Here is a 121749-nt window from a genome sequence, read left to right on the forward strand (position 1 = left end):
TGTGACATGGTTGCCCCTGGGAGGTGAGATATTTGGGCCTCGGTCCTGGAGCCACAAAGGCAGGAGGACCTGATGGAGGAGAGGGTGAAAGAGCTCTTTAACTCCAAAGTACTTAATTCGTTCCGGAGGTCCATTCTTAACCTGAAACTGTTCTTAACCTGAAGCACCACTTTAGCTAATGGGGCCTCCTGCTGCTGCCACGCCGCCAGAGCACGATTTCTGTTCTCATCCTGAAGCAAAGTTCTTAACCTGAAGCACTATTTCTGGGTTAGTGGAGTCTGTAACCTGAAGCGTATGTAACCCGAGGTACCACTGTACTAATGGATTGCCTGACATCTAAAAGGTAATAATAGCAAAGGTGCCAGGTGAGTTTGGTGTGGGATACTTTGAGAGCTGAGATGCTAACGCTTAAAGGAGGTCCTTTAGAAACCTTTTGCTCCAGTCTGTTTAGGACTTTATATGTTAAAGCTGGAAGCATCAGAAAGCAGCAACTTTCCAGAAACACCCCCCCCCCCAAATTCCAACATCCTAAAAACACTAACCTCCCAAGGTAAGAGAGCAGCTCTCTCCCCTTAACAATCCTAAACACATCATAATATCCTTATCCCAAGGGACCAATTCCCCCCCCCCTCCCAAGTCAGGGACACGCAGCTCAGCACTGCCATTTGTTTTCCATGCCAAGCCCAGAAGACCTGACACGATAAAGACTCATAGAGGCATGTGCAAAGTGCATTTTCCCCAACCTACCGACAAATCTCAGCTAGTTGTTACATAATCAGGGATCCTGAGGTGACAGGGTCGAACAGGGGTGGAAATCCCTGCCTGCGCAGCTCAGAGCGGTATATAAATTCTGCAAGATGAAATAATTCTGTGCAACTGGAAGGCTCGCTGCGTCCCACGAAAAGGACGCCTAACATCCCATTTCTAAGCAGAAAGGCTGGCGATAAAAACTTCATTAAGCACGGAAAGAGGGTGTGGCTCCAAGGGAAGGGGTAATATACACATTAAACCACAAGGGTCTCTAAGAAGGATCCTAGTGTGACAAAAGAATTCTCCACGCCCTACTCCGCCCCCCCCATCTCAGTTCCACTCCATCTAACGATTATCAATATTGCCCACTTTTTGGAGACGATCGAGTCCCCCGGGATCAAAGAGCTGGAGCGGGAAGGTGGGGAAGAACTGGCGGGGGTGGGGGAGTCGGCGCTTGCTTTTAACCCCTCGGGAGGGGCGGGGCGTCCCGGAGCCCCGCCCCCTCCCCGCCCCAGCCTCGAGACAATGAGATCCCAGCCCCGCGCTGCGCTAGCAATGGCGAAGTCGGCGCCGCGCCCCCCGCCCAGCCGCGGCCGCTTTCGGGGGTGACGGAGCCCAGCCGGGACCCCTCTCCTCCGCCTCCCCTGCTCCCCGCTCCCGCCGGGGAAAGCGCGCGGGCTGTGATCGCCTGCCTGCCCGCCCCCCATCCCGAGGCGAGAGAGCGGCGGCGCCCTCCCGCTTCCCCCCACCCCATACATTCTCCGGCGAGGAGGCGCCTGGTGGATGGAAGCGCCCCGCGAGAGGTGAGAGGGGCACGGGAGGGCCGGGGTGGTTTCTTTTTGGGTGGGTGGGGGGCGCTGGCTGAGCTAGGACGCCTGGGTTCCTTAGGCGAAGGGGATCTAGCAGGCTGGATGTCAAAAGAAGGGTCTCTGGGATGGACTTCTAGGTCCCACCCCTTCCACGGGGTCTGATAGCATAGGTCATAGCAGGGGTGGTGGTGTCTATTCCCAATTTTGTTTGGCTTTTTAGGGGGGGTCTAGGACCAAGGTGGGAGGGAATCGGGACGCCTGGGTCCTTTGGACAGTTTGGGGGCTCTGGGGTGCGCAGCTAGCAGGAGGTTAGAGCAAGGGGGCTTGGGAGGAGGAGTGGGGTCAATCGGACCCACGGTCGGCGGTGGGGAGGGGAGGGGGGGCTGACTTGCTGTTCTTGGATTTCCACCTCCTGGGAGATGGGTGTACAAGTCAGGCCAGCAGAACAAGGGGAAGCCGAGGCTCCTCTGGGTGGGAGAGGCTCGTGGGGGTGTGCCTTTTTTGGGTGGGTGGGTGGAGATCGAAAGCCAAGAGTCCTGGTTTCTGCTGGTCCGGGACTGGGACTGCAGGTGGCGGCACACGGAGGATTGGAGCCGGTTCCTGGAGGAGCAGGCGTCTGAGCGTGCTGGGAAGGGGGAAGCAGGAACAGGGGTCTTTTGGGAAAACACAGGTATGGTTCGTACCTGGTTGGAGAAGAGTGCCAGACAGGGCACAGCACAACCAAATCCACCTGTTTAATGAGAGAGGCATGGGGCGAATTCCAGAGGGGCTTCAGCTGCGTTAGTGAAACCCAGGAGTCCTGGCTTTTGCCCGCCAGGTCCTCCCAGCCTCCTCCAGATGTTTTCCTTTGGCCTTCTGCCAGCTTCTTCCCCAGACTTTGTGACACTTAAAAAAACAACAACAACTGAGAGTTTCTTGTTGACCAGGATTCCTGGGTTCCTTTTTCGGCAGGAGTGCAACATTTGCCAAGAAAACTTTTTAAAAGTTGCGGGGCGTTGCAGAGTTGCTGATATCGCTGTGTTCTGGGGTCGTGGGGAGAAGGAAAGAAGTGTGGAGTTGCGCATGGTGCTTGATTTCCCAAAAAAACACATGCATGCAGTAGGTTGGGTTAGGCTGTGGCGATGCAGTGATGCACTGCCAACGCACCCTGGATTTTCTGCTGAGAGTGGGCTTTGCCAGCCAGCCTGGTGCCCTCTGACCCCCCCCCCCCACGAGGTCATCAGCTGGGTGGAGACTGGGATAGAAGGTTCTGAGCTAGCTTGGTGGGGAGAGGCTGTGGCTCAGTGGAAGGAAAATGTGCTCCCCATCCAGGTTCAATTCCTGGGAAGACTCCCGTCTAACATCCTGCTAGCCAGAACGGGTGGCACATAAGAATATAGGAAGCTGCCCTGTATTTCATCCGACTATTGGTCCATCTAGCTCCATACAGTCTACACTGACTGGCAGCGGCCCTCCCAGGTTCCAGCAGGGCTCTCTCCCATCTCCTACCTGGAGATGTCTGGGATTGAACCTGGGACCTTCTGCTTGAAAGGCAGATTCTCTGCCTCTGAGCCACAGCCCTGCCCTGGCCCTTCCTAGCACTGAACTTGGCTGTCAATGGTATACGACGCTTCCGATGCTCCTTCCTGAATCTTTCTCTCTGGGGTCCTGTTGGTACCAGGGTGAGCTTCCTCACCTTAATGGTGTTCTTCATCATAGCAGCTGCTGAAGCTAGGAGTAAAGAGGCTGAACGCTTGTGTTTCATGGGCTCTTGTTTTCTCCTTGTTATTTACTGAAATATTTGGCACAGTAGGAATGTATTGATCTCAGCGGGTAAAAAGTTTGTAGCTTGTCAAATTGATTTTCCAAATAATATATGGATACTGGGCTTTTTTGTATTCTGCTTATTTGTGAAGGCTGCTACTCTGTACCTACTTACCTGGGGGCATGGTTGTACACAGGGGGCGGGCATGCAAGGGAGCAGTGCCCGTCCTGTCGGTGAAGTGTGACCCCGGCTCTCAGCTTCCTTAAATAAAAGTTTCCAGCATTTTTAGAACCTGTGATAGGAGACAAAATGGATAGACACTCTTCTGGTTTTTTTGTGTGAAAAAATTGCCTGCTCCTCCTTCATTTTGCCCCCTGGAAAAATTTAGCATCTCCCACCCTGGGAAAAAGTCGTGTGGTGCCCTTGACTGTGGGTTAGTTCCACTTGCATCAGTGGGGCTTACTGTTTAGAAGGCATGTATGGGACATGGGTGGCGCTGTGGGTTAAACCACAGAGCCTAAGACTTGCCAATCAGAAGGTCGGCGGTTCAGATCCCTGCGACGGGGTGAGCTCCTGTTGCTCAGTCCCTGCTCCTGCCAACCTAGCAGTTCGAAAGCACATCAAAGTGCAAGTAGATAAATAGGTACTGCTCTGGCAGGAAGGTAAATGGCGTTTCCGTGTGCTGCTCTGGTTCGCCAGAAGCGGCTTAGTCATGCTGGCCACATGACCCGGAAGCTGTATGCCGGCTCCCTCAGCCAGTAAAGCGAGATGAGCACCGCAACCCCAGAGTCGGCCACGACTGGACCTAATGGTCAGGGGTCCCTTTACCTTTTTTATAGGGTTGCCCTGTTAATTATGACAATATTGTTAGAAACTCAAATATACAAGCTAGGCGCCAAAACTTGAATGTCTCGTTGCCATTTTTAGGCAAGATGGCTCTGAAGTCTTTTTTTTCAAATGATGGGCTGACTGTGATTGATTAAGCATCCGGCTAGTTCAGATGACAACCTTGAAGCTAGGTTAAGAACTTTGAGAATTTAAAGAAGAAAAGTCGCTTGATCCAGGGACAATCCACATATTTATTGACCTGTTCTGACCTCTTTTTCTCCTGCTCAGGCCGCACAGAAAAAGCAATTTGGTTCCGGAAATTCATTTCGATTGTGCAGATAAAATGTAACTGATAGAATTCTACAGGGTGTAGGATTAGTGTGTTGAAAACAGTGCAGGTTCAAGGATCCCCAGATGCTGGGGACGTCAGGTGGTTGAAAGCCAAGTGAAATATATTTGGGAAGAGAAATTTCTTCACATGTCAGTGTTAGAGCAAGCATGGGGAATCCTGTGGCTGATGTTGCCTCATGTGGCCAGGAACATGTCTCAGTGGCTTTGGGCCAGCCACTCACTTGCTCTCTCAGCCCTAGCCTGCCCTACAGGGCTGTTGTGATGTTGAAGTGAGAGGTGAGGGGGAAACCTATTATACCGTATCTTTCGCTCCATAAGACTCACTTTTCTCCTCCTAAAAAGTAAGGGGAAATGTCTGTGCGTCTTATGGAGCAAATGCGTGGTCCCTGCAGCTGAATTGCCCAGGGGCAAAAAGCAGGGGGTGTTGAAACAAAGCCGCTGATCAGCTGATCAGCAAGCGATCGGGAGGGGAGATAAGGGACTCTAGTGATAAAGGAGGCTGCCTGGGAGGGGGGAGGTAAAAGCACATGGATCCTCAGGATTTTTGCATTGGGTCACCCCAAATTCACCATCAGATCACATAGCATGTCTGTGGCCACAGCATGAACCACAAAAATCATACATCCACTGTTTCGTTCAGAATATTTTTTTTCTTGTTTTCCTCCTCTAAAAATTAGGCGCGTCTTAGGGTCAGGTGAGTCTTATGGAGTGAAAAATACGGCACGTTGCCTTGAGCTCCTTGGAGGAAAAGCAAGAGACAATTGCTGTAAGCAAATACATAACTTGGTTTGGGCTCAGTTGTGTCTTTGAATCCAATTTACAGAGTTGGGTCTAGACTCGGGTGAAGCCCTGACAGGTGTGTTGGGCAGAAAACATTCCTAGCTAGAGGTGCCTCTGTGCGTTCATTTGTGGATATACAATTAAAGCCTGCCAACTTTGCTCTTGAAGTTTCCTCCCTAGGCTTCCCAAGATTTTTAAACAGTTTTTGGGCAATGGGTGGGGCAGTTCTCGAGGCCAGCTGTGGAGTTGACTGTACTCAAGAGTTCAAGAGGCAGAGGAGGAGTGCAGCAAGTCCCGAGTTTATTACTTGTGTTCCCACATCATCAATTCCTTTCCCTTCCTCCTGGCCAGAACCAAATCAAACCAATAAAAGGAATCCGCTGGATCGGGATCAGCCTTTTCTTTGGAGAGAGGAAGGAATTGGGGCGCAGGTATGTCACGGCCAGCTCCGGTTCTGGTCTTAGACAGCAGAGAAAATAATGAATTAGCAGGTCAGGAGGCAAAATGGGGAGGGAAGGAACCGCTGCTGAAACGTGTTCTTTAAGGAAGTGGCGAATACATATTTCTTTTCTTGACAAGGCTTATATTCCGCCCAGAGGCCCTTTCCTGGTTTTTCTCGCTCTGTGTTGCATTTTTGCTGTTCGTTCTCTGATTGCTTCTGTGCTTTATGATTCCTATTGGGGAAAGGGCGTGTTGATATGTGCGTCCAGGGAGACTGGCTTTGAGCTGCTTGGCTGTTGGTTAGCAAAACTGCTTCTTGATAAACTTGGGTGTATGTGTGTGTGTGTGTCACACACTGAGACGGAGAATGTAGAGTCCACCTCAGGGACAAGTCATTCCAGCTGGCTCGTGCCGGGAATCTCTGTGGGCTTGAAGGTTTTGACAGGGGATGTGCGCAGGAAGCGCAAGTGAGCTTTTTCACGGCTCCCACTCAAGACGATCTCTCTTTTTCTTGCCGGATTTTTTTGCCCACCCGAATTTGCCCTCTGTCCAAGCCTTCTGCAGTTCTGCTCACCCTGGCGAGTCTGCCGCTGACTTCTGGCGAGTGTGACGGGAAGAGGGCCTTTCTCCCGACTTGGAAGGTGGGCCAGGATCCTTCTGGCCATTGTGTAGCGCTCTCTGTCACCCCTCAGCTTCACATTTGGGAGGAAAGAGCGGGTGTTGTCTGGTAGCTGTGTGGAAAGGGTAGAGCAGGGATGTGGAGCCTGTGGCCTTGCAGATGGCATTGGCCTACAACTTCCATCCAGAAAAGCTATTCACCACGTGGCTCCTGGACCCTGGGATACGGGTGCAAAAACAGAATGGCTAGTCACCTTTTTTCTCATTACAGCAGCACTTTCTATTCATTTTTTCGAAATGCATGAACTATGACACTATTGGCATCAGTGACACGTTGTTAATATCACATTTTTAATAGCAATTCTTAATTGGGCGCCGCAAATGTAAATGGGGCTCAGCCCCTGCCGTTGTGGCCAAAAACAATAACAATAATTTGTGTATGTAATATGTGTTATGTAACGTACCGACGTACCTTGGAAGCCAAATGGAATCCATTCCAGAAGTCCGTTCGACTTGAAAAACATTTGACTTCCAAGGCACAGCTTCTGATTGGCTGCAGGAGCTTCCTGCAGCCAATCGGAAGCCGCAGAAGCCCCACCAGACATTCGGCTTTCAAAAGAACGTTTGAAAACTGGAGCACTCACTCACGGGTTTTGATCGTTCAGGAGCCAGAACGTTCGACTCTCAAGGTGTTTGGGAGCCGAAGTATGACTGTATTGTGCTAGATTTGAACTTGAATCTTGAATCTCGGTTACCATACGCGGCGCCTAGACTTCTCAAATTGCTTGCAGTCAGACGATTCCCAGTCGCAAAATGCACCTGGCTCCCTGCTGATTTTGAATGCTGCTCCCATCACTCTCAACCGTTGACCAACATGGGGGGGGGGGGGACGCACCATGTCCTCATCCCTGCTGTAGGACCTTGGCCACGCAGGGCCCAACTAGGGGGAATGGCTTTGTAGCTCAGCGGTGGAGCATTTACATGAGGAAGCTCCCAGGTTCAGTTCCCAGCGTCTACAGGAGAGAGTGCTACCTAGGGGCGTAGCATGGGTTGTCAGCACACGGGGCAAGGCAAGTAATTTGCACCCCCTAACCCGTGGATTTGCGCCCCCTAACCCGTGGATTTGCGCCCCCTAACCCTAACCCCCAGATGTTGCGCCCGGTGCGGCCGGCCCCCCCTGCACCCCCCACGCTACGCCACTGGTGCTACCCATAACTCTGGGGCTCTGCTGCCAGTCAGTCTAGACAATACTGAGTTTGGTAAGCCAATTGCGTAATTGTAAGATCTTAAAAAGCAGAGACATCACCTTGCCAGCAAAGGTCCGTAAAGTTAAAGCTATGGTTTTCCCAGTAGTGATGTATGGAAGTGAGAGCTGGACCATAAAGAAGGCTGATCGCCGAAGAATTGATGCTTTTGAATTCTGGTGCTGGAGGAGACTCTTGAGAGTCCCATGGACTGCAAGAAGGTCAAACCTATCAATTCTGAAGGAAATCAGCCCTGAGTGCTCACTGGAAGGACAGGTCGTGAAGCTGAGGCTCCAAAACTTTGGCCACCTCATGAGAAGACTCCCTGGAAAAGACCCTGATGTTGGGAAAGCTGGAGGGCACAAGGAGAAGGGGACGACAGAGGACGAGATGGTTGGACAGTGTTCTCGAAGCTACCAGCATGAGTTTGACCAAACTGCAGGAGGCAGTGGAAGACAGGAGTGCCTGGTGTGCTCTGGTCCATGGGGTCACGAAGAGTCGGACATGACTAAATGACTAAACAACAACAAGACCATTTCCTACGCCTTTTCCCCTAGCCCATGTCAACCTTTTTTGAACAAAATCTCCATGTGGAATGTGCTGCATTTGGTGCAGGTTCTTGAAGGGGCAAGAGAGCCCAGCTGACTAGCTGCCCCACGTTTCCTTTTCTTGAGAAAAGCAGGGGGTGGGATGGGTTGCCCAGGGAGGAGGGGGCTGGGGGGAAAAAAAGTGACTTCAGTACAGTGGTATCTCTGAAGTTGAACAGAATGCGTTCCGGAACTCCGTTCAACTTCCAAAACCAAGATGCGGCTTCCGATTGGCTGCAGGAAGCTTCTGCAGCCAATCGGAAGCCACATCAGACGTTCGTGTTCCAAAGAACGTTCGTAAACCGGAGCACTCACTTCCGGGTTTGCGGCGTTCGGGAGCCAAAATGTCTGAGTACCAAGGCGTTCGCAAACCAAGGTATGACTGTATTTTGTTTGGCCAGCAAGGCGAGACTGAGATTGAAGACCCTTTCCATCTCGTCTTACCACATCAGGAAAAAGAGAGGGAGGGGGGCTGAACATCTGTTTTGCTGCCGACCCTTTGGAGTGGCATGTCACCTTGGGCATTTGGCTGTTAGGACTCCCAGTCGCGCCAGCAACCAAATTTGGACTCCAGTCCAGCCCCTGCCCTCAGGTAATGTGGGAAATAAGTTCTATTCAACATATGTCTGAGTAAACATAGTTTTGGTGGTTCTTTCAGTTTGGCTTTTCTTGCATCCAAACAGAATGCCAGTTTATATTACTCCAGATTTATTGCTCTTGCTAGAACAGTGCCTACATTTTTATCCTGCCTTTCTTCCAGGGAGCTCAATGCAAGGAGCATAGCTTTTGCCACCTCTGGTTTTAGCACCAAACCTCTTGGGTGTGTTAATGGCTCAATGACATCCGGGGAGCTTCCAAAATGAGCAGCGATTTGACCCTGGAATATCCCTGGGCCTAGTCTGGCACTCGCATCACTGTGACACACAGCCTCTCAGGCATATTGTATTATTTTTCAGGAACTGTAACATGAGACCTGCTTAATTTTTGATCCACATGCCGCCGCCCTGCTGCTTTTTGTGTGTAGAGTTAACAAACACCAAGAGGGCACGGCTGCTGCGTGGCAGGAGGGAATCTTGACAGATTCAGCTTGCCCACATCTATACATTTACAGCTCTGCCTTAAGAATCATGGCTACTCCCAAAGAATCCTGGGAGCTGTAGTTTATGAAGGATGCTCCGGGTTGTTCAGAAAACCCTATTCCTCACCCAGAGCTGCAATTCCCAGAGTTCCCTGGGAAGAGGGATTGGACTGTTAAACCACTCTGGGAATTGTGGCTCTGTGAGGGGAACAGAGGTCTCCTCACAAGTCTCAGCTCCCTTGACAAAGTACAGCTCCCAGAATTCTTTGGAGGAAGCCATGGCAGTTTAAGGTGGTATTATAGTGTTTTAAATATGCGGTGTGAATGTGGCCCTGCTCAATTTATTTCTATGCCATCCAAACTCTGTTTAAATATCTCCAGTGAAGGAGAGTCTGGTCTTGCCATCAGAATGTTCTTCCCAGCGTTTAGTTGGAGCTGTCATTTGACTCTTGTCAGTTTATGCAACAGAAAAGTACTGGAAAGGCGTAGATGAGTGCAGAGCAACTGCTTTGCATCCAGAAGGCGTCAGTGCTTGGCTTCCAGCATCTCCTGATAGGGCAGGGAAAAGACTCCCTGTCTGAAACTCTGGTGAGCCGCTCCCTTCATAACAGAAGACCCTGGTGGACTGAGCCAGGCTTGGCAGCTTCCTGCAAACATCACAGATGTCATCAAAAGCAGTACGGAGGAATCATCAAAAGGACTGGACTTGCTTCTCAACAATGGTCCGAATAACTGCGCAGGCACAGCATGGAAACCTCCTTGAGGGATACCCAGAAACTAAATGCCTGAATCTCTGCTGGAAGAGTGTCCCAGCAACCCCAAAGGCCTGCTTTCTGGTTGCTTGCTCACAGGAAAGAGATTCTCCCTTTGGCAAGGGAGAAAACGACTGTATTTTTCGCTCTATAACACGCACCCGACCATAACACGCACATAGTTTTTAGAGGAGGAAAACAAGAAAAAAAATATTCTAAACGAAACAGTGGATGTATGATTTTTGTGGTTCATGCTGTGGCCACAGACATGTGATCTGACGGTGAGTTTGGGGTAGCCCAATGCAAAAATCCTGAGAATCCATGTGGATCCATGCTTTGTAACCCCGTTTTAAGTGGGGAGGGAAGGAAAAGCACTCAAGGGACAAGGAACAGGCATGGGGTGGGTGGAGAAGGATGCTGTTAATAATGCAGAAGAGGGGTATAAGAGGAGAAGGCTCCTCTCCTCTCCCGCTTTGCTCCTTTAAAGTAAGCAGGCTCTGCTTCTCTCCCTCCTCCCCGGCTCGCTGAAAAACTTTGCTGCTATTTAGCCAGCTGAGTGAGGAGAAGAGAGGGACAGAGAGCCTGCTTGCTTTAAAGGAGCCAACCGGACAGGAGCCGCTTACACTCGTGTAAGCGGCTCCTCTCCTGCTTTGCTCCTTTAAAGCAAGCAGGCTCTCTGTCCCTCTCTCCTCCCCCCCACTCAGTGGCTCTTCTCCCGCTTTGCTGTTTCAAAGCGAGCCACGGAGGAGGGAAGGAAGGGGAACCATGGATCCTCTGCTCACGACTGCAGCAGATTCCCCCGCCATCCGTAGGCATTCGCTCCATAACACGCACAGACATTTCCCCTTACTTTCTAGGAGGAAAAAAGTGAGTGTTATGGTGCAAAAAATACGGTATTTCCTGTGTCTGCTGCACAAATATTCCCCTAGAGCAGTTGCCCCAAGGAGCCTGGAGAGTTCGTTTTGCTTTTACTTGCGGGGTTTGGGCGTGTGGTGGCTGAGGAGAAGGCAGAGGCCCTCGAGACCACCTTCTGGGTATCTCTGCTGCTTGCAAATCCCATTGTTTTCCTTTCCCTCTGCCTCTCTCTTGTCTTTTCTCTCCCCCCCCCCTTTATCCCTCCGACATGAATTTAAACAGAAACATGTGTTGCATTTTTTCCGCCTTAGCGCATCCTGGCTGCTCCCCTTGGCTTGCAAGGCCTTCCCCTGTGGGGTCCTGGTTTCCTTTGGCTAAACACCCCCGGCTGCAAGACTGGCCTCCATTAGTGACCCTCGCTGACCTCGGCTGGCGACTTCGCTGTCCTAGCCTGTGAGGAGCAAAGTGTCTCTCTCTGTGTGTGTGTATATGTGGGGATTTCTGGGTGAGGCAGGGGGTTCCTCACCCCCCTCTTTTCCTGCTGAGAACCGCTACTTGGCCAAAACAACCCTAGCAACAAAGGAAGCGCTGTTTCTTGCTGCATTTTGACCGGAATGAGCCGCCCGAGATAAGGGTTGTGTTAACATCGGGAGGCCGGCTCGCTCAGAGTCTGCTTCCTCCCATCTCCAATCTCTTAAGATTAACAGCAAACGGGCCTCTGGTCCATAACCGCCATCTGTGCATCGGGGTTCACGGGAAGGTGGGGCCGAAATTAAGAAGGATGGAAAACTTGGGAGGACCAAACAGGGCTGTGGAATGCCAAAGCAATAACATGGAGCGCATTACTTCCGGGTTTCGCTGCTTGTGCATGCGTAGACGGTCAAAATGATGTCACGCGCATGCGCGGAAGCGGCGAATCGCGACCCACCCACGCACGGACGCAGGTTGCGTTCGCTTCAGGATGTGAACGGGGCTCCAGAACGGATCCCGTTCGCATCCAGAGCTACTACTGTACTGGTAATAATAGTTGTATTTTTAGTAAAAAAAAATGCTACTATTATTACTTCTACAAGCAGGACCTGTAACAAAACGTTGCAGGTTAGAGTGGCCCCTCTCAGAATACTCTGTTCAGTTCCTCGTTTCCTCCTGATTTTCTGTCCCCCACCCGCCAAACCATCAATTGATATTCTGTAGCTTATGTTCCCCCCCAACTCCTTTCTCCCCCCGCTTTTTGCGGGGGGGGGGTTTACATTTGCAAACCCTGGGTTTTATTTATTGGTTCTTTCAAAGCATTTGTATCCTACTCTTCATATTGCACGTGGTTTGCATATGAATAAAAGCAGAACAGAATAGTACCTCTTGCTGATACCTCTTGTGCATGGATGGCTATGACACTCACCGCTGAACATCAGAAAGGGAGGTTATTATTTATGACATCTCCATTCGAAAGCCTCCTTGAATTTCCTTCTGCCTTAGAAAGGTAGGACAGAAGTGCTCCAATAAATACTGTAATTACAGGAAAACCTATGCATTCTTACTCAGAGGCAAGTTCCGCTGAGTGTATGTAGGATTGTAGCATCTCCTCCACTTATGTAAATACAGTGGTACCTCGGGTTACAGACGCTTCAGGTTACAGACTCCGCTAAACCAGAAATAGTACCTCAGGTTAATAACTTTACCTCAGGATGAGAACAGAAATTGTGCGGCGGCAGCGGGAGGCCCCATTAGCTAAAGTGGTACCTCCGGTTAAGAACATTTTCAGGTTAAGAACGGACCTCCAGAATGAATTAAGTTCTTAACCCGAGGTACCATTGTATATAGTTGGGTTGCCATGTTGGGTCACCATAGAATCATAGAATCATAGAGTTGGAAGAGACCACAAGGGCCATCGAGTCCAACCCCCTGCCAAGCAGGAAACACCATCAGAGCACTCCTGACATATGGTTGTCAAGCCTCTGCTTAAAGACCTCCAAAGAAGGAGACTCCACCACACTCCTTGGCAGCAAATTCCACTGTCAAACAGCTCTTACTGTCAGGAAGTTCTTCCTAATGTTTAGGTGGAATCTTCTTTCTTGTAGTTTGGATCCATTGCTCCGTGTCCGCTTCTCTGGAGCAGCAGAAAACAACTTTTCTCCCTCCTCTATATGACATCCTTTTATATATTTGAACATGGCTATCATATCACCCCTTAACCTCCTCTTCTCCAGGCTAAACATGCCCAGCTCCCTTAGCCGTTCCTCATAAGGCATCGTTTCCAGGCCTTTGACCATTTGGGTTGCCCTCCTCTGGACACGTTCCAGTTTGTCAGTGTCCTTCTTGAACTGTGGTGCCCAGAACTGGACACAGTACTCCAGGTGAGGTCTGACCAGAGCAGAATACAGTGGCACTATTACTTCCCTTGATCTAGATGCTATACTCCTTTTGATGCACCATGAAGTGGGGCAGGAATTGGGACATGATGAGGAGTGGAGTTCAGGCAGATGAGGCAGGGTGTCGCTGCCTTGAAGAAATATGTGTGACATCAGCTTAATCCCTGCCGAGCCAGCTATTAATTTTTTATTTTCTAGTGCAGAAATGGAAATTCCTTTTCGGAGAGCACCATGTTGTGCTTCTGTTTTGGAAAACAGCTGGAACTTCTTCTTTTTTCCATTTTTGGGCAAGTAACATTCTTGCTGCTGTAGTAGCATACATGAATAAATTTCTATATAAATTAGGTAGTTCTGTCCCTATAATTCCCAAAAAGAAGGCTTTTGATTTTTTAAATGAAAGTTATTGTGTTTTTCCATGTATAAGACTACATTTTTTCCTAAATTTTTGAAGTTTAAAATAAGGGGTGGTCTTATACGTGGGAAAACAGCCTTTACCAAAGGTGTCATGGGCTTGGAAGACACTCGAACTCAGGACGCAAGGGAGAAAAGTGCTAAGAGGAAGGCACGCTTGGCAAATCCACACTGTGATCAACTCCCACCCGGAAACCAATGTCCCCACTGTGGAAGGAAGTGTGGATCCAGAATTGGCCTCCACAGTCACCTATGAACTCATTGTTAAAACCGTGTTTATGGAAGACAATCTTACTCGGCTATGAGTGATCGCCAAAGAAGTACATAGTGCATTTTCTTAATTTTGAGTTCCCCAAAATAGGGGGCTGTTATACACAGGGGCATCTTACACACGGAAAAATATGGTATTTTAAACACCCTTTTCAATTCATTATATATCATTCCCCAGTAAGCTTTAACCTTACTACAAGATCACCACATACAGTAAAAAAGAACCTTCTCTCTCTTCTTTTCGGAGAACGCCATGTTGTGCTTCTGTTTTGGAAAACAGCTGGAAATTCACCATGGAACCCGAGCAGATCTGTAAGCAAGGATTACTAGACTCTCTAGATGATGGGACTTCTGCAAAGGGAGGAAACCGACCAGCTATGTTTTTGGGAGTGGGGGGGAGGCCATCTGTGAATAAAAGTGTTAAGACACCTCGAGGGAGAATGTAAGACGAGCTCTGTCTTGAGAAGCAATGGAGTGTGCCTCTGGGGCAGGGGTCAGCAACCTTTTTCAGCCATGGTCCACTGTCCCTCAGGCCTTTTGGGGGGCCGGACTATATTTTGAAAAAAATAATAATGAACGAATTCCTATGCCCCACAAATATCCCAGAGATGCATTTTAAATAAAAGCATACATTCTACTCATGTAAAAGCACGCTGATTCCCGGACCGTCCGCGGACCGGATTGAGAAGGCGATTGGGCTGCATCCGGCCCACGGGCCTTAGGTTGCCTATCCCTGCTCTGGGGGCTGAAGTTAAACCACCCTGTTTAGCAGCACCGAGAGTGATCTTCCCCGGGGTGCGAGAAATGGAGGTGAAACATAGTCATTGTGGCTAGTAGTAGCCATTAGTGGCCTTGTCCTCCTGCTGACGGTGCTTCTGTTTCTAGAGAATTCATTTGTTTCCGTGTTCTTCATCGGTTCTGGGTTATTTAAAAATACGGTTGTTTTTTGTTGATTTTTTAAAAAATACTGGTAATTTTATTAATTTTCAATTACAATAATCCAATACAGTGGTACCTTGGGTTAAGAACTTAATTCGTTCCGGAGGTCCTTTTTTAACCTGAAACTGTTCTTAACCTGAAGCACCACTTTAGCTAATGGAGCCTCCTGCTGCCACCGCACGATTTCTGTTCTCATCCTGAAGCAAAGTTCTTAATCCGAGGTACTATTTCTGGGTTAGTGGAGTCTGTAACCTGAAGCGTCTGTAACCTGAAGCGTCTGTAACCTGAAGCGTCTGTAACCTGAGGTACCACTGTATGTGCCATGTTATATTCACACCAAATAGCAATACCAATTCAAATACAAATCAGTTACATATGTTTCAACAATTTTCTTGCACGCTTCTACCATCTATATAAAAGAGAGAGATGCAAACACATAGACCCTCGTTTTTTATAAGTTGGTTTTATAAATAGGTGGGGAGCTGGCTTATCGCAGCTCACGTCAGCCACTACACCTGACCAGGCGGTTGCCTAGGATGCTTCCATCCAGAATGGGCCAATTAAGAGTCCTGCCATATGAGTCCTGCTTTTCCCTCTGGAGGCTGGTTGTTTGTGTTTGTCACCTGCACCTATATCCCTGTCCCCCTTATTAATAATGGCAGAAGGCTGGGCTGGAATAGCACCTGCCAGGGAGGCAGGCTTTTTATAGAAATATTTTTATTTTTATTTATAGGCGGTGTGCAGAAGGGGAGTAGATAAATTCCAAATAGAGTGGTGCCTCGGGTTACAGACGCTTCAGGTTACAGACTCCGCTGACCCAGAAATAGTACCTCAGGTTAAGAACTTTACCTCAGGATGAGAACAGAAATCCCCTATACCCCCCACTCTGCTTCATCCATGTGTGATCCCAATATTTTTTATTTTACTTCTTCCATCTTGTTGTGTTGCTGTAATTTAATAATTATTCAGTTGACTCTTTTATTATTTCCTTGCTTACCCCTGCATGTTTTACACATTATCTATTAATATTCCAGTTCTGGAACCATATTTTTTCATGTATTCCTTCACTCCATCCCACTCTTTAACTATTCCCTGATTTGAATGGCCTCTAATGATTGCCATCAATTTTGCCATTTCCACAAACTCGGAGCTTGCTTTGCTCCATCTTCCATGGGACAGCCCTTGAGATAGGATAGCCATTGTCAACTGTCTCCTCTCAGTCTCCTTTCCCAGGCAAAACATTCCCAGCTCCTTCAACTGCTCCTCATAAGCCCTGGTTTTCAGACTCTTGTATCATCTTGGTTGCCCTCCTCTGCACACTCTTGTTGATGGGTCACAGGTTTCCACTAGATCCCAAAAGCCCATAGTCCGCTCACCCCTAATATAGAAGACTAGAGAAGATGTGGAACTGAAAGCTGTGTGTGTGGGGGGGTGTTCTTGCCCCCCCCCCAGTGCTTTGTATACCATTTGGGAATTGAACAATTGAGGATTTCTGATGCGTTGGACCACTTTGGAAAGAAAACGAGGAAACTCTGAAATCCAGGGTGGGTGGTAAAGGTAAAGGGACCCCTGACCATTAGGTCCAGTCGTGACCGACTCTGGGGTTGCACCACTCTTCTCACTTTATTGGCTGAGGGAGCCAGCGTACAGCTTCTGGGTCATGTGGCCAGCATGACTAAGCCGCTTCTGGTGAACCAGAGCAGCGCATGAAAACGCCGTTTACCTTCCCGCCAGAGTGGTACCTATTTATCTACTTGCACTTTGACGTGCTTTCAAACTGCTAGGTTGGCAGGAGCTGGGATCAAGCAACAGGAGCTCACCCCGTTGTGGGGATTTGAACCTCCGACCTTCTGATCAGCAAGTCCTAGGCTCTGTGGTTTAACCCACAGCACCACCCGCATCCCTAGGGTAGGTGGATAAAAACTCAATTGATGGGATTTGGAGGCACGCATAACACACAGGAATGGATGGGTCAGTCTGTTTCGGGTCCACCCTATTTCTGCAACAGTTTGCAAATGTCAGTATGGAAAATCTGCAGGGGTAGAAGTGTCTTTAAATATTTTCGCTCAAAACACCTTTCTAAACAGATTTGATCCTAAAACACACATTTGGGTAACATGCCGGTATGTGCTGCAAAAGTCGGAGACGTGCAAAATCCAAAGGTTAGCAGCATTCCAATCTGGACTGTGGATCAGGTCAGTTTGTACTGGAATTTGCAAAGATCAGGCCCCTCATGCTCTGAACTTTGCAAACCAAACTGGAGCGACTCACGTTAACATTCCGTGCCTGGCCTCAGACTCTGTGCTAACGCCGCCCGGGTCTTTGCAATCTGAGAAATGAGTGGAACTGGTGCCGATTTGGGTCGTTTGCATAAATTGCAGCAAAGAGCTCTGCAGGCCACTGAAGTGGTGCCCCCTTGACCTATGGATATTTCTGCTCCGCCCCAGAGATGTCGTCTGGCAGCATCTGTGTACTTGGAACCATATTCCCGCAAGCCTTGTGCATGTCAAAATGTACGCTTTGGTTTTGTGTGTGTGTGCTCTAAAGAATGCTGAAGAGTTCCAGATGTTGGGCTTTTCAGTGCTCAGCTCGTGACTGATTTGTGCAATGAGCAACAACAACAGCCCAGCAGCCAGTCCCAAACGCAGGACATTGATTTGCTGATTGGCTTCCTTTTGGAAGCAATTATCTAATCAGCTTGGTGATGAGTGGAATCTATTATTGTCCTCTGGCGCTATTGATTGGCCTTTGGAAGACTGTTTGAAACCTCCCAGAAAGTCGGGAGCTGGTGGAACCTTAGAACCTTTGATCTGGGACCTACTTACACACACACACACACACGCACGCACACACACACACACACACACTCCAATAGAAGGGCGGAGGGGGATGCAACCCTTAACTAGATTCCTAGCTTCATTTTCTGCACAGTCAGGAATGGGGCAATGGACACATTCCCCCCCTGTCTTTGGGGAAGCCTGGGGTAATAGGTACCCCCTTCATCCCCTTTCTGTGGGGTGACAGCTGCTTCTTTAGTGGTAGTCAAAGTGTGTGTGCACACACACATGCAAGTGTCTCTGTTATATTCATAGCCCACCATTATCCCTTGGGTTCAGAGTGTCCCACAGCAATGTCATTAAACTCACATTTATCAATGCTGCCTAAAGGATCACAAGATAAGGGGGGAGGGTTTGAAGGACAATGCTTTGGCCTGCAGAAGGTTATAGGTTGATCCCAAGCACCTCAAACAGTGGGCCATTGATATAGAATTGACTATTGTTGTTGTTTAGTCGTGTCCGACTCTTCGTGACCCCATGGACCAGAGCACGCCAGGTACTCCTGTCTTCCACTGCCTCCCACAGTTTGGTCAAACTCACGCTGGTAGCTTTGAGAACACTGTCCAACCATCTTGTCCTCTGTCGTCTCCTTCTTCTTGTGCCCTCCATCTTTCCCAGCATCAGGGTCTTTTCCAGGGAGTCTTCTCTTCTCATGAGGTGGCCAAAGTATTGGAGCCTCAGCTTCAGGATCTGTCCTTCCAGTGAGCACTCAGGGCTGATTTCCTTCAGAATGGAGAAGTTTGATCTCCATGGGACTCTCAAGAGTCTCCTCCAGCACCATAATTCAAAACCAGCAATTCTTCAGCAATCAGCCTTCTTTATGGTCCAGCTCTCACTTCCATACATCGCTACTGGGAAAACCATAGCTTTAACTATATGGACCTTTGTTGGCAAGGTGATGTCTCTGCTTTTTAAGAATTAACCATAGGTAAAAGACCCCTGGATGGTTAAGTTCAGTCAAATCCAACTATGAGGTGCAGCGCTTATCTTGCTTTTCAGGCCAAGGGAGTCAGTGTTTGTCCGCAGGCAGTTTTCTGGGTCATGTGGCCGGCATGACTAAACCGCTTCTGGTGCAATGGGACTCTGTGAAGGAAGCCAGAGCGCATAGAAATGCTGTTTACCTTCCCGCTACAGTGGTACCTATTTATCTACTTGCACTTTGACATGCTTTCGAACTGCTAGGTTGGCAGGAGCTGGGACAGAGCAATGGGAGCCCACCCCGTCATGAGGATTCGAACTGCCGACCTTCTGATTGGCAAGCCCAAGAGGTTCAGTGGTTTAAACCACAGCACCACCGCGTGCCCTAAGAATAGACTAGTAATAGCAGGCTAGAAGGGCCAGGGGTCTGTCTCTGCATACGAGAGGCTCCCTCCGTATTGGCATTCTGCTGGCTTTTGAAGAGACACCTGTTTACGCTCGCACTCCCTGGATCTCTTGATCTGAACCTCCTGTTTTAATTGCTGTGTTGTTTTTAACGGGACTGTCTTATTAAACAGGCAGCCCTGTTTAGGGAAGCTTTTAATGTTTAATAGGCTATTGTATTTTAATATTCTGTAGGAAGCCGCCCAGAGTGGCTGGGGAAACCCAGCCAAATGGGCGGGCTACAAATAATGAAGAATTATTATTATTATTATTATTATTATTATTATTATTATTATATCACAATGTTTGGCTGGCGATACATAGTGATGTTGAAAAGCTGATATCGCCCAACCCTACTCCCAACCTTTGCCCCCCCCACCATATCACATGCTGACGCCTGTTTGGCGGCCATCTTACACCTTCAGAAACAGTATCCTACCATTTCCTGGGAAATACTGTTAACTGGACCCAACTGCTCATTCTAGAGTGACAGGGGCACTTGAGTCATGGAGAGCTGGGTATATACCCTGCTCCTCCCCTAAGAAAGCTCAGGGCATGGAGAGATCCCCCTTTATCATTGCAACACCCCTATGAGGTGGGTAGGCCCGAGACGACATGACAGGTTTGGTGAGCTTTGTGACCGAGCAGGTATTTGAACCCAGAACTTCCTGGCTTCCTGACATGCTGACTCTCAGTGCAGTGGTTCGTGTGTTGGACTAGGACTTGGGAGACCAAGGTTCGATTCCCCACTGGGCCAGAAAGCTCACTGAGTGACCCCGGGCCAGTCACTGCCTCTCAGTTTAACCTACTTCACAGGGTTGTTGTGGAGATTCAGTGAGGAACGATATGAATGCAACAACAAAAATCCAAGCTCTGTTTCTTCTGGGCCTGAAGTGGTTCTCCCTCGTTCTCAACAGCTGACCGGGGCAATTCATTGTATTGCCCCTCAGACTTGAGCGAGAGGGGCAGCTTGCCGGCCAGCCAGCTCAATGGTTCATCCCTCTGTTCCTCCCTTCCAGACCATGGCCAGCGTCTCCTCCTTTGGCAAGTATACGCACGCCATTGTCCGCTGCATCCCTTCCTCCTTCGGCACGGCAGAGACGGCGGCAGACGCGTCCGATGGCGGGGCTGAGCCTGTGGACCTGGCCAAGGCCCACCGGCAGTACGGCGTCTACACCGGCATCTTGCGCCAGAAGCTAGGGCTGCAGGTCATTGAGCTGGCTGCGGACGAGGGCCTCCCCTGCTCCACGCTGGTGGGGGACCTGGCCGTGATACAGGGAGACACCGCGCTGCTCACGCGGCCATGGGTGCCGTCACGGCGGGACGAGGTAAGCTGTTCGATTCGTTTGTGTTGAATCACCTTGCAAATAAACCTGCTGAGGCTGCCAGTAATCTTGCGAGCTACGCTTTTTATTTGCCGGGAGCTATTTTTCTCCTGGGACGCGGGTGGCACTGTGGGTTAAACCACAGAGCCTAGGACTTGCCGATCAGAAGGTTGGCGGTTCAAATCCCCGCTACGGGGTGAGCTCCCGTTGTTCGGTCCCTTCTCCTGCCAACCTAGCAGTTTGAAAGCACGTCAAAGTGCAAGTAGATAAATAGGTACCACTCCGGCGGGAAGGTAAACAGCGTTTCCGTGCACTGCTCTGGTTCGCCAGATGCGGCTTAGTCATGCTGGCCACATGACCCGGAAGCTGTACGCCCGCTCCCTCGGCCTGTAAAGTGAAATGAGCGCCGCAACCCCAGAGTCGGTCACAACTGGACCTAATGATCAGGGGTCCCTTTACCTTTACCTATTTTTCTCCCACTCCCCTCAAAATGTCCTCACCTGGTTGTCCGGATGCAGTTTTGAAGCACCCTAGGAAATGGCTATTTACTAACTTGGCAGTGAGCGTTTACAGTGGACGCTCGGGTTGTGAACATGATCCGTGTGGGATGCACGTTCGCAACCCGCAGCAGTGGCAACCCACATCTGCGCATGTGCAGGTTGCGATTCGGCACTTCTGTGCATGCACAAAGGGTGATTTAGCGCTTCTGCGCATGCGCGACCACCGAAACCCAGAAGTAACCCGTTCCAGTACTTCCGGGTTTTGGTGGTCCGTAACCCGAAAAAGCGCAACCTAAAGCGTCTGTAACCCAGAGTATGACTGTACTAACCTTTAGGCCTCTGATGCCCGAGTTTAAACACAGTCCTTGTGCCAGATTGCTACGGTTTTTGTTTTTTTTTTAATTTTAATGGGCCATTATTGAGGGTGTGACAAAGTCACAGGACTAAGTCGGGAGCATTCTCCAAGTTTGTCATAGCATGCTTCTGTGAGGCTGCAAACGGCTGACTTAAATACATTTGCCAGCCTCATCTGTGGGTGAGTCTTGCTCTTGAGTAAACATGCACAGCATTGCGCTGTTAAGGTTCCAATCCTATCCTAGTAGATTTGATGCCTTTGAAAGGGTGGGGGCGGGGGAGAGCAGCCGGTCGCCAGCTAGCTGTTAGTTAAATCCTGTCAATCGCAGGTCCCATCTGTTCCTCTGTAGGAACCTCTGGGACTAATCCCACCCGTGTCCCCGGAGTGCTGAGGCAAGCCGCCTGGCCGGTTGCCTCAGCAGTTGGCATCGTGCCTCCTTCCCACCCGCCCGGCCACCCGCCATTCTCATGACCCACCTCCCTGCTCCAGTGCAGTGTGCCGAATATAGAATTGTGTGTCCGTACACACTCCACCCAAGCCCTGAAGAATATTTGGCACCTCTTAAAGGGTCCACATTTTCTTGCCTCTCTCTGCTAATTACTGCCAGACAGAAGTTGATTCATTCTGTCTCTCTTGTGTTTTTCTTCTTATGCTTTTAGTTAAAATAAATATAAGTGTTTTGGGGCACCTTCACCAACGAACTCCCTGTCTAACTGTTGCTTCCGTGCCATATGCTGCCATCTTTATTTTGTTTCTGTTTTTTTAAAACAACAACAACAACCTCCTAGCAACTCATTTGCTGTGTCTCTGAGCATGCATGGAATGCCTTCCCCACCCCCCACCTCTCAGTGGAATGGAGTTGGCCTTTTGAAACCCTTTGAAAAGGGCTTCAGAGCATTTACAGAATGCCTTTCTGCAGCTTAAATAAAAGGAACGTGAAAAGTACTGAGTTTCCCTTGGAGCAAGCTTAAAAAAGGCTCTTGTGCAAGTTGGAAATTATCGAAGCAAAGGCACCACAATAGAGCCAGTTGGCTGACCACTCTGTACACACATTATCATGTTGACACAGTGCTGGCTTGGCCCAAGACATTTTGCTGCCCGAGGCAATTTAGCAAATGGCTTCTCTTCTTTCTCCCCCTCTCCCCTCATGCCCTGTCCATCAAATCGAGGTGCAAAGTAGTCAGGGAGTTATTTTGTCAGGGAGTCCTATAAGCACCTCTGGGAGTCAAAATGCAATAATTAAAAATGATATCTACCCTTTCATGACACCCCAAACCAGCTGCCAGAGTTAATAATAATAATTTATTAGTTATACCCCACCCATCTGGCTGGGTTTCCACAGCCACTCTGGGCGGCTTCCAAAAGAATCTTAAAATACAATAGTCTATTAAACATTAAAAGCTTCCCTAAACAGGGCTGCCTTCAGATGTCTTCTAAAAGTATGGTAGTTCTTTTTCTCTTTGACATCTGGTGGGAGGGCGTTCCACAGGGCGGGTGCCACTACTGAGAAGGCCCTCTGCCTGGTTCCCTGCAACCTCACTTCTCTTAGCAAGGGAACCGCCAGAAGGCCCTCGGCGCTGGACCTCAGTGTCTGGGCAGAACGATGGGGGTGGAGACCTCCTTCAGGTATACTGGACCAAGGCTGTTTAGGGCTTCAAAGGTCAGCACCAACACTTAGCCACCTCCCTCTGCCTAATGGTAGGGACGGCACCTAACATGTGCCTTTTACTTTTTGTACGTAAAGAAGGAGGTTCATGTTGGTAGATGTAATGCTGGGGAGCCCAGTCAATGTTTTATGTGTGCTCCAGTTCACTGGGTCTTCCCGTTCAGGGGTTGCGCAAAGCTTTAGAGGCCAGCTCCTGGGGTACTTGAGGAGATAGATTTTGGTGGGCTTTTCCTATGCTTAGTATTTGTTTGAGTTTGTTCTAAGTGTAGTGTTTTGGTCACCTCCTTTGTACAAAGGGTACATCTTACAGCGGTGGGATCCTGTGTAAACCTGGCAAAATAGGCACGCATGCAGTAATAGTGTGCTGGGCCCAGGGGTAACCCGTGAAACGCAGTCCAGACTCTGAAGGTTCCACTAGGAGTCAGTCCGACAGGGCCAAGGCAGGACATGAGGCAGGAAACCAGGCAAGGACGGGTACAGGATCTCAGGCATACAGCAATGTTGCTCCCGCAACCTGGGGCGGGGTCTGACAGCCTTTTATCTTTGTCGGGGTAATGGCCGGTCCTGATCCCCCGGCGACTCACCTCCCTGTTTTGCCCGAAGGCGAGCACTCCTCCTGCGAGTACTCAGGTCTCTCCTTCCCTCAGACCTGAGTCTCTGCAGCTGGGGAGACGTCGGTGGGTTACTAGACCCAGAGGCCACCTCAGCCTCCCCTGACCCAAGTGGAGCAGCTGTAAGCGATGGCCCAGCTGAAGGCAACGAGGTAATCCCCGCATCTGGAGCCAGGGCAGGCTCAGGCCCCTGACTCGGCCCAGCTGGTGCTTGTTGCAGACTGGGACTCTTCAGGATCAGGCCCCAGACTTGGTTCAGATGATGCCTGAGGCAAAGGACTGAGACTCCCCTGGTTCCGAGTCCTAGGCCATCACACATAGAATCATAGAATTGTAGAGGGACCCCAAGGGTCATCTAGTCCAACCCTCTGCAATGCAGGAATCTCAGCTAAAGCATCTAGGACAGTCATTGCATATCGGTGTAAGATGCTGCTTTTTGCATTAAGCAGCCCTCAGTCTGGGGTGCTGATGGTTAACCCTTTGTTTCTGAAGTTGTTATTATTATTATTATTATTTCACATTTATTTGTCACACTCAATAAAATGTCTCAAAGTGACTTAAAATGATAAAAAACAGGCATAGCTTAAAACATCAAAGAGAATAAAGCAACGTTATTTAAAGGCTCGCTCTGCAGTTTTTTATAAAAAGTACACATCCTTCTATTAATTCCCTTTGTTCTCTCTTTTTTAAAAGCTACCAGTAATGTGTGAACTATGGCATGGAGAGTGAAAAATGTAAATAGACTGTCGAGCTAAGAACGAGAATGCGGAAGTATCCTGAGGTTATAAGAGTGTGTAAAATAGGAGGAAGTCCAAAGCAAAGACTCATAATTTGATGAAAGGGAAATCTTTGCTGTGGTCAAAACCCAATAGTACATCCCATTGCTGACTTCAATTAATTAAATTGAAATCTTGGTCTGTGTGTGAGAGAGAGGCCTGTGAATCATCTGTGAAATAAGCCTGGCCCAGAAGTGTCTGTGGAATGAAAATGAAACAAAAGGTCATGCAGATTTTCTGGGGCCGCTCTGGCCCTCGGAGTCCCCACACTCCCCTTATATAACCAGGGCTTGAATTAAACTCTGCTATAAACCCGCGTGCCAGATCACAGTTTGGGCTTTCTGGCAATTCTTGTCCTGAGAATATCTGCCTGTCTGGAATTCTATGCAGAATTGTGTTCTTATATAGCGAAGAGGACCCCTATCAGTCAGAAAATATTTCCACGCCATCTTGGAAAAGGAAAAGGAGAAGCAGAGGAAATCAGTACGCTTCTCTGTCCTTTTTACCTTTTTCAAGAAGCTGTTTGGCACCTGCTCTAGCTTGGGGAAAACTTTTCCAGCCCAAGGGTGGGTCAGTCTCCGCGGGTCGCCTGCCAGCGGTGGGGAGGATGAAAGGCAAAAGCAGGCCAAGCCATGGATGCGAATTTTATGTCGTGCAGTCGGCTACATTCCAGATGTTCAGAAGCCTGTGGTTCTACACACATCTGCGCTCTCCCCTTTACATCCTTCATCCGGTACTGAGTTGAATAGGATCCAGAATGCAGCTGTCTGATTGGTCCTAGAACAATAGGATTCAGAATGCAGCAGTCTGATTGGTCCACAGGAGCCACCCAATCCAGCTCCAGGTGGAAGTGAATCCACAATCTGATTGGCCTACAGGTGATTGGCCAATCACGTGGGGCCCATTGTGTAAATAATGTATATAAAGCAGACATTCTGGGGGAACTTCCTTTCCTCCTTACCACTATGAGTTGAATAAAGAGCATGAAATCCACTCTCGACTCCAAGTATATTTCAAAGATGTATTCTAACCAGCCCCCCACCCAATTTTACTGGAAGAGGATATGGAGTGGGGCTTGTAGGGAGATGGTGGTCCTAAGGGACAGAGAGAAGAGACCGTAAGGCCACATTTGGGTTCTGTGGTTCCCCCACCCCATCTCTACTTGCTGACTTTGCCTGCTTGGGCAGCATCAATTGCCTGACGTTGGACTGCCTGCGGGGTTGAGCTAGATGACCCTCTGGGTCCCTTCCAATGCTAGGATGCAAACTGATTGCATGTGGCTTCCTCAAAGAGAGCTGCAACAGCCAGGTGTGTTTGTGTGTGTGATTTTTATTAAATTTTCTGTTTTACAATTTAGAATATTCATTTAAACAACCTTAAAATGTCAGTGACTTCCTTTCTTCTCTTTCCATGGTTCATTCATAGATCCCTGCATATTTTACATAAACGAAACCATTCAGTGTTCCATTATTACATCCATCAAAACTTATTTACGCTGTTGAATTTATCTTAATGCTGCCAACGTTTTCAAGTGTACACAGTTTCCCCCCATATATTCAATAAACATTTTCCAGTCTTCTTTGAACGTATGTTCTTCTTGTTCTCTTATTCTATACATTAGGTCCGCAAGCTGTGTATATTCCATCAGTTTAAGTTGCTATTCTTCTTTAGTTGGGACCTCGCTCGTTTTCCATTTTGGGGCTAACGAAACACGGGCTGCAGTAGTGGCATACATAAATAACCCTTTTTTGACACCTAGGAATTTCCATCTGAATTATCCCCAACAAAAAGGACTCTGGTTTTGTTGTTGTTGTTGTTTTTTGAAAAGTGCTTTTAAACACCCCCCCCCCCCCAATTCATTATCGATTATTTCCCAACAGTCGTTTACCCTTTTACAGGTCCGCCACATGCAACAACCAGAGTTGATGGGGTTTCGTGGCAACAGGATTTTGTTTCGCTTTGTTTCCCTCACCTTTTCTTGTTCGTTTTCAGCGTGACTCTATATGAAGCGCCTTCCGAGCTGAGGCCGTTTTAGTTTTGCTTTAATTCACTTGTGCGCAAGTGGCCGACTCCCGTTGTTGGGCAGGCGTGGAATAAAGCCATTTGGGGAGCCACCGAACAGGGAGATCTTGAGGCAGGCCACTGTGGGGAGTGGTTTATGGAGGGTTGCATATAGCGTCCATTTTGTGGCCCCTGGGGCCTGTCTGTCAGTGATACGGCAACGTTTGATGGGAGCCGATAATAATAATAATAATAATAATAATAATAATAATAATAATAATTTATTACTTATACCCCACCCATCTGGCCGCGTTTCCCCAGCCATGCTGGGCTGCTCCCAACAGAATTAAAAGCACAATAAAACATCAAATATTAAAAACTTCCCTAAATAGGGTTGCCTTCAGATGTCTCCTAAAAGTCAGATACAGTGGTACCTCGAGTTACAGATGCTTCAGGTTACAGACGCTTCAGGTTACAGACGCCGCTAACCCAGAAGTAGTAGCTCGGGTTAAGAACTTTGCTTCAGGATGAGAACAGAAATGGTGTGGCGGCGGTGTGGCAGCAGCATGAGACCCCATTAGCTAAAGTGGTACCTCAAGTTAAGAACAGTTTCAGGTTAAGAACGGACCTCCAGAACGAATTAAGTTCTTAACCCGAGGTACCACTGTAGTTGTTTCTTTCTTTGACATCTGGTGGGAGGGTGTTCCACAGGGCAGGTGCCACTACCGAGAAGGCCCTCTGCCTAGTTCCCTGTAACTTGGCTTCTCGCAGTGAAGGAACCGCCAGAAGGCCCTCGGAGGAGGACCTCAGTGTCTGGGCTGAACGATGGGGGTGGAGATGCGCCTTCAGGTATACTGTGTTGAGAGTTGCATGAAGAGGTGTTAAGGAAAGGGGATGCGCTAGAAAATGTCTGATCTCTTCCTCTATCCCTGCTGCTTTCCCAGATCAGCAGCGTCAAGAAGGTCTTGGAGGAGCTCAAACTGCGAGTGGTGGAGGTTACAGATGAAGGCGCCACCTTGGATGGGAGCGATGTCCTGTTCACAGGTAAAGGACTCCTCTGCCACTGAGGACAGTGGCCCTTATCTCAGGAGCGGGGAGGTCCAGAAGATGGAGGGAACTTTGCATTTGGGTTAACCTGGTAAAATGGGAATTTGTAAGTACACCACGGGGTTTTCGTTTCTTTGTTCTGCGGTAAGGGTGACTAAGCCTTCAAAACCACTTTTCATAGTGGAAGTGCCATGTAAATGATGATGGTAGCAGTGGAGAACTTGATGAGATTCTGTTGAGGGTTTCCCCCCACCCCTGATGACTGGTTAGTTTCTCTTCTAATAAAACACACACACACACACACACACACACACACACACACACACACTACTCAAAGCTGCCTGGAAGTCATAGACACCGGCCTGAAAACCCTTTGCCCTCCAATCCCAGATGTCTGCAGGTGGGCATTCACGGAGGGAGGGAGCTGCACTTAATGCATGCTCAGAGGCACTCTCGCCAGTACGGATCTGTATGTTCCAGGGCTGCCTTTTGCTATTTGTAAATGCATTTTAGGGCAGAAGCCTAGTGCAAATGAAACCGTCTCTCCTCTCCACATACATTCCTTTTTTTTTTTAGATGATCTTTATTGAATTTTTAGTTACATGCTATACATACACATACATTATGTTTCACATTTGTTCTTGCTCTCCCGAGCTGACTTCCCTCCTTCCGGCTTTTTTATGCCGTCTTTAACTTTTCGCATTGTCTTTGTCCATTTTATATATAATTGTTCTTCAATTTTTTCCCATAAAATGTCTGTAAACAAATAAATCTTTCTATATATACAATTCTTGTTGTCTGTCTATATTCATTTACAAATATTGTTCAACAATAGTCCTAATATACATTTTTAATTCATTTTGATATTATTATCCAATAAATTTCTTGTGTTTTTCCGTTATGAGGTTTATTTTAGTTCTACTGGTTTCCCTATTTCACATTGTCTTCTCTATATATAACATAAATTTTCCCCATTCTTTTTTATACGTTTCGTCACCCTGATGTCGAATTTTTGCTGTTAGTTTGGCTTTTTCTGCATATTCCATAACCTTGTACTGCCACTCTTCTATTGTAGGCAATTTTTGCTGTTTCCACACCTGAGCCAGCAATAACCTTGCCCTGTTGTTGCCCTCTCCACATACCTTCCACGATTGCAGCTTTAAGGCTGCAGTCGTAGTCAGATCTGAGTTGGAAAGAGATAAACCAGCATTGTTATTCAGGTCTGGGGAGAGCTAATGCTCAGGAATATGGCTTGCTCCTTGACTTATTGCCAGTTCTAGTATTCTCCATCTTCTTAATGCCTTTTTTACAGGTAGAGAGTTCTTCGTGGGCATTTCCAAGTGGACTAATCACAGAGGAGCAGAGATGGTTGCGGATGCTTTCAGGGTGAGCTGGAATCTTGGAACGAAACCTTTCTCTACCTCCTTGCCCAAAACCTGCACAGTTGTGGTTCCTAGCTATTCAGTTGTTGCTATCCTGCTTCTGCTTCCCACCCCTGTTCTAAGGTGTACAGCAGCCTTGCATTTAAGCAGTAACCTGGTACCCGTAGGTGAGAAGGATATTGCCTGCGGGCGAGTGCATGCAGTTCTGTGAAACTGCTTGAGCAGACTGCTGCAGGAGGGCTGGAACTCTCTGTCCCTCCTCTGCCAGCCCCTAGCAGACTAGTAAACATTTTTGCGGCCTTATTCACAAGGCTGGCACATGTTTAGTTCATCTGTTGGACACCCCCAGCGCTCCGCATGAATAGATGGAGTGCCCTGGAAATATAACCGGTACAGTGGTACCTGGGATTACAGACACTTCAGGTCATGCATTTCCGGGTTGTGCACCACGCCAAACCCAGAAGTACCAGAACGGGTCACTTCCGGGTTTCGGTGCTCGCGCATGCGCATAATAATAATAATAGTAAAGGTAAAGGGACCCCTGACCATTAGGTCCAGTCGTGACTGACTCTGGGGTTGCGGCGCTCATCTCGCTTTATTGGCCGAGGGAGCCGGCGTACAGCTTCCGGGTCATGTGGCCTGCATGACTAAGCCGCTTCTGGCGAACCAGAGCAGCGCATGGAAACGCCATTTACCTTCCCGCCAGAGCAGTACCTATTTAGCTACTTGCACTTTGACGTGCTTTCGAACTGCTAGGTTGGCAGGAGCAGGGACCGAGCAACAGGAGCTCACCCCGTCACGGGGATTCAAACCACTGACCTTCTGATCGGCAAGTCCTAGGCTCTGTGGTTTAACCCACAGCGCCACCTGCGTCCCTTAATAACAATAACAATAATAATAATAATAATAATTTATTTATATCCCACCCTCCCCAGCTGAAGCCGGGCTCAGAGCGGCTAACAACAGTAAAAATAACACAGTTTACATAAAATCACAATCAAGCACCAAATCGCGACCTGCGCATGCGCAGACACGGCACTGCGGGTTACGAATGTGCCACCCACCCGGATCACATTCACAACCCGAGGTTCCACTGTAGTCTCCTGTGGTGGCACATTAAAGGGAAGATTGATAATCTGTCTTTCAAGGCCGCTGCTGAGCCAACTTCTACTGAGAACCCCCACGTTGAAAACAATTCAAGAAATGAACAGAGACTTCTTTCCTCCCAACTGCTTAAACTTTCCACTGCTTCCTCAGCTGTTTTTCCTTGCTCAATGTCCCAATGTGACCCGCATATCATAGCCACACCCAGAGAATGTGTGACACCCTTGGATCTCTGATGAACAGTTCCTAACCGTATCCTTGTCCTCATCTTGGGACTCTTCCTTAACCCACTGAAAAAGCAACTATTGGCTGGTGGTGGATGGGGGAGGCCTGAATTTCTTTCTCATTTGTATTTGTGCATTTGTATGAAACATGCTCCCCCATGTTGTGAAAGGGAGACTATCAAAATATAAATATTTTTCAGCAGCTCACAGCCATATAATTAGTCTCACCATGTGTGATCCTCAGGTATAAAAGGAAAGCCCCAAATGAGGAGTTGTTGTTGTTGTATTTGTTGTTTGTTGTTATATTTGTTGTTTGTTGATATATTTTATGGTTATATTTGTACAGAGTGGGTTGCCCCAGCCACTCGGGGTGGCTTCCATCAGATATATGGTGGAACGCCCTCCCACCAGATGTCAAAGAGAAAAACAACAACCAGACTATTAGAAGACACCTGAAGGCAGCCCTGTTTAGGGAAGCTTTTAATGTTTAATAGGTTATTGTATTTTAATATTCTGTTGGAAGGCACCCAGAGTGGGCGGGGTATAAATAATGAATTATTATTATTATTATTATTATTATTATTATTATTATTATTATTTATTAATTACTATAACATAATAAAGCATCAAACATTACCAACTTCCCCATACAGGGCTGCCTTCAGATGTCTCCTTAAAGTTGTATAGTAGTTCTATATAGTTGTATCTCCTTGACATCTGATGGGAGGGCGTTCCACAGGGCGGGCGCCACTACCGAGAAGGCCCTGTGCCTGGTTCCCTGTAACTTTGCTTCTCGCAGGGAGGGAACCGCCAGAAGGTCCTCTGTGCTGGACCTCCATGTCTGGGCAGAACAACAGGGGTAGAGACACTCCTTCAGGTGTACAAGACTGAGGTCATTTAAGGCTTTACTTGCAGGGGAAAGATCACCTCATCAGCAGTTCCCTTGTTAGAAACTTGTGTGGAGCCTCCCGTTGGTTTCTCACCCCTGCCCTTTTCAGTCCCGTATGGGGAAAGAATGGGTGGAGCTCTTGGTTGCAACTGTATGGCATGGACGTCCGGAAGTCTTACGGAATGTCTCTTTGCAGGATTTTGCGGTGTCGACTGTTCCTGTCTCGGGTACGTTGCACCTCCGTAGCTTCTGCAGCATGGCTGGCTCTGAAACGGTTGTCATTGGCAGCAGCGACGTGGCCAAGAAAGCCATGAAGGTAACGTCCACAACCTCCCAGGGGGCCTCTCCTGAGAAAGAGCCGCAAGGCAGGAGTGGAGAGCTCTGTTACGCTCAGTTCCTGCTTCCCTTTGGGACATCTGATTGGCCACTGTGAGAATAGGATGCTGGATTAGGTGGGCTACTTGGGTCCACCTCCTCTCCACTCCCAAGAGCCAGTGTGGTGCAGTGGTTAAGAGCGGTGGACTCGTAATCTGGTGAACTGGGTTCGATTCCCCGCTCCTCCACATGCAGCTGCTGGGTGACCTTGGGCTAGTCACACTTCTCTGAAGTCTCTCAGCCCCATTCACCTCACAGAGTGTTTGTTGTGGGGGGGGAGGGAAAGGAGAATGTTAGCCGCTTGGAGACTCCTCAGGGTAGTGATAAAGCGGGATATCAAATCCAAACTCTTCTTCTTCAAGAAAGCCTTTATCCCTTATGAATGCCTTATGAGACTTGCTCCTTCACACACCCCAAATACCAGAAGCCGCACCCCACAGAAAGTTGAAGCAGGGCCTTCTGCGTAGCTGCCCCTGTTCTGTGGAGATGTGACTGGTGCCTGCTATCTGTCCTCTTCTTGAAACCACATTATTGGGGTGACCAGCTCTTCTGGTTAGCAGAAGAGATCTCTGCTTCCCCCTCCACCCGATGACCTTTATTAGTTTTTACTATACATAAACATATTACATTACATTTTACATTTGTACTTGCTCCTGAGAGCTGACTTCCCTCTTTCCTTCTTCTGGCTTTTTTATATCTAAAAGTTTTCACATTGTCTTTGTCTATTTTACATATTGTTGTTGTTCTCCCATCTTTATCCACAAAGTTTGTATACAAATAAATCTTTCTATGTATACAAATCTTGTTGTTCATATTCATTTACAAATACTGTTGATTATCTTAATTATATTTTACATTTTAGTTCACATGTCATTAATGTCTAAGACAGTTTCTTTTTATTTTCCCATTATGAGTTTTAATTCCATTCTACTGGTTTCACTATTCCATCCTGTCTCTATACGACATAAATTTATCCCATTCTTTTTGAAATGTTTCATTGCCCTGTTGTCAAAATTTCCCTGTTAGTTTGGCCATTTCTGCATATTCCATAACCTTATAGTGCCACCCTTCTACTGTCGGCAATTGTTGCTGTTTCCACACCTGAGCCAGCAGAAACCTCGCCACTGTTGTTGCGTATAAAAACAATTTCTGGTCCTTCTTATCAATATCCTCTTCCACCATTCCCAACAAGAATGCCTCTGGTTTTTTCAGAAACGTCTCTGCTTTCAGAAGAGGTCTCTGCTCTGGGTGTTTGTGGTGTTTTTAGAACTTATCTTTCTTGATTTTGATGTTGGTCAGTTGCCGTGGGTCTCATGTGAAGGCCTATTCCCCAATCCCTCTGTTAATGAACTTCTCCCTTCTCTTCCCATCGCCCTCTTTTGTTGAAGACCATGGAACAATTGACCGATCACCACTATGAAACACTGACGGTGCCGGATGACCCGGCTGCAAATTGCATCTATGCACGGCTTGGACAGAAGAGCAGTGTGCTTCTCCATCGCAGTGCTGAGGAATATCCTAACAGTGTACAGGTAAGGGGGAAGAGTGCTTTACCTGGTGGGTGGGGTGCGGGGGAAGGGGTTGAGTTTATATCCCTGGACCAGGTGTGGAGGCTGCAAGGAGGAGGAGGAGGAAGAGGAGGAGGAGGAGGATTGCATCTAGGAATAATAATAATAATAATAATAATAATAATAATAATAATAATAATATAATGTGCCACTTACTTGCCAAAATGGCATCTTAGTAGCTTGCAAGGTTAAAATCCACACCTAATTAAAAATACTCAACAAAGCAATTCCATCTCAAAGTATTAAAAGCGTAAACCCTAGCCAGTTAAAAAATGCATAACAATTAAAGCAATACACTTGTACCTCGGAAGTCGAACGGAATCCATTCCAGGAGTCCGTTCAACTTCCGAAACATTTGGAAACCAAGGTGCAGCCTCTGATTGGTTTCCAGTTGTACAGGTGCACCGGAAACAATAGCAGAAGCCGCGCCAGACGTTTGGCTTCCAAAAAACAACAACCCAAAAAACCATGATTCAAAAACCAGAACACTCACTTCTGGTTTTCGATCATTTGGGAGCTGGAACGTTCAACTCCCAAGGCATTCGGGAGCCGAGGTACGACTGTACGTACTGTATTTTTTGCTTCATAAGACGCACCTGACCCTAAGACGCACCTAGTTTTTATAGGAGGAAAACAAGAAAAAAAATATTCTGAATGAAATAGTGGATGTATGATTTTTGTGGTTCATGCTGTGGCCACAGACATGATATGTGATTTGACGGTGAGTTTGGGGTAGCCCAATGCAAAAATCCTAAGGATCCATGTGGATCCATGCTTTGTAACCACGTTTTTGCGCCATTGCGGCCCCACAAAACAGTGGATGCATTTTTTTTTGGTGCAGGCTGTAGCCATGGACATGCTGTGATCTGATGGTGACTTTGGGGTGACCCAATGCAAAAATCCCGAGGATCCATGTGCTTTTACCTCTTTTAACGCCTCCTTTATCGCCTCCTTTATCGCTAGTGTCCCTTATCTTCCTCCCGACCGCTTGCCGATCAGCTGCTCAGCGGCTTCATTTCAACACCTCCTTTCCTCTTTTTTAAAAAAGAAAAAAGCACAATCTGCTTTTCGCCCCTGGGCAATTTGGCTCCAGGGACCACACATTCGCTCCATAAGACGCACAGACTTTTCCCCTTACTTTTTAGGAGGAAAAAAGTGCGTCTTATGGAGCAAAAAATACAGTATTTATGTCAATTCATTTTGGGGCAGAATTTGAGACGCCGTAATGACCAGCTCAGAGGCTGCCACAAAAGAATGGTGGCTCATGCGTTGACCTTTGAGCATGGCCTTTTGCAAGCCTTGCAGCCATTCTGTGTGCTCTGTCTCCCCGCGCAAAACCGCCTGCCTTTTCATGAGCTTCAGGTGTGTCTTGGTCACTGCAGGGACGGAGATAGCTTTGGGAAGAGGTCTAACCGGTTTCTCTCTGCCTCCTCTCACAGCCCTTCCAGAAGCTTCCGGACTACACCCTCATCCCTGCGGCTTGCACTGAGGTGGCCAAACTTGGTGGGACTCTCAGTTCCTGCTCTCTTCTCATCAACAAGAAGCTGGAGATCTAGTGCCTATCGAACCCCACAATAAAATGCAGGTTCTTGCATTCCCTTGAGAGGAACCCCCATCTCTTGGTTCCTTTGTGCAGGCACCCCGCTTTCTCTCCCCTTAGCTTCCTTGTGAGGCGAGGACACCTCCAAACACGCTAATTTGACCGGCCTTAAATCTCACAGTTTCTCTCTTTTATTTACATTGGATCTTCGCTTCCACGGAGCCACACGAGTCTCTTTTTATCTCCTGTCTTCTACAGTGTACACTTTACGAATACATTTTTTTTTTTACCCCAGAGTAGATAGGTGCTCAACTTTGCTCCTAGTGCTGAAGAAAAAGCCATCAGCGGGAAACTTGACGTTCTAGCTCTTCAATCAATGATCGCTCTTTTTTTTTAGTGAGGTTCCCTCAAGTTTCTTAGCCCGTTATGGACCGTTAAAAAGAGCAGCACTGCTCTCCCTTCATCGCTGAGGGGGACGTGTTATGAAACCGGGTGCTGAGAGACATTGGTGGGCAGCCATCTTGGAAGGTGCTTAAGGGATGTGTCCATTGTGAGGACTAGACCCAAGATGGTGGCCATTTCTCTTTCATAGCCGCCATGTTGGAAGAACTGTTGAGCAGGAGACATGGGCAGGTGGGACATAAGTGGCTTTCAACGTGTTTGAGGTGATCCAAGTGCTACAGAACCAGGCAACTCCATTACGATGGATGGTTGGTGGACTAGGGGGTCTCCTGTTCAGTTTTGAATCTCAACACCTGATGATTCGTGTCAGATGTAGGAAGGTGTCCCTAAAGCCACTCCACTTGCCCTGCCATGAGATTCAATAACTAGAATGAGAATGTTGTTGGACTACATCTCCCATCATGCTTGACCATTGGCCATGCTGGCAGGGGCTGATGGGAGTTGGAGTCCAACAAGTTCCACAGGTTCAACCATCCCTGATCTGGAATGACCTCTGGAATGACTTTCCTTCTGTGACTGCTTGGCCTGCCACATCCATCTCTTATGGTGCTGCAGTTTGGGGACTGGGAGTTCAGAATCAGACCCCCCACGCTCCCCAAACTCAAAAACAATGGCTTCCCCCACTGCCACCCTCAACAGATAACCTCTCTGCATATCCGCAAGGCTGGCGCAGCCACAGAGGAGCAGCTAGATTAAGACAACGGGTTGGCGAGGAGCTCTGCTTCCTTCCGAGCGGCGCTGTTGTGTGTGTTTTGTGTAACGTAGTTAGGGGGCAGAAGTGGGGTGGGGGTCATAGGAATCTGTAGAGGGAGCGCCCTCTGTTGGGGGGAGTTAGGCGTATTGACGGATGTAGGGCTTTAGATTCACTCCCTGTCTCTTTAACCCCTTGTGGAATCAATTTAAACAATTAATAATAAAAAAAGATTGAACCAAGTCACCGTCTTGATGAGTCTTTTTTGCTTTTGCTGCGGGGCAGGTGGGGAAGCTAGGTTCCTGAGCGTAAGGCATGTGGACTAAGCCCTCCTCAACACGGGGAGGCCCTGCCTTAATGCAATTAATGCAGTGTCTTTAATGGCTCAGGAACGCAATACCTCAAGGTCCGCCTCTTTCCATATGAACCTACTGGGTCCCTGAAATCATCTTCTGAGGCCGTCCTTTGTATGCTGCCTCCTCGAGAGGTCCGGAGGGTGGCAACACGAGAACGGGGCCTTCTCTGCAGTTGTGGAATGCTCTTCCCAGGGAAGTTCGCCTGGCGCCTTCATTAGACACCTTTAGCCGCCAGGCAAAAACATTCTTTTTAAACCAGGCCTTTGGCTGACCTGACCAACATCCCATACCCTTTTAAAATGTGTCTCTCTTTGGGAAGGTATTATTGGGTTATTGTTTTTATTTTGATTTTAGATATTGTGATCTTTTGTGAACCGCCCTGAGGCCTCCGGGTATAGGGCGGTATATAAATTCAATAGTAATAATAATAATAATATCCTTTGGGGGGGGGAGGGATGATAATCACATCCTATTCCAGGTGTCACCTTGTAACAATGTTGAATTTTGGACCCTATAACAGTAACCCTTTGCATTGTGTAGTTATTATAGGTCCATCCACGTGGGTGGGTGGGTGGGTGGGTGGGTGTGTACGCACCAATGTGGTTGGCAACCTATTTCCACTAACAGCCATTTGGTTGCCCTTGCTCCGCGGAATAGCATTCCTGTTGAGATAAGACAGGTGCCCAACTTCTGGAAATACCCAAAGACAGTTCTGTTGTGACAGACTTTCCCAGACAGATAACCGGGTCTTTACCACAAGTGTCTATGTTGCATGGTTTTAGCTGTGTGTGTATATTGCTATTTTTAAAGGAAAAAGAGATGCCGGGATTCACCATGAACGACTCCCTTGTTCTCTTATAATGCCAATGGCGCCCACCTGAGAGGTGCGCCTGAGTTCTGGCTGGGGAAAAAGCCCTGCTGTTTCTGCGTTGTACATCTTCAATGTACAGTGGTACCTCAGGTTACAGACATTTCAGGTCACAGACTCTGCTAACCCAGAAATAGTACCTCGGGTTAAGAACTTTGCTTCAGGATGAGAACAGAAATCGTGCAGTGGCGGCATGGCGGCAGCAGGAGGCCCCATTAGCTATAGTGCTTCAGGTTAAGAACAGTTTCAGGTTAAGAACGGACCTCCGGAACGAATTAAGTTCTTAACCCGAGGTACCACTGTACATTGGCTTGATATGGCTGTTGGAAGGAAAAAGATCAATAACAGTAATGAAAAACAGTAATTTCAGTTCCTTTCTTTAAAGATTCCTGCCGGAAATGGTGTATTTCTGCGGTAGCTATCAAACAAGGCCTCGGCAAGTGAAAGGAGTTGGGGCCTGTTCTTTTTTTAAAAATTCATTTTTATTAAATTTCCCACTTTAACAATCCAATCCAATCACATTAAATATTCCAAATTATACATGTACATATCAAATAATCCAAATATTCTGCCAAATTATAATTTTTTAAATAGGACCTCCCATGCTTCATTAGGAGGAACTTCTCCTAATGAATTCTTCCATTAGGAAGAACTTCCTGACAGTAAGAGCTGTTCGACAGTGGAATTTGCTGCCAAGGAGTGTGGTGGAGTCTCCTTCTTTGGAGGTCTTTAAGCAGAGGCTTGACAACCATATGTCAGGAGTGCTCTGATGGTGTTTCCTGCTTGGCAGGGGGTTGGACTCGATGGCCCTTGTGGTCTCTTCCAACTCTAGGATTCTATGATTCTAAGTTTGGAGGGTTCTCATCATCTCATACTTCTACTGCTTTACATAGTCACTTCCGATGGTTCCTCTAATTCTTTCGGTTGTTAACCTTCCTTCTTTCACAGTCTCTGAGTTGTTCCCACAAGCAAGTTAAAACAAGCAATGATGCGTTTCTGTGTGGGTTTTATGTCTGTGATTCCCCTCTATTGTAGTGATCAGATGGGATCACTACGAGGAATTATAAAATATGCATCAAGCCATTGTGTTCACGATGAAAGCACTGCGTTGACCGGGTTTGATTCATTGACAATAATTTCTGATCAAATCCCACAAGCCTCTCCATCTCTGCCATTTGATTTCTCTACGCCTGACAGGCATGTATAAGCATTCTAAACACAGACTGGTTGTTCATCAGGCATCCTGGGTCATAAAGATAGTAGGTAGCTTCTTTGATGTAGCTATTGTTAGTTTTGTTAATCTTAGGGCCAGGAAGAAAGTTCACAAAGAGATGGTAAATACTGCCATCCCGCCTCTCCTGTTTACTCCTGTTTATGACCTCCGGGGTTTCCTAAAAGCATTCCTCCTTGCTTCCTATTTTATTTACTCTGGACTACTATGCATGCTCAAATTAGCTCTTTGTAGTTTTAACTTTTAACTTTGTCCCCACGTGGCGTTTTTTTGAAATGCTCAGAGGAAATCTGATTGGTTCTTACAAACACTGTGTAAAAAATTCTTTTGTGAATAAAACAACCTGGGCTGAAGGGTGGAGAGAATTATTATTATTATACGCACTCCTCCCAGAGTCTTGCTGTTCAAGCCTCGTCTGTATTTTATTAATCAGAGTCCAATCCTTCCTTGCTTTGGGAACGCTACACTCTAAGTTCGCAGCATCTCCTCACACGCTGGTGTTTCTGCCGAATCAATCCAAAGGTCTTTTTGTTGCTGGCAGCCGCCATCTTAACTCAGTTCCGATGAAATCAAGTCTAAGCGTTGGGGCCTGTTCTTAGCGCAACCGTGACTGTAGCACATCATTTACAGTCGTTGCGATCATTATTATGATCATTATCCCATTGCCTGTCACGCAAATGTGTTCCAGAGCAATTACGAATTTAGTAAGATACAAATAACGGCGAAACACATCCAAGTCATTTGGGAAAACGAAAACACAAAACCTACAAATGCTCACCCATCCATACTTATAAAAAGCACAAATCCTACCCACCGTAGTACAAGGGAAATAGACCTCATATCTCAATACTTTAATGGCCAAAAGTTCTGGGTGCCTACAAACAAGACTGTCGGTGCTACGCTGCGCTTCTGAGGAGACCATCTTGTATTGAGGTCTTTTCAGGTAACTTGACAACCTCCCTGACTTTGCAGTCCTAAGAAGGCAAGGGAGAAGAAAATAACAACATTGAAGGCCTATCAGACCACCAGCAGGGCACAACACCAGCTTGGTGGGTCGCTGGTTTCAGGTACAGCAGGCGGAAAACCAACAGATGCAGTCTTGGCATGGTGCCATAGGGAGGGGGGAAGCTTTACCTGTTGAGATACTAGAATTAAGGCAGAAACACTCTTTTTTTTTAAGTTCACACCTTTCATCCATGCCGCAACAGCCTGGATTTTACACGAAAGCGCTACACAGCTCTTGGAATAAATTACTAAGTTTATAGAGCCTGCCATGTTTTGGGTGCTGAATTTACTTTCTTCCTCTTCGGATAGCACAGAGCGCTCGCTGCCCTGTCTTGCTAGCGTGGGGGGGGGGGGGGCAAGGGAAGCTTCCAAAGGTTTCCTTTTTCTTTTTCCAGTTGCACCCCGTTTGAGAAGAGACTGTGAAGAATGCAGCAAAGGGTCCCTTTGGGCAGAGGCCTTTGGAAACTTGCCACCTCGGTCTCTCGGAGCAGCAGCCATATATGGTAGGAAGGGCGAAAGTCACCCGAAGTCTAAGCCTTTGTGTCTATCACAGCTTGAATGGCTAATGTGTCGTTATGGATATAGGTAGCCCCCCGGGCGTGGAGCAAGTTCAAGGGGCAAAACTCGGGCAGGCCGCTGGCCACGTTGGCTTCGCTTGTGGGGCGCTGGAAAGAGGACGAGGTCTCCAAGGGGCGGAAGGAGGTGGAGATGTGGCGCTTGTTGACTTGATCTAGGAGAGTGAAGGTGACCTGGGGGGGGGGGGAAGAGGGCAAAAGAAGGCATGTCTCTCAATTGCAAATCTCAAATCAATTGTAACCATCACAGCTTCCAAGTGGCCTTTCATACGTCGTTGGCAGTGTTAGATATATATGAGCTCATTGTCAAATGGAACCTTAAACCACAACGGCATGTCTAGGCACCGTCTTCCATGGAGTTTTTATTGTTATTATTATTATCATTTTTATACCGCTTTATATTTTTTTGGGGGGGGGATCTCAAAGCGGTTTGCAAAAACATTGAAACATCAAGTGGAACAATCCAGAATAAAACCAAATCCAGCTTCAAGGAAAATATTTCAGATCCTGCTCTAAAAAGGCAGCAACATTAGAAAAGAAACAATGATTTGATGTGCTATAAATATGCAACACCGGATGGCAGCAGAGAGCAGGAAATTTTTAATACGCTTTTTTCCATAGGGTTTTTGTTTTGTTTTGTTTTGTTTTGTTATAGCAACTCCCCTCAGCTCCAGCTAGTCAGGGATGATGGGAACTGGAGTCTAGCAATGCTTGGAAGGTTACAGGCTACACACCGCTGCCTTATGGTTCTTATTCAACTCTCCTATACCCCTAGTGGGACCATGTCCCAGAGGGACACGGGTGGCGCTGTGGGTTAAACCACAGAGCCTAGGACTTGCCGATCAGAAGGTCGGCGGTTCGAATCCCCGCAACGGGGTGAGCTCCCGTTGCTCGGTCCCTGCTCCTGCCAACCTAGCAGTTCGAAAGCACGTCAAAGTGCAAGTAGATAAATAGGTACCGCTCCAGTGGGAAGGTAAACGGTGTTTCCGTGCACTGCTCTGGTTCTCCAGAAGTGACTTAGTCGTGCTGGCCACATGACCCAGAAGCTGTACACCGGCTCCCTCGGCCAGTAAAGCGAGATCAGCGCCGCAACCCCAAAGTCGGTCACGACTGGACCTAATGGTCAGGGGTCCCTTTACCTTTACCTTTATACCCCAAGCAGAAAAGCCCCCGTACCTTGTGCCGGAAAGGCCACTTGAGATGGAAGTCATGTTCTCCTCTCATCAGAACGAGGAAAAGCGAGAGGTGGGTGCCTGCTCCTGCCCCGTCTCCGTTCAGGAACAGCTTGAGGCAGAGTTTGTAACCGTAGCGACTGGTGTAAAACGCTTTGGGGGCAAAAGGGAAGGAAACAGGTGGCGTCAAAAAGATGGGTCTGTCATTGAAAGTCTACTCAATATTGATCCAGAGCAAATTCCAATGCGTATCGTTGGCAGAGTAAAAACTGAAACACGTTGCAGGATTCCCCCAAAATACAGTGGTACCTCTGGATGCGAATGGGATCCGTTCCGGAGTCCCATTTGCATCCTGAAGCGAACGCAAACCGCAACTGCGCGGGTCATGATTAACCGCTTCTGCGCATGCGCGTGACATCATTTTGAGCGTCTGCGCATGCGTGAGCGGCGAAACCCGGAAGTAACGCGTTCCGTTACTTCCGCGTCGCCGCAGAGTGCAACCCGAAAATGCTTAACCTGAAGCACATTCAACCCAAGGTATGACTGTAGACCAGAGGCAATTATATTTCATCCAGCAGAGCTTTACTGAAGGCAAATGAGCAGAATGGTCACAAATCCAAAACGTTCAGGATTGGCACTGCCCATAAGAAATCCAGTTGCAGCAGACTTAACTTCAACTTACAATAGGTCTAAACCTTAACACTAAGCATGCTATGTACAGAACACCATACCAGAAGGAAGAGAGAGAGAAAGAAAGAAAGAAAGAAAGAAAGAAAGAAAGAAAGAAAGAGAAAGAAAGAAAGAGTGAAGCCCAAGCTCCTTCTGGCCTATTTTTATAGTCAGCATGACCTTGACAGAAGAGGTAGCAGAACCTGTTTAGGCCAGCTGTACTCAGCTTCTCTGAAAGCATAACTCAAACATCACGAGCCTTCTGCTTGTTTCTTTCACACAGAGAAGCTTCTAGAACCCTCTTGAATTAAGTAGAATAGGAAAGATCTCTACACATCAGATCAATACTTTCTGCACTAAGAATTGCAAACTGACAGGGTTATGGCACCCGAGTGGATAAACTTGGTTTGTCGCAAGCTGGGCTGGAGATGGAGAGGCACCATTGGTGCTGACTCACATCCCTTCCTTGCATCTCCCAAGTTGTATTTGAGAATGTTGTATTATTTTACTGTTGTTAGCCGCTCTGAGCCCGGCTTCGGCTGGGGAGGGCGAGATATAAATAAAATTTTATTATTATTATTATTAACATCAAGGCCATGTTCACACCACAGTCATGGCTTCCCCCATAGGATTCTGGGAGTTGTAGTTTTGTTAAGGGTCCTGGGTGTTGTTGGGGAACCCCTATTCTCCTCCCAGAGATACAGTTCCCAGAGTGGTTGAAGAAGAAGAAGAGTTTGGATTTGATACCCCGCTTTATCACTACCCTAGGGAGTCTCAAAGCGGCTCACATTCTCCTTTCCCTTCCTCCCCCACAACAAACCCTCTGTGAGGTGAGTGGGGCTGAGAGACTTCAAAGAAGTGTGACCGGCCCAAGGTCACCCAGCAGCTGCATGTGGAGGAGCGGGGAAGCGAACCCAGTTCCCCAGATTACGAGTCTACCGCTCTTAACCACTACACCACAGTTTAAGAACTGGCCCCTCTTCACAGGGGACGTTCTTACCAAACCAGAACCCCCCTTTGCATTTCTTTCCTCCTCGCGCTTTCAGGTCAACTCACTAGGGGAATACAGGGCAGGCCTGTTTCCTGTTTGCACCTCCTGCAGTCTGAGTCCCATCTCGGGGACTTTCCAAAAGAAACACCCGTCATACGTGGTTTGCTCCAAGACTTGGAGGCGGGATGCTAAGTTGCTGATCATCACATCCTTCAGGGTTAAGAGGGAGTCTTGTTGTTGCACCTGGAAGGAAATGAACGGAGTATTGTGAGGAAGCTGCCGTCTGTTTGAGTGCAAGGTGAACAGAACATAAAGCAAAAATGCTCATAGGGACATGAGAGGAGCTGCCTCAGACCATCTCAGTATTGTCTACACCAGGGTTCCCCAAACTTGGGTCTCCAGCTGTTTATGGACTACAACTCCCATCATCCCTAGCTAGTGGTCAGGGATGATGGGAACTGCAGTCCAAAAACGGCTGACTGGCAGCAGTTCTCTAGCCCTAACTAGAGGTGGTGGGCAAAATTTGTGCTCTGTCACTGAGCTCAAGGCTCTTCCTCCAAGTCTTTTGCATCAAATTATTCATACCTTCAGTAACGGAGGAATGGAGGAAGCTGCCTAATGCAGTCATATCATTGTTTCATCTGGACCAGTGTTTTGCAAAATAGTAATAATAATAATAATAGCCCTGTGCTACTCTATAAATTTCTGGAAACCGGACGTTTAAATAGCAGCATAAGAGTGTTTGCAAAAGGACTTCAAAGCACAGTGTCACCTGGTACCACTAAGCGCCAGGTGATTGACAGGTGGGCAGCCCCACCCACCTGTCAAATTTGACCCTCCAGGCATGGGAAGATAAGGCTCCTCAGCCTGCTGATGTAGCGGAGCTGCTTTGAGTGTTCCAGTAGTGCCCTTATAAATGCTAAGGAATAAAACCCTACACAAATCTGGAATGGAGTCCCTAAGGTGGTTGAATATGTGCCTTGTACGCCTCCTTTCGGCAACTCCTGCAGCCCAGCTGGTGCCAAAACTCTTGCTCTTCTTTCCTTTGGACCACATCAGCGAGGCTGAGAGCAGGGACTTGTCATCTGGCCAGCCCAGGACCTCCATACACACTGCCCAAGTTTGCGTTCCGAAATGGTCACTTTGCTAACGCAGCCGTTTGACTTCACCCCCGGAGACGCACTCCATTGTCTCCTAAGACAGATGGATGCCAACAAATGCTATATAACAATGGGTGTACCGTGCTATATTAGAAGCAAAAAAACTTGTTTTGATGAACTGGAAGAGCCGCAAAAAGATTCCATTGAGCACACGGATTGATAATATGGACAGATTAGCTACATACGAACGAATCGCATGTGGAAGCAAATTAAGACTGGATAAATATGAAGAAATCCGGAAGGAATATTAAAGCGATAAGGCGGATAGTGGTGGGAAGTGGGGGGGCGGGGGCGGAGAGAGAGGTGGGGAAATATTGTTAAAAAGGTGTAGTCATAGGTATACCAATGTATTCAAATCTGAAATGTCAAATTGTGTTATTAGTGTTATGGTGGTTTTTGTTGTATGTGGTTTTGCGGTTGTTGTTTGTATTGAGAAAATGATTAAACAAATTTTAAACAAAACAAAACAAATGCTAAATAACATTGCAGAAGGTCTGTTGTGGGGACAAGTGCATCCTTCTAGATATGGCCAGATATCCAGTTTGCACCAGCATAGCCAATGGTCAGGGAACAGGGGAGTCATAGCCCAAGAAAATCTGCAGGCCCATAGGCTCCCTGTTCCTACTCCAGTGTTTCCTGAGAGTGAATCCTAGTCTTTCCAAGCTGCGGTCTGCATGAGACTTTCTCCTACCTTCTCCTCCAGGTAAAGGATCCTGGCCATGGCTTCTCTGAGGGCATTTGCAGGGGCCTCCTCTCTCCTGCCCAGCTCCCGACTCAAAACCGAGACAATGTTCTCCAACGTCTTCTGCCGTGTTTCCAGCTCGCCCAGCTTCTGCTTACACGGAAGGTCAGACTTTAGCCTCTCCCACAGCTTGTCCAGACCCGATAACTGTTGCAAAGCCCCGAGCAGGTGAGAGTGCTGGGATGCCATGGTTCCATCTACTTGTTCGTCGTGAGCCTGCTGATATCGAAGGCTAACCTGCAGGAGAGCATCGCCCATTGTCATTTTGTTGTGTTTTTTTTAAAAGTATTTTTATTAAGCAATTTCAGCATAACAAAATATCAGTCCACATAATCAATCACATTATTTCCCCCCCTTCCCTCCCACCAAGGACTTCCCTCAGCTCCCCTCTCTGATTTCTTTGCACATTTTGTTCTCTGCATATTATAAAATTGTACATTTCCTTGCCTTATCTGTCCTGTGTTCAACTAATAAATTTGTGGGTGTTTATTCAAAACCTGTCAAGGAGTCCAAATAATTTTGTTGACTTTTTAAGTAATTTGTAAAAAGTTTCCATTCTCCCTTGACGTCACTGTTGTCCTTTTCACGCAGTTTATATGTTAATTTGGCCAATTCCGCATAGCTTATCAATTTTTCTTGCCACTGTTCTTTCGTTGGGATTTCCTCATTCTTCCATCCTTGTGCTAACAAGACTCTTGCCACTGCTGTAGCATACATAAATAAGTTCTTTATTTTTCTTGGCAGGTCTTGTCCTACAATCGCTAACTAAAATGTTTCTGTTTTTTTTTTTTACAAATGTCAAATTAAAATTTTTTTTCAATTCATTATATATCATTTCCCAATTTTTTTTAACTTCTCTGCATTCCCACCACATATGATAAAAAGTCCCTTCTTTTTCTTTACATTTCCAACATGTGTTTGACCCAGTTTTATACATTTTTGCTATCTGTACTGGTGTTCTATACCATCTATACATCATTTTCATATAGTTTTCTTTCAAAAGAGAACAGTCTGCAAATTTTAAAACTATTTCCCTCAGTTTTCCCCAGTCCTCAAATTGCATATTATGTCCTATATATTGTGCCCATTTGATCATGGCTAATTTGACCTCCTCATCTTTTGTTTCCCATTCTAGCAAGATACTACAGTGGTACCTCGGGTTAAGAACTTAATTCGTTCTGGAGATCCATTTTTAACCTAAAACTGTTCTTAACCTGAGAACTTTAGCTAATGGGGCTTCTGTACTCATCCTGAAGCAAAGTTCTTAACCTGAGGTACTATTTCTGGGTTAGCGGAGTCTGTAACCTGAAGCGTCTGTAACCCGAGGGACCACTGTATATGCTTTCTTCAGCAGCTTCACTTCTTCTATAACTTCCTTTTGAAATCTAGAAGTTGTATAACGAAACCCTTTCTTGTTTTTGTTTTTGTTTTAATATTTTATTAAGGGTTTTCTTGTTTTACAGTGTAAGTGTAACGCCTCGTATTTTTCCCCCCATATAACATTTTTACAAATCCGTTTCATTTGTTGAGGCATTAGGGGGAGAAGAAAAAAAAGGGGGGGAAAGAAAGGGGGTGGAGGGAGGGGAGATGGATGGGGGTGGGGTCGGGTAGCGGTGTTTCTATTATGCTCAATGTATGTGGAGTTTGGCGTCAGCGTGCTTGTGTTGTTCACTTGTGTTCCTTTGGTGGTGAGAGAGGTTGGGGTTGTCTTCCTTGTACATCTCATCTAATTGTCTATAGTGTAACCAACTCTGAAAACGATCTTTTATTTCCTCATAATCTTTTAATTTCCTTCTTGATCCTTCAGCAAATCTCTATAGGTAGGCCACTTCCCTTTTCCGCCAAGCGGTTTAAGTAACGAAGCTTCAATTGGTGAAGTCATAATTATAATAATAATTTATTATTTATACCCCGCCCATCTGGCTGGGCTTCCCCAGCCACTGTCTTTTGTTCTATTTTTTTGTCCACCAAGGTGTTTTTTTGTTCTATTAGATCTTTATATCTCTCCCACACCCTCATTAGTGACAAGATGGCTCCTGCCTCTCCCCAGCTGTAGAGCGGCCATGGGCGCTGCTTGCACGCCATCCACACTGCCTCTCGCACGGCAACCGTACAGGATGCTGCACATGCACACTCCATACGGTCTGCCCTGTCCCAGGTGCCGGAGAGGGTTCCTCCGCAACTGCCTACAGCCATTTATTTGTGTTCGCAGGGAGGAGAAGTGTATCTATCTATCTATCTATCTATCTATCTACCTATCATCTATCTATCATCTACAGTGGTGCCCCGCAAGACGAATGCCTCGCAAGACGGAAAACCCGCTAGACGAAAGGGTTTTCCGTTTTTCGATGCGCTTCGCAAGACGAATTTCCCTATGGGCTTGCTTCGCAAGACGAAAACGTCTTGCGAGTCTTGCGATTTTTTCCCGCTTCCCCCCCCCTTTTTCTAAGCCGCTAAGCCGCTAATAGCCTTTTAGCCGCTAAGCCGCTAAGCCTTTAATAGCCGCTAAACCGCTAATAGCGCTAATCCGCTAATCCGCTAATAGGGTTGCTTCGCAAGACGAAAAAACCGCTAGACGAAGAGACTTGCGGAACGGATTATTTTCGTCTTGCGAGGCACCACTCTATCTATCTGTCTATCTATCATCTATCTATCTATCTAATCTGTTATGTATTCAGTGGTTTGTGTTTGCCTGAGCTTGAGTCTGGACTACGGATTCTGAGCCCCTGTGTTCTGATTCAATACATGATATCCAATCACAGAACATTTCAGGATTTGGGTCTCTGCCTCTGGCCCTTAAACTCTGACTTATGATTTGCAGCTTGGAAGTTTAGTCAGCCAATCACGTTGGGAGTGGGAGTGGCCCAGGCCTTCAGAAATGTCTATAAGCAGTTGCTTTGCCCCTGTTGTCCAGTTCTGTTTGTTCAATAAAGGTTCTTGCTCTTATCACTGTGTCTTGTCTCATGGGGACCCACCTACACCTACACCTACCTACAGCCAGTGTGGTGTAGTGGTTAAGAGCGGTAGACTCGTAATCTGGTGAACCGGGTTTACATCCCCGCTCCTCCATATGCAGCTGCTGGGTGACCTTGGGCTAGTCACACTTCTCTGAAGTCTCTCAGCCCCACAGAGTGTTTGTTGTGGGGGAGGAAGGGAAAGGAGAATGTTAGCTGCTTTGAGACTCCTTCGGGTAGTGATAAAGTGGGATATCAAATCCAAACTCTTCTTCTTCTACCTACCTACCTACCTACCTACCATCTATCATCTCCTTAAGACCCACCTTGTCAAAATGGGTGAGGAGCTCAATTCCTTTCTCCTTCAGGCATTCCGGTGAGGACATTTCACAGCTGCAAGGCAAGAAAGTAAAGAAAAGAAAGGTCAAGACCACTCCCACCAACTCAGGCCTACATAGTCCAATATCCTGCTTCTCACAGTGGCCAACCTGATACTTTGAGCAAGAGAAGAAGAAAATGCCCATCTCTTATTGTCTGACAGTATGGTGCCTCTGAGGCTCCACTTAGCTCTTGTGGCCATTGGCCTGCATCAGCAACTGGTGCGGTGGCAGCAGGGCCAGCCCAAGACATTCTGTCGCCTGAGGTGAACCAAAAAATGGCGTCCCACCTCTCTGCCAGGGAAGAAGGGGACAACCTCCACTTCCCTCAGTGGAGTTAGGCTCCAGCCTTTTTTCTGGATCGAAAATTGCCGGACCTGTAGTATGTTCCCATCGATATTATGCGTCACCACCTCTCTACTACCCGTGTTGACAGTTGATATCTTTCCAGGGCTCTGGGAAGTTACTTCCATTGTTATGTTTGTTTCAGAGCTCTGGTTCGAGGTTTCCTTCTCAGATACAGACTGGGGCTTTGCCTTGATTGTTCCTACTTTGCCTTTCTCTTTACTGCCCCTTGAGGTGGATATATTTAAGCCCTAGAAGTCTTCCAAGCTAAACCCCTAGCACAGCTACTATATGAGGCTCAGATTTGGACCACCTTAGCACTTTGGAAACTGCTCAATCAAAGTTTCTAAGGCAGATTTTTTCCTGTACCGCCATGCGTCCCAAACGCATCATTGAGACTGGAGGCAAGTCTCCCTTCTGTAGAAGTACGGACTTGGCAAAGAACTCTTAACTTCTGGCTCCGCCTAAACTCAAATCCCCCCCGGTTTACTATCCCTGGTACTTCAAGACTCTCATAAAAGTGCCTGGCTTAAAACCGTCTATCAAAAACTCTTGTGTCCTATCCCCACAACACCTACTCACCATGGGCCCTACTAAAGCAAACAGTCTAACTGGTCAACGTCTAAAAGATATCGAGCATCAGAACAACCTGGCCACTATAAGGAAATTCTGCCCTTGGTATGTTCATTTTCCACCTCTCCGTTTTGATTCTCTGGCCCCATATCTGCACAAACTTCTTGTCCCAAAATACAGATGTGCTTTTACACTTGCAAGACTGGATGTTTTGCCATCTGCGGTACTTGAGGGTCGTTTCCAAAAGATCCCGCCTGAGAAACGTCTTTGCCCCTGTGGAGATGGTAGCACTGAAACAGCGGCACACGTCCTCCTGTCTTGTACTCTCTACAAAGACCTGAGGTATGAGATCATCACCCCGCTCTTACTAACCATCCCAGGGCACTCAACCACTGCCACAATGTCCTTTTCTTATATCAGATCAAAATGAGCAGATAACAGCAAAGGTTGCTAGGTTCGTAGCCGGGGCAATCAGAATAAGGGCCACTAGCTGATTCAGGACTTTACATTGTGCTCTTATATCAAATTTCGTTTTCTGCGCACACTGTAATGTTTTACTGTTGCTATGGCCATTGGCTAATGCGAATAAAGTTTTATCTATCTATCAATAGAGTTAGACTGCCGGCCGTGTTGCCAGATTCCTTTCCGTTCAGCCGCTGCCAGAGGTTTTTAACTGCCACAAGCGCAGTATAGGGTTGATCCTCTGCAAATGATTACAGCCATTTTGCATCCCCTCCCTGGCTCCCACTGTTGTACCTGGGAGTCTCGCTTTGGGTTCCCCCTTGTTTTTAGTTACTCAGGCTGCAGTTCAAACATTCTGGGTTTCCCCCAACATTCCTGCCAGTCATGCGAGGAGATCACAGTTTCTCCCCCCAGACGCAGCCAACGTTTATTCCACTCAGCTTTGTCACCGGATGACATCAAGTGTCAGGGATTTTTTTTTTCTGTGGTCAGGGGGGAGAGAGCCCCAGGGGAACCCCACTTCTGAGATGTGCAGGGGAGGGGAAGAAGTGGGTGGCTGGATGGATGGATGTAATTCCCCAGCTTTCAGGAAGAAGAAAGGGCCTCATGCAAGCTGAGAATGGCATTTTCCAGAGTGGGAAGGGGGAGAGTCGCTCGGACCACGTTTACGACCATACATTTAAAGTGCCGTGATGCCACTTCTATTAATTATTATTATTATTATTATTATTATTATTATTATTATTGATTCGTATGCCATCCTATACCCGTAGGCCAAAGTTACAATATATGAAGCACAAAATACACAATCAAAATAACAAAAGCACAAAGTGCATAATCAAAATAATAAAAGCACAAAATACAGGGTGAGTCTTTTAAAAGAAGTCCCGTGGAACATGTGCACTGTGTATCCATGGGGCCTCTTTTAAGGGACTCGCCCTGTGCATAATCAGAATAATCCAAGCACAATCAAAATAATCCAAACAATTAACCATACAGTGGTACCTCGGGTTAAGAATTTAATTAATTCTGGAGGTCCGTTCTTAACCTGAAACTGTTCTTAACCTGAGGTACCGCTTTAGCTAATGGGGTCTTCTGCTGTGGCTGTGCCGCCACGCGATTTCTGTTCTCATCCTGAAGCAAATAGACATCTATTCCTCTCCCGTTCCCAGAGCTTCCCGTGAAGAGGAATTGAATGTTAAACCACTCTGGGAATACCCAGCCCTACGTGTTGTGGAAATGCTGAGGTTGAAACTTGCCCCCCTCCCACACTTAATTCAACTCCTAGCTTCGCCCCGGACTGCGGTTTCCAGCTGCAGTCTTGTCACACGAGGATTTGAACAATTGGTGGCGTTCCTTTGAGCATGTGCAAAGTATTTTCTCTTTGCCACCGTGTAGCCACTGGGAGTTCTTTAATTGCCAGGCAAAAGCATTCTTTCATTACCCAGGCTTTAGGCCCTTCATCCAAAGGATTTTAAAGTGTTTTGGGCCTCTTGTTGGTGGGACAGGTCTCATCAATTGCAATCCGTCCCAAATTTAGTTTTTGAGAAGGAGGAGGGAGGGGCAGAGCTGATTCTGCGGCCGTGCTCCCACCGAAAAGCTGTACAGTGGTCCCTCGGGTTACAGACGCTTCAGGTTACAGACTCAGCTAATCCAGAAATAGTACCTCGGGTTAAGAACCTTACCTCAGGATGAGAACAGAAATTGCGCGGCGGCGGCAGCGGGAGGCCCCATTAGCTAAAGTGGTACCTCTGGTTAAAAACAGTTTCAGGTTAAGAACGAATTAAGTTCTTAACCCGAGGTACCACTGTACCTGTAAATTCTGGCTTAGATGTGGATATTTTAGGAGGAAAGGAGAGCGAAGGGCATAACTGCAGGTACTCCAAAACCATTTTCTTTTTCTTTCGCACATTTATGTCCTGCCTTTTTCCATCATAAAATTCAAGGCTGTATGCATGAGTTTCCCAGGCAGTCTCCCCATCCAAGCTCTGACCGGACACAAACCCCTTTAAGCTTCAGGGAGGCAGCTGTCGCCAGCGCTGCTGGTGTAGTGGTATCATGCAAGATTCCCATTCTTGCGACCCGGGTTCGATTCCCGGGCAGCGCACAAAGCATTTTACGTTTTTTTTTGGGGGGGGGACTAAGCAAGGTGGCTGTCATCGTGGGTCCTCGAACCATGCCCCCTCTTTATCCCACAGCTGAGCCATCCCACCGAAGGCAGTCTCTTGGACCTTTGAGGGGCAGTAGGTCACTGGTAGGCAGCCCTGTTTAGGGAAGTTTTTAATATTTAATGCTGTACTGTTTTTAACATTTGATTGGGAGCCGCCCTGAGTGGCTGGGGAAACTCAGCCAGTTGGGCAGGGTATAAATAAATTATTATTTGTTTGTTTGTTTGTTTGTTATTACTGGTAGATCATCTCCTTTGCATGCAGGTTCTATTCCTGAAATCTGCCACAGGCAGCTCAGCATGGCGCTGATAAGGCCAAGGCTGCAGGTTTGATCCTCATAGGGGAAAGTCGTACATTTATCATATTTTCTTTCATGTTTTTAATACTCTGTTGGGAGCCGCCCAGAGAGGCTGGGGAAACGCAGCCAGATGGGCAGCGTATAAATAATAAATTGTTCTTGTTGTTATTATTATTATTATTACAGTGGTACCTCGGGTTACATATGCTTCAGGTTACAGACTCCGCTAACCCAGAAATATTACCTCGGGTTAAGAACTTTGCTTCAGGATGAGAACAGAAATCGTGCTCCGGCAGCGCAGCAGCAGCAGGAGGCCCCATTAGCTAAAGTGGTGCTTCAGGTTAAGAACAGTTTCAGGTTAAGAACGGACCTCCGGAACGAATTAAGTATTTAACCCGAGGTACCACTGTATGCCTGTCTTGCAGGGGGTTGGACTAGATGATCCTCAGGGTTGCTTCCAACTCTACAATTCTGCGATTATATGTCCCAGTAGGGCTGGGAGAGACTGCCGCTCAAAACCCTAGAGAACCACTAATGCAGCAGAAAATGCTGAGTTGATGGACCGGTTGCCCGGGCTTCCCTAAGACACAGGCAGCTAAAAACTCCTGCCTTCCCACCCCGCTTTCCATCAAGAACATAAGAACACTGGATCAGGCCAAAGACCCCTTTGCTCCAGCATCCTTCTTCTCACAGTGGCCAACCAGATAAAATAAGCGTAGAATTGCTGGGTTTGAAAGGACCCCAGGGGTCATCTAGTGACTAGGATATTATAGCAAACTTTTTCAGCAGGGGGTCGGTCCACCGTCCCTCAGACCTTGTGGGGGGCCGGACTATATTTTGGGGGGAAATAATGAATGAATTCCTTTGCCCCTCAAATAACCCAGAGATGCATTTTAAATAAAAGGACACATTCTACTCTTATAAAAACACGCTGATTCCCGGACTGCCCCCAGGCCGGATTTAGAAGGCAATTGGGCCGGATCCGGCCCCCGGGCCTTAGTTTGCCTACCCATGATCTAGTCCAACCCTCTACAGTGCAGAAATCTTTTCCCCAACACAGGGCTCAAACCCACAACCCAGAGGTTAAGAGCCTCTTCTTCTACTGGCTGAGCTATCCGGGGAAACCCGCAAGCGGGATTCAAGCACAAGACCCCTCTCCCTCGCCATGGTTTCCAGCAGAAACCTGACTGCCACGAGCATGAAGACAGAGCATTGGGCACTGCGGCTATTAGCCATGGATAGACGTATCCTCCATGAATTCACCCAATCTTCTTTTAAAGCCGTCCAAAATGGGGGCCATCGCTGCTTCATGTGGCAGTGAGTTCCGTAGTTCCGACTTTGTGACCCATGAAAGAAGCACTTTCTTTTATCTGTCCCGAATCTTCGAACCTTCAGCCTCGTTGGATGTTCACGAGGCCTAGCGTCGGGAGGGAGGGAGGTGAAAAAACTCTCTATGCTTACACAATGCTAGAAACCTCTACAGCGGTTCTCAACCTGTGGGTCCCCAGATGTTGTTGGACTACAACTCCCATCATCCCTGAGGTCTGGGATTGCTAGCTAGGGGTGATGGGAGTTGTAGTTCTTTTTTAATTTTTTATTTCTAATTCACAGATAATTCCTTTTCCCATCACCGTCCACCACCCCTCACCCCACCTTTGTGTTAGACTTCCAATCTACTCAATTGCAATTTCTTTCCACTTCTATTACTTTCTTTCACGCACCTTTAACCTAATTTCATGCTTCTTTTTCTGTTACACATTGTTATCCGTCTTATTTAGTATTTCAGTATTTAAAACGGAACTTGTTTATTCTAATAGGAGTTCTGGAAGGTGTTTAAAGGATACTTGCAAAACCATATTGAAAATTCGGGAGTTGTAGTTCAAGAACATCTGGGGACCCACAGTTTGAGAAAGGCTGCTAGCGTGTCACCTGTCGCTTGCCTTTTCTCTCGTCTGAAAAGTCACCCCTGCTGAAATCCATCCACCCTCCAGCCCTGAAAACAATGTTGTATGTCGCCTTCCCCTCCTGCCACCAACCATGTACCTCATTGTCTTCCTGGGTCCTGCAGATGCCCGTCATGTGCCGCTCTCTTTCTGAAGCTTTCTGGCTTCCCATCTGAAAGCAGGACGAAGTTTTCCCCCTCCCTTGGATGTACCCAAGCAGAGCGGGCCGGGAAAGCTGATTGGTTGGCCGCGGAGGCTGTCACAGCTGCTGGGTGGGGGAATCCCAGAGTCGGGGAGGAAGTCCAAGGTAAGTCATCATGCCAAATCAAAATCAGAACTGAAAACAAAGAGCGCTTTCGATTTAACTTGCTCAGCCAGCTTCAGAAGGGTGGTAAGTAACTCGTTGGGGGAAAGCCACATGCGTTGCGTGCCGAATTGCAGAATCACAGAGTTGGAAGGGACCCCACGGCTGAGAATGTCCCCTGCCTGAAGCTCTGGAGAGCTGCTGCCAGTCAGTGCCAGACAACACTAAGATAGATGGACCAGTGCTGTGGCTCAGTATAAGGACTGTGTGGCAAGATTTCACATTTCTACCCTGGTTTATTTAATTACCCTGAAATAATGGTGTTATAGGGACGCAGGTGGCGCTGTGGTCTAAAGCATGGAGCCTAGGACTTGCCGATCAGAAGGCTGGCGGTTTGAATCCCTGCAATGGGGTGAGCTCCTGTTGTTCAGTCCCAGCTCCTGCCAACCTAGCAGTTCAAAAGCGTGTCAAGGGCAAGTAGATAAATAGGTACCGCTCCAGTGGGAAGGTAAACGGCGTTTCTGTGCGCTGCTCTGGTTCACCAGAAGCGGCTTAGTCATGCTGGCCACATGACCCGGAAGCTGTCTGCGGACAAACGCCGGCTCCCTCAGCCTATAGAGCGAGATGAGCGTGCAACCCCAGAGTCGTCCGCGACTGGACCTAGTGGTCAGGCGTACCTTTACCTTTACCTTTAATGGTGTTATAAGAAAAAACTGCTAATGTAATGCAGGGGTAATTTAATCTGGAGCATGGATCAGATACTCGGGTGATTCTCAAACGGCAGGTGCTTCCCTCCCCGTCCCCTCAAAGCTAAAACGTAGGGGAATGGCTCACGTGGAACACTTTGAAGCCCAGGATGGTTGTTCTGGCTGTCTCAGTTCGAAGAGTATATTGCAGGGTTTGGAAAACAGGTTCCGAAAAAATGATCAAGGGGATGGAGGAAAGCATTTGGGGGCTTTTTACTTTCGAGAAAAGGGGAAGAGGTGACTTGCTGGAATGGGAGACAATGGAGAAGGAATATGCCTTTGGGTGTGGGTGAAGTCAAGCTCCTTAGGTTTACCGGCTAAAATATTTGCATCTCAAGCGACCTTTAAAAGCGCAAATTGATTTTAATCCGGTCAGTTGGCAACCTTAAGTTTACTCACCCCCTCACCTGCCTGGGACAGCTGTGAACCGGGTAAAATATAAATATCTCCAGGATCGAGAAGGAGGAAGGTGGGGAAAGTCCCTCAGGTCAGAAAAGCAGAAGCAGGAAGTGAGAAAAGGAAGCTTTGGTGGTAAATTTCAGGTGATCTCTCGTCCCCCATCTGTTGCCACATTTGCTGTCATCATCGTATGACCTACTTGTCGACCAGAGGGACTCCCCGCCTCAGGACAACTGCAAATTTCCAGGCCCTGCTGAAACGCACATGCCTACATTCTGAGCTGGGGGAGGGGGAGGAAACTCTCAACCACATGGAAAGAAAATCTAAAAGGGAGTCAAGAAACCCCCATTGTGGTCATACATTGTGGTCAGCAATGACTTACTTGTGGGCGGAAGGTGAATTTCTAGATGTAACCAGACAGCCTGAGCCCCTGAATCTAAGCATTTAATAACAGCAACAAGAAGGGAGATTTTCCTCCCTCGAAAGCAGTGCTTCTTAACATGTTTTGGGTCATGGACTCCTTTGAGAATCTCGTGAAAGCTATGGACACACACACACCGCATACAGATACTGTGATAAGAATTTTAAAGTCATAGATGTATAATAAATGTTCATAAATGTACCAGCCAAGCATGTACAGTGGTACCTCGGGTTATATACGCTTCAGGTTACAGACTCCGCTAACCCAGAAATAGTACCTCGGGTTAAGAACTTTGCTTCAGGATGAGAACAGAAATTGTGTTCTGGTGGTGTGGCGGCAGCGGGAGGCCCCATTAGCTAAAGTGGTGCTTCAGGTTAAGAACAGTTTCAGGTTAAGAACGGACCTCTGGAACGAATTAAGTACTTAACCCGAGGTACCACTGTACATAGATCAGCATAGGAAGACCGACTTGAAACCATTTTTGATTCCCAAACTGACCAAATGTTTTCTCTGCAAGGTCAAAGGAAAATGGAAAAGCCTCCCCATTGTCTTTTCCTTCACAAATCCTGCCTTAAGGGTATGTCTGTCTGTGTTTGAATAGGGTGAGCCTGTGACCTGGCTCAGGAACTAAGTATTTATCATGACAAAAGACTGTCCAGGCTCCCCAGGGAATCCAATCAAGTGAGCATTAACAGGTAACCTGCCAGACAAGATAAACAATACACTCTGATGTAGGTATGATGTATCTGGGGTGATGGTCTTGGGTTACACCCCTTCTGTAATGAATGGAGGGGTGGTCTGGAGCTCCAGGGCAGGGAATTTAAAATGTCTATATAAGGGTAGGCACACCTTTGTTCTGGATTCCTCCTTCTTTCCTGCGTGTGAGGGGAGCACCCTGTTGCAACAGCTCAATAAAGATCAGGCTTATTAGCTGCTTTGCTTCTCAATATTCTCTGGTTGGCCTCTGTTATTTTCTCCTACCAAGAGGCAACCTATGTAAGGACTCTATATGGGCTCTTGGATACCCCATAAGGGAAAAGGGCAGATTTTTGTTTACAAGAATACATACACAGAGAATTTTGCAGACCATTAATTTTATTGCATTGGGAATTTATTTTTTTTAATACACCTGGACTTCCTGTAGCCCATCCATAGACACTTACGCCAGGGGTTCATGAAGCGCAGATTAAGAACCCCAGCTAAAAAGGGGGAAATTCATATTTAGAATCCTGATCTGAAGGCATACCAGTAAGGCATATAAGTGGCAACTGCAACAAAATGTTGCAGTGTGCAGTGCTCCTGTTTAGGGTTCCAGACAAACTAGCACCCTGGTTTTCTATTCATTTCACATTCAGCATTTTTATAGTCCTAACTGTGCTTTTTGGGGGGTGGGGAGGAGGTTTCTTCCTTATGGTTCTTCTGAAGGGCAGCGATGACAAATGGTTAGAGGCATCACACACTGTTCACTGTAACAGAGCATTGGAAAGATAATGTTTGGCTGCTTGATTCCCCAGGAACAAATCTGGGCTCTTAGAAATAAGGTTTTTTTCCCCCAAAGCTTGAGGTTTTGTGAACTGGTCTTGCTGATAGAAAGTTAGCCTTGGTGCCCTTTTTAAATTCATTTTCACAAAAGGTATTTGAAGCTTAATGGTTGCATTAATCAGTTAATTATAGGTGGGCTTTCTCACTCTCTCTTGTTATGTATTTTGTGCTTTTATTTTGTGCTTCTCTGTTGAAAACTGCCTTGCGGTCTTTGAATGAATGATTTTATGATTCTATGATTTAATCCCTCTGTTTGGCCCTGCAGATTCACTGCTGCAACCCCATTTTAGCCCACGGAACATCACAATCGCACACCCATTGTGATGCCTGGACTTTCTAATGATGGTTTCGTCTAGTTTCGTCTGTTCTGTTTGCAGAGGGCCTTCTTGGTGGTGGCGCCCGCCCTGTGGAATGCCCTCCCATCAGATGTCAAGGAAATAAACAACTATCTGACTTTTAGAAGACATCTGAAGGCAGCCCTGTTCAGGGAAGCTTTTAGTGTGTGATGTTCTGTTGTTGTTGTTTAGTCGTTTAGTCGTGTCCGACTCTTCGCGACCCCATGGACCAGAGCACGCCAGGCACTCCTGTCTTCCACTGCCTCCCGCAGTTTGGTCAAACTCATGCTGGTAGCTTCGAGAACACTGTCCAACCATCTCGTCCTCTGTCGTCCCCTTCTCCTTGTGCCCTCCATCTTTCCCAACATCAGGGTCTTTTCCAGGGAGTCTTCTCTTCTCATGTGGTGGCCAAAGTATTGGAGCCTCAGCTTCAGGATCTGTCCCTCCAGTGAGCACTCAGGGCTGATTTCCTTCAGAATGGATAGGTTTGATCTTCTTGCAGTCCATGGGACTCTCAAGAGTCTCCTCCAGCACCATAATTCAATGTTCTGTTTGATGTTCTATTGTGCTTTTAATTCTGTTGGGAGCCGCCCAGAGTGGCTGGGCAGGGTATAAATTATATTATTATTATTATTATTATTATTATTATTATTATTATTATTACAGTTATCTTAAAACATTTTTAAATGAACACATCCAGCCCCTGTCACAGAAGACTTAAGAGGGCATACAACTCAAGAAGACGGATAGGAATTTTGAGAATAAAACAGACTCAAGAAACCCCAGACTTAGGTCTAGATACAGTGGTACCTCAGGTTAAGTACTTAATTCGTTCCGAAGGTCCGTTCTTAACCTGAAACTGTTCTTAACCTGAAGGACCACTTTAGCTAATGGGGCCTCCTTCTGCTGCTGCACTGCCGGAGCCCGATTTCAGTTCTCATCCTGAAGCAAAGTTCTTAACCTGAAGCACTATTTCCGGGTTAGCGGAGTGTGTAACCTGAAGCGTATGTGTCAGAGCTGCTTCCAGATCCTAGCTCACAGAGGATCACGCTAGCCAGCGATCATTAAATAAAAGTCTTTATTGAGTTACAGTTTCCATTCTCAAGCTGCTGCGTGCAACTCTACGTCTCATGGTTAGATCGGCGAAGCTCCATCTGAGTCTCCGCCCCTTGTACACCAACTTAATATCCTAGCCTTGCTCCACCTTTTCCGCCTGACTGTTCTTCTCTGGGTCCCTCTGCCCCCCGGGGTCTCTTCCTTCCGGGATTCCTCTGACGCTGACGCTGACCCCCCTGACTCTTCTCCCTCCTTTCGGCGGGCTTTAGGACCTGGCTCCCTTTCCGGGCTGCCTACTGCGCCACTTTCCTGTGCATTTGAACTTGGCACGCGCGCCCAACCTTCCACCTTCCGTCTGACCGTTTCTTCGCTCCCCGATGGAGGTGTGGCCACTCCTGACTCGTGCCCTCCCCCCTGTTGTGAGCTGCCAGCGCTTGATCCCTGGCGCCCTTCCTCTTCCCTGCTCTCTGGCGGTGACGCTGGTCCTGATTTCCAACTGCTCCCCTCTGAGTCCCCTCTGGCTCTATCTTCCTGGGGTGTCCCCCTAGGCTCCCCCCTTGCCCTGGCCACTGGTGCTCCTTTCTGTGAATCTTCTGATTCACTGGAAAGACTCGGAGATCTCGGGTCGTCGTCATCACTCATCTTTTCTTCTGCCTCCTCTCCCTCGCTCTCTGTTTCCTCCCTTGCCCTTGCCTCTGCTCCTGAACCCCTGACAGTATGTAACCTGAAGCATATGTAACCCGAGGTACCACTGTACAATTTAATCCAGAGTCACCTAGTGGCCAAACAGTATAATTACGCTATCCACTCACATTCTGTTTTGGCAGTCATGTTTCCTCATAGAGAACCGTCCTGCCCTTCCTCTTTCTCATCCCCTCTGCTGCCGAGTTTTGTGGCCTCCCTCTTGCACGTTCTTGCCACAGTTCCTCTTGAGAAGCAGAAGTTGCCGTGCTGCGGAAAGGCACGGTTGGAGAACCCCCCTCTCCGCTTTCCCCCATGATGAAGCCCTTTCCTTTCTTAATTCTGGCCGCGACTGCCCTGGCTGTTTTGATGACAGACGCTCGCAGGGGTAAGCAGCAAACTCTTCCCAGGAAGGGGCGAGGAAACTTCGAGGCAGGAGACACCTTAGCTGATTCAGTGCTTTCAGTGGAGGCTGGAGAAGAGGTCAAAATTCCCTGCCAAATTCAGGGGCCCAAACTGACTTGGAACTGGATTCCGCAGTACCCCATCTGCGCTGGCTTCCGCCATGGAGGCAAGAAGGAAATATTCTCTACAAGTTCTGTTGGAGAAGACCAGGTGCTGCTGGAGCGGTTTCAATCGCGAGCAGAAAAGCAGGGAGAAAAGGGAGAGAGGAACTTGGTCCTCGTCCTCAAAAGCATGAACGACTCGGGCACTTTCTACTGTTCCAACGGCAACAGAAATTCATCAAAGATCTCCGTCTCCGTGGAGCCTGGTAAAAATACTGGGAGGTTACATAGCAGTGTGGGTGCCGGATTTACATATAAGTTAACAAGCTATAGCTTAGGGCTCCACTCTCTCGCCCCCCCCATTTCAGTAATAATATACTTCTTCTTAATTGTATTTCAGTTCAACAATTACTTTGATAAAATCCATATTTTGTTCTGTGCAAATGGCTTTAGATACCTCTTAGGTCAGGGGTCTGCAACCTTTAAGACAAAAAGAGCCACTTGGACCCGTTTCCGAAGAAAAAAAACATGTCACTTTTTTATTATTTCTTTGTTTGACCCCTCAGAATTACTCCTCCTCATAGAAATAAACGTTAAATTAACAAGTTACCTTTTTGTGTGTGTGTGTTCTTCACTCCCCTTCAAAACAGTGACCAGCGTACATGCCCCCTTTCAATGCAGTGACCAGCGTACATGCCCCTTACAATGTAGCGGGCGCGCGGGCGGGAAGGTGCGACGTCACAGCCAGTACAGCGCCCGCCACAGTGGGGAGTGTCGGGGCGCATAATGCGCCTCCTCCCCTCGCTAGTATCCGCCCCGGAGCCGCAGCAAAGGTGTAAAAGAGCCACATGCGGCTCCGGAGCCGCGGGTTGCAGACCCCTGTCTTAGGTCCATAAATTACCATATAGCATATTGTTGTTGTTTAGTCGTGTCCGACTCTTTGTGACCCCATGGACCAGACCACGCCAGGCACTCCTGTCTTCCACTGCCTCCCGCAGTTTAGTCAGACTCATGCTGGTAGCTTCGAGAACACTGTCCAACCATCTTGTCCTCTGTCGTCCCCTTTTCCTTCTGCCCTCCATCTTTCCCAACATCAGGGTCTTTTCCAGGGAGTCTTCTCTTCTCATGAGGTGGCCAAAGTCTTGGAGCCTCAGCTTCAGGATCTGTCCTTCCAGTGAGCACTCAGGGCTGATTTCCTTCAGAATGGAGAGGTTTGATCTTCTTGCAGTCCATGGGACTCTCCAGAGTCTCCTCCAGCACCAGAATTCAAAAGGATCATATAGCATATATTCAACAACAACAACAAAAAGCAACAATTTGTTGTTGAAAAAGGACATCAGCAAAGCTAATGGATAAGCGCCATGGAAAAGACAGTAGTGATTTTTTAAAAAGAATGGGAACCTCTCATAAACTATCTCAGGGGTCAGCAAACTTTTTCAGCAGGGGGCCGGTCCACTGTCCCTCAGACCTAGTGGGGGGCCGAACTATATTTTGAAGGGGAAAAAGGGGGGGAATTCCTATGCCCCACAAATAACCCAGAGATGCATTTTAAATAAAAGCACACATTCTACTCATGTAGAAACACCAAGCAGGCCCCACAAATCACCCAGAGATGCATTTTAAATAAAAAGACACATCTACTCATGTAAAAACACGCCGATTCCTGGACCGTCCGCGGGCCGGATTTAGAAGGCGATTGGGTTGGATCTGGCCCCCAGGCCTTAGTTTGCCTACCAATGAACTATCTGCAGAAACAACTGAAAAAATGGACTTGGTAGCAGGATTTGCATAAACATTCACAAACAAAATGCCTGAAGAATAACATTTTAATAACATTTTGACAGGTAAGGAATAGCAGATTGTATCATTTAATGTAACAAACCAGAGGGGAAGTTGAAGGAAGTCAACAGGAAGGGGGGGGGGGCGGCGAGGATGTAGAATGTATGTTTGCAAATGATTTTGATATTTGTTGTTAGAAAAGAAAACTAATAAAAATTATATACCAAAAAAGAAAAAGGACAGCTGGACACATAAAGGGCTCCATTACCTTCAGTAGCTTAGGGCCTCATCAAACCTAAATCCGGCCCTGGATGGGGCTTAGATGCACATAGGACAAATCCACATTAAACGCAGTGTTATACCGGTTTAACAGTAATAATAATAATAATAATAATAATAATAATAATAATAATAATAGTAATAAATTATATATACCTCGCCCATCTGGCTGAGTTTCCCCAGCCACTCTGGGCGGCTCCCAACAGAATATTAAAAACACGGTAAAAGATCAAACATTAAAAGCTTCCCTAAACAGGGCTGCCTTCAGATGTCTTCTAAAAGTCAGATAGTTTTTTTATTTCCTTGACATCTGATGGGAGGGTGTCCCACAGGGCGGGCGCCACCACCAAGAAGGCTTCTCTCAAAGAATCCTGGGAACTGTTACTTGTCAAAGGTGCTGAGTTTGTTAGGAGACCACTCACACAGCCAGAATGCCCAGCACCCTGAACCAAAGACCGTTCCCAGGATTCCTTTGGGGAAGCTGTAAGAAACCGTTAAAAGTGGAATAAGCTTTAAATTTGTGGTGTGGATCCAACATGACCTCAGATGATTTCAGACCCTCCAAGTCTCCCTATTTTCCAGGGACGGTCCTGGATTTCTGATTTGATCCCGAAATGTCCCATTTTTCCTTAGGACGTCCCCATTTTCATCACAGAAACGTTGGAGGGTATGGAGTTATGTGACCCGCTGAGTCAAGGAAATAAGTAACTATACAACCTTTGGAAGACATCCGAAGGCAGCCCTGCATGGGGAAGTTTTTTTTTTTAAAAAAATGTTTAATGTTTTATTATGTTTTTATATATGTTGGAAGCCGCCCAGAGTCGGCTGGGGCAAAATGAGTGATCTGATGTCCAAGGAGGAGAGCAATTTGTAACCCCATCAGAACACTGCGCTGGACAGAGAGATTTGAACCTCTCTGCTCACCCCAATGTCATGTTAATTTCTTTTCTTTTCCCCAACACTGCCACAATGGGGGCATGGAAGGAAATGTGATCAGGACCCCGAACTGTAGAGTAATTGGGATGAAAGAACCGTAGTCTCTGTTGGAGGAATAGCATAGGAGGAAATCCGGTCACGGGAAGAACTGAGGTTAGCTCCCCAGGCCTTATCGTTCTTATCCATTTGTTCATTTATGTCAGATAAAGAAAATGGAATTCGTGTCAGACCTTCTACTACACCCCCTCAACACCATGGTTCGGTAACCCTCTCCTGTAATCCCTGTAAGGACCAGAGAGGGGATAAATCTGATGGCAACACGAAGATCACATGGACCCAAAATGGCCTGCCGGTTTCCAACAATAGTACAGATATCCGGAAAATAAGGAATGTCCTAACAATAGAACGTTTTTCTAGCCGCTATTATGGTCTCTGGAGCTGTTCTGCCTGTCAGAATGGCTACTGTTTGGAAGGCAATTTAGAAAATCCAAGAATGGAGGATGACACGCCATCTGAGCCAAACCCTCATCTGGAAGGTGAGTGTCAAGTTTGGCAAAGGCTTGTAGACATTTTAGCTACGATAAACGGGCCCAGTTCTTCCATAAGTGTTCATTCCAAGGTTTCTTATAACTCCATCTTTCAGTCATTCCTTGATGGCTGCAAGCTGAATGTGTGGACCGACTCTTACCTGAGAAGTTTGACCTTTCAGTGTTGATGTGATGTTGTAATAATAATAATAATTAATAATAATTATTTATTTATACCCCGCCCATCTGGCTGGGTTTCCCCAGCCACTCTGAGGGGCTCCCAGAATATTAAAAACACGATAAAAGATCTAACATTAAAAACTTCCCTAAACAGGGCTGCTTTCAGATTCAGCTGTCTTCTAAATGTCAGATACTTGTTTATTTCTTTGACATCTGATGGGAGGGCGTTCCACAGGGTGGGTGCCACTACCAAGAAGGCCCTCTGCCTGGTTCCCTGTAACTTTGCTTCTTGCAGGGAGGGAACCGTCAGAAGGCCCTTGGAGGTGGACTTCAGTTTCTGGGCTGAACGATGAGGGTGGAGATGCTCCTTCAGGTATACTGGTCCGAGGCCGTGTAAGAGACTATTATTGTATCTTTTATCTATGATGGCTTATTCATACGTACAAATCACCACCCCATCATACAAGGAATATGCATGTCTGCACAGCCCATAGATGACAAGGCACCACTTAAAACAAGAAACAAAGACAGGGTTTTTGTACCTTAAAGGATGCATGACCTTACTGTATTGTAATAGCTTAGGGCCCTCGTATTTATGGGACCACCTCTCCTGGTATGCCCCGCAGCAGAACTTAAGGTCCATGAATAAGTTTAGCGGTCCCAGGCCTTAAGGAAGTCAGACTATCCTCCACCAGGGCCAGGGCCTTCTCAGTGATGGCTCTGAACTGGTGGAATGCTCTGTCCCATGAGACTAGGTCCCTGCAGGTTTTAACCTCCTTCCGCTGGGCCTGTAAGACAGAGCTATTCCACCTAGCTTTCAATTTGAACTTAGCCTGATCTTTTATTCCCCTTCCTTCCCTCCCCCTCCCCTTTTTATGAAGATTACACGCTCTAGGATCCCACAGCTAATACTCCCCTGGTCTCCTCGCTGGCCCAAATAGGACTAATTTAGCCAGCTAGCCCTGGTGATCATCTAATGTTTTTTTTTTTTTTAAATGATATTTATTAAAATTTTCAAAAATACAGAAAGTAAAGATTAAAGTACATTCAAAGCCTTATTTTCATAGATCCACTTTCCGGGACTCCCCCCTTCCCCCACCCCTACCATATTCCCCTTTCATATTGTTGGCTCCACAAGCTCTCAGTTCTAATTGAAACTTAATTTGTTTAGACCATTATTCGAATTTAAAATTTATACACTCCTCATCAATACCCCTAATAAAAGACAAAAGTTCTCTCCCCAGGGCCCACCCCATTTTCATTCCACAATTTCCCTTTTTTTAATGATAAGGACACCCCACACAATAGAAATATAAGAAATAAGAAATAAAAAGTATAATAGATGAGAAAGAGCCAATTCAGAAAAAAAAGTTGACAAGCCTTTGGGTTTTAGTTCTCCCCCCCCTGTCCCCGGTTTAATTTCCCCCTGACCACCAAACCATGTTATCTGCCTGGAATTCTTAAAGTCCATAAATCACCTATTTCCCCCAACTCCTTGCTGGCTTTTTCTTTTTATAATTATTTTTTAAGACATTTAACTTCAAATCTTTAATAAAACTCCCCCCATTGTTCTTTCCAAGTTGTAGTCCAATTTCCTCTTGTTCCGCTGCTGAAACGTTCTAATTCAGAAGTTTAGTAACTCTGCAGGGATTATTGTTATTCAGGAACAAAAAACTTGCGTTCAGTCCCTTCCTTTCTTCAATAGAAAATTCTATTGTCTCCTTTAGCTGAACACCCTGTAGACAAAATATTATTTCCGTTTTGCAGCTTTCCCAGAAGATAACCAGTCCTGTAAAATTCCAATGGTATTTTTCCACTTACGACCATCTTTGTAATGTCCCGAAATTCCTCTAGGGGGATTGTTGTAACTTTGTTTTCTCTAGTCCAAAAGTCCGATTGTTATCCATGTTTTCGCCATTTTGTATCCAAGTTTTAACGGGTTATAGCAAATTATAACAAATTTAACCAGCAAAGTTCTCATAATAAAATCCTCTCTGCTTTCCGACTTTGACAGCTACTTTGACAGCTGTCAAAATCTCCGACTCTTTTCACCAGGCTCTCTCTTCAATCACCCCGGTTCCCAGGGGGGGGGTTACGTTTCCCTTCTCCCTCAATTCTTCCTCCAGCACAGTTCTTGTAGTTCCCCATCGTGGAATTCTTAGTTTTTATCAGCAATACAAATCTTTTTGGACCTTGGTTTCCCCATCCTTGTTTTGGAAGGTTTACAGTAGGGAGGGGGACTGACTTCCTTTTTGGATCCCCCCCCGCTCGTGTCCAATCCGAAAAAAAATTCTTTTTTTTCTCCTTTTGAACCCGGTTTCCAAATTACTCACGGGTTGTTGTTAAAAAGTCCGAATTTTCAATAGAAGAAGTCAGCGCTCTCCGCCGGATGGCATGCGGCTTCGCTCGGCAGGGATAGCAGAGGACTCAAAGCACCACGCTTCTCCCCGGCACCCGATCCGTAGCCTTTAAAAAGGCTCCTTCACGAGTCGGGAGGGCGCTAGCGGTGCCAGCCGAGTCTCCATGTCCACGGCCCCCGTGGCCGTGGTTTTTAAGGGTCCCCGCATCGCCGATGCGGTAGGACCCAGCCCCTGCCGAGCAGGCTCCCTCCGGAGCTCGGAGGGAGTCCGCCATTCGGCGATGGCGCCAACCCGGAAGTGCCGGTGATCATCTAATGTTTATTGGATGGATTTCCCCCCTAAATTGATTTTTGAATTCTGAATTTATTGTTATTCACGTTTTATACTGTATTTTATGCTGTTTTTTTTGTTGCATCAATTAAGTGTTTTAAATTTGTTGTTAGCTGCCCTGAGCCCAGTTTTCTGAACTGGGAAGGGCAGGGTATAAATAAAAAATTATTATTTATTATTATTAATAGGAGCTGCTTTTCCCACCATGGAGATAAGTTTACAGCAGGGGTGGGGAGTGGGGGACTTTGGCCCTCCAGGTATATCTGAACTACAACTCCCATCAGCCTCAGCAAGCATAGCCAATGGCCAGGGTTAAGGGGAGTTGAAGTTCAGCAATATCCAGAGAACCAAAGACTCCACACACCTCAGTTAGAGCTAAGGGTTGTTTTTGCTCAGCTTTGAAAAAGAAATGGGATGAAATAAGAAAAGCAGATCAGAGATTATTTATGCATGCTATGACTGCCGCCAGAATTTTAGTAGCCCAAAAATGGAAAACTCAGGAAATACCAACATTAGCGGAGTGGCAGACAAAAATGGCTGAATATGTAGAATTAGCAAAACTGACCCACAAGATCCATCACCAAGAGGAATCCAAGTTCAAAAATGAATGGAGTAAATTTGTTGAGCATATAGGTAATAACTGTAGAAGTTTAAAGATGGTAGTAGGATTAAAATTAATTTTGTGATGTATATAGGATGCTATGAAGAATCTGCGAAAAAAGAGAAAATTCAATATGAAAGCCTGTTGGAGGGAGGGAGGGAAGTCCACATGCGGTAGAGCATTTAGAAAATAAGTGGACACATGACTGTTGAATTTTAGAGTATTTATTTTGTTTGTTTATGTTAAAGAAAACTCAATAAAAAGCATTTGAAAATAAATAAATAAATTTTTGCATTCAGGAGAAAGGGCAGGTGGGGAGGGGAATTTTTGGGTGGGAGTCCCCTTTGTATGTAAAGCTGCCCCACCCCATCTTCCTCCTGCCCAATGAGGTGTTTGCGTTTCTAAGCTGGTTGTCGTTTCCCCCCCACACCCCCAATGATGTAGGGAATACGGCTGACCCGCGTATAATTGGGGGCTGCGTTGCTGGACTCCTTGCTCTCGTCTTGGTGGGAGCTGTCGTATTCCTCATCTGCAGGAATCGTCGCTCACACGGCATCAGGTACCGAAATTGGGGTGGTTTTTTTATGTATGTCGCTTAGACTGGAGTTTCCAGTCTGTGAAAGCATCCGCTTGTGTCTGCAAAATACTGGTTTCTGAAAGGATTCAATATGTCTCCACGCAACCATGAAGTTGTAACACACATTTATATTCTGATACAATCAGACCAACAGCGCCACCTAGAGATGCTGAGGTTCGATACTCCTTAGAAGAACTCCTGAACAGGCAAATATCCTGGGTTTTATTTCTGAATCAACATTCCAAGTTTGATCTTTTTATTTTTGCAATGACCCAAGTGGACTGAAACGGATAGCTTTTTGTTTTGTTTAGTCATTTAGTTGTGTCCAACTCTTTGTGACCCCATGGACCAGAGCACGCCAGGCACTCCTGTCTTCCACTGCCTCCCGCAGTTTGGCCAAAGTATTGGAGCCTGAGCTTCAGGATCTGTCCTTCCAGTGAGCACTCAGGGCTGATTTCCTTCAGAATGGATAGGTTTGATCTTCTTGCAGTTCATGGGACTCTCAAGAGTCTCCTCCAGTACCATAATTCAAAAGCATCAATTCTTCGGCGATCAGCCTTCTTTATGGTCCAGCTCTCACTTCCATACATCGCTACTGGGAAAACCATAGCTTTTACTATACGGACCTTTGTTGGCAAGGGATAGCTTTTACGTAATGGAAATTTAGCACTAAAGTGGAAGCATTCTCAGAAATTCCAAGAATTTTTTTCCTAGTTCACTTACATCAGAGATGGAATTTTTCTCGCTATTGGTCCTTGGGCTTGCCAGTCGGAAGGTCGGCGGTTCAAATCCCCGCGATGGGGTGAGCTCCCGTTGCCCGGTCCCTGCTCCTGCCAACCTAGCAGTTCGAAAGCACGCCAAAAAGTGCAAGTAAATAAATAGGTACTGCTCCGGCAGGAAGGTAAACGGCGTTTCCGTGCGCTGCTCTGGTTTCGCCAGAAGCGGCTTAATCATGCTGGCCACATGACCTGGAAAAACTGTCTGCGGACAAACATCGGCTCCCTCGGCCAGTAAAGCGAGATGAGCACCGCAACCCCAGAGTCATTCACGACTGGACTTAACTGTCAGGGGTCCTTTACCTTTACCTTTTAAAATCCAACTCTGTTAAGTGACCAACTTTATCAGTCTCTCAGAGTCCAATAACTATGTGCTCTGTCACCCCAGTACTTTGGTCTCCTTGGAACCTGGGGTCATATCCAATGCTACTCATACATAGAATATACCCATTGAAGGCAATGGACGCAGCTGACTTAGGTTTATTGATTTCAATGGGTCCCCTGGATACAACCCCTGGTCTCCAACCAGATGCTGTGGACTTACACCGTCTCAGGATCTCTGCCCTGTCATGACTCAGCTCAAGCATCTAAAATGTAACTAGCCAATCTTGATCTAGCATTCCACGAGGCTCTGGAAACAACAGCCGCACAACCAACCCACAAAATTGGAGCTGTATGGACAGAGTCTCAATTTACCGTGCCTTATCAGAAGTGTGTTGCTGGTGGTGATGATATAAAATGCCCACTCAAACACAGCACATTTCTCCTGTCCGAATGAACACTGTGAATAGCAAATACACAGAAAGCGTTTCTCTGTCGTTCTTTTAATCCCCAGTGAGACTACGAAGGCGAAGGAAATGCAAGGGAGCAAGGAGCCAGATGGTGAGTTGTAGGACTTTTGTCCTACTTACGGCTCTTTCTGATGTGGCAATTATTGCATGAGGATGATGGGAGTTGGAGTCCAATGCCTGGGGCTGTGGGTTCACTCTCCCTGTCTTATGCCCTTCTTTCGATCCCACGACCAGAAGGATCTTCAAAGAGAAGAGAGGAAACAGAACCTGGAATGGAAGCAGAACCTGGAATGGAAGATCACACCTACATGGAGGTAACTTCTTTTTTAAAAAATAAATTTTTATTAGATTTTCCAGCATGATAACACAAACCACAAAGCAAGATGATACACAAAAACAGAAAAAGAAAAAGAAGAAAGAGAAAAAAGGGGGGACAATAAACAGATAAGCAATAACAACTAACTTAATTCTTCACAAATCCAACCTTTTAAACATCTTGGTTGACTTCCTTAAATCCCTCCCTTTTGAGTTTCCTTGTAATTAAAAGTAACAGCTTTCCAATATCATTATTAAACTAAAACATTTTCCAATTATAGTCCATCTTATTCACTTTTCTTAACATTCTAAATCCCATTTATTCAATTATAACTTAGTTTAATCTTAGGCCTAACAGGAAAGTGTTATTATTCCCATACTATACATGGATGGGAGTCAGGACTGAGTCAGGTGGCTAAGCCCAAATGTGCACTTAACTTTTCAGTTCCATTTGCTGGCTGCAAAATTGGGTGAAATTTTCATGGCGGTAACTTCTAATTGGTTAACTTCCCCTGTTCCTGCAGAGGATAAACCGGAGGCCTGTTCCTATTCTTATAGGACTTGGGGGGTTGGTATGGGTAAAGGCTTAATAAAGACTGGACATAGGAGATCAGGGTTCAAATCCCCGCCAAGTCATTAAGCTCACTGGGTGACCTTTTAAATAAATAAATAAACAAAGTAATAATAATACAAATAAAACTGTGCATAAAAATGAGACAGTTAGTTATCATAACTATCCAACTTTCCAAAAAACAACAACACCCAAACCACTTCTTGAGATGGTTTGACCCCTTTCTACAAATATCTTCCCAATTTCCTCAAAGTCGTTTCTCTTCCATATTCCCCTTCGTACTTTGATAGCGCTTGTTAATTTATCATTAATCACTGTACAGTATCTCACACTTCTTTATATACCATTCCGTGGGTGACCTTGAGCCGTTTGGGCCAAGCTCACGCTTTTGGCCTAAACTACCTCACAGGATTGTTTTGGGGATGGGAAAGATGTATGTACGTGTCACTTGATCTCAGAGGAAAGGTAGGATATTAAATAAATAAATATGGAAAGTTCAGCTTGCAGGCTTCCCACTGGCTCCCGGCTGACCCTTGGGGCCAAAAGGATACTGGACAAAATGGGTCTTTGGTCTGATCTAGCCAGGCTGTTCTTAAAACTATCTGTTTACGCCTCGTGTCTCTTTTCTCTTTCCCTACCCAATACCACCCAGGGAGCCAATCAAATTGAATACACAGCTCTAGAGCTCAGAGAGGCTGGAGGGTGCCAGACTAAGATGGATAACGGGATGCCAGCCGTCGTATACGCCGAAATACCCAAGAGCGACTTAACCAAGAGGGTTGGCTAGTTCCTGCCGCCGCTGCGCATCTCAAGGATCGCGAGCAGAAACAATTCCTTCGGACGAACTTAGGAATTTCTGCAAACATTTTTACCAGGATACCAGGAAAGCTTGATAGGACACTGTCTGAAGAAGTATGAGCAGGAAGTGTCAGCAGCCCTGAACTATTGGGGTCAAAGAAGGCGGACAAGTGGCAGCCGTTTGAAAGGAAATTTCCTGCCTTTGGATTACAAAATATTAGAAACCACACGCACTGCAATACATTTCCATCTCCTGTGAATTGCGCAGTGGCAAGTTCAGAAGCGCCGCTTCATGACAGTGGTCACAGCCACACTCCTCCTAAAATTACACAACCTTCTAAGATTACCGTATTTTTTGCTCTATAGGACTCACTTTTTCCCTCCTAAAAAGTAAGGGGAAATGTGTGTGCGTCTTATGGAGTGAATGCAGGCTGCGCAGCTATCCCAGAAACCAGAACAGCAAGAGGGATTGCTGCTTTCGCTGTGCAGAGATCCCTCTTGCTGTCCTGGCTTCTGAGATTCAGAATGTTTGTTTTCTTGTTTTCCTCCTCCAAAAACTAGGTGCGTCTTGTGGTCTGGTGCGTCTTATAGAGCAAAAAATATGGTATACAATCATTTCATAATCACACAATAATAATACTTGGGGCTACATAGCAATGTCTCCATGGGTTGGCCATCAGGTAGATCTATTATTTTCTGTGCACACACACACTGGATGTAAGGAAAGAGGAGCGTGCAGACAACCTCAGTCGTGATAAGTAAATCTGTGTTTCTTCCTGCCAGGAAACCTGAGGTCTTTTTTGGGCACACACTTTGTAGATGCCTGGACATCTTTGATTTTCATTTTATAATACCATTTTCTCAATATTCCAGCTCGACACAAAATGGCAGAAGTAATGATAATGATGGTAATTTCCCCCCTAGAAATATAGGTGCTCACCATGAAGTTGTTAACAGTAAGTGCCACACTTTTTAGGAACAACAAAAATAGAAGTGCCTGTATTGTGTACCCTTGAGGGGGAAAAGCACTAATAGTAATACAGTGGTACCTCGGGTTAAGAACTTAATTCGTTCTGGAGGTCCATTCTTAACCTGAAACCGTTCTTAACCTGAAGCACCACTTTAGCTAATGGGGCCTCCCGCTGCTGCCGCCGTGTGATTTCTGTTCTCATCCTGAGGTAAAGTTCTTAACCTGAGGTACTATTTCTGGGTTAGCGGAGTCTGTAACCTGAAGCGTCTGTAGCCCAAAGTAGCACTGTACTGCTGCTCCAAGTCCAGCAAGGATTTGGAGTTTATCGCACGAAAGCCTGCTTCTTCCTTTCCTTCCATGCCTTGCAGGGGCAATTTTTTTATTTTTTAATGCAGCTGCTTTGTGTAAGAACTCTTCTGTGTGAAAGAGTTGTTGTTGTTGTTTTAAAAAAACCACTGGGAAGTTGCATCTATTCTTATCAGCTGATGGAAGGAAAATGGATGTAGGGGGTTTGGTGATAGTTAATTTCAACTCTAGTTTAACTTCCTGTAGTATTGGATGAACCAACAGGACAGCTAAGCACATGCTCAGGACACCAGAAAAGCAGGAACACAAAATAATATATATTTGTAAAGAATTTGTAAGGAAAACAATAAAAATTCACTTGGCATAAAAAAAGCAGCAGCATAATACTTTACATGTATAGTGTAAGAATTTGACATTTTATTTTTTTTAAAAAATAATTGAAGTAGTCATCATGGGGGGGGGGGGAATCAGAATTTTGTTAGGTTTTTTATTTATGACTTATTCCTACCTAAACCAGGGGCACCTATGGATACAAATTGAAATAAAGTGAGGAAATCAGATCCTGTCTTGTGTTGCATTGTTTTACTTTTTTTTTAAAAAAGTTTATTTTACAGTTTAGCATGGTTTTCATTTTGAATGATGTGGTGGGCTGCACCATGACATTTTCAGTGCTTAGGGCTTCTAAATCTGGCCCTGACTCTGAGATTAAGGAAGAGGCGGATCTTGAGAAAGCATTTGATGGGAAAGGTGTGTGTGTGTGTGAGAGAGAGACAGTGTGTGTGGTGCACACACACTCTACCAGTGGTGGTGAACCTTGGCATTCCAGATGTTTTGAAACTACAACTCCCATCATCCCTAGCTAACAGGACCAGTGGTCAGGGATGATGGGAGTTGTAGTTCCAAAACATCTGGAGTGCCAAAGTTCGCCACCACGGCACTATACATTTAAAACACCTTAGAAGCACCATCATTCCCTCAGGGAGTTCTGGGAGCTGTAGTTTACCCCTCACAGAGTTGCAGTTCCCAGCACCGCTTTAACAAGCTACAAGGCCCAGAATTCTTTGAGGGGGCAAGAATGCGCTTTGAATATATTTAAAATAGGGTTGGCATATTCCGTAAAGTGAAAATCCAAACAAAGTTGTTGTGCTTTTTCTCTCTCTCACAGCCAGAGAGAGAGAGGCAGGAAGCAGAAAAAGTGACAAAAAGCAGGCCTGTTTAAAGGAAGCAGGAGGCTGGGGTGGCTTTCAGGGACATGGAGTCTGAGGAGCAAAAGTCATGTGTGGGAACCTCTTGTTCACTGTTTCCGGAGGCTTTGAGAGGAAGCAGCAAAAGGAACTGTGCAGAGGAGATGTAGAAGTTGTGGCTGCCAATGTTAGAAGTGTGGGCGTCGGAAGTGACGGCGTCAGACAATGACTGCATACACCGTGGTGCTGTCTTGAGTGCAAGCAGAGGTGGATTTCCTTCGGGGATATTCCAGTTGTGCATAATGAAGGCAAGCAGGTCCCTGCGAGGAGAAGCAAGAAAAGAGAAAGGACGATTTAGGGAGTTGAATGTGCAGCGCCTGCCCCAAATTACCGTATTTTTCGCTCTATAAGATGCACCAGACCACAAGAAGCACCTAGTTTTTGGAGGAGGACAACAAAACAAGAAAAAAAACATTCTGAATCTCAGAAGCCAGAACAGCAAGAGGGATCGCTGCGCAGTGAAAGCAGCAATCCCTCTTGCTGTTCTGGCTTCTGGGATAGCTGCGCAGCCTGCATTCGTTCCATAAGACACACACACATTTTCCCTTACTTTTTAGGAGGGAAAAAGTGAGTCTTATAGAGCAAAAAATACGGTATATCCTAGCCCCAAGCTCTGCCAGGAATGCCCAGCTAGTATTTACCTCATCCAGACTCTTCCTCTGGTAAAGTTCCTCGTTCACTCTGGCTGGATTTATCGCAGAAGTGCAGCCTTGGGATCGCCGTGACAAGTGGGATGAAAGAAACATGAAATCATTTATCAGGGCAATCTCTCTGGGCCATGTGTGGAACTCCCTGCTGTGGGAATTTCATGAGGAAAGATGCCTTCTCCCAACATGATATTCTTGGAGTGCATCTGTGGAACACCCTCCCACCAGATGTCAAAGAGAGAAACAACTACCTGACATTTAGAAGACATCTGAAGGGAGCCCTGTTCAGGGAAGTTTTTAATGTGTGACATTTTAATGTACTTTTAATCTTTGTTGGAAGCCGCCCAGAGTGGCTGGGGAAACCCAGCCAGATGGGCGGGGTACAAATAATAAATGTTTTTATTATTATTATTATTATTATTATTATTATTATTATTTCTCTCCCACCAACCCCTGACCACTGACCAGTTTGGAAGATGAAGCTTTTTTAAATGGCAAAAGGAAGAACTTCTCCTTCATTCCTCACCTGTCCTCTCCTTCCTTCCTCTCTGCATCCTAGAAAGAAAATTGCAGGAGTCTTAGGGCTACATACATTTTATGGTCGACAGTGGTACTCTGAACTAAACTCTCCATCTCTCCTGCACCTGTGTATAGGAATAGATCATTAAGTCTTCAGAAAGTGTGTTTTTCCCTATCCATGGCTACCAGTGATGGGGATTGAGAATGACACACTATGATGCCATCATAATACAAGTGCCATTTTATTATATCTGCTGGTTCTAAGGGGTTGTTTTGATCTTAACCCTGCCTGGTACTAACAGGAAGGCCCAGATGTGTGTCAACGTAGAGCAGGGACATGAAACTGTCTTGCATGAAAATGTCAGAGCACTGTTCTGTCTGCTGCAGGGATGAGGGAACCTGTGGCTCTCCAGATATTGTTCAACTCCCGTCAGCCCCAGGGGCTCCTAATCCTGGAAGAGCTCCTGAAGAAATTTTAGCCTACATTGATTAAACTTTAGACCTCCAAGGTCCACCACTGCTGTCATCTTCTCCCTCCTTAGTCTCAGTGTTGACCTTGGAGGATGGGGACTAAACTAGAATGAGCTGGCTCCTCCTGTCGTTGGCTTTGGCGCCACCTACTGTTGACCTCCCTGTCTCCCGCCCTACCAGGCTCCATAGACACCAGACAGCACTGCATTCACCGCCACCAAGTCCCTCCATGGAAAACACCTTTGACTCACCTGGCTGCTGGCTGCCTCTTCCACATCCACACAGCTGTTACAAGAGCAGCCAGGACCAGAGCCAGACCAAGGAACAGCAAGACCCAAATCCAGATTTTGGTGCCTTTCACTCCACCGGCTTCTGCAGGCGCAGCGTTCGTAGTCTTAGCAGTGGCAGGACTTGGCGAGAGAAATGACACCAAATAGGGAGGCAGCTCAGCAGAAGCAGAACCTTCAGGGAAGGGTTGGGAGGTTGTTTTGAAATGAGGAACAAACGGCGCTTTTCACCCTAACCTCAAAATTGCCTGTTGGCCTTCCTTGGAAGCAAGAAGGCCAGCCAGTGTAGGCAGTCATAGAATCATAGAATTGTGGAGTTGGAAGGGACCCTGAGGGTCATCTAGTCCAACCCCCTGCAATGCAGGAATCTCGATCCTGTGCTAGATGGTCCAATAGTATGACTTTGCATTGGCAGCTTCATATGCTCCTATGGACTTGGGACCTTCTGAAGTGCTCTGGCAAATATCTTTGGTTGGTCCTCACTCCTGAACCTCTGTAACATAATTGATCCCTCATGGTGGAATACCAGCCCTGAGATGCTGAGAATAGCACTTTTGTCAAGGGATAGTAGGAGACAATCCATCTCAGGGCTACAGGCCGGCTCTTGTGCATCCAAGATTCACATAACTGAAAGTATTTTCATTTAGGCAAGCCGACCCAGACATAATGGCATGCCATTTTATTGTGTCTGTGTGTTTGTTTTAACACTGCTTATCGATACACATATAACAAAAATGTAAGTATGTCATCACGCTGCAGTTCCCTTGATGGCTCACAGATGGCACTGAGAACTACAGTATGACCACAGACTTCTGGGAGCAGCTAGGCCACTCACAGTGGTGTTGTAGGGTGAGAAAAAGGGAGATGGTTATTTCATATTGTCATACCCTCCAATACGTTGGGTCCCAAAGGTGGGACCCGCATCTTCCTGGACATGCTCCCACACATGACACACACAAGATCATGGAGCCCAAAAGACACACTTTTTTGGGGGCGCGTGCATGGAGCTCCCCAAAAGCTGTGCAAGATCGTACCACCACAAAAGTGCTTTTTCTGGAGCAAGATTGCAGCATGAAATTGTGTGGGGTCACAGCGCCCAGAATGGCCACCGTGCTCTTACATGAAAACGGGATGTCCTGCTTTTACCATGACACTTGCTAGGTAGGTATTATTTTATACACAAAATGCTTAGAGGTTCCTGTTGATTAAGTGGCATATGAATCTTATCAAACCAAATGAAATAAATAGCATTGCACTAGGTGGGATTTCTTCCATCCCTTTGGCACTGAGATGGAAAAAGCTGTACCTGCTGCAGTCTTCCTTTTCTGCACAAGTCTTCAGAGCCAGATGGGGAACCTGCCTTCCAGATGTTTTTGGACTCCAATTCCCATCAACCCCAGCCAGCATCAGCCAATGGCCGGGGAGGATAGGAGCTGTAGTCAAAGAACATCTGGAGGACCATAGGTTTTCCATGCCTGCTTTAATGTAGAGGCTGGATATAATTTGGACAACCGCACAGAGTATTTCAAATTCACCTGCGCCCTTCTCTTGGACGGGTGGCTCCAAGCAAATTTCAGAGACCCAAGTGTGATTGGCAAGAGAGTGGCATTCCCAGCGCCCCCAAGCCCTCCGCCGGGTGGACAGTAATTGGACAATGGACCCGAAATTGCTCTTCTCGAACCAGTGCCCGTTGCCCAGCGGTTTTGAGTTCAGCATCCAGCGAAAAGACTTTGCCTTGAAGTTGCCTGGCGAGTGGCAGTGACGGCAGCTGAGCCGCAAAGAGGAGGCGTTGAGCCACCAGAAGGAGACATAGACGTTGTTGTGGCAGCCTGGGGAGAGAAGAGGAAAAGGGACGAATTAGCAGGCCGAGCACCAGGTTCAAAGAGGTCCTCAGCAAAGTACCGTATTTTTTCATGTATAAGATGCCCCCATGTATAAGACGACCCCTATTTTTTTTAACCCCAAAATAAGAAATTAAGTTGTTTAGCTTTGGGGGGTGGGGTGGGGGAGGTCACTTCCGCCAATTGCTCACCTGCCTGCCCGCCACTGCCGATCACTTGCACAGCCACTGCCAACCGCACACCTCGCCAGTGCCACCAATTGCCCGCTCACCGCCACCAATCGCCTGCTCAATTGCCTCGTTGTTGTTGTTGTTTAGTCGTTTAGTCGTGTCCGACTCTTTGTGACCCCATGGACCAGAGCACGCCAGGCACTCCTGTCTTCCACTGCCTCCCGCAGTCTGCTCAAACTCATGCTGGTAGCCTCGAGAACACTATCCAACCATCCCGTCCTCTGTCGTCCCCTTCTCCTTGTGCCCTCCATCTTTCCCAACATCAGGGTCTTTTCCAGGGAGTCTTCTCTTCTCATGAGGTGGCCAAACTATTGGAGCCTCAGCTTCAGGATTTGTCCTTCCAGTGAGCACTCAGGGCTGATTTCCTTCAGAATGGAGAGGTTTGATCTTCTTGCAGTCCATGGGACTCTCAAGAGTCTCCTCCAGCACCATAATTCAAAAGCATCAATTCTTCGGCGATCAGTTGCCTCAGCCGCAGCCAATAATCACCCGCCCAGTCACCACTGCCCATCTCCTGCTTGCTGCTGCCATTAATCGCACGTCCCCCCTCTGCATTCACTATCCGTGTATAAGATGACACCCAATTTTTGCCTATTATTTTTTTTAGCAGGAAGCATTGTCTTATACACCGAAAAATATGGTACTTTCTGGTCAGCCCCCCCCCCTTCATAGGCTTATGTTTCGGGCCTTCTTTGGTAGCAATGGAGGGCGGCTCTGAGCCTCACAATGCCCCTATTGGAGCAATTCTACATGGGCCAAATCCACACTATAATTTTAAAGCGCTATACAGCGGTACCTTAGTTTAAGAACAGCTTAGTTTATGAACAACTTGGATTAAGAACGCTGCAAACCTGGAAGTAGGTGTTTTGGTTTGTGAACTCTGCCTTGGAATAAGAACATGTTTCGCTTCCTGTCGAGTGTGTTCCATTTGTAAATTGAGTCCCCCGCTGCTGTGGGAAAGCACGCCGTGGTTTAAGAACGCAATGGACTTCCGGAACGGATTAAGTTCCTAAACCAAGGTACCACTGTACAACTTTAACAGCCAAAGATTCCTGGAAAGGATAGCTCATTAAGGGTGCTCATCCCTGGAGTGGTCAATCCCTCTTCCCAAGGAACTCTGGGAATTGCAGCTCTGTGAGGGGAAGCAGGGGTCTCCCAAGCCCTTAACAAACTGCAGCTCCCAGAATCCTTTGGGGGAAGCCATGACTCTCAATGTGGCGCCATAGCACTGTCAGTGAATAGAATTGTGAGGAGCTGAACATGACGGCTCATAGTCCTGGCCATCCCAAGGCAATTGTCAGTGCTGGGAGTTGGAGGGGGTGCTGTCAAGGTACTAGAACCCAGCAGTAGCACAAGGGGGCTGGGTGCCAACTCACCTGGCCTGATGAACAGCATCGCCTGGCGGAGGCCGCTTGTGGGAGAGATCCTAGATGTGGCTGCATTTATTGTGCTAATTTTTTTTTCTAGCTGCCTTCCTACAGCTTAAGATGGTTGGCTTGAAGTTGCTGTGAGGAGAGGATAAAAAGAGCAGAGCTCCCCAGAGATGGAAAGAAGATGAAGTCCCTACCAGAGAAGAAGGGCAGATCAAGTTGATGGATTATGCCGAAATGGCTAAAATGACCCGAAAAATCAGAAACCGGGAAGACCAAAATTTTAATAGGGAATGGGGAAATTTATAACTTACCTTAAAAAACATTGTAAGCCATTAAAACCGTTAATAGGATTGGAATAACACTTGTAATTTAATGGTGAATTTTTGGATACAATGAAGAAGTAAAAGATTTGGATTATTATAAAAGATGCAGGAGGAAATGATTAACAGCAGGACCCACAAAGGGAGGAGAGAAGACCAGGAGATTCTTTGGAATCTTGTTTCTATGTTGTATGTTGGATATGTGACTGTAAAGTTTCAATCTGGAAACCAAATAAATAATTTTTTTTTAATTTTTTTTAAAAAGAGCGGAGATTAAGAAAGAAACGAGAGATGTATTAGCCAAATGGAAAGCAAGAGGCTGCACGAGGGATGAGCCTTTTTAACAGCCCCCACTTGGGCAATAAGATTCCTGCACTGCAGGGGGTTGGACTAGATGACCCCTGGGGTCCCTTCCAACTCTCCAATTCTGTAATTCTGTCGCAAGCCAAGAACAAGGTGGCCTTGTCATTTGTGTTACAGAGGCCAGTCTTCTATTCAGGGCCGGATGTAGGTTTGATGAGGCCCTAAGCTACTGAAGGTAATGGGGCCCTTTATATGTCCAGCTGTCCTTTGTCAACAACAAATTGTCGCTGTTTTTTGTGTTGAATATATATGTTGAATATATGCTATATGGTAATTTATATAGGTATATATAATATATATATATATATATATATATATATATATATATATGGTATCTAAAACCATTTGCACGTAACAAAATATGCATTTTATCAAAGTAACTGTTGAATTGAAATACAATTAAGAAGAAGTATATTAATAGTGACAGATCCTGAAGCTGAGGCTCCAATACTTTGGCCCCCTCATGAGAAGAGAAGACTCCCTGGAAAAGACCCAGGCATGCTCTGGTCCATGGGGTCACGAAGAGTCGGACACGACTAAACGACTAAACAACAACAACAACATATTAATAGTGAAATACAATTAAGAAGTATATTAATAGTGAAATAATTATTAAGCTCTAACTTAAACTGATTGGGGCCCCATTACTTACATCACAGGAGCCTACACAACACAAAAAGCTGTTGCTGTATGTAGGTTTTATTTTATTTGTTTTTTATCTTATATTTTGGAAATGTACATCCAGTTTTTTCCCCTTTTATTTTTTGGAGGCCCCCAAGAGAGTGGGGCCCTAAGCTATAGCTTGTTTAGCTTATACGTAAATCCGGCACTGCTTCTATTTCAAGAGGTCCTCTGTTTGAAGGTCTGTATAGTTAAAGCTATGGTGTTCCCAGTAGTGATGTATGGAAATGAGAGCTGGACCATAAAGAAGGCTGATCGCCGAAGAATTGATGCTTTTGAATTCTGGCGCTGGAGGAGACTTGAGAGTCCCATGGACTGCAAGAAGATCAAACCTCTACATTCTTAAGGAAATCAGCCCTGAGTGCTCACTGGAAGGACAGATCCTGAAGCTGAGGCTCCAATAGTTTGGCCACCTCATGAGAAGAGAAGACTCCCTGGAAAAGACCCTGATGTTGGGAAAGATGGAGGGCACAAGGAGGAGGGGACGACAGAGGATGAGATGGTTGGACAGTGTTCTCGAAGCTACCAGCATGAGTTTGACCAAACTGCGGGAGGAAGTGGAAGACAGGAGTGCCTGGCGTGCTCTGGTCCAGGGGGTCACGAAGAGTCGGACACGACTAAACGACTAAACAACAACAATAGAGAGAAGGTGAACTCTTGCTATTATTTGAGAAACATACCTGCGGTCACGTCCAGCATGGTTCGAGTCTCTGAGCCGTCGGGCGAACGGCAGACGTAGGTGCCTGAATCGCTCATGACCAGATTCCGGAGGACCAGGGATCCTGATGTCTGGTTTGCCAGCCGCTGGTTGAACCGAACAGGAGCCACCTCATTTCCAGTAAGGCTCCAGGTTATTTCCACGTAACCGCTTTGGACTTCAGCGCACCTGGAACTCAGAGGGAGCCAAAACCAACGGGTCCAGGGGCTCACGGACTCGCAGGGAAGCGTGGCCTGCTCCCCAGAAGCGTGGACGATTCTCTCGGGGACGAAAGCTGAGGGAGAAGAGGAATGGAAGTGTTAACGTCTCCTCTGCCCAAGCCCTATCCCTCCTCACCCCACACTTGCAAGGACCCCCACAAAGGAACGATGGAAGCTGCCTTATACTGAGTCAGACCATTGGTCCATCTGGCTTAGCAATGTCTACACTGGCTGGCAGCATCTCTCTGGGATTTCACACAGGAATATTTCCCAGACCTACCTAGAGAGTCCTGGAATTGAAGCTGGAAAGTTCTGCATGCGAGGCAGGTGTCCTGCCATTGAGCTGTGCCCTCTTGATTCATTCTTTGCTTTGGAGATTCTGCTGTCTGCTTTATTTGAGCCTTGTATTCCTTTTATTCCTTTATTTCTTCATTTGTGATTTTCTATTTTATACACTTCAATATTTTTACAATCGTTTTAATGTTTCAAAACTCGACTTCCTTCCCCCCTCTTTCTGCGGTTCCTTTATTTTATTTTATATTTTCTGCATATTCCAAATTAACTTAACGTATTCATTTATCTATCTACTTCAAATATACAGTGGTACCTCGGGTTACAGACGCTTCAGATTACAGATGCTTCAGGTTACAGACTCTGCTAACCCAGAAATAGTACCTTGGGTTAAGAACTTTGCTTCAGGATGAGAACAGAAATTGCATGGTGGTGGTGCGGCGGCAGCGGGAGGCGCCATTAGCTAAAGGTTAAGAACAGTTTCAGGTTAAGAACGGACCTCCATAATGAATTAAGTTCGTAACCCGAGGTATCACTGTATACTCTTATAAAATTGCAGGTTATTACAATAATCTTGCCAATGTTCTTATCTGTTTATTTGTAAATATTCAATAAACCATTTCCATTCTTTTATTAAAAAGTTTGTTATCTTGATTTCTTATTTTTTCCGGTGAGTTTCGCCATTTCTGAATATTCCACAAGTTTTTGTATCCGCTCTTCTTTCGCTGGGACTTCTTCTTTCAGATTTTGGGCAAGTAACATTCTTGCCGCTGTAGTCGCATACATGAATAAATTTAGGTACCGTAGTTCTGTCCCTATAATTCCCAAAAGCCTCACATTCCTGCCCTGCCCTTCCTCTCAGTCACTTTCAGACTTGGCAACAGCAGACCCCTCCATGCTAGGATTCTTCGATCACTTTATTCACCCACACAGATCCATGTCCTGTTCTCTGTTTTCCCATGCCGAACCTTTCACTTACCAAAAAAATCCAAAAAAAATCCTATAGATAAAGAAATAAAATAATTCTGCCTATTACACCCGTGTTTGAGAAGCAAACATTCAGGGCCCAATGACATCTTCTCCCAACCACCACCCATCCTCCTCCTTCTTGATCCACACAGACAGATCTATTACCGTGCTCTTTGCTCAGGACGAATAATCCTATCAGTATCTTCAGCCAACAAAACTCCATATTGTTCAGTGCTCTGCCATTTATTTCATAACAATGATAATTCCTGAAGCGAGAGGGTGAACTGCGCTGAACAGGAAAGCATTATTCACTGAGAAATGTTATCTCTCCCTGTGGTGGTGTCTTGGGCTTTTCTATGAAAAGTCAAACGGAAAAGAGCTACATTTTAATCGCCTCCCGGCAGACACAGTATAACTGGATGTGGGACTTCGCGGGAGAGGAGAATGAGGGCCTGGAAGGCTCACAGTCAGTTAGGATTATTTCTATTTATGCCCGTCTTCCTCGCGGGTGGCGCTGTGGGTTAAACCACAGAGCCTAGGACTTGCCGATCAGAAGGTCGCCGGTTCGAATCCCCGCGACGGGGTGAGCTCCCGTTGCTCAGTCCCTGCTTCTGCCCACCTAGCAGTTCAAAAGCACCTCAAAGTGCAAGTAGATAAATAAGTACCATTCTGGTGGGAAGGTAAACGGCGTTTCTGTGTGCTGCTCTGGTTTGCCAGAAGCGGCTTAGTCATGCTGGCCACATGACCCGGAAGCTGTACGCCGACTCCCTCGGCCAATAAAGCGAGATGAGCGCCGCAACCCCAGAGTCGGCCACAACTGGACCTAATGGTCAGGGGTCCCTTTACATTTACCCTTTTCCTCACCTCTGAGGGCTTCTGGAAAACAACACTCTATTCCTGGTGACAGAATTGAAGAGATGCTACCAAATTCCGAAGTACAGTCCTACCTCGGGTTTGCATCCAAAGGTACCACTGTACGACATTTACCACGTTTTGAAATGATAGCATACCCTCCGACATTTCTCGGATGAAAGTAAGACGTCCCATTCCATAATTATAATTGTACTATTTATATCCCACACATCTTAACTGGGTTGCCCCAGCCACTCTGGGCAGCTTCCAACATATATAAAAACCATAATAAAACATTAAACAAACTTCCTTCTATAGGATTGCCTTTAGAAGGCTCAGGGGTCGGATAACTCCACACCCTCCAACATTTCTGCAATGAAAATAGGGACGTGCTAAGGAAAAGCAGGACATTCCGGGATCAAATCAGAAACCAGGACGGCTTCTCTAAATCAGGGATGTCCCTGGAAAAATAGGGACACTTGGGGGGTCTGTAATAAACGTTACCATCTGGGGATGGGCCCTTATAAAACCAGCAGAGTTTAAAATTCAGTTCATTTTGCCACTTGGGCAAACCCTTTTAGCAAACAGAGGCCACACCTGCACTATAAGGTAAAGGGACCCCTGACTATTAGATCCAGCCGTGACCAACTCTGGCGTTGTGGCGCTCATCTCGCTTTATTGGCCGAGGGAGCCGGCATACAGCTTCCAGGTCATGTGGCCAGCATGACTAATCCGCTTCTGGCGAACCAGAGCACGGAAACGCCGTTTACCTTCCCGCCAGAATGGTACCTATTTATCTACTTGCACTTTGACATGCTTTCAAACTGCTAGGTTGGCAGGAGCAGGGACCGAGCAACGGGAGCTCACCCCATCACAGGGATTTGAACCGCCGACCTTCTGATCGGCAAGTCCTAGGCTCTGTGGTTTAACCCACAGCGCCACCCGCGTCCCACCACCTGCACTATACATGTAAAGTATTATGCTGCTGCTTTTTATAGTCATGGCTCCCCCTCCCAAAGAATTTTGGGAACTGTAGTTTATTGTGGGTGTTGAGGGTTGTTAGGAAACCCCTATTCCTCCTCCCAGAGCTACAATTCCCAGAGTGCTTTAGCAACCAATCCCTCTTACTAGGGAACTCTGGGAATTGTAGCTCCGAGGGGAATAGATAGCCCCCTCCCAAGAACTCTCTGCACCTTTAACAAACTACAATTCCCAGGATGGTAAAGCCATGACTGATAAAAGTGGCATCATAGTGCCTTGTACGTATAGTACAAAGATGGCCAAGCAGCAAAATGAGGACACCGTTAACAGGGAGCAAACAAACAGTTTCATTATATGACTTGTGGGAGATGCAACAAAATGGTGCAGTATGGAATGTTACTTTTCGGGATCCCTGCCCACCCCCTTCAAAAAAAGTTGTTAGCATCCTGCGGCTACTAAACTGGCCTGTTTTTGCCTAACTCTGCTTTTCCGCAACAAGGGCACCTGCAAACTTGCAAGCGGAATGAGGGTCTAAAAAGAGAGACGTTAAAAGTGCCAATGAGGGTGCAATGAATGAAGCCAAACTTTTTTGTTGTTGCCATATTCTAGGTTTTACAAGAACATATAGGACCCAGGACGGGGATTGCCATCGTGAACAGTGCAATCTCGTTTGTTTCAGCACTTAAGAGATGTTCCAAGCAGTTGCAGCTGTGCGCCCTGGAAGTGGTACCTAAACTCTTATAAATTCTGCTGTGCAGTCTTTCAGGAGCATTTGCTGACCTTGCATAAACTGGATTTTACGCCGAATCATCGTTTTGAGCAGTGTGGAACCACAGAGAGCTGTAACAAGGGCATTAAGCTATGCACACATTGGCCCACCTAATGCTGCTTCTCTAGTCATGTTTGGTGGTACTGTTATATCCTTCGACCTCAAACACTCTTACTTTTGTTGGCGTAGCCTAGAATTGTACTAGTCCCGTTTTTCATCTTCTTTTTGCTGAGCTTTGGGATGTTGGAAGAGAAAACCCACTTTCTGGGAACTAAAGGAAGCACTGAAGCAGAATTGGTGCAGCGGGTGAGTTCATAGCCTGTGTCCGTTCTCTTGGGCCGAAGCCTGGCCAGGGGCATCTCTGCCTCACTCCCTGCCAGAGCTGGCCCAAGACATTTTGGCGCCTGAGGCAAACCCAAATAATGATATTTGCACCCTGTCAGGGAACAATGGGTGAGTGAATATCTACATCAGGAACAAGGCGGGTGGGAATCAAATCAAGCTCACCTGATGTTTGAACTGGGAATCAAAGGCCATCAAGGGCGGAAAGGAGCCTAGGAGACCCCTGAAGAAGATGTTTGGATTTGATATCCCGCTTTATCACTACCCTAAGGAGTCTCAAAGCGGCTAACCATCTCCTCTCCCTTCCTCCCCCACAACAAACACTCTGTGAGGTGAGTGGGACTGAGAGACTTCAGAGAAGTGTGACTGGCCTAAGGTCACCCAGCAGCTGCATGTGGAGGAGCGGGAAGCGAACCCGGTTCACCAGATTACGAGTCTACCGCTCTTAACCACTACACCACACTACACCACCTGAGGGCAGCCCTCACTAGTGGGCAGAGACCAGCAGGGCCTTCTATTCACTGAGAGGCCTCCATACTGTCCAGGCTGGCACCCCAGAAAGGTCAAGTTGGTGCTTCTAAGACAACAAAAACGCAGGAGGCAGCAGTTACGAGTCACCGGTCTCTGCAGCCACAGCAGGTTCTGTGATTCCCAAGTGTTTTGACTTCACCCCCAAAGGCGCAATCCGCTATCTTTCGAGACAGACAGATGCCTACCATATTGCTGTGCACTGCCCTGGTATTTTGCAAGAGGGTGGTGCATATAAATACTATTTTAAACCAACAGAATTCATAATTTGTGGCTGGTAACGGTCAGCAACCTTTTCCTCCAGTTTACCTAAATGTGTCTTAAAAGCACTCAAGTTGGTGGCCCCCTGGTCAGAGGAGCTTCCCCCATCTTCAACCTTAGCTGGTTTGAGGAGGAAGGTAAGAAAATAGCTTCAGGATGCCCCATTTAACGCAAGTGTTAAAGAGAGTCATCTCTTCCCTCCATCTCCAGAGAATTGCCTTAGTATTGCACAGGTAGTTTGTTCTTCTGCTTCTTTGGTGATCACTTGTGAGTCCGTAAGTGACTGTGGAGGCCAATTCTGGATCCACATGTCCTTCCACAGTGGAGACATAGGTTTCCGGGTAGGAGTTGATCACAGTGTGGATTTGCCAAGCGTGCCTTCCTCTTAGCACATTTCTCCTTTTCATCCCGAGTCTGAGTGTCTTCAAAGCCTGTGACACCTTTGGTAAAGCCAGTTCTCCAACTGGAGCGCTTGCAGGTCAGTGTTTCCCAGTTGTCAGTGTTTATACTACCTTTTAAAGATTTGCCTTGAGAGAGTCTTTAACCTTATTTTGTTGACCACCAACATAATGCTTTCCATTTTTTAGTTTGGAATAGAGTAGTTGCTTTGGAAGACGATAATCAGGCAACCAAACAACATCACCAGTCCAACGAAGTAGATGTTGAAGAATCATTGCTTCAACACTGGTGATCTTTGCTTCTTCCAGTACACTGATATTAGTTCGCCTGTCTTCGCAAGTGATGTGAAATCTTTTTTGGAGACACCGTTGATGGAATCTTTAGAGGAGTGAGAGATGGCGTTTATAAGTGGTCCATGTTTCACAAGCATACAGAAAGGCTGACAGACCCCCTACTCACCACCCACCTTTCCCAAGTTACACGGGCCAGGAAAAGACTCGGTAAGTATAAAAAAATACCATCTTTATTGTGAACCTCTACAACTGTGTGTGGTTTTATTTTCTGGGCGAAGGAGGGTGTTGGAGGATAAATATTACAGGGGAGAGGAAGCAGATTTACAGCTTGCAGTAGGAGGGTAGCAGAGATGGTCAGACACACACACACACACACACACACACACACACACACACGAAAAGCAGATGCACTACGTTGGGTGGTCAGGTATCAATACAGGGGGCCTTGACTGGCGCAGGGGTGATGGAGGTGCTATAAGCTCCAAGGGAGGTGAAATTCCTGGGGAGGGAGCGGTGTGCAGTGCGTCGCTTCAAAATTTTGGAGGTGCTTCCGGGCCTGTGGAGTGAGAAGGAGAGAAAACAAGGTTAAAATGGATTTCCAATGACAGGATGAGGAAGACAGTGGGGAAACAACATGCAAACTTGGGCAACGGAAGCAGCAATCCTCTAGTTTTGCTGGAGAATCAGTAACCAATTGTGAGGACACGGGGAGAGGAATGGAAGGAGACAATCCGAGGGCAGAACGTACAGGAAAAGATGCTGAGCTTTGTGATAAAGTATCTCTGCTGCTCTCCACACACCCCCAAACTGGTCAGAGGTGAAACTAGGGGTGGGCAAATTTCTCCTTTCTCCTGTCTTTAGTTCACAATGTTTCTGCACAGTTTGCAATTTTGTTTTATTCTTTTAAAAGTTTCCACAAAAATTTTCTTTCTCCTAATCAACAGGGTTTTGCATACAATTATGCCTAATAATTTTTTTTGCAAGCAATTCCCCCGTGAATGCATTTTTGTATGTTATTTTCACTAATATGTGCATTTGTACACACTTTCCCTTTACACACACACACACACACACACACACACACACACACACACACACGATTGGAGAAGAATGAATTTCGAAGGAGGGTAGTGTTTTGGTTTGTGTGTTGGGAAGCACAAATTATATTAAAGTAAGAACCAAACTCCTCCCTCCTTTCCAGAACTGCTTTTGCTGCCTGCTGGGCAGACCACAATCTTCTACTTTTTTGAAGATCACTCGTGGGCCGAGTAAGATTGTCTTCCATGAACACGGTCTTAACAGTGAGTCCGTAAGTGACTGTGGAGGCCAATTCTGGATCCACACGTCCTTCCACAGTGGGTCATAGGTTTCCAGGCGGGAGTTGATCAAGGTGAGGGTTTGCCAAGTGTGCCTTCCTCTTAGTACGTTTCTCCCTTTCGTCCTGAGTTCGAGCGTCTTCAAAGCCCACAACACCTTTGGTAAACTGGAGCACTTGCAGGCCAGAGTTTCCCAATTATCGGTGTTTATACTACATTTTTAAAGATTTGCCTTTTGTTGACCGCCAGCATTACGCTTTCCACTTTTAAGTTCGGAATAGAGTAGTTGCTTTGGAAGATGATAATCAGGGATCCGAACAACATGACCAGTCCAACCAAGTTGATGTTGAAGAATCATTGCTTCAACGCTGGTGATCTTTGCTTCTTCTAGTACACTGGTATTAGTTCGCCTGTCTTCCCAAGTGATGTGAAATTTTTTCCAGAGACACCTTTGACGGAATCTCTCGAGGAGTTGGAGATGGCGTTTATAAGTGGTCCAGTTTCACAAGCATACAGTAAAGTTGGTAGGACAACAGCTTTGTAAACAAGCATTTTGGTTTTGCTGGCTGCCTGCTAGGCAGACCACAATACCAGCACACAGACCACTGCTTCCTGGGGCCCTTTCCTTTGAGGCCAGTTCCACCTACACTGAACCCAGGCAAGGACTGATGGCGGCTGCCACACCTACTTCAAGAGGGATTTGCCCCCTTCATGCCAAAAGGGCCATTTCAAGCCAAGAGAGAGCAATCACAGTCAGCAATGATGGAAGAGGCCATATGCTTCATTTGGTCTATATATTGATGGACTCCAACTCCCAACATCCCTGACCATTGGCCATGCTGACTATGGTTGTTGGGAGCTGGGAGTCCAGTAAGATCTGGTGATGTCCCGAATCCCTGACCTAGAGGAAGAGGATTCCATCACATCTGCCAAGGCTTTCCAAACTTGGGTCTCCAGTTGTGTTTGGACTACAGTTCCCATCATCCCTGAACACTGGTCCTACAAGCTAGGGATGATGGGAGTTGTAGTCCAAAAGCAGCTGGAGACCCAAGTTTGGAAAGCCCTGGCTAAGTCGGTAGAACATGAGTTGCTTAAATCTCAGGACCACTGAACGCAATACTTTGAAAGAAAATGTGATGAAAATGATGTATAGGTGGTATATTACCCCTGTGAAATTAGCTAAGATGTATCAAATAAGTAATAAATGTTGGAAATGTAAAGAAAAGGAAGGAACTTTTTATCACATGTGGTGGGAATGTAAAAAAGTGAAAAACTTCTGGAAAATGATATATAATGAGATGAAAAAGATGTTGATATATATATTTATTAAGAAACCAGCAGCATTTTTACTTGGCATTGTAGGAGATGATATTAATAGACAGGATTGTAAAGTTGTTTTTATATGCAATGACGGCAGCAAGAATATTATTGGCACAAAAATGGAAGCAAGAAGAACTACCGACAAAAGAAGAATGGAGGACGAAATTGATGGACTATGCAGAATTAGATAAATTTAACAGGAAGGATTCAAAACCTGCGGGACCAGAGATTCTTAGAAGACTGGAGTAAATATATGAACTACCATATTTCTTGCTCTATAAGACTCACTTTTTCCCTCCTAAAAAGTAAGTGGAAATGTGTGTGTGTGTTATGGAGCGAATGCAGGCTGTGCAGCTATCCCAGAAGCCAGAACAGCAAGAGGCCATCCCAAAAGCCAGATCCCTCTTGCTATTCTGGCTTCTGAGATTCAGAATTATTTTTTTCTTGTTTTCCTCCTCTAGGTGTGTCTTGTGGTCTGGTGCGTATAGAGCGAAAAATACGGCACTTGAAAAGTAATAGTAATGAACAGATCCCGCTAGTAGGATTGCAAGAAGTTTTGTAAGGAGGATTATTGGAAATATTACAAGTAAGACTATGAGGCGAATTATTAGTTAATGATAATTAAGAGTAATAGAGAAAACTAAGAAATGCAGAATAAGTGATAAAGAACAGAAAATCATCAGAGGTGTTGACGGAAGTCAAAAGTATAAGATAAGAAGTTATATTATATGAATGTTGGAAATGATATGTCAAAAAACTAATTATAATAAATCTCAGGACCATTCACTGCATGGCATCCTGGGGATGATGCTGCAGACAGGACCTCGAGATCTGAAGAGCTTTGTGGTCTTTCATCATGGAAAGCTGTATACAAGAAGCCTAAATAAACAGAAAGCCCTAACTCCGACAGGGCAATTGAGGAGGGGCAAAATGACTCGGAACTCACCAGGAACAGTGCAAGCTGCCGTCTTCCTTCAGATGTCATGTCATCACCTTGTTTGAAAAAAAAGAATAAAGGGATGAGGTTAGCAGGATTGAAACAGGCAGCCGGGACTGGTATGGCCAGCCCAACACAGTCCAGCTTGCCTCTTCTACGGGGATAATTTGATACCACAAAATGTGGGGATAGATGGCTTTAAAACTGCAACATTTATTACCCACTGCACATCTGTACAGATACCAGAGGGGTTACGGGAGATGCAACACCACACAAACCACGATAACAAAACCACAGAACAGCTAGCTCTCAGCCCACAAGAGAAGCTAAAACTGCAAAGCAGGCTAATAAGAAAGCCAAGGTAATTTTAAGCTGTTTTAGTATTTTAACTTTTGATTGTTTTAAAGTAGTCGTAGGCAAACTCAGCCCTCCAGATGTTTTGGGACTACAACTCCCATCCTCCCTGACCACTGGTCCTGTTAGCTAGGGAAGATGGGAGCTGTAGTCCCAAAACATCTGGAGGGCTGAGTTTGCCTATGCCTGTTTTAAAGTATGGTTGCTATCTTTTCCTGATTTCACGGTTTCATCTATTTGTAAACCGCCACAGCGGGTGGCGCTGTGGTCTAAACCACTCAGCCTCTCAGGCTTGCCAAACGCAAGGTCGGCGGTTCAAATTCCTGTGATGGGGTGAGCTCCCGTTGCTCCGTCCTAGCTCCTGCCAACCTAGCAGTTCGAAAGCACACCAGCGCAAGTAGATAAATAGGTACCACTGCTGTATATATAATCAAAAATTATATATACAGCTGACCAGTTTCTTGCATTATCTGCTCCACTTGGGACCCATTCCTAAAGTTTTCACCTTCCTCATGGATAATTGCCGCTCAATTTCCCCCCTTTCAAATAGTCTTCATTGGCACCTCTTATACCCACCCATTCCAGCGCTGAGTGGTCTGTTCTAAACTCCCAATTGGTCAAGTTACGTTCAAAGGGACTGGTGGCTCCAAGTTTGCCACTGGCTAATTCCAGCACACGTACCAAGAAGGCCAACGTCCCCAGCCAATCATCCTCATCCTTACTCTTCTGGTGGTTAACGTGGCCTCTAGCCAGTTCAAGCCCGATTGGTCATTATTCCATAACCCCGTTTCCATTTCCCTTCCTCGTTATTCCCTCCTGGTTGCTCTTTTCCCCTCTAGCACAGGCCTCACCGACACTCCAGGGAAAATCTTCTCCGTCTTCGGCTTTGTACGACTTCAGGACAGACAGGCACCAGTCGTCCTCCACTTCGTAGCGGCTATAAACAGAGGCTGCAGGGGCAAGGAAGAAGAGGTTAGTGCGAATGAGGGCCTGGCTGCCTGAAGGTTTTCAGAGCCAACTGCGCTGCCCTAGTGGCCAAATGGCAAGTTTACTGACACACTGTGGCACATCCTGGAATTCTAGTTTATATATTAACCTTTTCTTCCTTGCAGATGCGGTTAATTTGGGTCCAACTTTAGCCCCACTCTCTCTCTCATCTTTGGCCACACACCTTATTTTTAAAAAGACAACTGAGCACGCCAATAGGGAATGTATTTCAGCTGACAGGCTGCATTCTCTGCTGGGCAACCTTCCAGCATCTATAGGCCGGTGGTGGGCAGGGCCAGGGAAACGGGAGTATTTAAAAAAAATTAAAATCTTTGCATAGTGGGAAAGATTTGATAAACATTCCCACGTTCCTCTCTCGCCATCCATTCAGGCAAGCAAGAGGTGTTGTCAGTGTTAATCAGGGTTCACAGACACATTGCAGCCAGGCAAAGTTGTATGGTCCAGGGAGAGTCTGTCAGAATGGTTGCATACAGCTCCTGGTCCAGAAGTCACTCCCCACGCTATTGTAGAGAGAGTGCTATTTGTGGGATGTAAACACAGGAGCAGTCAATGACAACATTCCTAGAGTGTACATGTTAGAACATGGGGAGGGATGTCTGTCCAGCAAGCAGGTAAACTTCCTGGGGACGGACTTCCTCCGCATGTGACCAGAGGTGGGTGTGGCCTCACCTGTGCAGGTAATGACAAAAGCACAGGGCAGGCAGCCATCTCTCTCTCTCTGCCATTTTCCTTTCGATGAGGAAACATCTAAGGATGCTCTCTTGGCTCCCAGCCAAGAGAGGAGATAAGGACTATCTTGCTACAAGATAGATTCTGAATGTATGTAACCTTTTTAAGCTGTCTGCCTTCTGGGATCATATTGTGAACAGAACGTGAGTAAACTCTTTTATACTTTTATAAAGACTGTGTTGTGTCTTGTATTTTAAGAAGGAACAAAGCGGAAATTACCAGAGTAATTATTATAGAGGTTCTAGCGAACCTGTGCAAGCGTTACCGTTGCGAACTTAAAGGGGAATGTCTATAAACTCTGCTGATATTTTGGGAACTTGTTAGCACAAGTTGGATAAGGATATAATCCCACAATATATCCTCTCTTGCACCCCAGAACATTCCCACACTATTCCCTTCTGTTGAGCGACTGCAGCTGTCAAAAGAGCGAGGTGGCAGTAAATCACACCGTTTAAAGTTGGAATTAGAGTGGTACCTCGGGTTACAGATGCTTCAGGTTACAGACTCTGCTAACCCAGAAATAGTGCCTCAGGTTAAGAACTTTGCTTCAGGATGAGAACAGAAATCGTGCTCCAGCGGCGCAGCAGCAGCAGGAGGCCCGATTAGCTAAAGTGGTGCTTCAGGTTAAGAACAGTTTCAGATTGAGAACGGACCTCCAGAACGAATTAAGTTCTTAACCTGAGGTACCACTGTAACTCTTTATTAGTGAAAAAAACCCACAATCTTCACTTGACTGAGCATCAGACCAGATGAGCACAGCAGCTTATTCTGGTAGGTCTTACCCCAGGCTTCCTCAACCTCGGCCCTCCAGCTGTTTTTGGCCTACAACTCCCATGATCCCTAGCTAGCAGGACCAGTGGTCAGGGATGATGGGAATTGTAGTCTCAAAACATCTGGAGGGCTGAGGTTGCGGAAGCCTGCCTTACCCCATGCATCAGTTGCAGAGACTGAAAGTCCCTGCTTCCCCACAGCTGTCTCAGACCCCTCTTCTCCAGAGCTTTCCCCAAGCAATCGGAGACTGCGCCTGTATGCAGCCAATCTCTCCCCCGCCCTTTTCATGCCTTGTCTGGTTCTGGGACTCCAGTGCGGGAGGGAGCTTGTCGCAGAAGGGGGAGACACCTTTGACTCTACACCAGCCTGACTCATCCCCAGAATAGTCCCCCGACTCGCTCCCAAAGAATGATGATGGGGGGTTGCTTCCCAGACATTAGTGCCCCTCCCTAAGCCTGAACCCTTATAAATCAAGTGCCGCCCCACCTCATTTGGCAAAATGCCAAAAACACAGGCCTAGAAAGTTTTTTAAAAAGAAGACGTTTGAAGCTTTCGGAGGGCCTTCTGTACCGCTGCTAACTTTTACGCTTGTCCGCAATACCTGGCCCAACCTAAGGCACTATTGCAGATTTGCACAAGGATAGGTAACGTGAAGGGACATGGGTGGTGCTGTGGGTTAAACCACAGAGCCTAGGACTAGCCGATCAGAAGGCCGGCGGTTCGAATCCCCGTGACGGGGTGAGCTCCTGTTGCTCGGTCCCTGCTCCTGCCAACCTAGCAGTTCAAAAGCACGTCAAAGTGCAAGTTGATAAATAGGTACGGCTCCGGCGGGAAGGTAAATGGCGTTTCCGTACGCTGCTCTGGTTCGCGAGAAGTGGCTTAGTCATGCTGGCCATGTGACCCGGAAGCTGTACGCCGGCTCCTTCGGCCAATAAAGCGAGATGAGCACCACAACCCCAGAGTCAGTCACGACTGGACCTAATGCTCAGGGGTCCTTTTACCTTTACCTTAGGTAACGTGATATTAGCCTCCAGATGTTGTGGCGCCCAAACTTCCATCAGACCACTGCCCATGCTGGTTGGGGCCGATGTGAGGTTTGTAGCTCACCAGACCTGGAGGAGGACCATGCTGTCTGCTCCTGGCCTGGCATTAGTCAACTTTACCTTCCTCCATGGGTGTGGAAGCCTCCAGCCATTCTCGTACGACTCGGATGCCCTCTTCGGCCATGACTTTGGGATACCTGGAGGCAGGGAGAAGCTCGTTGAAACGGATCACAGCCAGCAACAACAAAGAAGAAATAGAAGCGAGGAGAGTGGGTGTTGGGTGCAGAGGGAAGGGCAGCGACACAGAGGAGAAGTTAAGAGATGGTGAAAAAATGGGGTTACCAAAAAAATCAGGGTATGTGGCTACCCTGCAGAGACATCACCTTGCCAACAAAGGTCCGTATAGTTAAAAAGCTATTGTTTTCCCAGTAGTGATGTATGGAAGTGAGAGCTGGACCATAAAGAAAGCTGACCGCCGAAGAATTGATGCTTTTGAATTATGGTGCTGGAGGAGACTCTTGAGAGTCCCATGGACTGCAAGAAGATCAAACCTCTCCATTCTGAAGGAAATCAGCCCTGAGTGCTCACTAGAAGGACAGATTGTGAAGCTGAGGCTCCAATACTTTGGGCCACCTCATGAGAAGAGAAGACTCCCTGGAAAAGACCCTGACGTTGGGAAAGATGGAGGGCACAAGGAGAAGGGGACGACAGAGGACGAGATGGTTGGACAGTGTTCTCAAAGCTACCAGCATGAGTTTGACCAAACTGCGGGAGGCAGTGGAAGACAGGAGTGCCTGGCATGCCCTGGTCCATGGGGTCACGACTAAACAACAACAACGTCAACCCACAAAAGCGCCACATACCGTATTTTTCGCCCTATAGGATGCACTTTTCCCCCTCCAAAAATGAAGGGGAAATGTGTGTGCATCCTATGGGGAGAATGCAGGCTTTCGCTGAAGCCTGGAGAGCGAGAGGGGTCAGTGCGCACCGACTCCTCTCGCTCTCCAGGCTTCAGGAAGCTCTCCGCAAGCCTTGGGAGCCCGCGGGAGTTCCCGTTGGGCTCCCTAGGCTTGTGGATAGCAGCCTGCATCTTGAAGCCTGGGGCGCGCTGCACAGCGCACCCCGGGTTTCGGTTCCCCAACCTGGTTTGGGCTTCAGGCAGATCTCCGCAAGCCGTGGGAGCCCGGCGGGAAGTCGCGCCGGTCTCCCAAGGCTTGCAGAGAGCTGCCTGTTCTGGGGGCTGGGGTCGGGGGAAGCTCGGGCTCCCCCCGCCCCAGCCCCGCGCGCCTGGGGGGGAAATAAAATTTTTTCTTTATTCCCCCCCCCCAAAAAAAAAACTAGGTGCGTCCTATGGGCCAGTGCGCCCTATGGGTCGAAAAATACAGGGATTGATTTTCAGAACCTTTTCAAGTTAGTGGGAAAGCGGGTTTTAACTTTGCCTTGGCAGTAGTCACGTCACACGGGAGAAAATGTGAGAGCAAGGGAACGGACGATAATTTTGAGATGGTGCAGCTGAGATTGTGATTTCAACATCTGCTCACCTGTGCTGTAACAACTTCAGAAGCAAATCATTCCCTCTGTTGGACATGATGTCTTCAGGAACCCTAGAGAACCAGAAGTGCATAGAGTTAGGACTGTATTATTCTTGTGTATTCTACCAAAGATGACAAGGTTTCCCCCATGGCCATCCTCTTCTCTGAGGGACAGCAATTACGTAGAAGCAAGATTTCCATTATCTCATCGTTCAAATCTCAGCTGGGACAGGTACGGCTTAGCAATGCCGGCCAGATAGCAGGCTATTTTTCTCCACTGCAGTTGTTACTCACGTCGTAGTGATGATCTCATCTTTGGTTCTGCGCACCAGCAACACGGGGCCCTGGTATCTGAAGAGGAGGAGACCATGTCAAGGCGTTGTCTGAAGATTGTATGCGGCTGATGAAGCTAAGCTAACTGGGCTCAACGAGACAAATGACTGGGAGATTGGCTAGAAGCCATAGGTACACTGCATTGCAGTTCCCCAAAAGAAGAGCGGACTATAAAATATCCTATGTGAAGCAGATACTGGCACGGTTCAGGCAATCGTATCCTGTGCACAAAGACCCTTTGGCTCCTCCCTTTGCACGAGCCACAATGAAACCAAGAAGCTTCTAAGTACAGTGGTACCTCAGGTTACATACGCTTCAGGTTACAGACTCTGCTAACCCAGAAATAGTACCTTGGGTTAACAACTTTACCTCAGGATGAGAACATAAACCGTGCTCCGACGGCGCCGCCGCAGCCTGAGTGGTACCTCAGGTTAAGAACAGTTTCAGGTTAAGAACGGACCTCCGGAACGAATTAAGTACTTAACCTGAGGTACCACTGTCATTCTAACTTCCTGTTCTGTCCAAAGCAAGAAACTATGGTTTGGAACAAGTCAGGATCACAAACCATGGCTGAAAGTTGATGCTGAGATTTTGGCTTGTTCCCAAGCTGGTAACTGCAGCCTCCCAGTATGGATGAAAAAGGGAAGCTGTGGTCAGAAACGTCTTGGTTTAATTGTGTCTTAATGCGAAGGGACCTCACGGCAGGTCCACACATATCTTGGCTTAAAAAGCTGAGATGTGGTCCACACATATCTTGGCTTAAAAAGCTGAGATGTGGTAGCCTAAACACAGCCACCGAGTCTGTTGAATTCATGTAATCCACCTAGCTACGAGTGCTCATTTGCAAGGAGACCTGGGGCCAAATTCCAGCTGAAAGCAGACGCTGTCATGCTTGTAACCACCAAACGGTCAAGCCTCGATTTGGAGGCTGGCAACTCACACAGCTTTCATTTTAACTAGGATCAAATTTCTGGTCCTTGGTGGCTCTGAGGGAAAGCTTAACTATCTAGGAAAGTACTATGTGGATCAGCCTTTAGCAACATGGTACACCCCAGTTGTCTTTGGGACCGCAATGCCAAGAGCGTGCCAATGGATGATGGGATATGTAGTCCGACAATATCTGAAAGGCACCAGGCAGCTGAAGGCTAGTAGAAGGCAAAGACTCAAAGTCAGTCTCAGACAGAATTTCCAGCAGCAAGGGAAGAGGTCCAGCAGCAAGGGAGTGTCTCCACCTCCATCGTTCTGCCCGGACACTGAGGTCCAGCACCGAGGGCCTTCTGGCGGTTCCCTTGCTAAGAGAAGTGAGGTTGCAGGGAACCAGGCAGAGGGCCTTCTCAGTAGTGGCACCCGCCCTGTGGAACGCCCTCCCAGCAGATGTCAAAGCGATAAACAATTACCTGACATTCAGAAGACATCTTAAGGCAGCCCTATTCAGGGAAGTTTTTAATGTGTGACATATTAGTGTATTTTTGGTCTCTGTGGAAGCCGCCCAGAGTGGCTGGGGAAACCCAGCCAGATGGGCAGGGTACAAATAATAAAATTACTATTATTATTATTATTATCCCATCTCATTCTGCACAGGACCCCGTTAGCGTGCCATCCAAATGTTAACACATGGTTTCTTTACATTAGCCTATTAGTTTGGCCACAAGAGTTAAAATACAGCATGTGTGGTACTAGATTTCTGTCTTGCTACAGACTGACCCTCCCTTGTTCCACAACACAATCTCAATAAATCCCCAATCCCAGTACCACCAGATCTCTCTCCTCAGAACACTAATCAGACAAAACGTTTCCGCGAGGTGAGGGAAAACAGCATTTTGTAACGAAGCCAAATCTGCCCTGGCTCCATTTCTTTCTCTCCCCCCCCCCCCAAGTATTCCTGGTGATTTGGGGATCCCGGCTACTGCTCCAATAAAAGTGACAACCGTTCAGCTGAATGGTTTAATATTTAACATCACGTGTTTTCCAAGCTGCCTTTCAAAGCTACGCCCTCCCGAGCGGCAACAAGCCTGAAATTTCATTACAATCGATTCCACGAGAGAGCAATCTGTGCGAGGCAATAAAAGCTTTCAGTCAAAAGCCAAGGAAACAGGCTGAGTTTTCAAAAACCCTCCTGAGAGGCAGACAGCCAGCTGCACTCCCCTGGGAAGGAAAAACCACCCCATCCATATGGGGGCCGGCGGCCTGCCTGTTCTTAAAACCAGCTCATTTCCACCCCGGCTTTTCACTGATATGCAAAGTCCAGCTTCACTATTCCAAAGATTAGATGTCAAGACATTTGCTAATTTCTCCTCATTTTTCTGCCGGCGCTTTTGACTATCCAGTTTTTCCTTTGCTGCCTACCTGCAAAGCTGTTCCCCATTGTTTAGGTTCAGGTGTTGCCTCACGGTCCTGGTGACCAAGCCCCCTGCGGAAGGAAGGGAAGGCGTTAGATCAGCGTCGTCCGCCAGCAAACAAGTCCGTAACTCAATTCTCTTCCGTAGTTTTCACAGTAACCTGGCTTAACTCCCCTCACCCAGAATCACCACTTATTGTGCAGTGGCGATGGGAGAGAGGGCTGGTCACTGACAGGAAGTGGCACAGACAAAATGGACGCTTAGTAGATCCCTCCCCAGAGAGGTTTGGCAGGCACCTTCATTGTACACCGTTAGGCAAAAGCATTCCTCTTTAACCAGACTATGGGCTGATGGTCACCCAGTGCCTTTTAAAAATGTGTTGGGGAGAGGGAATGTTATTGGGTTGTTTTTATTACAGTGGTACCTCGGGTTACAGACGCTTCAGGTTACAGACTCCGCTAACCCAGAAGTAGTACCTCGGGTTAAGAACTTGACCTCAGGATGAGAACGGAAATCGCACAGTGGCAGTGGGAGGCCCCATTAGCTAAAGTGGTACCTCAGGTTAAGAACAGTTTCAGGTTAAGAACGGACCTCCAGAACGAATTAAGTTTGTAACCAGAGGTACCACTGTACGTATTTTGTGTTTCTACACAGTAGAACCTTGGAAGCTGAATGCCTTGAAACTCATACGTTTCGGCTCCCGGACGATCGAAAACCAGAAGTGAGCGTTGCGGTTTCCGTACGATTTTCGAAAGCCGAACATCCGGCGTGTAGTTTCCGACTGCGTACGGGAAGCTCCTGCAGCCAATCGGAAGCCACGCCTTGGTTTTTGAACTGGTCTGTGAGTCGAACGGACTCCCGGAATGGATTAAATTCAAGAGCCAAGAGAGGGGCTTCCATTAATTTTCTATTAAAGGAAAAAATTAAAGGAAAAAATAAGGCAAGAATGTGTTAAGATAATTATAGGATAGAAAACAGAGGAAGATGGAAAGGAATTGCTGAAACAATTAATAGAAGTGGAATACAAAAAGGGAGGTGTGAGGAGGTCGTTGGAAAGAAGCGAATGAAAGATAAGATATTGAAAATGTTTAAGGTGTTTTTAAAACGTTTTTGTTTTGTTTTGTTAGTTTAATGTGTTATGTAGTGTTTTTGTATTGTATTTGTATTGTTCTTTTTCTTTTTTTGTTTGTTTGTAGTGTTGTGTTGAAACTGTTCGAAAAGTAATAAATATCATTAAAAAAAAAAAGAGGGGCTTCCAAGGGTTACTGCTAGGGTGCTGAATGGTTTGAGCACTTGCATATTAACTCTCTGTGGTGGGGTGGATTTTATTTCAAAACAAAACAAATAAAAGGGTCTGAAACCATTTGAGCATAGAAAAGAATATATGCATTTTCTGTTTGCTTCCCCTTACTCCAGCTTTCCGGCATGACCTTGAGGGCGAGAGGAACGAGGTCATCGAAGGAGGCGTCCAGAATAAGGGCACTGACATCCGGGTACGACATGGCGGCCCAAGTGGCTGTTGGGTTGGAGGAGAGAAGAGAGAGAGACAAGAGGAGTTATTGGAGGACTCAAATGTGCGCTGGACAGAGCATCGACGCCACTCCGCTCCCCTGTTTGACTACCACAAAGTTTTGACTCCTTCCCATCCTAAGGCTGAGGTTTCCTGCTCCCAAAACTTATAATATTATTCCAACTCCCCGCTCTTGTTTATGGCTAGAAATATCAGAACAGTTTGTTTCTTGAAGGCATGGACGTGCCTTGTTTGCACCGGCTTATAGAAGGAGAACTTACTGGCGGACCGTACATTGTGTCAACTTGTAGGGGAAAGGACAGGTGCTATATGGACTTTCCATCTCTGGGCACAAATACGCCCCTCGCCTAATTCCAGGGAGATGACATCATGTGGCCACTGAGACCATTTAACCCCAGTCCTGAAAGACCTACATTGGCTCTCAGTACGTTTCCGAGCACAATTCAAAGTGTTGGTGCTGACCTTTAAAGCCCTAAACGGCCTGCCTCGGCCCAGTATACCTGAAGGAGCGTCTCCACCCCCATCGTCCAGCCCGGACACTGAGGTCCACCTCTGAGGGCCTTCTGGCGGTTCCTTTGCTAAGAAAAGTGAGGTTACAGGGAACCAGGCAGAGGGCCTTCTCGGTGGTGGCGCCCTCCCTGTGGAATGCCCTCCCATCAGATGTCAAGGAAATAAACAACTATCTGACTTTTAGAAGACATCTGAAGGCAGCCCTGTTTAGGGGAGCTTTTAATATTTGATGTTTTATTTTGCTTTTAATTCTGTTGGGAGCCACCCAGAGTGGGTGGGGAAACCCAGCCAGATGGGTGGGGCATAAATAATAAATTATTATTATTAGGCCTTCAAGAGGGGTTTCCCTCACAAGGCCCTGCACATATTCCCAGGAATCCAGGGCAAATTGCATGCTGTCGTTCTCCTGCCTGTTCCAGCCCATCTCTGGTTAATCCCTTTCCCCCTGCCTATCACGGCGGTAGCAATGCTTCACAGCTCTGGCTAGCAGTGCTTCTTACCTGTAAAGCCCCCAATGGACCAGGCATAGAGGATGATGTCCTCAGGGAAGAAGCCCAAGCGGTGGATGGCGTACTGCATCACTACATCCATGGCGTTGGCTTCATTCTGAGGCAGCGGCACTCCCTGAGGCAGGAGAGGGAAATGGTCAGCGCAAGGAGAGGCTGGGAGTTAAGACTCTTGGGAGAGATGGGATGATGTCGTGTGCATGATCAAGGAGAGCTTTCCTTTCCTCTCTGCTTCCTCTCGCTTTTACAGCGGTACCTCGGGTTACATACGCTTCAGGTTACAGACTCCGCTAACCCAGAAACAGTGCTTCAGGTTAAGAACTTTGCTTCAGGATGAGGACAGAAATCGTGCGGCGGCAGCGAGAGGTCCCATTAGCTAAAGTGGTGCTTCAGGTTAAGAACAGTTTCAGGTTAAGAGGGGACCTCCGGAACGAATTAAGTACTTAACCCGAGGTACCACTGTATTTTATTTTATCCTTCAGGCAAACCTCCTTTCCCAATTCTTCCTCCTTCCCCATTCCTTTTGTGTCATGTCTTTGAGAGACTATGAGCCTGAAAGCAGGGGCTGTCTAGCTAAGCGATCTTTGTAAGCTGTCCCGGAAACCGTCTCAGTCGAAGAGCGGGGTAAAAATGCTTCAGATAACAATGGACAAACAAATGTTTCCAATCGCTCGCTTGCCCCCTTGAGAAGGGGCCTGTCAGGGGCTGGGCTGAGGAGAAATGGTGGGGACCGCCTCCCCCTTCTCCTGAACCTTTCTGAGAACAGGAGGACGGTACAGTGGTACCTTGGTTCTCAAACGCCTTGGTACTCAAACAACTTGGAACCCAAACACTGCAAACCCGGAAGTAAGTGTTCCGGTTTGTGAACTTTTTTCGGAAGCCGAACGTGCTCCGTTTTGAGTGCCACAGTTCTGTCTGAGCCATGTGGGGAATGAGAGACTTTAGGACAGAAGAGGCAGTTTCAACACCTGGAAACAATTTACACGCAGTTATGATGAACCCTGAATTGCAGCGGGTTGGGCTAGATGACCGCTGGGGTCCCTTCCAACTCTACAATTCTATGATCGTACGACAAGCCCACTTGAAATAGGAGTCATTGCTATTTGTTCAGAAGCATCTGCAATTCTTTTCAGGAAGAAAGCTACCGCTTTGCCAATTTTGCCTTGCTGCATAAGAACATGATGCTACAGGACATGGGTTTGGGGTTTTTTGTGTGCGAGAATCTCCAGCGCTGATCCAGTGCTAAACGAGGGCCTTCTCGGTAGTGGCACCCGCCCTGTGGAACGCCCTCCCATGAGATGTCAAGGCAATAAACAACTACCTGACATTCAGAAGACATCTTAAGGCAGCCCTGTTCAGGGAAATCTTTAACGTGTGATATTTTAGTGTATTTTTGGTTTCTATGGAAGCCGCCCAGAGTGGCTGGGGAGGCCCAGCCAGATGGGTGGGGTATAAATAATAAATTATTATTATTATTATTATAAACGGAACGGCATTCTGTCCCCGCAACCTGGATGGTAGGACCTACCCTTCCTTGTGGAAGGACCAATTGCTGTGCTGCTCTCTCTTTTATTAAGGGAGACAGTGCAAAGCAGAGAGCAGAGACCAGGAAGAGAGAAGCCTCGATATCCAGAATTCTGAGTGACTTGAGGAAATGTCTAAATGAAAGGGCACATCTTTCTCACCACTGGAGGCAGGCAGGCACCCACCGCCCCTGTGCCCGATTCCAAATGGGTCCATCTAAATTGGATTTATCCAGACAATATCCACCGGATGCCCTAAAAGTAACCCAATTTAAAATCTCGGCGTAACTTGCAAACAGTATGCTCAATAATTTAACAATTAGACTTGGACAACAGCCTGGATTGGAAGATTGGAATGGAATCAGGAAAAGCTGCGCTAGTAAACAGACAGTTGAAAAAATATATATACACAAACAAAGCTGTACTCGATGGAGGAAAGGATATATGATTTCTGACATGATTGAGAATCGCATGTGGAAAATATGAGAACAACAAGAAGAAGGCAGGAACGAAGATACTGGAGATATACTACAGAGGTCCAGACTATGGGAAGCCCAGAACAAATTACAGTGGTACCTCGGGTTAAGTACTTAATTCGTGCTGGAGGTCCGTACTTAACCTGAAACTGTTCTTAACCTGAAGCACCACTTTAGCTAATGGGGCCTCCTGCTGCCGCTGTGCCGCTGGGTCACGATTTCTGTTCTCATCCTGAAGCAAAGTTCTTAACCTGAAGCACTATTTCTGGGTTAGCGGAGTCTGTAACCTGAAGCGTATGTAACCTGAAGTGACTGTAACACGAGGTACCACTGTAATAATTAATAATTTGGACTGTAATTTGGTTTTTTTTAGTTTATTGTTTTTAATTGGATTATGATTATATGGATATGTTAATAGACTGTTTTTATTGGAAAATTTTAAAAAATGATTAAAAATAATAAAAATAATAAAATCTTGACGTAACTCACCGTGCTGCCTGCAAATCCGGGGTGATTCCATCCCAGTACTGAGAATCCAGCTAAAAGAGAAAGAGAGAGGGTGAATTCATAGGAGGTAAGGCTGTCACTGGGCACGATGGCTGCGTTTTAACTTGACCGTCAAGAGGCAGTGCGCCTCTAAACATTGGTTGCTGGAAATCGCAAGTGGGGAGAGGTGCTGTCATGGGTGACTGGCATGATGATGATGATGATGATGATGATGATACGATTTGTATATTGCCCTATACCTGTAGATCTCAGGGTGATCCACAACATAAAATCACAATATACATTTTAAAAATAAAGACAACCCCATAATCCTCCCCTCTTCCACAACACATTCTAAAAGGGCATCGGATGTTAATTAGCCAAAGGCCTGGTTAATGAGGAATGTATGTCATGAACAAGGGCGTGGAAAGCCCAGCAGGTTCCCACGAGCTTCACAAAATGTCGCCTCTGCTTCTTTGGTCGAAGGACATTTTCACTTGTTAGCCTGTTTGTGCGGCGCCACTTCCAAGTTGCAATAAACAAGGAATTGCCATTCATTTTATCAAGTGGAACAGCAACTGAAGTACAGCATTTGGGGAGCAGAAGAAGGAAAGATCGGTTTTTTCTCCCCAGCAAGATTTGAACGTATCAGTGCCGAGCATCTCTCTGCATCCCAGCGAAGGGCACGTATTAGTGGAGAGTTGCACAGATGATAAAGTCACCTGCTTTCTGGTTCAGTCGCAGAAATATCTGAAGAGGCAGCAAAAGGCAATTCACAAGTCCCCAGCACCACAGTCAAAAATTCCTGCATCAGGTTCTGGGAATCAGAACGTCTTGACTGAGCAACTCTGTCCAAGTTGGAAAAATGGAACTAGAACGGTTGCGCCCAAATGTGCTTCCCTCTCTCAAACAGCACAATGCAAAGTTCCAGGAGAATCTTCCATTCTAACCCTAACAGTTTTGCTTTGTTTTTTGGTGGGGGAAAAAGAGAGACTTGAATCATACCATCCAGCGGGGTGGAGAGGCAGCCAACTTCATAAAAGCCCGCATTTCCTTCACAGCAAATAACCTGCAGAGAAAAAGGGAGAGAGGGAAGCTATTACGTTTGAAGCCAGCAGAAGATGTACCTTGCAGCAAGCCAAATCGGAGGAACGTCTGCACCCCCATTGTTCAGCCCGGACACTGAGGTCCAGCTCCGAGGGCCTACTGGCGGTTTCCTCACTGTGAGAAGTGAGGTTACAGGGAACCAGGCAGAGGGCCTTCTCGGTGGTGGCGCCCGCCCTGTGGAACACCCTCCCACCAGATGTCAAGGAAATAAACAACTACAGTGGTACCTCGGGTTAAGTACTTAATTTGTTCTGGAGGTCTGTTCTTAATCTGAAACTGTTCTTAACCTGAAGCACCACTTTAGTTAATGGGGCCTACTGCTGCTGTGCCGATGCACGGTTTCTGTTCTCATCCTGAAGCAAAGTTCTTAACCCGAGGTAATATTTCTGTTGGGAATCATTCTGAACAGAAACATGTTTATACCTTTAAGAACAGTTTTTGTGAGCTCTGGGCTAATTGGTTGCAGCTGGCCGTGGCTACAAAAGGAGAAAAGCTGCAGTTTGAACCCTGCCTGTAGGGAAAACACCCACAAGCTTTGCTGTTTGTTGTTTTGAAATAAAACCTTTATTTAATTTGGTTTTACACCTGTCTCATGGAGTCAGAGTCTCTGTCATCTGCCACCAGTGGAAAATCCCCCTCTAACGATTTCTGGGTAAGCGGAGTCTGTAACCTGAAGCGTATGTAACCTGAAGTGTATGTAACCCGAGGTACCACTGTATCAGACTTTTAGAAGACATCTGAAGGCAGCCCTGTTTAGGGAAGTTTTTAATGTTTTATTGTGTTTTTAATATTCTGTTGGGAGCCACCCAGAGTGGCCAGATGGGCGGGGTATAAATAAATTATTAAGTATTATATTATTATTATTATTATCGCTTTCCTTCATCTCTTGCCCCTGCACAGCACTGGATGAATGAACAAGATCTTAGGCGCTGGTCCTGGGGTGTCAACTCACCAGTTTCCTGCCTTGGGGCTCAGAGGTCTCTCTGCGGTCCATGAACATGGTGTCGATTTCATTTCCATCGCAAGCCGCCAGTTTCGCTCGCTTCCCGTTGCACTGCAACATACAAGAGGGACAGAGCACGGTTGGGATTTAAGCCTCTTAGCTTCCCAGGTGAGAAACAAAGCCGGGAAGCAGCACTTCCGCGTCGTCCGGCTACGGAGAAACTGATCGCAGCTTCTCAGCTAGCTGGCACTCACTTCCTCCACCAGCCGGGCCTGCCCTTGGAGCAACATGGGCATCAGGGCCTTCTGCAGCAGGTACACGGAGCCCGGGTACAGCATGCGTCGTCCAAAGGTGTGAGCCACTATGAAGCTGTCAAGGAAAAAAGAAAAGAAAAGGAGAAATAAGGGATCGGTGTCTCCAAAGCAGGCATCCGCCATGCTGAGCTTTGCACTGAGGGAGTCTCCAACCATGGATGGATAACTCAGTGGAAAGTTTGGGGCTCATTGCACCCCCAGTCAACCATGCTCTGGGCTCTTCAACTTCTTGCACCCACGAACAAAAACAAACAAGCAGACAAATGAAGAACTATAGTGATCAGGTGGGATTGCTATGAGGAATTATAACAAATATAGAGTAAGCCATCTGTGTCAGCAATGAAAGCATTGCGCTGACTGGGTTTAAACTATTTTGATATGATTCTTGATCAATCCACACCTCTGCATCCCTGTTCCATTTCTCTTTCTTCACAAGTCACGTACACACTTAGACAGACAGGCGTCCTGGGTCATCAAAGACAGTGGGCAGTTTCTTTGCTGTAGCTTTTCTGATATGTTAATCCCAGGATGTTAATCTTAGGGCCAGGAAACAGGTCTCACATAAAGGTGGTAATGATCGCTGTCCTCCTGGCCATCTTTCTTGTCATGTGTATTGATTGTTTATGACCTCCGGGGTTGCTGAATGCACTCCTTTGTAGTTTTCATTCATTTACCCAAAAGTATGCGTGCCTAACTAGTGTTTGTAGTTTAACTTTGTCCCCACATGGGGTTTGTTGAAATGCTCAGAAGAAATCTGATTGGTAAAAGGTTCTTTTGTGAATAAAACGACCTGGGCTGAGGGGTAGAGAGACAGATTATTATACGCACCCTTCTCAGAGTCTTGCTAGTTCAAGCTTCTGTGTGTATTCTTACTAATCAGAGTTCAATCCTTCCTTTACTTTGAGAACGCCTCAAAGAACCTACCCTCATGACACCGACACAATAACTCTGCACATATACTAAGGAAAATAAGGATCGTTACTCGCCTTCTTTCTCCCCACCAACCTCACCATGTCTATGACAACAATGTCTCACAGCGAATATAACTGACCTGTAGAAAGGACTCTATGAATTGAAAACAGAGACCCTGGTTAACTATGAAAACCCTACCCTGAGTAGGATATGAGACAGCCAGTCCTTAGAGCACATTCAAGTTGGGCTCCTGGCATGTCAGAGGCCAAACGCTGATAACTGTGGGCATCAGCAGGCAGGGGCTCATGCTTCTGAGCTATACTTTGCAAAAGGGCAAAGAGCGAAAGAGGAGGTTTACCTGGCAATCTGGCAGGGCAGCTTCTTAAGGGCGTGGAGGAAGCCGTTGACAGCACTCCGGTGCTTTGGTTCTGACCGCAACAGGGGAACGTTTCGGGAATCTGACCTGCAGGAGGGAGTTGGAAGTGACTACCCTGACTTTTCTCTGGCGCCCCCCAGGTGCTCCAAGTCCCGTCAGCTCCATCCCCCAAACATCTGGAGGGCAACAGGTTAGCGGAGAACATATGCATATCTGGGAGGTAAATAGCCCAACTAGGTAACGTGCAAAAATGACGCGCTGGAACTTTCACACATTTGCCGGTGGATGTGCAAAGTCTCCAAGGAAGAATGCGCACAGCGACCACAAAGGTATGAAATGTCTCAGCTGATGAATGCTCTTTCCACATCACTTGGAGACGTCATGCACTGGCTAGCATGTAAATCCCCAGCTGGTGCCGTTCAGACGCGTCTTCCAAGATGTCTGGAGATCCTGGATAGCTCAGTGGGTTATAGTGTGGTGCTGATAATGCCATGGTTGCAGGTTCGATCCCTGCATGGGACGGCTGCATATCCCGGCAGTGCAGGGGGTTGGAATAGATGATCCTGAGGGTCTCTTCCAACTCTACAATCCTATGATTGTGCACATTGCTGGGCCTTTATGTACATTGACATCTACCGAAGCATAACATGACTGACTATAGCAAGGAAGCCTATAGCAGGAAACACTGGCTTTTCCTAAGCGAGAGCTGCCTTCAAGGGTAAGGAATGTGGAGAGTGGAGAAGAGACCAGGAGGCTGGACTCCTGTTTCCTCCCAACCCACTCACCGACTCGTAGCTTCATCCCACCGGAAATCCACAGGCCAGCTCCGGAAATCAAAGTTGTAACTGGCGAGTTTCTTCTGCAATGCGGAGAAAGCGTGAGAAAAATCACGGATGTAGACGCTGAATCAATGGGTCAACAAAGCTTCTGGCTCCATAGCCTTTCAGACACAGGCTGGGCAAGAGGCAAACCTTTCGCCCATTTCAGTTGACGCTCAATATTTTCCCCGGGATCAACCAACCTTTCCCGGGATCAATTGCGAAGCATGTGTCAGGCTTCTGGGAATCAGCTTCCTCCCCCTTGGCCACAGATAAGCAGAACAAAGGAAAAGGAGTCTTCTTACCAGTTAGAATCTTTAATAGTCACAGCGAGAGACAACAGAACGCATCTCTCTAGAACGGCGGTGCTCCCAATTAAGGCTTACTCCCCTTCCATCCCTATTAATCTACATCACTCCTATGTCTTGTAACCTGAGTTTGTACCCTCTGTGCTTTCTGTTCTGCCACTTTCTCAGCTCTCCTTGACCTTAGGGAAAGCGGATGGATGCTTTCCAGAGACAGTGAATCTGTTAACCCTCTCTCTTCCAGTGTTTCTCCTCCAAGCTGTTCCCCATCCAGTATTTCCCAGCTTCTGCCTTCTGAACTATGCCCCTCTGCAAGACACTGTTCCAAATCTATACTGTCCTCCTGCTTCTGGGAAGATTCAGGATCAGGAGGAGGGGGTGGCTGCCATCGTTCTTCCTCAGCGCAGCCCTTCTCAGCACAGTCCCTGACAGCATGGCGCTTCCTTAAAACTACAAGCCACAGAGAAGCTACAGGAAAGGCAAGGAGTAAGTCTAAACAGATCAGGAATGGGGAATCTGCGGCCTTCTAGATGTTGGGATTGCAGCTCCCAGAGGGTGGTCAGGAGGTGATGGGAGGGCCTTGGGAGTCGATCAGGATGGGGCCTGTCAATCGCAGCCACTCTTACCTTGTGCTCAGGGGTGCCATACCGGTGTGCATCCTCTAGGATGGTGATGAACTGGATATACTGGGGGTTTGTCCAGCGGCCGATGCCTGAGAAGAGGAGGAAAAGCTTTCAGGGACTGAAGCCCTACAGCATCCGGCTGCCTCTTCTGCTTCAGCACCCACAAAGCACCACCTCCCCACTCACTTTATTCCCACCCCTCCTCAAAAGCTCTCTCTTCTATGAAGCCTTTCGTTTAACCCCTTGATATCACAAATATTATTCCTGTCCTTCTTGCCTACTGGCTGTTCTCCCGGTTGAAGTGTCGTTTGGAAGCTCCTTGGGGCACAGACGTGACTTTTTCCCTTGTGCTACCCTGCCAAGGTGGGTTGAATCCAAGTAAGTCAAAATCTGAAGCAGACTCGCTGAAATCAGTGGCGACTAACTAAAGTCTATGGATTTCAGCCAGTCTGCTTTTAGCTGGACGCAAATCATCATGTTTACTTTGCTTAATCTGCTGTTTTCTTTCTGTTTTACTGATTTTATAATTGTGGTGTGGTGTGATAGCTTCTAGGTAGCTTCCCCACTGCCCCCAACATGTTGTGAACTGCCTTCCAAGACCCACGAAGGAAACATGCAAATGCTTAAATGCATTGAGGGCCCTACAGAAAAACTGAATCGGACAATTTCATGCCACCAAAATCCAAGGAAGGCAATGGTGGCTCTTGACTCAATGGATAAGATTTCCAAGACATTGTTGGGTTCCAGTCAATGCTGGTCCTACTTGGAGTAGACCTGCAGAAATTAATGAACATGTCTAACTTGGGTCTATCAATTTCAATGGCTTTGCTCTGAGTAAAACATAGATGACTACAACCCCCAACTCCCGTCAGCCCCAGTGTGCATTGCCCCTAGCCAGGAATGATGTGAGTTTGTAGTCTGGGGCTATTGGGCAGGGGGCATAGGTTTCCCCATTTCAGCCAATAGCCTTCAGACTCCAGGAAACGCTCACCTCTGAGGCAGGCGATTCCTGCCAGCAAGAGCAGCATGGTCCCGGCATAGTGAGAGATAGCAACAACTTTCGACATCGTCAAATACCCTGGAAAGAGAGACAGGCAAAGAGGGGGAGGCAGTCAGAACAAGCGCACAGAACCTCAAGAGGCTGCTTTGCACGGGATGCTTTTCTTACAGTGAGAACTGTGCTCAGAACGTTTGTTCTATCCCAGGGGTCAGCAACCTTTTTCAGCAGGGGGCCGGTCCACCGTCCCTCAGACCATATGGGGGGGCCGGTTTATATTTTGAAAAACATAATAATGAATGAATTCCTATGCCCCACAAATAACCCAGAGATGCATATTAACTAAAAGGACACATTCTGCTCGTGTAAAAACACCAGGCAGGCCCCACAAATAACCCAGAGATGCATTTTAAATAAAAGCACACATTCTACTCATGTAAAAACAGGCTGATTCCTGGACCGTCCCCGGGCCGGATTGAGAAGGCGAATGGGCCGCATCCAGCCCCCGGGCCTTAGGTTGCCTACCCCTGTTCTATCCCATGGGAGGAACACGCAAGCGTGCGATTTGCCATCAGCGCACAAAGGGGAAAGGCCAGCATCTCCCGAGCACAGCGCTTGCAGCGGGAAAGCCGTTAGGTGTGCTTACGTGAAAGAGCACTGGCGGCCAGCAGAGGGCTGCCTTCATGGGAATGGCCCCTCCACAGCCCCCGTTACCCGTCACATTGCTGCGATTCATCTGGCCTATGAATGTTGAAACCCTTGGCAGTTGCACTGTGAGCATCAATAGGATGGCAGGATCCGAAAAATGCAACCAGTGGGGCCAGCCACAAAACGTTGCTGTGCAGCTTCACTCCCTGGCAGGAATGCTTTTGTTCAGGGATCTGCCAGCTGGGTCTCCCTTTTTACAGGATGCTATATGCTGTTAGGCTCCAGCAGAACATAACACACCCATTTTTCTTTTAAAACGGTCACTATTCTGTAGCTACTGGGCAGGCCCGGACCTCAGTTGCTGTTGTTTTTTAAAAATATTTTCTGTCCTTCTGCAAAGCTGAAGGCTCCTCTGAACATGTTGTTAACTCCCTCTCCCCTCGCCCCATTTGGGCAACTATTCTATTGGCCCTCATTACCCGAGATTACGATTTGAGGGAGGGACGTATTAAATGACCACATTATTCACGTGGGATATGGACACCTCATGCAACTAAATAGGAACAATGCAACATGTCGGACACTGAGTTGACTGAAATTAATCATCATTTAAGATGAATTCCGGGACGCGGGTGGTGCTGTGGGTTAAACCACAGAGCCTAGGACTTGCCAGTCGGAAGGTCGGCTGTTTGAATCCCTGCGACGGGGTGAGCTCCCGTTGCTTGGTCCCTGCTCTTGTCAACCTAGCAGTTTGAAAGCATATCAAAGTGCAAGTAGATAAATAGGTACTGCTCTGGCGGGAAGGTAAATGGCGTTTCCCTGCGCTCCTCTGGTTCGCCAGAAGCGGCTTAGTCATGCTGGCCACATGACCCGGAAGCTGTACGCCGGCTCCCTCGGCCAATAAAGCGAGATGAGCGCCGCAACCCCAGAATCGGTCACGACTGGACCTAATGGTCAGGGGTCCCTTTACCTAAGATGAATTCCACACCAGTCTCAGAAGTGAGGATGTCAATAGGCCAGGGGCATTGTGACTTCGGCACCTGAAACCATGAAGGCTTCAGACTTGTGACCCCTCCAAAAAGGGGGGGAGTGAGGAAGGTAGCCTCAGATTCTTAGAGACTGACAGAAGAAGCTCTTCTGTCAATAACAAATCCGTGAGTGGGGTGTGTGTGAGAGAGATAATAAATTATGTTTTCCCATGCTGTTAGGAAGATTAAAATGCCTCATGCTGCTGGAGTTATTTTGAAAATAATATAACTAAAATTGTGGGAAAAGCAAGGCTCTCGCTGAGGGCAACGGGCTGCCTGGGAAAACCTGCTGCTCCTATAGCAATTGTGCTGCTTATTGAATGCGTTTAGCCACCTTTCTAAAGAAAACAGGCTCAAAGCAGCTGGCAATTGAAACACACACACGACGGGATTAGTGCCCAGACGGGAGACAGCCGGGAGCCCCACGTAAGCTGAGCTGAGCTTTGAAAAGAGGAAGCCCAAGGTACGTCCAATGATACGTGCCTGTTTCCCAAGTGTAATAAAATATTTGCCGAGTTGCTAAGAGACCAAGTGGTGATGCAGGATGCGGATCACCACCCCGATTCAAATTTCACCCCGTCTATGAACTCACTAGGAGGCCCCGGGTTCACCCTTCCCCAAAATATGAAGGGGGAGGGAGGAAGATTACCACTGGCAGACGATCGCACTTTGGGAAGTGGAGGAGGGGGAAACCCCACACACCAAAAATTTTGAGGAAACATTTGCAGGGCAGAAGTCAGCCTTGCAAAATCTCCTTGTCATTCTCCAGACAACATGCGCACAAGGAATCCTTTGTCTGGCCCTGAATGGCAGCTGCCTCGTGACGCAGGGCAGTTCCCCGAGAAAGAACGGCAATCTCCTATAAGGAACAAACTATTATTGGAGCAAGAGCATATTGCGCTGGTCCTGGCCCGACTGCACTGTTTGCCAATTAGTTTCTGGGCCCAACTCAAAGCGTTGGTTTTTGACCTTCAAAGCCTTAAACGGCTCAGGACCACAATACCTCAGGGATTGCCTCTCTCCATAAAGGTAAAGGACCCCTGGACGGTTAATTCCAGTCAAAGGCGACTATGGGGTTGTGGTGCTCATCTTGCTTTCAGGCCAAGGGAGCCAACGTTTGTCCACAGGCAGCTTTCTGGGTCATGTGGCCAGCATGGCTAAGCCGCTTCTGGCGCAACCGAACACCATGACAGAAACCAGAGCGCACGGAAACGCCATTTACCTTCCCAACACAGCGGTACCTATTTATCTACTTGCGCTAGCGTGCTTTCCGACTGCTAGGTTGGCAGGAGCTGGGAAAGAAGCAACGGGAGCTCACCCCGTCGCGGGGATTCGAACCGCCAACCTTCTGATCAGCAAGCCCAAGAGGCTCAGTGGTTCAGACCACAGTGCCACCTGCGTCCCTCCCTCTCTCCATATAAACCTTTCTTTGTGTGCCTCTTCTGTGGGAGGTCTGTAGACTGGCAATATTCCGCTTTTGAAGACGCCCACATTACCAGCCCTCGCTGCCTCTGGCAGGAGTGGATTTCACAGCTTTAAGTACGGGTTGTGTGAAGAAGTCCTTTCTCTTGCCTGACTGACCCAACAACAATATGAAACACAAGGACAAGGGCAGAGTCACCCCTTGACCCCCCCCCCCGGCAGAAGCCAGCAGGAAGGTTTACTTATTTATTAAATTTAGATAACTGCCCTTCCTCCGAAGATCTCAGGGTGGTTCACAGGATGAAAATGAGGGGGAAAGCAGGAAATAAAGGGTTTAAAAACAAGACGTGGTGCACAGCCTCTGCTGTCAGGGGGTAGTTTTGGCTCGCCAACAACTTTAAATTTATTTCTCAGGGCACACCAGCAGTTTTCTTGTGGCAACGATAGTGTTTTTCAGTGCAGATTTTAGGATTTTCTGCCCTGACCTTATACCATGGTCAGACCGCCAGTCCCTGTAGCTTAGGGCTGGTTGTGCCAGGTGTGGGAGCCTCCAGATGTTGCTGAATTGCCAACTCCCATCAACCCCAGCGGGCAGGGCCAGGGAATGATGGGAGTTGTAGTTCAGCAATGTCTGATGAGCAGTAGCTTCTCTGCATGTGGTATAAAGAATCCGAAGCAGCGTGGATTCAAGGACTGACACGGCGTAAGGCGGCTTCTGCACCTCGTTCATCCTACCAGGCAGCGGACATCCCGTGTTTCAGATGCAAATCTTTCCAAGATCTACCTGGAGAGGCCGGGGATTGAATCTGGAGCCTTCCGCATGGAAAACAAGTGCTTTACCACTGAGCTAACAGTGCCGCACCCCCATAACCTCCCAGCGTCGGAAGCTTTCTAGCGCTACGCTTGAGCCAGCAGCACCTTGCCAAAGAGTTTGCCCAGAGAGCAGCAGCCCGTTACCTTTTCTGTACAGGTAAAACACAGCGAGCGGGGAAGAGTAGTAGGAAATGGACCACAGCACGGAAGCCTGCAGGGACAGAGCAAAGGAACGGCGTAAGTCACACAGAGAACAGGCTTTCCCTAGGCATTTCTGGGGGCTCGTTGACGAAGGCCCTGGTGTTTTAAGCGACAGAGAGAAGGGAGCCAAGGGAGCCCGTTTAATGCTCAGAGAGACGAGAGAATCAACTCTGCAATGCGCAGCGCTGCATCCATGGCTACTAGCAGAAGCCAAGGGGGACTGGGTTGCGAGTAAACATGCTTTCACTGAGCCGCTCCTAATGAGGTCTTGCTTCTCTCAACAACCTCTTAGTAAAAGGTTACATTCTGGGCCAGGGAGAGGTGGAAACCTAAATTCCCCGGGACGGGCCCCAGCTGTCCTACACATTATTATGCAGGATCAACGGCACTCTGGATTGCACCGTCACAGAATGGAGGATCATGTGAGGGACGTGCGCTGGGATTTCTGAATGCTTCCCCCTGTAAACAAACAAACAGCCCTCCACACCTGTATAAAACTAGTGCAACGGGGGAAAGTTTTAATGCATTCTTTCCCTGCCGTGCTAGATTATTACATGCAAGAAAGAAGACTGGTTTTATTTTATTTTTAAGCCCCACGCTGCCTGAAACGTGGCTTTTGTCCGCCAGGCGTACTCCGTGGGCAGCTCGCCGCGGCACCCCGATGTGTGCCAGAGCAGCTAGCTACGCCCGAGTTAAGTGGAACCCCCTAAGCTTCCAACGCATTTTGCAGAATGAGTATACCACATGACACCGGTCCCGAGAGACCTGCATTGGCTCCCAGTACGTTTCCGAGCACAATTCAAAGTGTGGGTGCTGACCTTAAGAGCCCTAAACAGCCTCAGCTCAGTATACCTAAAAGAGCATCTCCACCCCCATCGTTCAGCCTGGACACTGAGGTCCAGCGCCCAGGGCCTTCTGGCGGTTCCCTCACTGAGAGAAGTGAGGTTACAGGAAACCAGGCAGAGGGCCTTTTCGGTAGTGGCGCCCACCCTGTGGAACGCCCTCCCTTCAGATGTCAAGGAAATAAGCAGCTATCTTATTTTAAAAGACATCTGAAGGCAGCCCTGTTTAGGGAAGTTTTAAATATTTATTGCTGTATTGTTTTAACACTCGATTGGGAGCCGCTCAGAGTGGCTGGGGAAACTCAGCCAGATGGGTGGGGTATAAATAATAGATTATTATTATTACTATTACTATTATTATTATTATTATTATTATTATTATTATTATTATTTTACACTGCCACTAGGTCGTCTAGAATAGCTGGGAGATAACGAGCACATTGGCGGACAGAACGCACAGAGTATGTACTCACCAGGGCGAGGATGCTGTCCGCATGTTTTTCAAGCGTCCGTGGCTGGTAGTAAGATTCCTGTTGAAAAGAAACAAAACACTTACTGAACTTGGGCTTAGGTCTTTTGAAGAAGGGCTAGAGGAGGGAAGGGAGAGAAGGACGGTTTTCTTTTGAAAAGCTGGTGCCTGTGGTTTTTTCGGGGGCGGGGGGTGGACCTGGTGCTTCAAAGAAGTTAACCAATTAACCCCTGCACTTTTATCTGTAGGCAACACGACCCTAGTTCCCAAATGACAGGAAACTTTTACTGATGCTGTATTGTTACTCATGTAAACCACAGAAACCTTTCTGATTTCTCATACAGTGGTACCTCGGGTTACAGGCGCTTCAGGTTACAGACTCCGCTAGCCCAGAAATAGTGCCTCGCGTTAAGAACTTTGCTTCAGGATGAGAACAGAAATTGCGCAGTGGTGGCGCGGCAACAGCAGGAGGCCCCATTAGTTAAAGTGGTGCTTCAGGTTAAGAACAGTTTCAGGTTAAGAATGGACCTCCAGAATGAATTAAGTTCTTAACCTGAGGTACCACTGTATTGGTTTCAGAGCTTCTTGCCTGGACTGTAGCCTCATGCCGGCTGACTTAGTATTTGTATGTTGCGAACTACCCTGAGATCTACAAATGAGGGGTGGTATATAAATTTACTAAATAATAATAATAATAAAAATGGCAGCAAAAAAAATATGGGAGGGAGAGAGAAAGAGAAACCGAGTAGGTGATATAGAAAAAACCTGCTCCTTTTCCTTTATGGGGTATCCAAGAGCCTGTTTAGAGTCCTTAAGTGGGTTCCCTATCGGTAGGAGAAAATAACAGAGGCCAACCAGAGAATAGTGAGAAGCAAAGCAGCTAGTAAGCTTGATCTTTATTAAGCTATTGCAACAGGGTCCTCACTCACCACACGCAGGAGGGAGGAGGAATCCAGAACAATGGTGCGCAAGCCCTTATATAAACTTTTGAAATTGCTCACCCTGTAGCCCAAGACCACCACCCCCTGAAACATCATAAATACATCACAGGAGGCGGTCTACAGCAGAAACTCTGCTGGCCAGGATATCTGTTAATGGTCACTGATGGCATTACCTGGGCAGCCTGCCAAGGCCTGTGCCACGTTTCCCACTTCTGAAGCTCAATAACGTTGTGGCCAATTTGAACCCATACTTTGGTCTCATGTCTCCTCATTTGGGGTAAAGGGGTAGGCACCACAGACAGGGTTTAGCGCGTGTGCCCGCAAATACTTTTAGTTCCTGAATCCAGGACACAGGCTCACCCTATTCATACACAAAGATGTCCTTAAGACAGGATTTGTATGCCAAAAAGACAAAGGGAAGGCTTTCCCCATTTTCTCCCTCCTTCAGAGAAATATTTGAGGTCCATATGGGAGAGTCAAAATGGTTTCAGGATTGCTCTCCTGTACTATTTCAGACACGTGATTAATATACTTATGTACATTTATGAACGTTTATTTTATATTTGGGACCTTAGAATTCTTATAACTCAGGCATACTAAAGTACAGTATCCAGAAGGGACCTAAAACCTGAGCTCTCGCTCCAATGTATGCTCCTGGGCAGACCGCATAATGGGACGACTACTTTAATAAACACACCCGTCTGAAAAGCCACATCCACAGACCTGGGAGCTGTGCCCCTTGGCCTTAGCCTAGGGGTGGTGGGTTGGAATTATCGTGGGCCACTGTCAATTAAATTGCTGTGCTAGTGGAAGCCAGCACCACAATTCCTGCTCAAGCAGTGAGACTCCCTGCTCCCCAATCGGCCCAAAAGGGTCAGGAGAACCCCCAGAACGGTACAGGGGATGAAGGAGGAGATCAGCTCCTCAGGGACAGCCTTTCCCAACCTGGTCCGGCCCTCCAGTGCTTGGGGCTACTGGGACTAGTGGGAGTTGTAGCCTAAGACGTCCAGAGGGCAGCAGGTTGTGGGGGAAGGCTGTCCTATGAACACAGCAGCCATTTGGGGAGTTTAGCCGCCAGCTTCTTCACGATGACGTATCGCAAGTCCGGGGAATTTCTGGCCCTCCAGGTGTGGCTGAACTACAACTCCTGCCAGCCCCAATTGCAGGGATGATGGGAGTTACAGCTCAGGCACATGCAGAGAGCCAAAGGTTCCTCAGACTGGATTGCAACTCAAACCAGCGACACTGCACAGCTTCACATGCAATGTACAGCCAGTTGCCAGCAATGGGATGGTGCAATGCTGCAGCGGCCAAGGATCAAGGCAGGTGAGTAAGCTGTTGTTGCAGCCTTAAAGAAAGTGCAAAGCGTTCTCTTCTAAATGATAAGAGATTAAGCTCATGCATGCTGCCCTTTGCTCCCTGGCGGAAAGGCGGGGCCCACATGTGATTAGTAGCTCTTCCTCTACAAAGCTTGATTTTTACGGATACAGAGCGCACGTTTCTTCATCTTCAATGCTCCCTTGCTGGGGAGAGGCTGGAGAGCTCAGAGTTTCTCCAAATTCAATAAGCACTAAGCTCACTTCTCGAGGCAGACAGGAATGACTGGGCTGCATCCAACAAAGTCATTGCAAACGCAGAACAAATTCTGTGAGCACAGCAGAACTTCCCCTCCCTCTCCCAGCAAACCTCCCCCCGCCCCCAAAAAAACCCCTGCTCTAAGTTTCCAGCCAACCTTTCAGAGCAGTTTTGAGGGTGCCGTGGGGGTGAGGAGAGAAGGCAGGAAGCACAAAGTGATGTATTGCGATTCTGCATTTCTGGGAAGCTGCAAAGCATGAGAATTGCACAATACAGGAGAGGATGAAAAGTGAAACAGAAAGCAGCAACTCTACAAATAAGTACGCCCTCTTTGGTATTGTGATGACTCAATATATTTTAGTGGGTAGATTAACCGTTTGGTACACAGCGCTGAAGATGTTGGTTGTTCTCCACCTGCCACCATTTTTATTTATTACCTCTGTGTGGAGGGAGTTCCACAACTTAGGGGCTGCCACAGAGAAAGTCTTATCCTAGGCCAAAGCCACAAAGTTTTTGAAGGTGCTGGAGCAACTAGCAGGGTCTCCTCTGTTGATCTTAACACCTGAGGAGTTCTGTAGGGGAGGAGGTGGTCTTTTAGATAATCTGGGATCTAAGTTGTTTAGAGCTTTAAACGCTGCATGAGCACCTTAAACTGGAAGCCAGTATAGCTCTTTTAAAACAGGGGTTGTGCAAGATCCATAATGGAACCTCAGCCAGTAATTTGGCTGCTACATTTTGGATCAGCTGTAATTTCTGAGCTGTCTTTAAGGGTAGCTCCACACAGAGCCAAGTGCAACAATCCAATCTGGAAGTTACCAGAGCATGGAGTACTGGGGCCAAGTAATTTCTGTCTAAAAGGGGCTGTGGCTGGCGAACCAGCCAGAGATGGAAAGACATTACTAGTCACTGCCACCTGAGCGTCCAGTAAGGTAAAGTAAAGGGACCCCTGACCATTAGGTCCAGTCGTGGCCGACTCTGGGGTTGCGGCACTCATCTCGCTTTATTGGCCGAGGGAGCCGGCGTACAGCTTCCGGGTCATGTGGCCAGCATGACTAAGCCACTTCTGGCGAACCAGAGCAGTGCACGGAAACGCTGTTTACCTTCCCGCTGCAACGGTACCTATTTATCTACTTGCACTTTGACGTGCTTTCGAACTGCTAGGTTGGCAGGAGCAGGGACTGAGCTACGGGAGCTCACCCCGTCACGGGGATTCAAACCGCCAACCTTCTGATCAGCAAGCCCTAGGCTCTGTGGTTTAACCCACAGTGCCACCCGCGTCCCACTGAGCGTCCAGTGAAAAGTGCCAAATCTAGGGGTACCCCTCAGCGACCGACCTGCTCCTTCCTGGGAAGGGCAACCCTGTCCAGAACAGGCAATCTCCCCACCTCTCTGACTTGAAAACTCGGGACATGGAACACAGACATATTCACAGGATTCAGCTTCTATTTATTGGCCTGCACCCGGCCTATCACCACCTCCAAGCATCGGTCTAGTTTCTCAACTCTCTCTACCGATTCAGTCACCCAGGAACCTGCTTAGCTTCAACAAGGTGGTGGCCTTATGTGCCTTCAGATGAGGCTCCGGTTCCTGACCACTGGCCGTGCTGGCTGCAGATGATGGGAGTTGGGAGTCTAACATCCGGAAGGATGCAGGTTAGGCCCTCCTGACGCAGGGCCCCGTACAAAACTCAAGTCAAAAGCAAAATGGCCACTAAGGCACAGCTTTTGGAAGATGCGGCCTTGCAGCCATGCGTGCCAGGAAGAATATAGGCGAAAGTTAAGTCAGCCTTGGAAACAAAAATATCTGCTTATCCCACTAGACAAGGCAGTGGTGATGTACACAAGGACGCTGCAGATAACATTGAGCAACCTGATTCTTCCATTTCCCATACTGCAAGCTGTTTGTGTGTTGCTAGTATGTGACCGATACAGCCTTTTCCTCCCAACAGGTTTGCCCAGAGAGGCATCTAGGACAGTGATTTCTAAACAGTGAACTAGGACAGTGATTTCCAAACAGGAATCCTGGGGTTTCATGGAAGCTAATCAAGGGACTGTAACTTTGCATGTAAAAGGTTCAGTGCTGGCATCTTCAGATAGCGCTGGGCAATGCTACTGCCTGAAACCTTGGACTGTGTTTGCTACGAAGTGTGGACTGGCTTTTGTCAACCTGGTGCCCTCCATATATTTGGGGATGCAATTCCCATCAGCACCTCCCTAGCACCACTGGCTGAGTTAGATGAGCCAATGGTTTTAACTACGTAAGTACAGTGGTACCTTGGGTTAAGTACTTAATTCGTTCTGGAGGTCTGTTCTTAACCTGAAACTGTTCTTAACCTGAAGCACCACTTTAGCTAATGGGGCCTCCTGCTGCTGCCGCGCCGCCGGAGCCCGATTTCTGTTCTCATCCTGAAGCACTATTTCTGGGTTAGCGGAGTCTGTAACCTGAAGCGTATGTAACCCAAGGTACCACTATATAGGGCAGCTTTCTATATTCCTAACCTGCCTGATCTTTGGGAATCTTCCTCACTGACCTGGCTCCAGGTACCCCATCTTCTGAATCTGGGCAGATGGGGACTGTGGTGGCAGCCTGCCTACAGAACACCCTCTCTTTTAAAGATATTGGAAAGGAACCATCTTCAAAGGGTTGCCGATGCCAAGTACATTAACTCTCTTAAGATACTGGAAATGCACCAACTTTGAAAGGTTGCAGGGGCCAAGTGCATACACTTCAATTTCCCCAGGCCAGGCATTTGGCGTTGACTCCCCTTCCAGCTCGCTGACTGCTTGAAACTGCTATTAGTTTTGCTTTTATTCTCTCTGCTTTTCCTTTCTTAAATTTTAAAATATTGCTTCCATTTGTTTCTTATAAATGAGAGGTGCATTGAGAGATTTCACACAGAAATACGAGGCTTATCTTTTTTAAAGTTAGAGAAACAGATTCTCACCAGGCAGATATTCATCAGGGGCAGCCTATTCCATCCCAACAGTGCCGTGTCAAAAAAACAAAGTTACACCTGTTGGATCTTTGCAATGCAACTGTAAGGATATTGTTGTGGCAATGCTAATTTTGAACAGGGGAGGGGAAACAGAAGAGGAAGTCTTGTACAAAAAGATGCAACATTCCAGCTATTGTTCTCTCTCCATTCCTCCTTCAAGGCTAGCCACTGTTTTGGAAAATATCCTCAAGGCCGGAATAATCCATCCCCACCCCCGTGTTTTATGATGGCCTCATCCCAGAAAGGTGGCCCCAGACCCTCCAGTAATGACATTGTCCACGATGGGCGTGTGCCATGTTTAAATAAGGGGCTCAGTAATTGGATTTTTTCATACCTCTTCCCCCACAATCCTAATGGTATCGCCCACTGGTATCCCGGACTCTCCATGAGACTTAGGCTGCTCTATGATGACATCAAGGAAAGCGGGGCAATGCCCACCCCTTAAGAGTAATGGTTTCGCCCCCCCAACCCTATGTAAGTAAAGGGCGACGAGGGAGATACCAAGTCTCCAAAAGGGGGGGGGGAGAAGAGTGGATTAAAGCTCACCCAAGACGGTTCTAGCGGAGCCTGCGACGTGTCTTCTGCCTCGGCCCTGAGGCGACGGGGTCTGATGGGGTCCCGCTCCCGGTAGACCCGGTACAGCCGTGGGCCAAGAACGCAGCTCAGCAGCTTCGCCATCTTGGGACGGACCTGAAGCCGAAACGGCACCGGCAGGGAGAGGGTGGGGAGGAGCTACATTTCCGGGTTTCGTACAGGAAGGGAACCGGGACAAAAGACTTCTGGTTCTCCCCCCCCCCCCTTTCTTCCCAGAACGCGATTCCGGCGCCTTCTCTTCCCTTCTGCCTTCTAGGGCCGCTAACGCAAGGGGGCGTCCGCGTCGCTCTAGCCCTTAAAGGAACCGCAGCCCTATTTTGCTGGAGAATAAATCCTATTGAATTTAGTGGGATTCGGTTCCAACTGATGTTTAGGCATACGGTCCAGTCCCAACCTTATTTACACAAATATTATTGTTGTTGTTGTTATGATTATTATCAGTGCTTTTTTCGGGGGGTACACATACCCCTAAACATTTTGTGAATCTTTGTGCTTTTGTCCATTTACTGTATTTATTGCTCCTGATTTGAGCTATAAAATGGTGATTTTCTTGAGTCAAAAAGAGTACCCCTGAACATTTTTTTTAAGAAAAAAGGCACTGATTATTATTATTATTATTATTATTATTACACTGGATAGAAATCAAGGCATGGATGTAACCAGGATTTGTGTTTTTTTAAAAAAATATAATTTTTATTAACAGGCCAATCAAATCACATTATTTCCAAATCACATTAGTTCCAAAACAGCCAGATTTTTAAATTTTTGTTGGGGGTACCCATACTACAAGCTCCAAAACAGGGTCCAAACATCACTTATATTGCTGCTTTAATTAGACAGTTCTATCCAGTTCTGTCCAGATAGTCTCTTTGTTACTTTCCTCATCTTCTTGTTGTTATCATATATTCCTTTCTTTGCGATCTCTGATAATCTTCACAAGCGGGTTGGAAATAGTTAACCAGGATTTGTGTTGTGGGGGAGGGGGGAGAACTCACTTAAGTATTTTTTATTGAAAAA

General features: G+C 47.0%; 5 protein-coding genes across 16 annotated transcripts; 2 read left to right on the forward strand and 3 right to left on the reverse strand.

The window, feature by feature from the left end:
- Positions 1-1281: 1281 nt before the first annotated feature.
- DDAH2 (DDAH family member 2, ADMA-independent) lies at positions 1282-35783 on the forward strand. Of its 6 annotated transcripts, none has more exons than XM_080993087.1 (7): positions 1282-1553; positions 20045-20353; positions 27204-27303; positions 28619-28692; positions 31102-31221; positions 32669-32812; positions 34288-35783. In XM_080993087.1, the coding sequence occupies exons 2-7, from the start codon at positions 20048-20050 to the stop codon at positions 34402-34404; spliced, it is 861 nt and encodes a 286-aa protein (XP_080849213.1). In that variant the 5' UTR covers positions 1282-1553; positions 20045-20047; the 3' UTR covers positions 34405-35783. The 6 variants fall into 6 exon arrangements, with proteins under 6 accessions (XP_080849213.1, XP_080849210.1, XP_080849208.1 ...); XM_080993084.1 differs by lacking the exon at positions 1282-1553 and adding an exon at positions 2103-2229; XM_080993082.1 differs by lacking the exon at positions 1282-1553 and adding an exon at positions 5460-5693.
- A 2419-nt stretch (positions 35784-38202) lies between these two features.
- LOC308470007 (TNF receptor-associated factor 2-like) lies at positions 38203-53616 on the reverse strand. 3 transcript variants are annotated; one of them, XM_080993205.1, is made up of 6 exons: positions 53531-53616; positions 47591-47657; positions 44260-44547; positions 42474-42651; positions 40753-40901; positions 38203-39750 (listed from the first exon to the last, which is right to left on the reverse strand). In XM_080993205.1, the coding sequence occupies exons 1-6, from the start codon at positions 53533-53535 to the stop codon at positions 39532-39534; spliced, it is 906 nt and encodes a 301-aa protein (XP_080849331.1). In that variant the 5' UTR covers positions 53536-53616; the 3' UTR covers positions 38203-39531. The 3 variants fall into 3 exon arrangements, with proteins under 3 accessions (XP_080849331.1, XP_080849330.1, XP_080849332.1); XM_080993204.1 differs by lacking the exon at positions 53531-53616 and adding an exon at positions 48752-48958; XM_080993206.1 differs by lacking the exon at positions 53531-53616 and adding an exon at positions 48300-48957.
- A 5313-nt stretch (positions 53617-58929) lies between these two features.
- Positions 58930-70467, forward strand: MPIG6B (megakaryocyte and platelet inhibitory receptor G6b). 4 transcript variants are annotated; one of them, XM_080992971.1, is made up of 7 exons: positions 58930-59686; positions 62618-62950; positions 63417-63494; positions 66857-66971; positions 68601-68647; positions 68785-68870; positions 70095-70467. In XM_080992971.1, exons 1-7 carry the CDS (start codon positions 59230-59232, stop codon positions 70227-70229), a joined length of 1251 nt encoding a protein of 416 aa, XP_080849097.1. In that variant the 5' UTR covers positions 58930-59229; the 3' UTR covers positions 70230-70467. The 4 variants fall into 4 exon arrangements, with proteins under 4 accessions (XP_080849097.1, XP_080849098.1, XP_080849099.1 ...); XM_080992972.1 differs by having other exon boundaries at positions 68791-68870; XM_080992973.1 differs by having other exon boundaries at positions 68794-68870.
- A 1346-nt stretch (positions 70468-71813) lies between these two features.
- Positions 71814-82078, reverse strand: LOC308469953 (uncharacterized protein). 2 transcript variants are annotated; one of them, XM_080993096.1, is made up of 7 exons: positions 81836-82071; positions 80173-80484; positions 76220-76513; positions 74649-74859; positions 73934-73962; positions 73402-73469; positions 71814-73020 (listed from the first exon to the last, which is right to left on the reverse strand). In XM_080993096.1, the coding sequence occupies exons 1-7, from the start codon at positions 81891-81893 to the stop codon at positions 72919-72921; spliced, it is 1074 nt and encodes a 357-aa protein (XP_080849222.1). In that variant the 5' UTR covers positions 81894-82071; the 3' UTR covers positions 71814-72918. The 2 variants fall into 2 exon arrangements, with proteins under 2 accessions (XP_080849222.1, XP_080849223.1); XM_080993097.1 differs by lacking the exon at positions 73934-73962 and having other exon boundaries at positions 81836-82078.
- A 4229-nt stretch (positions 82079-86307) lies between these two features.
- Positions 86308-120965, reverse strand: ABHD16A (abhydrolase domain containing 16A, phospholipase). Its single transcript, XM_080992469.1, has 20 exons — positions 120685-120965; positions 114632-114688; positions 113260-113326; positions 109199-109285; positions 108211-108296; positions 107247-107320; positions 106444-106548; positions 105114-105228; positions 104869-104970; positions 103815-103878; positions 102813-102862; positions 100319-100442; positions 99189-99293; positions 97785-97848; positions 95400-95456; positions 95115-95177; positions 93694-93770; positions 90874-90972; positions 89678-89724; positions 86308-86651 (listed from the first exon to the last, which is right to left on the reverse strand). Exons 1-20 carry the CDS (start codon positions 120814-120816, stop codon positions 86568-86570), a joined length of 1659 nt encoding a protein of 552 aa, XP_080848595.1. The 5' UTR covers positions 120817-120965; the 3' UTR covers positions 86308-86567.
- Positions 120966-121749: the final 784 nt, after the last annotated feature.

The sequence above is a fragment of the Podarcis pityusensis genome, assembly GCF_964106645.2.
Source record: "Podarcis pityusensis genome assembly, chromosome: 2".
Lineage (NCBI taxonomy): Eukaryota > Metazoa > Chordata > Lepidosauria > Squamata > Lacertidae > Podarcis > Podarcis pityusensis.

What these genes read in the sequence shown, in the direction of transcription:
- MPIG6B (XM_080992971.1), top strand. Translation starts at nt 59,230, where the DNA reads ATGATGAAGCCCTTTCCTTTCTTAATTCTGGCCGCGACTGCCCTGGCT. An exon ending in GGGTGGAGATGCTCCTTCAG is followed by an intron (nt 63,495 to 66,856) that starts GTATACTGGTCC and finishes CCAATGATGTAG; the next exon opens with GGAATACGGCTGACCCGCGT. An exon ending in AAGATCACACCTACATGGAG is followed by an intron (nt 68,871 to 70,094) that starts GTAACTTCTTTT and finishes AATACCACCCAG; the next exon opens with GGAGCCAATCAAATTGAATA.
- DDAH2 (XM_080993082.1), top strand. Translation starts at nt 5,475, where the DNA reads ATGGGTGGGGCAGTTCTCGAGGCCAGCTGTGGAGTTGACTGTACTCAA. An exon ending in AGGAAGGAATTGGGGCGCAG is followed by an intron (nt 5,694 to 20,044) that starts GTATGTCACGGC and finishes CCTCCCTTCCAG; the next exon opens with ACCATGGCCAGCGTCTCCTC. An exon ending in TGGCCAAGAAAGCCATGAAG is followed by an intron (nt 31,222 to 32,668) that starts GTAACGTCCACA and finishes CTTTTGTTGAAG; the next exon opens with ACCATGGAACAATTGACCGA.
- LOC308469953 (XM_080993096.1), bottom strand. Translation starts at nt 81,893, where the DNA reads ATGGAGTTTTGTTGGCTGAAGATACTGATAGGATTATTCGTCCTGAGC. An exon ending in AGGAAGGAAGGAGAGGACAG is followed by an intron (nt 73,470 to 73,933) that starts GTGAGGAATGAA and finishes GGCGATCCCAAG; the next exon opens with GCTGCACTTCTGCGATAAAT. An exon ending in AGAGGAAGAGTCTGGATGAG is followed by an intron (nt 73,021 to 73,401) that starts GTAAATACTAGC and finishes TTCTCCTCGCAG; the next exon opens with GGACCTGCTTGCCTTCATTA.
- ABHD16A (XM_080992469.1), bottom strand. Translation starts at nt 120,816, where the DNA reads ATGGCGAAGCTGCTGAGCTGCGTTCTTGGCCCACGGCTGTACCGGGTC. An exon ending in CTCCGCTAGAACCGTCTTGG is followed by an intron (nt 114,689 to 120,684) that starts GTGAGCTTTAAT and finishes TCTTTTCAACAG; the next exon opens with GAATCTTACTACCAGCCACG. An exon ending in GGTCATGCCGGAAAGCTGGA is followed by an intron (nt 97,849 to 99,188) that starts GTAAGGGGAAGC and finishes TTCCTTCCGCAG; the next exon opens with GGGGCTTGGTCACCAGGACC.
- LOC308470007 (XM_080993204.1), bottom strand. Translation starts at nt 48,777, where the DNA reads ATGGCAAAACATCCAGTCTTGCAAGT. An exon ending in TCCTTTACCTGGAGGAGAAG is followed by an intron (nt 42,652 to 44,259) that starts GTAGGAGAAAGT and finishes ATTTCCTTCCAG; the next exon opens with GTGCAACAACAAGACTCCCT. An exon ending in GCCTGCCCTGTATTCCCCTA is followed by an intron (nt 40,902 to 42,473) that starts GTGAGTTGACCT and finishes TTGCCCCCAAAG; the next exon opens with CGTTTTACACCAGTCGCTAC.